At 39.5% G+C, this 144,179-nt stretch overlaps 1 long non-coding RNA gene across 2 annotated transcripts; it reads right to left on the bottom strand.

The window, feature by feature from the left end:
- Positions 1-26,995: 26,995 nt before the first annotated feature.
- LOC148148815 (uncharacterized) lies at positions 26,996-141,709 on the bottom strand. 2 transcript variants are annotated; one of them, XR_015758586.1, is made up of 3 exons: positions 141,599-141,709; positions 115,406-115,544; positions 26,996-27,129 (listed from the first exon to the last, which is right to left on the bottom strand). It is a non-coding gene; the product is annotated as an uncharacterized LOC148148815 (long non-coding RNA). The 2 variants fall into 2 exon arrangements; XR_015758587.1 differs by lacking the exon at positions 141,599-141,709 and adding an exon at positions 123,747-123,887.
- Between the last annotated feature and the right edge of the window lie 2,470 nt (positions 141,710-144,179).

Here is a 144,179-nt window from a genome sequence, read left to right as displayed (position 1 = left end):
GCCTAATAGCATTGTAATTTCCCCTCACCCAATTAAATACTTTCTCGTACTGTCTGCTCATATCTCTCTACAATATTATAGTGAAGGTCAGGGAGTTGTGATCACTATCACTGAAATGATCTCCCACCAAGAGATCTGACACCTGACTTGATTCATTGCCAAGAACCAAATCCAATATGGCCTAGCATAATGCACATTATTTGGTTGTTTCTCTCTTATAATGGATTTTCTACCATTTATTATTGCCTTGATCTTCTTGAAATGAACCTTTTGGTTTGCTCCTTTCTCATTAGTTTGTCTCATACTCGAAATAGGTTAATGCAAATGCAACAGTGCAACTCCGTGGGACGTACTGTGGACTGTCATTGTGTGATTGTTCAAGGTAAAGGACCATGCTAATATATTATACATTCAGAGGTTAGAGTTGGAAGACAGCAGAGTTAGGAGCAGACAGGCATGATACTACAAGCGTAGGGTTCGGAATGTCCTTCTGTTAATTAGAGTTCTTGCTTACTTGAGCAACGTATTGGAGGAATGTTGGTTGGCATGCAATCATATACCAGTAGGGTACTGGTTTAAAGATGGGAGGATGGAAGAATGAGTGAGCAAAGAACAGAATTAGAAACAGTTCTCAAACAATAATATTGAAGGTCATTTTTAAAGTAAAGAACAAGATAATTCATAATAAATTACTTTATGTCATTACAGGCATGGTAACAGAGATATGTGAGCATCAAGCAGTAGAAATTACACTTCTTAAGACTCAGAAATAATTAATGTTAAATACAAAGTAAAATTGCATATAGATATAACTTCATTCCTTAAACCAGAATCTATGTAATGTCATTTGGATTGTTAAAAATGGCAATGACATTCACAATGATTTGTGTTGTAAGTAACCACTGACTTGTCTCTTCCTGGATTATTACTGAGGAATTATCCTAAACATAATCTGAACTGCAAAATAATTATGATGAATTAAATAAATTGTTTTAAAAATATTAAATACTTTAGCCTAATAGGCAGTGGAGACAAAATAGGGTAACAAGAGAACCATCAACTGCAAGGCAGCAGCATTATGTAAATAAATTGCATCAGCTTACATTTTTTACGTATGCAATCTACCAGGAAAATCTACACACAAGTATCGAATACTGAACAAATGCACTGACAGGTTTGTTTTTTTTTCAGGTTTTGTTTTGATTATTTCTAATCATGGCAAAGCACAGAATCTTTCTCCTGTGACATCACTTAGGACTAAAATATTCTATTGTTTCTGTCAAGTGATGTAGTGGAATTGAGCTTTCATGCTGATCAGCACCCCTTGCAAAACGCACACAGACAGTTCTTAGAAAATGTGATTCAGGACCTCTTCAAGTCCTTTTCAGTACCTATCAAGAGGATCTGATTGTTTTTGGCAAGAATGCTGAGGCATCTCAGAGGAGACAGTGCTGAAAAAGTAAGATTTGAAGGGAACAGTGATTTATTCTCATTTGTCTAGCCCACAGTTGATAGTACAGAGCAGACATCTGGTATTAAACATTCACTGCAAATGAATACTTTATCCACACGGGGATGTGAAGTTTGAACCTGCATTGCAGCAGACTATAAAATGGTTGACTGAAAGAGTGAAGATTCTGACACTTAGGTGTTCAGAAATGATGCACACTTTTGGCTCCACAACTTGACAATTTAAATTACTCCAATGATATGGGCTAAAATGGTATGATTTAAAGTTTATCCCCAGGAAGGGTTCCATGTCTGTATTAATTTTGGTGCTCTTAAGTAGAAATGCTGCATTGTCTCACTCTATAAGTTAAATCTTATGTTTTACCACCGTTATCATGATGAGGTGAGGAAAGATGATTTGGTTTCCCTCTCTGTCAGTCACAACAATGCTTTTCTTTTTGAACACATAGCTATAAGATACATCAATTTAAAAATACAGTTAACTAGATCAAACTGTAGGAGCTGATTGCAGGTGAAGAGGATTTTTATTATCTACTAGTCACAAGATTTAAAAAAAAACATCTTGAACATTATAATCACAATTAATAAAATGTTAAAAAGGGGATGGTGTCTGGCACAGATAGAAAGAATAAAGACTATGTAGCTTAAAAAATCCTCTCAGTCTTTTTTAACTGGAGACCACAAATAGAGTCCGTGAGTCATAGTCATAGAGGAGTACAACATGGAAACAACCTTTCAGTCCAACTCGTCCATGCCGACCAGATGTCCAAAATTAATTGTCCCATTTGCCAGCACTTTTCCATATCCCTCTGAACCCTTCCTATTTAAATACCCATCCAGATACCTTTTAAATGTTGTAATTAAAACAGTCTTCACTACTTCCTCTGGCAGCTCGTACCATACATGCACCACCTTCTGCATGAAAAAGTTGCCCTTTAGATCCCTTTAAAATTATTCACCTCTCATTCTAAACACCTTAATTGTTTAACTGTAACCCTTAGCAAAGGTGAAATGTGTAGGTTTCCTTGAATTAACCCTAATATATTGTCTTCTGAATTGAGATAAACAGGGAGAGAGGGGGAGCGAAAGAGAGAGATTCAGCTCTTGTTACAAATTCATTCTTCCTTCTCTCTTCTCTGACCAGCAGCTGCTGAAATAAAGTTAATTTTATATATTCACATGTCTGCCTCAATTTCCTTTTCAATTGGAAGAGTTCCTAGTAACTTATGATATCAAATATGTGTATTTATCATACAATGGATGAGAATAGGGGATGTGAGTTTCTTGCTGCTGATTCAGTTGCCTTGTTTCAAGGTCTTCAGATAGATTGGTAATTTCAGTGCAGACATTTTTATTCCCAATTTCTGTTTTCTGGATATGCCTGAACCTGTGGTCTGGTGATGATGGCAGCCATTTGAGGACAATATACTTCCATTTTTTCAAACAATTTTAGTACATGAAAGTTTGAGGGATAGTATTCAGATGTTGAAAATTCAGATTTAATATTATCAGCATTAAAACACTACATATGCACCATTACTTACAATTTGCTACATGAACAATACATTGAGTTAAAATGTTACTGAGATGAATGTGTCCATCACAACATGTGGTTAAATGCAAATGTTGCTGTCTAACTTGTGCCATAAACTTTGCTTCACCTCATTCTTTGGTCATTAAGGCATTTCATGTTTCAATGCTCTTTTTACAATGTAGTTAGTGTTAATTACTACTAATAAATCTCTTTGGTACTGAAATTTAACTATTACAAGTGTAAAGGCTTAATCTTTCAAGCACTAAATGGTGTTGAGGTTATTTCCTTTCTGTTTATGTTTCACTCTTTTAATCCAATTCAACCTTTCTTTACTCTATTTGTTTTCTAAATCTTATTCAGCATGTATTTAAAACAGTCTAATTGATTCTTCCTTCTCAGTCCTTGCACTGTTTTATTCACTCCTTCAATCTGATTGTTTAAGGAGGTACACAGCTACCTGAGCAATTCAATCAGGTTTCAGAAAAGTTTTCTTCATTATGGCATTATTATTTTAGGTTTTCAACACTTTTTTAAAAAATGTAAATATTCTTAAATTTAGCAAACAAAGGCAAATTTAACCAACAAGAAGCATTGTATACTGTTTTGTGGCAAAATGTGGGTCATTGATGATAAAAAATATATACCATTGTGCATCTGATACACTTCGCAGGAAGCAGCATGGATAGTTTGATTAGTTGTATTAGGCTCACCACAATGCTACATCATTATCCCAACTCTCACTATAAACATGACATTAAAGAAGATATATTAAATTACAAATCACTATTGAAGATATTAGCGATGATTTTCCTCTGCCCGCCACTCTTGCTGAAGCTATAACCTATTTGAAGCAAACTGATTAATGGTGATGATTAAATAACAGAATATTGTACAAACATGCCAGGCATTCATCCTTTAATAAAGCTAGCATTAATGTCTAAGCTATTTGCATTATACCACCTACAACAAGAGAAAACTGTGTTTGTAATGATGTTTTCAATATAATGAAATAGTCTGTGCTGCCTTGCATTGTAGAAGGATGGATCAAATAATAAAGGATTTTGACAGCTGGCTGGAGGCAAAATCATAGTGGAAAGACTAGATCCAGATTTTTTATGGAAAAATAGCAAGATGAAGAAATTTAGAAGGAATGTATAGCTCCAGTCCCTTTGCAGATGGCCTTGGGATGGTAAAATTCATTTGGGTAGTATTGGAATGAGGTTGATCCAGGTTTTATCAGCAGTGAACAACAAGTCATGTGAAAGAGACGCAAATAAAGCAGTGAAGGATGTTAAAGCATCAACTGACGTACAAACATTTGCAAACCTATTCTAAGTTTTCAGAAAGTGCACTGTGGTAACTTGGCTTCAGAGCCCTGACAAATATATCAGTGGGACTCCAGCTCAGGCAGCTGTTTAGTGAGGCTATGCACTTCCACAGGAGATCTGTGGGGCATCATCGGAGCACTCTAAAGCATGGAGGAGGAATTCAAGTGGTAGGACTTTGGGATAGAGCCTCCTGAATTGCTTGCACTTGGATGCATTGAAAGACGGTTGGAGAAAGAATGACCCAGAAAAGTGGCAAGGAAGAAACATAGCTCAAACCATGAAATGGTCTGTGCCATCTGCTAATATCTTCAACAGTGATTTGTAATTTAATGTATTTACTTTAATATCATATCTGTAGTGAGAGTAGACTGTAGATTGTCTGGCATTTCAGGCGCTTGGATTGCTGTAATAGGTTTTATGATATATGGGATATGTACTTCAATATGCCCAGCAAATCTTCCAGGTCATAGCAGTTTGTTCCACAATATTGCTCTGCAACAGGGAGTAGACCCCACTGCGGCTCGGACAAGTTGGACCGAAGGGTCTGTTTCCATGCTGTATATCTCTATGACTCTATGCTGAGGATATACTGGAGCATGAGGCATCCCTGTGGGGTGGATAATGAGGCTATTGGTGAGCAGCTTTGGTACTCTGATAAAACATAGGGGTCACACAGGGAAGCTTGACAGGTGCTCATACATACACACATCATCCCTTCAGTCAAGTAGAACACCTGTTGTTGTTGTTTACCTCAACTGAAACCCTGGCTCTTGTGCTGAGTGTCATTTGGTGCATCTGGACAGTCAAAAAAGTAACAAAAAGTACTGCAGACCGTCAGAATAGCCCTTGGGGAGAGCCATGATAATCCTGACATAGTAGAGAGGCTCCAAGAAGAGATGGCAATGTTGAAAAGTTGAATAACAACTTGATGACAAACAACGGCATGCACAAGCTGTAACTCTTTGACTAATTTGCCATGCATGAAGTCCAAGCACATTTTATTCATTCTTTTATAAATTCTCATGTATGGAGCTCTCCAGTTGTTGCCAGCAGCAATGGAGGAAGGTTGTTACTCATCCTGCACCCTTGGCCTACAGTGACCTTGGCAGCTGTCCTGTGGCTGACCAATGCCTGGAAGGCCATGACTTTCTGAAGAGCTCCTGCACAGAGCGTGGAATATTTCTCTGTCTCTATGGTAACAAGGTACTTGCATCATTGGGCAAAGAGGCTGATGAGTTGCTGTCCTCACTCAAAATGTTCTGGTAGGAGCCCTGAGTGTGGAATGATCCATCTCCACTTCCCTCGCAGTGCACATTTGTAATACCTTGTTCAGTAGAGATGGGTGAGAGAGAGGATACGGTCTCATCCTTTTCTGGCCATAGCACCAGCACACCACCCTTGTGCTTAGCAACAAATGTGTGTAGTAAGCTGACTAGAAGGCAAAATCATGCATAAGTCCAGGTGCAGCAGAGTTAGTTACAGACATTTGTCCTGTAGTGTGCAGAAAAAGACTGATAAACATGCACAAACATATTGGGGTGCTGTAGCATGCCTGTCAGAGGGCCTGTGAAGAAGTCTGACTCCAACAGGTTATTGCTGAGAGCTTGAAACCCATCCTTTCCACTATTGAAATGGTGGCCGACTCCAGAAGAACGTTTGTGAACCGACCTCATGATGCAGGCTCTCATTGTCAGTGAATCCGTTCCCATAGCAGCACAAGCAGAAACTGGCTAATGTTGGAGAGTTGCAAGGGCAGCTCATAATGAGGTCATGCAACCTCGACTTTCCATCATGCAGACTCAGACTGTGCCGCCGTTGTTACAGGTGTCAGTGGTAAAAGGAGCTTGCAAGGCCTCACAATTCTGCAGCCAGTTGTGCCTCAGCTGGTTATTGGATTGTTGAGCCATTCCCTGATGCCACAGAATTCAAGCTTGCTGGCCTCCTACATGATGACAAAACTTAATTTGCCAACATTATCCATCCAACGCGCCCTTGCTAGGATTTGTCTTCTAGTGCAAACTGCTAAAGTCATTGCAGTCCACCGACTAGAGCTGCTTTGGGTTTTTCTGCAAGACTCTGCGGTCTCTCCCATTGAAAGTCAGCAGCCTTCCACTAAACATGGCGCAACTACTGAACAAGGACAGCCACTGAGGACAGATAAAGCTGCACATGAGACATCCACCTTGAAAATGCATAAGAGTAATTAGTTGACTGTTGTAAGGAGTATTGGATGTATTGTTGGACAAAGCTGGAATGTATTGGCTGTTTCATTTGGTGTTTTATTTCAGGATTGTAGCCAAGAGGAAGCTATGATGTTTCATTGCAGGGAATGATGAAAATCCTCATGGCAACGTGGCTCACTTTGTACCAGCAGTGAGATCACAGTGGGGAGTCTTCAGCTAGGTGGAGGGCCAATACCTCTTGTTTCAAAACTGCCACTCTTGGATTTGATATAGTGGCTCCAAAATTGTTAGCTTACTGGACTTTCATGGAATGAATGCATTCTGACTGCTGCCAACAAACGACAAGGTCATATACCAACTGCACATTGAATCTCTCACAATTTTGGTGCCTCTCACCATTGGTGTGTCTAATGTTAACTCACACTGTATATAGGTGAAAGTGAGAACTGCAGATGCTGGAGATTAGAGTCGAGAGTGTAGTGCTGGAAAAACATAGCCGGTTAGGCAGCATCTGAGGAGTAGGAGAATCGATGTTTCGGGCAAAAGCCCTTCATCAGGAATGTGACCCATGAAGGGCTTATGCCCGAAACGTTGATTCTCCTACTCCTCAGATGCTGCCTGACCGGCTGTGCTTTCCCAACACCACACTCTCGACTCACATTTTATATTGTCAATATCACCTTGTAGTCTGGAAGAAACAGCTATTTTGACAAAGCCAGGCATGCATTCCTACTCCTCTTACTTTCCAGTTCGAGAGTAGATAATGAGATTTTCTTACACCTTTCAGATGTAACCATAGGTGGTGAACTGAGATATGTTTGGTAAGCCACCTTGTGTGACCTGGAGAATTCACTGGTGCAAAATCCTAAGATCATCTGGCCTCTTGGAGGACAACAAAAAACAGGGGCTGCAGTGTATTTGGACAATGGGCTCAATGTACAAATCAACTTTCAGATTAACATATTCCAATGCATGCTGTACAAGCAGGAATTTAAGAGTCCATTAACATCTATCAAACCATGCTGCAACAATAGGGCCTGTGTGTACATTTTCTGATGACAAACTAGCAGAGAGACTAATTGAATTAATAATTGCCTCTACTGAAGAGAGCCTTTAGGAAAGGTCTGCTGGGCAAAAAAAGGAGCCAAACTATTGACATTTTGCTGAAAGATGGATGCCAGTGAAAAGCCGTTGTGTCAGGCTAAAATCAATTATGTGCTTTCAATGCAGATACCTTTGCTGTTACTGTCAGCAAACTGTACAAAATCAGCAAGGTCTGTCAGGCATGCAGTTTGATTTAGCTAACCAAAAGTTGCCCAGTGTTTCTTCACCGAGAGAGGCTTTACATTCACATGATGCTCCTCCAGCTCCCTGGAATTAAAAAGCAACAGATTTAGTCATGGTACAGGGAGATGATGACATCCTTGTAATAAATCACTTTTCCAAATTTCCCTTTATTCAATGGCTAATTGAGGCAATGAGTGTAACTGTAGCCCCCATTTTCAGTTTATTTGGCATATCAAATAACATCTAACTCTTCAGATGGTTGTACAATCACCAGCTCAGGATGAGTTGTCAAACCTTCAAAATATTATTTAGAATAATGAATTAGTAATCATGTTAAGTCTATTTTACCAATTTGTATAATTGCTGAATTGACAACACATGCTATGTACTACTAAGTTTATGTGTTTGAGATTTCTTTCTCTTTTGGATAAAGGCAGAATATTGTGATATGTCTCATAGATATTATACAAATTACCTTTAAGGGACTTGCTCATGATACATTATCATACCATTGCATGTATTGTGATGCTGTAAAAGTCTCCATCTTACTGAGCTCTGCTTTCTCTCTTATAGTACGACAGGCAGAGGGAAGCGTGCTGCAGATTACATCCAAATTGCTTAGCTTGAGCCCTAGACACAGAAGTGTCTGCTATTATAAAGTCTATCTGAAAATAACAGGAATAGTATTAAAAGATTATTGAATGTTTTAGTACCACCTTGCTCACGTATAATTCATATGTTACAAGAGCTAATGTAAGCATCACCTCATCACAGAGGCAGTTTATAAGGAAACGATTCCCAAATCACAGATATCACATCAGGTATCACATTGCTAACAGTCATCTGCCATCGACTGGCAACTATGTCTTGCTTTGAGGCCTGGTCTCAAGAGATGACACAGTTCTCTGATCATCTCCTTGGTGACATAAAGCTGTGGAACAACTCCTCCTGGCTAAAATTCAGATAAAAGAAGTGCTTCTTGAAATCTTAAATAGATAAGGCCTCTTGCTGTCAGCACTGTTCCTCCAATCTCAGTGAGCAACTTGTCAACACTGCGGTCCTTCTGATATCTCTGTGCAAGGAAGTCTGCAATCATAGTCTCAATGACTGGGAGCATGTACTTACAGGCTTTTCCATAACAGAAAATATCTTTCTAACATCCAACACCATTCCTGCAGACCTTACCAACTTTTCGGAATTTTCCCAATAACCGAGTATTTCCACAAATTCTACAAGATCCATCAAGGGGAGTCTGCCGATATCCTGTGAATAAATAAGACAAATAAGAATAATCGCATAAGTCTCTTTAAACAGTCCTGGTGTGGACAGTGTCCCATTTAGTTGAATGCATTTTCGACTGATACTGTTTAAGAAAAGCCTTTTGTGGGACCTGCATAGTCAAAGACAAGGTCAAAGTCAGGCACCAAGTCAGGTGGTATATGTACAACATAATCAGACTTCCAAGATTGCTGACTAATGTGGGTCACCTCAGAGATGTACCCTACCCCATTATTTATCTCAGCTCATATTGCTATTATTGGCATCACACCGTAGAGCTGCATTTTGCAGTTATTGTGGGAAATGGAATTGTTGCAGGTTAAAAGGTGACTTACAAATGCTGGAAATTTGCAACACGAATTGCTAAAATTGCAAATGAGCCAATCAACACCTGTAGCAGGAAGAACAGTTGCAGTGTTTAGAACATCAAAATTATGTACTTACATCATCTCTGTCAGGACCACCAGATATCTCAAAGCACATTATAGCTCAGTACATTATTAAAAAAAATGTAACTTTTTTTTAATCAACCTGTTCAGAGATTTTATTACACACTCCTTGAACAGGTAGGCCCCTCGAGCAAGGGATAGGGACACTACCAGTGTGCCACAACAGCCCCCTCATATGTTTTTGGGAAGTATTGTTAATTAGGAAAGGTGGCAGCTAATTTGCACACACCAATACTCACAGAAGCAATTAGGTATTTTTTGCGTGTTGATTGAAGGAGTTGTATTCATCAGGATATTTCAGCTCTTCTTCAAAATAAAGCTATGGAATCTTTTACACCCACTTAAGAGAACAGGGGAGGCCTTAGTTTAATGTCTCATTGAAACGATAGTTAGAATAAAGCTCCATCAAAAATCAGGGAGCAGATAGAAACGGTGTGGTTGTAGCATGTGTACCATGGAGGTGAGGTGAAACTGTAACAGCCAAACGGTGCAGTAAGCATATTACCCATGACTTGTTCTTGAAGAAAGCCTAGACTGTTTAATGATAACACTAGCTCTAAAGAGTTGTACAATTTTACAGTCTTCCACGGTAACATTCTTCACTTTGAAGTGCACAAAATTACTTCCCCAAATTAAAGTCTACTTGGTTCCATTCAGTTCATAATGCTGCATACTATTGTAAGGCTGTGGTAAACACTCTAATGTTTTACTTTGAAGCCTGACCTTTCTAAATATGCATTTGACTCCCTGTAATACCCTTCCAAATCTCTTGTACATAAATAAGACGTTAAGTTGTTGTTTTGCATAATTATTAGTCATGTTCACAGATGGTCAGTTGAGGTAACGAGTCCCTTCAGTAAAACCAGGTCCAGAGATGATTCGCTGGTATTGCTGTTATATTATGCATGACATCTGTTTCCTCATCCCTACAACTGACCGTGTAGTATAAAGGAATACTATTAAACTGAAAAACATCTGAATAGAACTATGCTTCTTTGGGAAGCATTCATAGTCAAAACCATTTACACAGTAACTAAAAGGAAAGCACAATGATAATTATGATACTATTTTTCAAATGAACTCTAAGTCCTTAGAGGAGACTACAAATTATGATGCTGTTGTTCATATGAACAGGGACTTAAGTGCATTCAACTACATTCACTTATTTTCATTAATGTCATTGCAAAAGCTTTGGTACTTATTGAAGTTCAGTTTCCAAATCTGCAGAGTTTAAAGCAAATATAGTCCCAAATCTTCTAGTTTCTAAAGAAACTCTACACTGCATTACCTTGAACTAATCATGCATCGATTATTATTCAAATGGAATTACAATTCTACAGATTTTATCTGTTAATTTATTTGTAGAAACTTCTCTTGTTTATATACAATGCTCCTTTCAAGTCATTAACAGGCTCTTTCTCAAGGCTGAGACAATTTAAAAGGCATTCTTATTTACTATTCACATTGATTAGGAGTTCAAGAGAAGCAAAACTAAGGTTGTTTCTGTAAATATTTTCTCCTCTATAACAATGCTTAGATTCACTCCAGTATGTAAAATTGATTTTCTGTGTTAACTAACCTTTACTTCTCACATAGCATATCTATGTAAGGTGTTTTATGCATCTCTTTATTGGGCCAACAGTTGGTATGGAGGTGCGTTAGCTAATACTCTGAGCAATTCTTCTGACTGTTTACACATTCAGTGTGCAATTAATTAACTAAAAATTCAGCAATGATCAAGGCTTATAGATAAAATCCATACAGTGTGAAAACAGGTCATTTTGCCCATCATGTCCACACCGACCCTCCGAAGAACATCCCACCCAGACTCACCCCCTACCCCTGTAACCTTTCATTCCCCCATGGCTAATTCCTTAGCCTGAACACTGTGGTCAATCTACAATGGCCAATCGACCTAACTTGCACATCTTTAGACTGTGGAAGGAAACCAGAGCACCCAGCAGTAACCCACACAGGCAAAGGGAGAACATGCAAACTCCACACCGACAGTACCCAAGACCAGAATCAAACCCAGGTCTTTGGATATGTGAGACAGCAATACTAACCACTGAGCCATCCTGCTATCCCAAGTTGTGTCAAACATTGAAGGTTCTCGATTGAATAATCATTTGACATTCAAATTAGATCATCTTTCATGTATTTAGTAGAAGCTGCATGATCTCTTGAAACACTTTTTATCATATAAACCCCACCCATTGTGAAAAGCTATCAGTTTTGCAACAGATTGGTTGATTAAAACTATTGTCAGAGATAAGGATTAAAGCTTTATTTTGTAGTCAATATCTTGGCATATAGTAACTTTCTGCCTGGTGCAGATTAAATTATGATGAAATCAGTTTTTTTTTCTTTTCTGTGTCCATATTGAGACATGGATTTGAATTCATTAACATTCTAATATACTGTACATTGAATAATGGATATTTCAGAGTCCTATACAATCCATGGGTTCAAGTAGATCTCATGAGCTGTGATAATGAATCACAATTTCCCATTGCAGCTCTTCCTAAATCTTGAGTTATTCTGCTACCTTCAATCTATGATTATTTTTGTATTAAATTTAAATTCTATGTTTAATAAAAAAAAGTCCAATTCCACTTGTCATGCAGCAACTAAAACTCCCCGACCTTGAAATTTGTCAATTCAGAGTTCGAAGTTGAGCAAAGGTAAATTCAGAAAGGTCACTGGTAAAGTGCCTGATAGATTACTGGATGAACTCTATTATCTTTCAGGGGGTGGTTAAGTAGTTATGTGGAGCTGAGGGAGAATATTCCCAACCTCCGATATCTTCAATGAGCAAATTAGCTGGAGTGCAGCTTGGATTTTGAGTTGACAATAGAGCTTGTTTAGTTCTAATACACCATCATGAAGTAGATCATCTTAGAGTCATTTCAACCAAAATTTCACCATCCTGCGAGAACCAATCTTCACTCGTCTCAAATTTGTTCAAGCTTTCAGGTTTGTAAACAATACTGTCCTAATCTCAAAATGGATCTGATTATTGAGTTCTTGAATGATTTGTGGCATAGAGCCAACTGAAAAAAAAACCTCATTAAAATTAAACAGATATCAGAAGTTTGTATACGTGTGCATGCGTAAACCGAAGATGCAGGAGTGATTGAGAAAGACAAGGTAACCTCCATCATTCTCCACATTCATTCGTTTGTCGTCAGCATTAATTGGAGTTAACAAAATAAATGCATAAATTTGATGGCACAATGGAGGGCTGTTGTACAACTCATTGTTTTATGAGATGGTGAAAGGCAAAATACTTCAGAGTGTTCTGTTTAATGCAGAGACTTTCCACCAATATAATTTTTGGATTATATTTTCCTTTGTTACAGAATTGTGGCTGATGCCGGCAAGGTGAATTCATTGTGCATTTTTAACTGACTGAGAAAATAGAGTTATTGGATTCTCTTGTAGACCTGAGTTTTAGATCCGACTGACCTTTTGAGTGGATAACAGATACAATGGTTTTACTTTATACAAGAGCAACAGAGTTATCACCGGTGCCCTCGCCAATATTTATCAGTTCGACTTGACAAAAATAGGTTATCTGATTATTGTAACTTTACTGCTTGTGAGAGTTTGCTGTATGAAAATTGGCAGCTGTGTTTCCTACATTCCAGCAGTATTTGTACTGCAGCAGCTATAAAGCACTTCGAGACAACTGGTGTTTGTGAATAACACAGGTACAGAATACTTCTGATTAGAATTACCATATATACACGTGTAAAAGTCAACATTTTTAGGCTATTTTTAAAAGGTTACATTTATAGGGTCGACTATTCCGTGGATACTACTTTTGAGGGGCTGAAATTCATGCTACTGTCCAAAATACCGCATCATTAGCAGAAGCCCAATTGATCTCTAAACAAAAAAAAACACATTGAATTACGGTAATTACCGGGATAAAGACAATAGAAACAAAAATGAATTAGTAAGCTTTTGGTTATACATACAAAAGGTAAAGTGGAAATATCATATGTTTTTAAATCACAATTACAAAATACGTCTTAAATTAAACATGTCAAATACAAAAATTCATCTTTCTCGAGTCTCTCACAACCTTCTCCGTAACACAAGATTCTCTTACTGCCACATAATTATTTGTCTTCTCTGCAACTTCAATAACTTTCAGTTTAAACGCTGCTGCATATTTTTTGTCTATTCTGGAGGGCATTCTTACACAAAATGATGAAGAAATTTCAAAACCTCAACTCGGTATGTGATTGTATTCCACAGGGGAATAGAGCTCAGCTGAACTGCACACAAAGGGAGGTTGTCACCTGACTCTGACCTAATACGTCTTAAACTAAGGCCACATTGGTGTGAATTGTACATCAAAGCACATAATAGCCCAAGAAAAATTTGTTTCCTCATCATAACATTCATGTATAAGATAATACCTTGACTCACAAATGTTGACCTGTTATCTGTGAAGAACTAGAGTGAACTTCTCCATGAAATATATAGAAAATTCCAGATTTTTTAACCAAAAAATAGGGGGTTGACCTTTACATCAGATCAACTTTTATTCGAGTATATGCAGTAGGTTTGTTGTCTCGTGCACTCAAGTTACAAAATAACAGCAGTACAGTGAAAAGTGTACAATATTTGAAAACACACAGCACCGTCTTAGGTACAAATAAAAAAAAAGGAAAATAAGGAAAAAATATTACAATATATAGGACAATTAGGAGAATAAAGTGCATTATTGAGGTGTATAAAGGTTATGAGGGGCACAGATGGGATGAATGCTTGTAGTCCTTTTCACAGGAATGGTGTATTGAAAACCAAAGGCACAGGTTTAAGGTGAGGGGGAAAGATTTAAGAAGGACCTGAGGGGCAGCTTCTTCAGGAAGAGAATGGTGTGGAAATAGAATGGGCTGCCAGAGAAAGTGATTGAGGCAAGTACAATAGCAGCATTTAAAAATAACATTTGGACAGGGAAGGGAAGGGTTTTGAGGGATATGGATCAAATGCGGGCAATTAGAACTAGCTGAGTGGGTACCATGGTCAGCATGGACTAATTTGAGCTGAAGAACCTGTTTCCAAGCTGTATTATTCTATAACACTATGATTCTGTTACAGATATACATAGTATAAGTCATGAAATTAAGAAATAAGGCTAAAAACATAGACATTACAGTCTTCCTATAAAGGTTTCCACCTGGTCTGTCTGGGTTCCTTACCAATAGCCATTTTTTCTCAGGGCCCACTGGCCACCAACCCTATGTCGCTCTGCGCTGGTTGATTGTAGAGCTGGAGCTGGTGGCATTCATCAGGAATATATTCTGAAATTAATTAACATTCTTTCAATAATGATATAACTATACATAATACTCAGAATGACAGCTCAACTGTCGGGTCCCAATTCATTCCAGTCTCTCAATAACCTAGAGCATACTGTAACAGGAGTTATTTTGCTACATTTTGTTGCTACTGGAAAGCACCCTCCCAAACAATAAACTTGGTCCAAAAGGTAGGGGCATGTATGTCTTCAGTCCCAAAAATAGGATCTTTAAACCAATGTCAAGCTGAAGAATGATCAGATATCAACTGCGAAGGCTAGCCTGGTGGAGAAGGTATGGAGAGATGCCCATATCAGTTAAACCTCATCAAAATCCAACCAGAAACCTTCAGACAGGGGAGAAAAACAGATCATAAATCCCTAAATCAGAGCGAGGAGGGTGAGCCGAAGTCTATAACATTGCAGTAACTCATTAGTTCCAATTTAAATGGAAGATTTCGCTCTTTGTGAACAACTCAATGTGAAATATTTTACAACTGATACTGACTGGTATGTTATATTAAAATCAGACCTGGAAGTTAAACATTTACTGGAATGTACAATGGCAGGAATAACAAAGGTTATGAATATCTGGGTGCCAATATTTACCTATAACACTTTGAGAAAATATTTGACATACCAGAAAATATTGTTGTGCTTGAAACAAATATCTTTCTGTGTGGATTTTCAGATGCCACACTTTACACAGCCCACAAAGCCAGCTATGTTTTTGTATGCACTGCTGTGTGGTAGATCAGAGCTAGAATGTGTAATTTCCATCAGTTTAAAAAAAAGTCACAGTTTGATGTTAAACTTCAGTGTGTTCTACGACAATATTTGTCCGTACCCTGCCAGTGATTGGAGGATAATATGTCCCATCAGTGTTCAGGTGATAAAATGCACCACAATCCAAAAATCTGAATAGTATTGGATCAGAAGTGAATGTCACACTTGTGTTTCCATTTGATAGAGGATGTAATTGGCAACAAATTCACACACTGATTCAAGTTAATTTTGAAGTGTGATTTGTCGGTTGAGGTAACAACAACTGACAGCTGCTTGAATGCGATATAAAGTGGAACAGATTGCACCATAGCAGATTGTGACATCGTCTTGAAGGACTCTAATTTATTTCATGCTAGAATATACATTATCATATTCTGTCATGTGATTCAGATGGATGTAAAAACTTTCACTTAACAGTACGATGCAGCTTCATTCAGGGCTTTGTATATATCACAATGAATACCTTCAAATGAACAACTGGAAGAGTGGATAGTCACAATATTTATAATGTAGTAATAACTGGATTAATGAAAACCAGTGAACCAATTGGCAGACCCAGTTCCTTGTGTGTACACTGCATACTTATTTGGAAAATAAAACATGACTGAAATTAATTAAAGATACCACCCAACCATTTGCTTAAGAGCTGACTTTGACACACTGGTGAGAAAAAGCTATGTTATCTCTGTTTAAAATGAGCCTCAAGATCAACACTACCTTAATGATACTTTTAACATACAATTGTATTTTTCATGTACGCAGGCCAATGTCAAATTTTACAGATGAAAACAATTACCTCCGCTTATTGAACTTACTACATCCGCAATTTTCAACCATCACGTATATGTATTTATCTGTCGACATGTTGTTGTTCTGATTGTTCCTCTATTTCTGAGATCAGCCTCAAGCTTTCTGAATTTTTTTTTCTCTCCACCATATTTTTTTCATTGCAATTGGACTTTCTGAACAGCTTTCTACCTTTAAAGCAAATTGTATTCCTTCTTTGCTGTACATCAGAGCCTCCTCACCCTGTCCTAACATATCCAATTTATATCAGACAGCCTTTCTCTCTTCTTCTTCTAGCTTTTTTTTCCCAAGTTATATGCAGTTGCCACAAAGATCACCTTTCACAGTAACTTTCTTTTCCAAAAAAACAGTCTGTGGATCTTTTATGTCTTACAATTTGTCTATAATGCCTCACAATTTGTCTATAAAGTGGAGAAGCACTGACATAAACTGGTTTGCTTGCACTGGTGACTGCATTTACCTGAGGCTGTCAAACTCTGGATTGGGACCTGAACCTAGAATCTCTTAGGTCAGGAGCAGGAGTACTACTAAAGGCACCTCTCTGGCTCCTATCCAGTGTAGTTCTGAAAATAGTACCTCCATTTTATTTTTACTGTCAATGCATTCCCAACATATTAAGAAAACAACACAAAATGTGGTCCTTCACATAAAGTTTCAGTCTCTGCTGCAGACCAAAGAGCACAAAATGACTCACATCTGCTAAAAGTGTAATTATTTTCCTGTATTTGTCAACAAATAAAATGACTCAAGTCAATGTTGAATTGTGAAATAATATCTAAAATTCTTTTTGAAATGTATACATCTAAACTAACTAAGGTCTCATAATTCTACGCCCTGACTATTTTGCCAGAAAAAATGTTGAATGTACTGTCAAAGCAGCAATGCATCTGCTAGATGGCAGTGCAAGGTAGCACAAGGTAGCAGAGGAATAACCAATCTGATAGCTAAATGAGGTTTTGCACGGTACATATTCTTTAATAAAAGCTTTCTGTGTGTAAATCAAAGCCAGCCACAAGATGAAAAGACACACATACAGTGACACATTTATATGCAAAATATTTCAGAGGAAAACCTTGCGTAAATAAGCAATGGTATTGTGCTGCCAGAAAGATCTACTGCATAATGTATGAGACAACACAGTCTCCACAGATACATTCTGCTCTCTGCAAAAGACAACTCTGCAGGCCAAGTAGTACAATCACTTAATTGTGGATGAAGAATGAAAAGTGGTGCCTTTCCTTCAACATTAGATAGCAAGCAAAACAACTTATGTTGGGAGAATCAGCAGCCTTCAGTTATTGTCCAGGGAAAAAAGCTGATGATAAATGTTCAAAGGATATGTCTTATCTCATTGGTCAAACTGTAGATATTATTCTCATGTTTCCTCTCAAGCCTTACCCCTTCCTGAGCCTCCGGATCAGACAGAGAGCCTTAAGCTAGCTGTGGCACTGGATCAGGTGGTGTTGCTGCTTCAATTGATGCCAGATTGCTGCCAGAACTGACAGTTTTCAAGTTGGTATGCAATTGGTAACTGTGCCACAGCTTCTCTAATTAGACATGGATCAACGAAGATACCGTCAAAGATGAAGAAGGCTTTAAGACCTTCAATTCTTATTTCAGTTTATGTTTCATTACTTGAATAGATCGGGTGAAGTTCAATCAACACTTCTTCAACCAAGACTCTCGCCCACCCTCTGACGACCCCTTCTCCCGCCTCCAACACACCCCATCCACCTGGACACCCCGTGCTGGCCTCCTACCTGCCCTTGACCTCTTCATAGCCAACTGCCGCCGCGATATTAACCGCCACCTGAACTCCCCCACCCCTCTCACCCACTCCAACCTCTCACCCTCGGAACGCGCAGCCCTCGACTCCCTCCATTGCAACTCCAACCTCACTATCAAACCAGTAGATAAGGGAGGCGTGGTAGTAGTTTGGCACACCGACCTTTACACCGCTGAGGCCAAACGCCAGCTCGCAGATACCTCCTCCTACTGCCCCCTTGACCATGACCCCACCCCCCACCACCAAACCATCATCTCCCAGACCGTCCATAACCTCATCACCTCGGGGGATCTCCCATCCACCGCCTCCAACCTCATAGACCCACAACCCCGCACCGCCCGCTTCTACCTCCTGCCCAAAATCCACAAACCTGACTGCCCCAGCCGACCCATTGTCTCCACCTGCTCCTGCCCCACCGAACTCATCTCCGCATACCTCGACACGGTCCTGTCCCCCTTAGTCCAAGAAGTCCCCACCTACGTTCGGGACACCACCCATGCCCTCCACCTCCTCCATGATTTTCGCTTCCCCGGTCCCCAACGCCTTATCTTCACCATGGACATCCAGTCCCTGTACTCCTCCATCCCCCATCACGAAGGACTCAAAGCCCTCCGCTTCTTCCTTTCCCGCCGTACCAACCAGTACCCTTCCACTGACACCCTCCTTCGACTGACTGAACTGGTCCTCACCCTGAACAACTTCTCTTTCCAATCCTCCCACTTCCTCCAAACGAAAGGAGTAGCCATGGGCACTCGCATGGGCCCCAGCTATGCCTGCCTCTTCGTAGGATATGTGGAACAGTCCATCTTCCGCAACTACACTGGCCCCACCCCCCACCTTTTCCTCCGCTACATCGATGACTGTATCGGCGCCGCCTCGTGCTCCCACGAGGAGGTTGAACAGTTCATCCACTTCACCAACACCTTCCACCCCGACCTCAAATTCACCTGGACAGTCTCAGATTCCTCCCTCCCCTTCCTCGACCTTTCTATTTCTATCTCAGGCGACCGAATCAACATGGACATCTACTACAAACCGACCGACTCCCACAGCTACCTGGACTACACCTCCTCCCACCCTGCCCTCTGTAAAAACGCCATCCCATTCTCCCAATTCCTTCATCTCCGCCGCATCTGCTCCCAGGAGGACCAGTTTCAAAAACATACAACCCAGATGGCCTCCTTCTTCAAGGACCACAATTTTCCCCACCGACGTGGTCGACGATGCCCTCCACCGCATCTCTTCCACTTCCCGCTCCTCTGCCCTTGAGCCCTGCCCCTCCAACCACCACCAAGACAAAACCCCACTTGTCCTCACCTACCACCCCACCAATCTCCATGTACAGCGCATCATCCGCTGTCATTTCCGCCACCTCCAAACAGACCCCACCACCAAGGATATATTTCCCTCCCCTATCAGCATTCCGTAAAGACCACTCCCTCCATGACTCCCTCGTCAGATCCACACCCCCCCACCAACCCAACCTCCACTCCCGGCACCTTCCCCTGCAACTGCAGGAGGTGAAAGACTTGCGCCCACACCTCCCCCCTCACCTCCCTCCAAGGTCCCAAAGGAAACTTCTATATCCGCCACAAATTCACCTGCACCTCCACACACATCATCTATTGCATCCTCTGCACCCGATGTGGCCTCCTCTATATTGGGGAGACAGGCCGCCTACTTGCGGAGCGTTTCAGAGAACACCTCTGGGACACCCGGACCAACCAACCCAACCACCCTGTGGCTCAACACTTCAACTCCCCCTCCCACTCCACCAAGGATATGCAGGTCTTTGGACTCCTGCATCGCCAGACCACAACAACACGACGGTTGGAGGAAGAGCGCCTCATCTTCCGCCTAGGAACCCTCCAACCACAAGGGATGAACTCGGATTTCACCAGTTTCCTCATTTCTCCTCCCCCCACCTTGTCTCAGTCAAATCCATCGAACTCAGCACCGCCTTCCTAACCTGCAATCTTCTTCCTGACCCTCTGCCCCCACCCCAGTCAGACCTATCACCCTCACCTTGACCTCTTTCCACCTATCGCATTTCCGACGCCCCTCCCCCAAGTCCCTCCTCCCTACCTTTTATCTTAGCCTGCTGGACACACTTTCCTCATTCCTGAAGAAGGGCTTATGCCCGAAACGTCGATTCTCCTGTTCCCTGGATGCTGCCTGACCTGCTGCGCTTTTCCAGCAACACATTTTCAGCTCTGATCTCCAGCATCTGCAGACCTCACTTTCTCTTCAATCAACACAGCCAGGAAACAAAAGTCTATCAATGACCTACCACACCTCACCGATAATTACCAGTATGGCACACCGAAAGATGAACTTATAATAGTGTGAGTGTTGTATAAGGTGATATTTTAATGTAGCAACTACATTAAGCTCCACCCAATCTGATGATGAAAGAATGGAGAAGAGGCAGTCCGGCAAATGTTACTGTGATGTGTTGGAATTTTAAAATGCCATATATATTTTCAGCCCTTAATTCCAAAATCTTTTTTTCACAAAGAGGACAGCTACAAAGGCAAATTAGCTGCATGTGTAAATTCAATGGCTGATTGACAAAAAAAAATCTGATTGGAACTGATGAAATGTTACAACTAAAGGTGCCTAAGAAACATCAAACAGAGAGAAAGTAACTTGAGGTACAAGGGACTTAAAAACCCTCTGTCCAATAGCAAACCACCCTTATATATAAAACTCTCCACACATTCTATGTTTTTCATTTTAAAGTCTACACAAGGACAGGGGTTAAAAAATCCAGTTTTAACTCTACTGGAATCTGCGAGTGCACTGACTCCTTATGTATACCAGCCGAGGTTCAAACATTAACATGCAGTGAAGGTCACAGTTAGTTAATTATCCCCTAATGATCACTTTGTTACAGGCATAAGGATTCCCTTACTCTGATTGCCAGAAGTCAGCGAGTTTGCCAACCAAAGGAAAACAGGGTTAACAAGATGACTCTCTCATCCTAAATGCTGTAATTCATTCACAGTTGAAAGGAATCAGAGCTGTAGAATCGCAGACAATTTGCAAAATAAGAGACCAAGAAATGAACTGTTCAATTATCAATGCCAACACTACCAATATTTGTGGTGATTGTAATGAAGTCAGCCTGGTGGACCTCATAGAATATGAGTCCCCTGATTTGGGCTTTAATCTGGTCCAATCAGGGAGCCCTGGCTGACAGATATAAACAGGAGTGTCAGAGGTTCTATTCACTCGGAGATCTGGCTCTGAGGGAGCTGGATCAATGTCAAGGACTCTCCATGTGTAAACAAAGGGTGACTTGGTGATGGGATTATATCCCCTGTGGAGTAATTTCAATAACATTCACTGCAATGGCTACAGCATTTAACTATCCACTAGTCATGACCAATTCAGAGACTGATTAGTAGATTTTTTTTTAATAGTTCTCATTTGTACCCACCTATTATTTCCAGACCAAGTATGTGTGCTATGTTATTAATCCTTCTTATGTTAAATAATTAATAAAGCATTATTATTTCTACAAAGCCAAGTTCTCTTTAAAGCATAAGTGCATTTGATTAGAGAATATGGTATCCATAAGCAAAGTAACACTTTGAAAATAAACCATGTTGTGACCAACTGAGTTGGCTTTTGAACAAAGGAAGGGAGCCATTTTATTTTTCCTGACTGAGAATTTAACAGCTGGAGTATCCTAACTGGTACCATTGGGGATCTTCACCTTAAGCCTGGTCATAACACACAAAATCCTCTGGTTGTTTGAAGTGATATGTTTGTTTCTTTTAAAATTATGAATTCATGGCATATGAGCTTTACTAGCTGGTAAGCACTTATTGCCCATGCCTCATTGACCTCAAAATGGTGAGCTACTTTCTTGAATTGCTGTTGCCCATTTGTGAGCTACTCCCAAAATGATCTGACAGAACCAGATATAGGATCTTGACCCAAATACATTGAAGAAACAGCAACCTATTTCCAAGTCGGTATGGTAGGTAGCTTGGAGGGGAACTTGCAGATCGTGATGTTCACATGATATTGCTGCCCTCATCCATGTAGATAGTAAAGTCATGGGTTTGTAAAGTGCTGTCAGAATAGCCTTGGTGAATTTCTGCAGTGCATCTTACAGGTGGTACACATTATTGCTACTGATCAAGAGTGGCGGAGTGAGTGATTGTTTGTGAAAGCAGTGCAATCAAGCGAGTTGCTTTGTTCTGGATGAGGTCAAGCTTCTTGAGTGTTGTCGGAGCTGCACTCATCCAGGCAAGTGGGAGTATTCCAACACATTCCTGACTTGTGCCTTGTTAATTGTGGACAGGGATTTAGGGGTCTGGAGATGAGTTACGTATTGTAGAATCCTTAGCTTTTGACCTGCTCTAGTAGCTCCAGTACTTACACAAGTATTCCACATCATATTTCTGATCAATGATAATCCCCATTCTTCCCAGGATGATGATAATGAGGGGTTCAGTGATGGTAACGCTACTGAATGTCAAGGGGTGATGGTTGGGCCATCTCTTTTTGAAGGTGGTCATTGCCTGGCGTTTGTTTGACATGAATGTTACTTGCCATTTGTCAGCCCAAACCTAGATATTAAGGTCTTGCTGCATGTGGGATATGGACTGCTTCAGTATCTGAAACTCTTAATAGTCTTAAGATGTTGTCTCTGACTAGTCAATGTAACTTATAACTATGCAAAAAATGACTCCTTATGTGAAACTCACCTGTTAAGACTTACCGGTGGCCTATCAACTACCATTAAATACAACTATTTACACCCTCAAACTCAGCATAGGAAAGAGAACTGGTAGTCACGTTATACCTTAGTCACCCAGAGCCCAATACAGGGTGAACATCACAAGCGAATGCGAGGAGGAATTCCTGCAGCTAGATTACCAATTCCCATTCAGTCTCATTCACACTTTGCCACTGCTGACCCTTCCTCTCCCAGAGAGCTGTAAATGGGCTAGCAAGAAAAAGCTACCAATGGAAAAAAGACACGGTTCCTGCTATAGTTAAATGCCACTGTTACCATCAAGCCTGGTTGTGCCATTGATGCTAAGAAGTACATATAGAAGAAAAGGAATCATTTTAGTTTGGTTTACCATAGCAACACAAGACTTTTATCTGTGATGTAAAAATATTTAAAGCCATGCCTCTCCAATCTACCCCAATTCAGGAGGTAGCTAATACTAATGAACAGCATGGATTCTTCTTAGGGGAAGTGACAGATCCATAAGAAAATTTCTGATATTGAGATATCATGGTTCATTGCAGGAATACAAATTTTAAATCAGACACATATGTAGGAGTGCCCATTCTTTCAGAAATTGAATTTTGACTGAACTGCAATTTCACTAACAGTCTTTTGTTCAACTTCTTGGCCTTAAGGTGCAATGGAAGATTGCACCTTAAGGTCCAATTCCCCTTAAGGTGCAATGGAAGATTTGTGGTACTTTTTAATGAGATGGGAAATCCATCATTTATTTAGTCCTTAATCAACATTATCACTTATTGAACAGAGAAGCATGTGCAGTCTTGAAAATTTTGTATTTAATGTCTAACAACTGTAGATGAAATTCAAGTTGACTCAATATTCTGTGAAGCAGTCTTCAATGAAGGATCGCCATTCCTAGTACCACAGTGAGATGCTGTGTAGGTATTTAATTTGCAATGTAATGTATGTAATTGATCAATATTTAAATATCATTTATTTTAGAATTTGGATTTGAACTAGTTGCATGTGGGCTTTAGTCTGTGTGTCTGAAGTGGTTTAATAATAAACTTGGATGGATTTATGTAGCTATAGTTAAAATATTTTTAAAAAAACAATCTGAGAGAGACAGTTTTCGGATACAAATGGTAATGTATTTTCATTTGGAGAATGTTTATTTTGTAGCTGTACAAAGTAAACAGTTGTGCATTAGCCTTTCAGCTTAGAGGCTTAGAGAATTGTTTTCCCCCAATATACAAATACCCATAGCTTCACAAAATCTTTTGGGTTTTGGATATTTGCAGAATCTTGATGAAGCTGGATGTGTAAGACAGTTACTTCTGATGAAAGGAGACAGTTTAGAACTGTCTAGAAATAGGTTCCCACTTCTGTTAAGTGCCATATCAGAAGTTGTTGGCTTCAACATTCAAGGGGTTATTTGAAGCTGAGAATATTTATACTCTGTTCTGTGAAGGCTCAAGAAAGAATTGCCTTTAGTGTCACATGCACTCAAATCAATGCAGTGAAAAGTTAGTAATGTGACCTCTTGGTGCCACCTGAGGTACAAGATACCTCGATACAGAATTATGGATGTTACAGAATTGAAATAGTAAGAAAATAAACTAATATAGGAATACAGAGTTTAAAAAGTCCAGGATGAGAATTAAAAAGTATCTTTAAAATACTCAAGTTGTAGTCCATTTACATTGAATCCATGCCAGCTGGGCTTTAGAATGTGAGGCTTCACCACCTCCACACGCTGGCCTCTGTCCTGAACTCACCTCTAGGGCTCATCCTTCTTGCTGGCTTGGGTTCACTCTGCTCCCACTCCAGTCTCTGGCCTGCGATTCACTTCTGGTGCTTGGCCCGTATAGGCTCTGTTCCTGCTCCAGGTTCCGGCCTGCAAATCACTTCTGGGATTCACGTCTGCAATCACATCGGCCCTCACTTGCTCTACTCCTGCTCTGAGCTTCAGCCTGTGACTTAGTTTTGGGACTTGGTCCTCACACAATCTGTTCCTGTTCTGGGCTCTGGCCTGTAACTCACTTCTGGGACTCACACCTCACATGCACTGCTCCCGCTTCAGGTTCTGGCCTGCGACTCATTCCTGGGACTCAACCCATACACGGTCTGCTCCTGCTCCAGGCTCCGGCCTACAACTCACTTCTGGGATTTGGCTCTCACATGCTCTGCTCTCAATCCAGGGTCCAGCCTGCAACTCACTTCTGTGAGTCGGCTCTCACATACTCTGCTCCTGCTCCACACTCTGGCCTCCAATTTGCTTCACGACCTACACACTCTGTGCTCCCACTCCGGGCTCCGGGCATGACTCATCTCATGAGCTGATATAGGACTCTGTTCATCATTGCCTCCAGGTTGGGTACTTCAAGAAGTTAAAAGTTGGATGGGGGGGGGGGGTGGCATGTATGTGGAAGAAAAACTGCAGCAAGAAGAACAGAAAGGAAAAGGAGCTGGCGAACAGAGGAACTCTGGTTGGAGCATCTTTCTCTGCCGCCATCTTAACCAGAATTTTAATAATAACATCAGCTGGGATCATAACACATTTCCCTTTGAAGGGAGGCTAAATGATATTGAAGACAAAGAAAGGTGACCAGTTGCACAACAATATGAATTTGCTTTCAGGAAATACAGGAAGAGAGTGAACATGCCACTGATGTAAATGATTTATTGGAGAAGAAGGTCTTGAATTTGCTTTTTCTTTTTCACAAAACAACGTAGATGATGTCCATGATACCCCTAATGTCATTGTTAAGGTGGATCAATATATTGTTAAAGAAGGCCTAAGTATATGTAGTTAGATGATTTAAAGAAATAGAGATTCTGAAATAAAAATCATAGAAATACACTTACAAATTGGGTGACAATTGTTTTAGGACTAATATTATATTAATAAAAATTGTGAAGTTACATTGAAGTTTCTGAATTTCATGATGGGAAATGCTGCGGGTAACCCAACTGAAATGTCATGCCAGGGATTGAAGTATGCAATAAATATGTTACAGATTTGATGATAGCCTGTGTAGAAGTACAGAGTGCCACTGCTTCTGTTTGAGGCCCAGACATTCACTAAAACTAGAAATAGAAGAGATTCAACAGAGGCCAGTCATGGCCATCTACCTACTATGTGGAATAGTGGCACGTCATGATCTAGCTAGTCAAATCAAAGATGTTCTGTATGTATTCAACTAAATTGGATAGATGTTCAGATAATCACTCAGGAAGTGTTTGTCCAACAAGAGGTTATTAAAGAAGAAGCTCAAAGATTTCTTCAGAAAATCAGTGCTCGGTTATACAACAAGAATGTCTTGAACATTTGAAGAGAATCTGGCTTACAGAAGATGGCAGTCAAACTGCATTAACAAACAGCAGAAAGGGATTCACACACTCGAAATGGTGCAATAGAAGAAAACAGACGTACTGCAGTAAAGGAGTGTGTAATTGTTACACTGCACCAGAAGAGACTAAACAACATTAGAGTATAAAGGGCCACAGAGTAAGTAACTGAAGAAATGTTGAACATCTATATTCTTCCTATTACCAGTGTAGCTGTTTGGCAAAAACGTCTGAGGCTAATTGTAAAATTTCAATCAATTCTTAGGCTCCGAATATTATGGTGAAACTTTCTATGGATCTTACTACCTGAATCTGCAAGTTTTTTCCACTGTTGATGGTAAAGTGCTACTTTCTACTGGAGTCTGCAGAAGAATAACATGAATCTGAAGAAAATGTGGCAGTAGAACTGTCACTGACAGAAAAGCTGTGTTTTACCCTAGGACTAGGAAGGAAATTATCATTGATTCATTTCCAAGCAGTCTTTGAAAAAAGATCTTTGTTCTTCTTTACATGTAGCGTTTCACTTCTGGATGAAGTGTTGAATAGTTCTTTCATCATTCCAGTAGAATGATTCAGCTGTGCAGCTCTTCACGGGAGCTGAAAGTGTTTCAGTTTTGACAAACCAATACATTCAGCCAGTATGCCAAAGCAAAGACAGAATGCCGAAGATGTGAATCAGAATTTTAATTTGTTGTCATTCTCTTTGTATTTAGGTTGTGAAGACTTTTCCTTTGCTGATGCATCTCTGAGGGATTATGAGACTTGTTCCTCAGAGGTGGAGAAGGAGATGCGCTGTGGAGTTTGCCCCTCTGCTGCCAAGACTGTACAGATGCCATTTGTATCTGCAGGAGATGAAAGAGAGAATGCCTTGTGAATAAGGGGTAGAAATTCAAGCATGTCAAGAGTACATTGTCAGTGTCAATAATGGCAAGCAGCACAGCTTTAAATATGGCAATGGTGCCAGGGATCCCGTGATGTCCTGGTGATGACAAGTACTCTCACCTTCAGTGCGAGGGAGAATAGAATGAGCAAAGAGCCATAGTTTGTGCAAGTTTGGAATACTGCATGAGAAAACTTACTAGGCCTTGAAGAGAGAAATCCTTCTTGGATCTTACCAAAATTGGTACTTGGCCAATTTCTGGTCAATTCCGTCCCACAAATTGAAAATTGCAGAGCAATTATAGAGTCCATAAATTCAAAAGTCCTAAAATCAGATGGGATTTAGGGTGGGTTGGCTAGATGGATACAAAACTGGCTTGGTCATACAAGACAGAGGGTAACAGTGGACAGGTGTTTTTCAATATGGAGACCGGGAACTAGTGATGCTCCACAGGGATCAGTCTTAGGTGTCTCTGTTGTTTGTAGTATATATAAATGATGTGGAGGAAAATATGAGCAGTTTGATTAGTAAAGATTGGTTAAGTTGCTGATAGTGCCAATGATTGTGAAAGGATACAACAGGATATAGAAAGATTAGTGACTTGGGCACAGAAATGGCAGATGGCTTTTAATCCAAACAAATGCAAGGTGATGCATTTTGGAGGATCAATTTTCAGTGTGAATTATATTATAAGTAGTAGAACCCTTAAGAACATTAATATACTGATAGATCTGGGTGTGCAGGCCCATGGTTTCCTTAAAGTGGCAACACAGGTGGCCAAGGTGATTAAAAAGGCAGATGACCTGCTTGCCTTCATCGACTGGGGCATGGAGTACAAGAGTTGGCAAACAATATTGCAACTATATAAAACCCTTGTAAGGTCACATTTGGAGTATTGTGTGGAGTTTTGGTAGCTACCAGAAGAATGTGGAAGAGAAGGTTCACCAGGATGTTGCCTGGTCTCGAGGACATTGGTTATGAGGAATGGTTAAAAAGACTAGGATTGTCTTCACTGGAAAGATGGCTGCTGAGAGGAGACCTGGTAGAGGTCAACAAAATTGTGAGAGGCATAGTTTGGGTGGATAGTCAAAGACATTTTCCTAGGGTTGATGTTTCAATTACAAAGGGACACAGGTTCAAGGTGAGAGGGTGAAAATTTAAGGGAGATGGGCAAGGGACGTTTTTCTCGCAGAGACTGGTAGGAGTCTGGACCGCACTGCCAGAAGAGGTGGGAGAAGCAGGCATGTTGGCGACATTTAAGAGGCATCTGGATGGGTACATGAATAGGGAGGGAATAGAATAAGGGCAGCAGGTTTGTTTTGTAGTTACGTTAGGGCATGATGATCGCCGCAGGCTTGGAAGGCTGAAGGGCCTGTTCCTGTACTTCTCTTTTGTTCTTTTGTTCAATTATATGATCAAAATTCTGGAAGGAACAGCATAATTTACAATGTCTGTCAAATTTGTCCCTACTCCGGCTCCACATTGCACGGATGAAGGCCTACTTAGAGTTTGAAGCACTTTGATGACCTACATGTTCCAGAAGCTGAATGTTGGAATTAATTCTAATTTGCAGTGCCTGGAATTAGAGAGACATTAATGGCCTCAAAATGTCATTGGTAACCTTACTTGCCCATTGCAGTAGCTGACACCATTTTTAAAGCACCGAATTTTGATCAACTAAAATGTCTCATAATTTTAATCCAGAAATTGGGGTCCAGATCCCGCGCTTCTATTTTAGGATGAAAATCATCAGCGTGTGCTCCCTATCACTAGGAAGCCTAGGTTGATTCTGTTGAATGCTGAACTGGCAGTGAGGGAACCTAAGCAGGATTTCAAATAGGCACCACCACTTTAAAATGATCATTTAAGTAAATGTTGTCTGCATCAATGTGATAGTTCCTTTTGAATCTATTGTTAATATCTACTGCGTATTCTTCCATCTATTTTTCAACAATGTTGTTCCACTGCTTTTCATTTTTGTCACAAAAGAACAGATAGTAGTGTAGTGCTGCAGGCTATCTGCTACTACTGCTTGTTTCCCCAAGGATATTTCACTGTGTGTCCTCATATATAGTCACGTGGGCAACATTGCTTATTTACAGCTTTAAGCAGAGGAGAATCCAAACACATATGCTAGACAGCTGTATTTTCACCTTAGATCCTCAGTGAGGACCTTTGCTTGCTGTGTGTACAAGGCCACACAGTTTATATTAGGAATATCTGACCATAGCCCTACAGCTTACAGTTGAGAAATTCTGCAATACCGCACATTTTACAGGCACGAAGTGACCTCCTGTGTGGTATGATGACACTCAAATAAATCATGATGATGTAACTGATTCTAATACCAATGCGAGAAAAAAGACCCGTCCAGGATGAGCACGTGAAGAGATAAAAGTTGCACTATGTATAGATGTAAATAAAGGATAGCACACAAAGAGTTGAAGAACCTTACTTAGAGGTAAGGACCAGGTAGTTTCAGGATCAATGTACAAAAGACCACAGACTGAGATACTCCAGAGCAGTGTCTGAATCTGCAGGTAGCTATCTTGATAAGAGTACATGATAAAAGCATTGTAGCTCAGGAAAAAAACCTCCTAAGCCAGAATCTGAAGTTAAAAGAAATACAAAACAAGTTAAAAGAAGGAGCATAGTTGAAAAGGAAAAATGCCAAAGGTGGGCCAAGAGCTTGGAAGACTTTGAGGGAAGAAGTTGGAAAAGAGATGAATCCAAAAGCAGAGAAAAGAACTTTAAAAACTTTTACCACAGGGCTATAGTGTGGAAAGACTCCAAGGGGCAGGGAAAAAACCCAAGAAGACTTTGAGGCCTAGCCATAAATTAGCAATAGTCTAGATTAGAGTGGTGCTGGAAAAACACAGCAGGTCAGGCAGCATCCGAGGAGGAGGAAAATTGAATTTTCAGACAAAAGCCCTTCATTAGGAATAGAGGCAGGGTGCCTGCAGAGTGGAGAGATAAATGAGAGTGGGTTGGGGTGGGGAGAAAGTAGCATAGAGTACGATAGGTGAATGGGGGTGGGGATGGAGGTGATAGGTCAGAGAGGGGGGTGGAGTGGATAGATGGAAAGCAAGATAGGCAGGTAGGACAGGTAATGAGGATGGTGCTGAGCTGGAAGGTTAGAGCTGAGATGAGGTGGGGGAGGGGGAAATGTGAAACCCACATTGATGCCATGGGGTTGAAGTGTTCCGAGGCAGAAGATGAAGTGTTCTTCCTCCAGGCATCGGGTGGTGAGGGAGCGGCGGTGGAGGAGGCCCAGGACCTGCATATCCTCAGCAGAGTGGGAAGGGGAGTTGAAATGTTGGGCCACAGGGCGGTGGGGTTGATTGGTGCGGGTGTCCCAGAGATGTTCCCTAAAGCACTCTACTAAGAGATGTCCAGTCTCCCCAATGTAGAGGAGGCCGCATTGGGAGCAACGGATACAATAAATGATATTGGTGGATGTGCAGGTGAAACTTTGATGGAGGTGAGGGAGGAGATGTGGGCACAGGTTTTGCAATTCCTGCGGTGGCAGGGGAAGGTGCCAGGAAGGGAGGGTGGGTTAGTGGGGGGGACATGGACCTGACCCGGTAGTCTCGGAGGAAACGGTCTTTGCGGAAAGAGGAAATGGGTGGGGAGGGAAATATATCCCTGGTGGTGGGGTCCGTTTGGAGGTGGCAGAAATGTCGCGGAAATGTGGTTTATGTGAAGGTTGGTAGGGTGGAAGGTGAGCACGGGGGGGGGGGGGGGGGGGGGGCGGGGTTCTGTCCTTGTTACGGTTGGAGGGGTAGCAATACACTGCAGAGAGAAAACATAGAATTGAAATAGTTAGACAATAGGAAGGGAAAACCCAAGTACTCCCCGAGTTCAAGCAGACATGATAGTCCATAGGGTTGGCACTTTCAATATAGATCTTGATATGACTTCAAGTATTTGATAACACAGGAGGCCCACAACAGATGGGAAGCTGGTACTCAGGAAGTGGCAGTCACAGTGCTATAAGAGTGCTTTAGATGGACGCATGGAGGAGTTGCACAATCACATCAACATGTTTTATATAAAGCAGATCCAATAGCTGAAAATGATCAAATGAGACAAATTGAGGAAGAAACTACATAGGATATATTGATTAAAACATTTGATAGATATTTTAACTCCAAAAGAACTTTAGCGATAGAACCAGCAATCTAAGCATTTGGGAGAATCAATCGAACCTTTTTAAATGGATTTATAACATCTTGCAAGTTGTTGCAGCTCTGGGACTTTGAAGGATAAATTCATTAGAGACTGTATATTACTGTATATCATAATATGGTAGAGTTCAGTCTGCAGTTTGAAAGAGAGAAGGCAAAATCGGATGTAATGGTGTTACAGTTAAATAAAGGTAATTGTGATGGCATAAGAGAGGAACTGACGAAAATAGACTGGAAGCAGAGCCTAGTGGGGAAGACAGTAGAGCAAAAGTGGCAGGAGTTTGTGGGTAAAATTGAGGACACTGTACAGAGGTTCATCCCCAAGAAGAAAAAGATTATCCGGGGAGGGATTAGACAGCCATGGCTGACAAAGGAAGTCAGGAAATCTATCAAAGAAAAAGAGAGATCCTATAAAGTGGCCAAGAGCACTGGGAAATCAGAAGATTGGGAAGGCTACAAAAACAAACAGAGGATAACAAAGAGAGAAATAAGGAAGGAGAGGATCAAATATGAAGGTAGGCTAGCCAGTAATATTAAAAATGATAGTAAAAGTTTCTTTCAATACATAAGAGACAAACGACAGGCAAGAGTAGACATTGGGCCACTTCAAACTGATGCTGGAAGCCTAGTGATGGGAGATAAGGAAATAGCAGGAGAACTTAATAAGTACTTTGCATTAGTCTTCACAGTGGAAGACATGAGTAATATCCCAACAATTAAAGGGAGTCAGGGGGCTGAGTTGAGTATGGTTGCCATTACAAAAGAGAAAGTGCTAGAAAAGCTGAAAGGTCTTAAAATTGATAAATCTCCTGGCCCTGATGGGCTACATCCTAGAGTTCTGAGGGAGGTGGCTGAGGAAACAGCGGAGGTGTTGGTTGAGATCTTTCAAAAGTCACTGGAGTCAGGGAAAGTCCCGGATGATTGGAAGATCGCTGTTGTAACCCCCTTGTTCAAGAAAGGATCAAGGCAAAAGATGGAAAATTATAGGCCAATTAGCCTAACCTCGGTTGTTGGTAAAATTCTAGAATCCATCATTAAGGATGAGGTTTCTAAATTCTTCGAAGAGCAGGGTCGGATTAGAACAAGTCAACATAGATTTAGTAAGGGGAGGTCATGCCTGACAAACCTGTTGGAGTTCTTTGAAGAGGTGACAAGTAGGTTAGACCAGGGAAACCCAGTGGATGTTATCTACCTAGACTTCCAAAAGCCCTTTGATAAGGTGCCACATGGGAGGCTGCTGAGCAAGGTGAGGGCCCATGATGTTCGAGGTGAGCTACATGTAATGGATTGAGGATTGGCTGTCTGACAGAAGGCAGAGAGTTGGGATAAAAGGTTCTTTTTCGGAATGGTAGCCGGTGACAAGCGGTGTCCCGCAGGGTTCAGTGTTGGGGCCCCAGCTGTTCACGTTATATATTAATGATCTGGATGAAGGGATTGGGGGCATTCTAGCGAAGTTTGCCGATGATACAAAGTTAGGTGGACAGGCAGGTAGTACTGAGGAAGTGGGGAGGCTGCAGAAGGATCTAGACAGTTTGGGAGAGTGGTCCAGGAAATGGCTGATGGAATTCGATGTGAGCAAATGCGAGGTCTTGCACTTTGGAAAAAAGAATACAAGCATGGACTACTTTCTAAACGGTGAGAAAATTCGTAAAGCCAAAGTACAGAGGGATCTGGGAGTGCTAGTTGAGGATTCCCTAACGGTAAACATGCAGGTTGAGTCCGTGATTAAGAAAGCGAATACAATGTTGTCAATTATCTCAAGAGGGTTGGAATATAAAAGCACTGTTGTGCTACTAAGACTTTATAAAGCTCTGGTTAGGCCCCATTTGGAGTACTGTGTCCAGTTTTAGTCCCCACACCTCAGGAAGGACATACTGGCATGTCCAGCCAGAGAATGGTGGGCCTGTGGAATTCATTGCCACAGAGAGCAGTGGAGGCTGGGACGCTAAATGTCTTCAAGGCATGTCCAGCGGAGATTCACACGGATGATCCCTGGAATGGTAGGTCTAACATACGAGGAATGGTTGAGGATCCTGGGATTGTATTCATTGGAGTTTAGAAGATTAAGGGGAGATCTAATAGAAACTTACAACATAATACATGGCTTGGAGAGAGTGGCCCTAGGAAATTGTTTCCGTTAGGCGAGGAGACTAGGACCTGTGGACACAGCCTTAGAATTAGAGGGGGTAAATTCAGAACAGAAATGCGGAGACATTTCTTCAGCCAGAGAGTGGTGGGCCTGTGGAATTCATTGCCACAGAGAGCAGTGGAGGCTGGGACGCTAAATGTCTTCAAGGCAGAAATTGATAAATTCTTGATGTCACAAGGAATTAAGGGCTACGGGGAGAATGCGGGTAAGTGGAGTTGAAATGCCCATCAGCCATGATTGAATGGTGGAGTGGACTCGATGGGCCAAATGGCCTTACTTCCGCTCCTATGTCTTATGGTCTGTCTTATGGTCTTATGGTAAATGTCAGTGTAAGGGATGAGAATAGAATCAGACTTTCTTTAACAAGAGGAGGCTTTAACTTTTGACCAGACAATCCAATTCATAACAGATAGACATCAGGGTCCAGAAGTGGTCAGTATGCAAGGGAACATAGGGGTTCCTCTGATGCAATAGGATAGGTAGGCCCCCAGGTGGCATTGTCACCTCCCAAAAGCCTGCCATTACACCAATAAAAGCAGGAAGTACGATCGTCAACTGTGCAATGATCTGGCTTCGATCAGAATCATAAAGCAACAAATATTCAGAAGGATAATCGTATCATTTTAAGTGTGACCAATTGGAACACTTCGGAAAATTCTTTAAGTTAACAACAACTTCATCAACTCAAAAGGTCCTGCAGAGGGATAATTTGTGGAGAAATAGAAATCATTCAACAAGTCAAACATTCAAGAAGTTAAAGGCACAGAACAAGACACAAAGACAACATTTTTGAGGGGGATCAAGCAGAGTTAAAACAGATTCTGGACAATCAAATGAAAGGTACAAAGATTTAAACAGAGTTTAAACTTGACACAGGAGCTGCTGTTTGAATACTGGCAGACAGCTTATCATGATTGAAGTCTGGGAGAGTCAATTCAGTTCATATAATACCAAGGCCCATGAGGAAAAGCCTTCAGGTACATAAAGCTTAGTCACAGAAGATTAAATGTCAGTAAAATATTGTATATACTGCGAAATGCATTGTCTGCATGACTGACACAAGACTCCCTAAGCAGCCGCTGTCCTCCCAGCTCCATAACAGCTGGCGAGCCCCAGATGGACAGAAAAAGCGCTTTAGTGATAGCCTCGAGGCCTCACTGGTGAAGTGCACCATTCCCAAAGATACATGGGAATCACTGGCCCAAGACCATCCAAAGTGGAGGAGGTGCATTCAGGAAGGCATCAAGCATCTCCAGACTTGCTGTTGGGGAAAAAAATGGAAGCCAGGCAAAAATAGGGAAAGGACTGTTCTGTCACATCAATGCCCCACCCCCACCCCTCTTCCCATGGCCACCACCTGCCCCAAGTGTAACAGAATCTGCGGTAGCCCTATCATGCTGTACAGCCATTGGTGAATTCACCCTGAGAATGGAAGTGAGTCATCCTCATCTATGATCGGTGATGATGAAACTGAGGAATCAGAATTCCTTATTGTTCGGCAAAATGTCTTCATTCGCCTAACTCTCTCAGAGAGTGTAGATAAAATATATCAGATTGAAGATGGTGGGAATTTCAGCACAAGTTTCCAAAGCTGTTCAACAGCTCAGGAAAACTGAATCAGGAATATAGAATGACTCTGTGAGAAGACACTAACCCCACCTACTTGTATATTCCCAGGAAAATTCCTCACCTTGTAACTGGAAAAGTAAAATCTCCATTAAACAGCATGAATGAAACTGGATTCATACTGTCACTTAAAGAACTGACAGAAGGTGGTCAGGGTTGGGAACAGGGCTTGTTCCCAAGACAATTGGAGAACTACGTTTGTGTGTGAGAATCTCATTTGCTTGAACTAAAGTGTACAAATGGAAATCCATGTTAATTTGTCTGTTCTCATTTGATAAAAATACATTTATTTCTTCATGCGGGCAATAATGCTTCAAATTGGGATTTCTTCTTCACCAGAGATTTTCCTAAGGGCAATAATTAAAATTCTGCAAAAGGAATAGGGAGCCATCTGACATGTGGATTTTATCCCAGTGCATGGTAAAGCAAACAAGGAACTCATCTTCAAGGATCAGTGACGTAATATAGGCACTGCAGAATGCATTAAATGATAAATACTAATTCTCTGGAATGATGATTACGTTTTGAGGACCTGCATTCATTTTCCTTTTAATCACATTATTCAATTGTACCTGAGAAGGAAAAGATCCATTTGTGAGTTTCTACACAAAAGTGAATCAATGATGGACAGTACTTTTTTTGACATGGTAGATCAAGGAGACAGTTAATTCCCAATTTAACCAGTCTTATTCAACCCATAAGAAGTTTTTTTTTCATGAAGACCAGCAATGATATTCAAGGCAAGAACAGATTGCAGCTTTTGTAAGAATTAAAGAGAATATTTTCAACATTTAATTACATTATGCTCCAGATTATTCATGACAGTATCCATAGGTAATCTGGGGTGGGGCAGTAGCTCAGTGGTAAACACTGTTGTCTCACGGCACCAGGGATCGAGCCTCCAGTGATTGTCTGTATGAGGTTTCCTTTGGGTGCTCTGGTTTGCTCCCACAGTCTTAAGATGTGCAGGTTGGGTGGATTGGCAATGCTAAACTACCCACAGTGTCCAGGGATGTGCAGACTAGGTGAAATAGCCATAGGAAATGCAGGATTACAGGGATGGATGGATGGATGGATGGATGGGGTGGGGTGGAGTTGTAGGTAGGATGTTTTTTGGCGAGTTGGTGTAGATTCAATGGGCTAAATAGCCTTCTTCCACTTTGTAGGGTTTCTATAGATACTTGGTCCACAGAATGTTTTAAAAATTCTTATTCAAGTACATACTAACAGACTATGAAAACTGTTCTATTTTATGTCAGGACCTTTGATGGAGACCAAATGGAGGAATCTAATTGTAAAGAGAGAAGCATTAACAGTTGGATGTGGATGTGAAATCTCCACTGATTATCTCAGGGGATTGATTTTCCAGGTTAAGATGGACTGCAAGCCTTTGATAACATTATTGAAAACACAGAAATGTAGAACATAGAAGCAGGAGAAGGTTATTAGGCCCTTCGAGAGGGCAGTGAGGTCTGCAGATGCTGGAGATCAGAGTTGAGAATGTGTTGCTGGAAAAGTATAGCAGGTTAGGCAGCATCCGAGGAGAAGGAGAATCGATGTTTCAGGCCAGAGCCCTTCATCAGCCTTTCCTGATGAATTGTTCCAGCTCGAAACATCGATTTTTCTGCTCCTCGGATGCTGCCTGACCTACTATACTTTTCCAGCAACACATTCTCAACTCTGAACTCAAACTCTCAACTATTTGGCCCTTCAAGCCTGCTCCACCATTCAGTATGATCATGGCTAATCATCTAAGTCAGTACCTTCTCCCCATATCCTTCGACCCCTTTCGCACTAAGAATTATATTCGATGACATTTTCAAAACAGTCAATGTTTTGTCGACAACTGCTTTTCTGTGGCAGACAATTCCACAGACTCAGCACTCTCTGGGTGGAGAAATTTCCCCTTATCTCAGTCCTTCAGGTCTATCCAGTACCTTTGCAATTTGACTCCTGGTTCTGGATGTCCTGGTCATCGACAACATTTTTCCTGCATCAGCCAAAATAAATGTCAAAAATGTCTCTACACAAACAAAGATTCAGGCTGCGACTGATGAAATGCGACAATGGATTCTGTATGTTCCAGGTAAAGCACAAGTAACGATTAATGCACTGTCTCACTAGCTGCAGTGGATCAACCAGTAAGAAAGTGGTTCTTTTTTTTGTAAATGATATTGAGTCTTATGATTTGAAAAGAACTAACACATTATCAGCAACTAAAGAACATTCAGATAATTTTGTGTCGCTCAAAATCCGATGCGTGTATAAAAGTCAAACAAATATGTCTGTAGAAGAGTGGATGTATATTCCAGTAGACTAAGTGCTGCAAATATACCACAAACAGACACAAACACTTGATAGTAGTGGAAGATTTCTTTGTGTATGAGCATAGAATGGTTACACCTAAGTCAGTGCAAAAGAGAAATCCTAAAGTAACTCTGTAGGGGGCATCTTGGTATTAGGAAGGACAAGATAAGAGTACAGTAGTCAGTAAAGTGGGCAAAGGCATACTGAATTAACATTTCATCATATCAAGCGTATGCCATACACAAACTAGTGCCTTAAAAAGTCAATCACTTGTTCAAAATTTACAGAAGACATTTTAGAAAATTTAGTAATAGAGTCTTCAAGTTCTAAAGGAAAAACTAATTTAGTCCCAGCCAACTAGTATTCAAGGTGGATTTAAGTGGGAAGATCTTATTCAACCACTGTAGACTCAGTCATCCCAGCAATATAAAATATCAATGCAATGCACCAGTTCCTTCAAGAATTAGTATCTGGCAATTGATGCCAATTCAAGAACAACAATTTCAAGAAGTCCATGTTAAAGCAGGCAGAAACAATGTGCTAAGTTCTGCACTTCATCCTCACTCGAATAGAGAGGAGAAAAGATTGTGAAGTCATGAATACATAAGAATCCAGATTGCACATTAGATTAGATTAGATTACTTACAGTGTGGAAACAGGCCCTTCGGCCCAACAAGTCCACACCGACCCGCCAAAGCACAACCCACCCATACCCCTACATTTACCCCTTTAACCTAACACTACGGGCAATTTAGCATGGCCAATTCACCTGACCTGCACATCTTTGGACTGTGGGAGGAAACTGGAGCACCTGGAGGAAATCCACGCAGACACGGGGAGAATGTGCAAACTCCACACAGTCAGTCGCCTGAGTCGGGAATTGAACCCAGGTCTCTGGCGCTGTGAGGCAGCAGTGCTAACCACTGTACCACCGTGCCGCCCACAAAGTTTAGTTACAGAGCAACACTGTTGAAAAATGAATACTCAGCAATTGGTGTATCAAGCATTTGGTCACCAGCCAGAAAGCCCTGAAAATTCCTAGTGGACATTGCACTACCGATACCACCCTACCAACCAACATTATACACCAGGTACATTGATGACATTTTCTTCCTCTGGACCCATGGCGAGGAGTCACTGATAAAACTACACAGTGATATCAACAAGTTTCATCCCACTATCAAACTCACCATGAACTACTCTCGACTATCTGTCTCATTCTTGGACACATGCATCGCCATCAAGGATGGACACCTCAGCATCACACTCTACCGCAAACCCACAGACAAGCTCACAATGCTACACTTCTCCAGCTTCCACCCAAAACATATTAAAACAGCCATCCCGTATGGAAAGGCCCTACACGTACACCAGATCTGTTCAGATGAGAAGGTACTTGACGGGCACCTGGAAGTACTCAGGGATACCCTCATAAGAACAGGGTACGATGCTCAACTCATCGACCGCCAGTTCTGACGTGCCACAGCAAGGAACTTCTTCATGAGACAGACACGTGTTGCAACTGACAGGATACCCTTCATTGTCCAGAACTTCCCAGGGGCTGAAAAACTACGCCATGTTCTTTGTGACCTGCAGCACATTATCAATGAGGATGAGCATCTCGCCAAGACCTTCCCCACACCTCCACTGCTTGCCTATAAACAACCGCCAAACCTCAAACCTCAAAGCTGCTCGGCTTTCAGGACAACTCCATACAACCCTGTCACGTTTGACGCTGCAAGATGTGTCAGAGTGTGGACATGGATACCACCATTATACATGGGGACACCCCCCACCATGTACATGGCAGGTACTCATGTGACTCAGCCAACATTGTCTATCTTATACGTTGCAGGCAGGGATGCCCTGAGGCATGGTACATTGGGGAAACTGAGCAAAGGCTGCAGCAATGGACGAATGGGCATCGCATAGCAATCAAAAGACAGGAGTGTTCCCTCCCAGTTGGGGAACACTTCAGTGGTTCAGAACATTCAACCTCGGACTTTCGGGTGACCATCCTCCAAGGCGGACTTCGGGACAGGCAGCAGCGAAAAGTGGCTGAGCAGAGGCTGATAGCTAAGTTCGGTACCCATAGGGAGGGCCTCAACAGGGACCTTGGGTTCATGTCACATTACAGGTGATCACCACTGCACTATACACACACACACACACCTATACACAGACATGCACACAGACACTCACACACACCCTTACAGGCACACACTCCCACATGCATCCTCTCACAGACAGACCACACTACACTCACGCACACACATTTACTCTCTCTCACAGACACTCACAACCCCCCACACAGACACTCCCACAGACACACACACTCCCACACTCACACATGCACCCCCTCACACATGCACTACACTCACATACACACACATATACACTCTCTCTCACACTCACAACCCCCTGCCCCAGACAGGCAGACAGAAAGACAGACACGCACACACATACTCCTACAGAGACACACAATCCCACACATGCACTCCCTCACAGACTTAGACACTCTACACTTACACACATAAACACTCTCACACTCACAACCCCAGACACACACACACACAAAGACCCACATGCACACATATACATATACATTTGTGGGGTGAATTTGTTCTTGCAGAGTTACATTGTACTTTGCTCAAAAACTGCATGAATTTATATAAAACGCTGTTATCTCAATTTTTAGATTAGAATCAGTCTAAACGTTATGGCACAGACAGAGAACACAGGGAGCTAACACCTTCAACTTATTGTCTGGCTAACACCAATTGTTACAGCTAACCTGAGAATGTAACTTTTTCTAAAAAAGGTTTTGTGATTTACACATGGAAGAAGTGAACCTATCATGGTATTCAAACAGATGAAAGACTCAACAAACAATCAAGGTATTTTTCAATGTATAATTTCAGTTACCTCACACTGTAAACATTTGCTATAAATTCTGTGTCTTACAATTGTGTCCTCCACAACCACCTGATGAAGGAGCGGCACTTCAAAAGCTCGTGCTTCCAATTAAACCTGTTGGACTATAACCTGGTGTTGTGTGATTTTTAACTTTATACCACCCTAATTTGTGTGCAATGTTACAAGAAGCAGGGAAGCAGGCACAAACCTTAAATGATAAATTGTTGGCAACCTGAAAATCTCTTCCTGCCCACAAGTTTGCAGTCACTTGGAGGAGTTCAGAGGTCACAGTCCAACAGGTCAGTTCACTTTTACATCAGGTGAGAAAGACCATTGGCACTTTTTAGATACCCACCAAGATCCACTTCCTGCACTCCCGCACTAGACCCACCCTCCACCACCACTCCTTATAGACTTCCCCGAACTGATTTCCAATCAATTCTCCCAGCTCTTCCCCCTGTTCACCTTTCGTGAAAGGTCTTTCACTGGTGGTGCAAGAACCCACTGGTGAAACTGTTTGTAGAAATGGCCACTGCTCCTGGTTATACTGGGACTGCAGAGCTACCTGTCAATCAGACTGGCTGGCAGCTCTCTGAGGCAGGACTGAGTAAGAGACACTTCCAGCCAATTTATGCAATGTATTTCCATTTGAGAAAAAAAACTTGCTTGCCTTTGTAAAAACATGAAAATTATTGATTCCCTTCAAAGTTTTGCACAATTTTACTCTTTTCTTTCCACTTTCCATTACTTTGATCCCCTTGTGACATTGTCTTTAATTGGCCAATACCCTTGACATTTCACCTTCACTCTATCTTCCTTTGCTATTAGTAGTGTGCTCCAAATTCTAAAATTTATCTCAAACACCTATGATTGAGGCAATTTTGGGTCTAAATTACAGCAATACTGAGAAATCGCAGACATCCATTTCACAAACCAAATATCAGCTACTCTCAAATTTGAAGAAAAATGCCTCAGTTCTGATTAATTTCAATTTAGAGAGGAGTGGAAAGTTATTTCTATACATGCATATGGGTATCATTGATTATAAATCATAGGTAAATAAGGAATGCTTTATAAGTAATAAAAAGAGATGAAATGAAGAATAGAGGCTGTCTGAAGAATAAAAAGTCAGGGACATCCACCTCCAGTCCTGAAGAATCTTCACACCTGAAATATTGACTTCTCCACCTCCTGATGCTGTATGACTTACTGTGTTCTTCTAGCCTCCTGCATGTCTACCTTAAACAATAAAAAGAACTTCACTTTGCCATAATGGATTCTTGCATCTAGGTTCTACACATCACACTCTTCCTATTTAGTCCATTTTCATATTTTCTGTATTTTACCAGGCATTGTACTCAAGGACAGTTCATTCATTCTTGCTATGCCGTTTGCTGATGACTGATCCTGATATTTTAATGGGAGTTGAACCTTCTAGAATATTCTTTGCACAAAAGATTAAGAAACAGTGCATTTGACTTGATTGGGATAAAAACATGCAAGCAAAGGTACAATATGCATTTAGATAGTTATTAAACAAAAACAGACATTGCTGGAGAAATTGTTGCATATCTGGTAGCATCAATAGCAAGAAAGCAGAGTTAATGTTTTGAATCCACTGACCCTTCTTCAGAACTGTTAGTAGCTCAGAAAAGCTGGTATTTGTGCTACTGATAAGGGATGGGGGTACAGGGAGTGAGCAGATAGCTAAAGTGGAAGCTCAGTGAGCGAGCAAGAAAGTTAGGCAGATAAAAGGAAGCAGATTAGTAAGTCAGGGGGGAAAAAGAGAAGTCAATAATGGGGACCATAAGTACGTGAAATTGGTTTCGAGTTGGCTGTGCTAAAAGCAGTTCATGTTACATGTGAAGCTGAATAAAAACAAGGGGTTCAGGCTGTAAACTTATTGAACTCAATATTGAGACCCAATGGTTGCAGGATTTATAAGCAGAAAATAAGATGCTGTTCATCCAGCTTATACTGAACGGCATTGGAGCTTTGCAGCAGACTTGAGACAGAGATGTTAGCATGGGAATACAGTGGTGTGTTGGTGTCATAGGCAACTGCAAGTTCAGGATCATTTTTGCTGACAGAATGCAGTCACCTCGTCTACATTTCATCTCCCTAAGATACAGGAGGCCACACTATCAGCAGCAAATACAGAAGACTAGATTGAGTGAAATACAGATTAATCACTGCTTCACTTAGAAGGTATGTTTGGAGCTTTGGATAGGGATATTTTTCTTATATCGTTATTGTTGAGCAGGTTGGACCTTTTGGTCAATTGAGCAGAATTATCTTAAAATGAAGGACTGATGAAAGTAAAATTGGCTGTTTAAAATTTATCGGGTTTCCAGGTTTATTCATAGTTTTAATAGTTAATAGCTTTAACTGTTACAATTGTTCTACTATAATGAGGGGGCCTATTTTGCTATGTCTAGTCAGTGCGTATGAATATATAGTGAATTGATTTTAACAGTAGTCAGTGATTGGGAGTAAATTCAAGGTAGGAAATCCCACTAGACTTGACATATTTAATTTAGATTTATTTTGGTAGAAAAAAGTGCTTAGCTTTTAGGCAAAAAGTAAAAGATAATGAAAATATTGGTCTATATGAACACCATTTTGTTCATCATGCAAAGTATCTATTGCTTTTCAACAGCTATGTAGGAAGAAAATTATTGTGTATAATAATTCATATCCATTTTATGTGATAGTTTAATGTGCATGTTTCCCCTTTCTCTGGTGACTTAATGATTGAAAATATCACTTATTCTTTGGATTCCACAGGATCAGCAAGGTTACGTTCAAAGGTTAGATTCAGAGCACTTGAATTTCAAGCTTTCATTGAGCATTCAAGTCTAATTATCAGTACTTACAATAAATTCTAAAATTTCTCTGATGATTGGCTTGCCAATTAGATTTTGTTACTTTACCAGTTTATTAAATGCTATCATGTAATTCTAAAGGGAACAAGGCAAACGCGAAGGTAACAGCAATGATGAATCATTACCACACAAATATGACAGTGAAAACGTTGAAGACAAGGCTCTGTCAAAATCATGCACATTTCAAAAGTAAATCACATCCAGGAGAAAATCTGAAGACAACATCCTACCCATCTGCACTCCCCCCCCCCCCCACCCCCCCACCACCATCCACCATCACTCCCTCTTTGCTGATTTCATTACAACTCCTAACATTTCCATCTCTACACCCCCTCAGGTCACAGCCTCATTTTTTTTGTCGAGTTTCAAAACTAGAGAAGTCACATTTGATGTTTTGGATAATTTTACCATGTATTCCAACATGTAACTTGAAAGTGTTCTGTTCATCACAGCAGAAAGAAAAAGATAATAAAAAGGAGGAGAAAAAGCAATCTGTTTAGTGACAAGCCTGTGGGAAAAAAAGAAAAATCTTCCAAATTATTGCTGTGTAGTGCTGCCTAGAGGTGATGCTGATGTCAATAAGACTTTTATAGAGGTTGAACATACTAGCATTATCACTTTCACTGGGTTTTTTTCCTTTACCATTGAGCAGATCTATTCTGACATTCAAGATATAACTGATTTGCATTTAAATGGCATCATTTGCAACCTCAGGATGTCCCAAAGCACTTTACATTCAATAAAGTACTTTTGACGTTTAGACATCGCTGTAACGTGGAGAACACAGGAGTAAAATTGCACAACAGGAAGTTCCCGCAAGGAGCAATGTGGTAATGATTAAATAACCTGTTGCGGTCAGAGCTTAGCTTGTTACTGAGATTGAAATATTGATCATGAGCCAAGGGAGAACTCTTTTGCCCTGTCACAGTACAAAACCATTGGATCTGTTACATCTACCTGAGAGGACATACAAACAGGTCTCAGTATAATATCTTCTGCGAAGGATTCCATCTCCATCAGATCACGAATCCACATATTCCCCCACCCAGACCCGATCCCTTGAGATGCCAGCCTAAAACTGTGCCCAAGGAGCAGCCCTTGAACCCATGCCCCCTGATACAGCGGTGAGAATGTAGCCCGATGAGATACAACTGACATCAAACTCTCAGCCATTTGAATGAACTCTTGATTAAAGTTGCTATCCACATTTTCAGTTGAACAGAAAAGCCACTGGCTTTGTTATAGTCACCTTGTCTGTTATCTTTACTGTGAAATCACTTTCTTGAGCATCCTGATGATAAGGTGAAGTAACTCATTTTCACTGCAGCACAACCATTAGGCGAAAAGAAATTGCATTTGGGAAGAAGTAGTGCTGTTGATCTGAAGTATTGCATGCTGCAGATTTGATCAACAGTAAATGATGTTTGGGTGCTTTGTGGTGTAGTAACGGATGTGGGATACTCCAAAAGAATACATGACCATCCACTTCCATTTCAACATTAAATGCAGCCATCCTAGAAAATTCTTACTTCGGAAAGTTAATAAGACAAAATCATTAAATAAAATGCCCTGTTTATAAGAAAATAAACTGCAGGCAGTGATCATATTAAGTAAATTCAGAAAGGACTAGAAACATTCAGCAGATAATTGTGGACAGAAAATTAAAATTTCAGCTCAATGACCACTCGTCAGATCTGAAAAAATAATCCTTTTTTTCATCTTTCCACAAGGTCTACCAGACTGCAGTGTCCACCCAACATTATGTCTGTAAGTTTTAAAGTCTGTACTATTCTGTGCTTTATTGATCGTATTAAAAATGTTTCATATTGATGCACCTTGTACCAAGAATGGGAAATCAGTAGGTTTTTTTATGGTACACTTCTGCTCCATTGTTATTCCAACAATTACCCAAATGAGCACCCTCCCCCCGCCCCCATCAAAGGAAAAATCAGTTCTGATAAAAAGTCATTGGTCTGAGCTGTTAAGTCTGTTTTCCTCTCCCTTGGTAGTGCTTGAACTACTGATTATTTCCAGCATTTTCTGTGTCTTTTTTCAGAATTCCAACATCTGTGATATTTTGCTTTTGAAAAATCAATTGTTTTTGGGATGCATTCAAACAGAAGGATAACTTCTCTACTTGTCTCCGTAAACAAAAAGGAATTAACCACACATTAGAGCTAAGTGATCACTGAAAGGCAGCAAAAAACGTCTGGGAAATATTACATTTTGATCATTTTATTTTGTAAATTTGTTGTTCTTCAGTAATTTGATCAACACCTGGTTTGGCTTCTAAAACTGGATAAGATTGTACCATAGAATTATTGAATGGTTACAAAACAAAAGAATTACTGTGTTATGCTGCCTCCCTGCAAAATCAGCTCAGGTAGTCCCACACTCTGCCTCTCTAAGTAGGATCTGCAGTGGTTTTCTTGTCAGATAATTAGGCAATTGCCTTTTGAAAATCAGAATCAAATCTTCTAACTTACTATCTCAGGCAATGTTATTCTCATCCTAACCAATAAGGGTGCAAAAAGATTTTTCTGTATGATACCATGTTACAAATGATTCTTTTGTCAATCCTCTCAAACTAGTGTCTTCTGGTTCTTGGTGCTTCTGCTGGAGAGAACATTTTTTCTGTTTACTCAACCTCAAGTCATCATGATTTTAAATGTATTTATAAAGTCTCTATTCAACCATCTCTTCTTTAATGAGTATTGTGCCAGCTGCTCCATATAATTGAAGTCCCTCAATTCTAGAACCATAATTACTGTGCCCTGTCTAAAGCATTCATATACCTTGCAATATATTGTGTCCCAAAATGGACACAATATGCCAGTTAAAGTTGAACCAAGGTTTTGCATTATAAATTGTTTATTGTAATTTCCTTGCTTTCTGTAATTAATGCATGCCTGAGTGAAGTTCAAGATCACATTCTTTAACACATTTCTAAATCTGCCTTTGTATCTTCAAGGCTACAAGCCCAGATTTTGTGTTGGCCTGATAATTGTTATTGTGGAATTTGTTGCATACGTGGATCTTGCAGAAGCCCACCATAGCAGACACAAAACAAATTGTCCAGGAAATTGAATTTTCGACTGGGCATCTTCACTTCACCAAGAACCCTCCGAAAGTTTTCCTTTAAATTGGAAACTTTGGAGGGTTCCAATGAAATTATTTAAAATAGAAACTCAAGAAAAGTTTGATGATTAAATACAGAGTTGAACATTTCAGCTGATACCATACAGATCTCACACACCCTCAACTATATTTCCCCGACACAACACCACAACACTGCACCCACGCAACCCACATACCCCCATACCCCATACCATGTCATCCATCAGCTCAACCCTGCACCCCCACACCCCCGCTCCCCCCCCCCCCCCCACCACTGGATCAGACTTGATATTCTCTGATGCCATCCCCTCTACTGCTGAATCCAAGCCAATCCAAAGCCTTATTGGTAGACACAAATACCTCCCCTATCGACCCAAACCATACCCAACCCGCACCAAATCTAATTTCTCCCACTTACTCCACCTACTTGAAAAACTCCATTATAATCTTTAGCACCTTGCACCTTACCAACTTGGCACCCTTCCTGTAGCTAGGTGGCTCCCTACCCCATCTAGCAACCTACTTAACTGACACGTCACCCACCTGGCACCTTACCTTCCACCCATCTAGCATCCTACTCCCTCTACAACTGGCACACTACTCAACTGGCACCTTGGCACCAGCATTCCCTTTATTCTTTTTTTTTGCAGAGACCTCTGAGCTCCATGTCTGGTGGCAACCTTCATAACTTGATGTCAATGCTTTCATCAACATCAGCACACCGATCACCATATGCAGAATATCAATGAAGAACACCATGCAACTTGTATGGGGCACTGTCTGCCACCATACACACATACACCCTAAACACTAGGTTCAAGTAGGTAGGGTGTCACTAGGAGTGAGTGTTTGGCGTCAGTTTGGTTAGGATCTGGCTATGGGACAGGAATGAGTCCACCTGACGAAGGAACAGTGCTGTAAAAGCTTGTGATTTTAAATAAACCTGTTGGCCTACAACCTGGTGTCATGTGACTTCCAACTTTGTCCGGTCCAGTCCAGCACCAGCATCTCCACATCATGGCTACCATCAGGTGCACTGGGGGAGAGGAGCAGGAATTAGTCCAGAGCTAGTGCCTGGGGATTTGGGTCATATTTGAGATTAGGCTGGCAGTGTGGTCGTGTGGTCAGACCCTGGAGAGGTTGGGTCAGCTCCAATGGTTGAGATCAGAGGTGGTCGAGTCTGATTGAGGGAACATAGGGTCAGGTCCCAGCAGCCATTAATGGTCTGGGAGAATTGTATTTGGGCTGATGTGAGCTAATTATAGGGTCTATTTAACAGTTACTCATGATTATGGATTTAATAAATTAAACCTTTCCTGAGTAACAACTTAATTTCATCAGAGCCATTCAAAATCTTCGATTTAAATGGTGTTCCAGGTGGTATAGGAGTAGTCTAGTGCAAAATTCACTTTCTCGGGCAATTCCTTTCAAGTGTGCTATGATGGGAATTCTGCAGGATCCCCATTTGTAACTCCTAAATATACAGGAATAACAAATACCAGGACAAAGAAATTCGTTCCCCTTTGTTTCCTTTCCTTCAACTAATTATGCATTCATGTTATCATCGTCTCTTTAGTTTTTTTATACACTTCTTCAAATGCATTTCTGATGTCCATGTGCATTATAACAACACTATTTGCACCACATCAACACAAACTTGTAAAGAGATCTCAGCTATCTGTAAGAATAATAGGGTGGTTATAGTAGGAGATTTTAACTTTCTAAACATAGACTGGGACTGCCATAGTGTTAAGGGTTTAGATGGAGAGAAATTTGTTAAGTGTGTACAAGAAAACTTGACCTACTCTTGGGAAATAATGCAGGGCAGGTGACTGAGGTGTCAGTGGGGGAGAACTGTGAGGCCAGCGATCATAATTCTATTAGATTTAAAATAGTGATGGAAAAGGATAGACCAGATCTAAAAGTTGAAGTTCTAAATTGGAGAACGGCCAATTTTGACAGTATTAGGCAAGAACTTTCAAAAGCTGATTGGAGGCAGATGTTCTCAGGTAAAGGGACGGCTGGAAAATGGGAAGCCTTCAGAAATGAGATAACGAGAATCCAGAGAAAGTATATCCTGTTAGGGTGAAAGGAAAGGCTGGTAGGAGCAAAGAATGCTGGATGACTTAAATAAATTGAGGGTTTGGTTAAGAAAAAGAAGGAAGCTTATGTAAGGTAAGACAGGATAGATCGAGTAAATCCTTTGAAGAGTACAAAGGCAGTAGGAGTATACTTAAGAGGGAAATCAGGAGGGCAAAAAGGGGACATGTAATAGCTTTGGCAAATAGCATTAAGGAGAATCCAAAGGGTTTTTTACAAATACATTAAGGGCAAAAGGATAACTAGGGAGAGAATAGGGCCCCTCAAAGATCAGCAAGACTGCCTTTGTGTGGAGCCGCAGAAAATGGGGGAGATACTAAACGAGTATTTTGCATTAGTATTTACTGTGGAAAAGGATATGGAAAATATAGAAAGTAGCAAAATAGATGGTGACATCTTGCAAAATGTCCATATTACAGAGGAGGAAGGAGGAAGTGCTGAATGTCTTGAAACGCATAAAGGTGGATAAATCCCCAGGACCTGATCAAGTGTCTCTTAGAGCTCTGTGAGAAGCTAGAGAAGTGATTGCTGGGCCTCTTGCTGAGATATTTGTATCATCGATAGTCACAGGTGAGGTGCCGGAAGACTGGAGGTTGGCTAACGTGGTGCCACTCTTTAAGAAGGGTAGTAAGGACAAGCCAGGGAACTATAGACCAATGAGCCTGATGTTGGTGGTGGGCAAGTTGTTGCAGGAAATCCTGAGGGGCAGGATGTACACATATTTGGAAAGGCAAGGACTGATCAGGGATAGTCAACATGACTTTGTGCATGGGAAATCATGTCTCACAAACTTGATTGAGTTTTTTGAAGATGTAACAAAGAGGATTAATGAGGGCAGATCGGTAGATGTGATCTATATGGACTTCAGTAAGGCATTCGACATGGTTCCTCATGGGAGACTGGTTAGCAAGGTTAGATCTCACGGAATAAAGGGAGAACTAGCCATTTGGATACAGAACTGGCTCAAAGGTAGAAGACAGAGGGTGGTGGTGGAGGGTTGTTTTTCAGACTGGAGGCCTATGACCAGTGGAGTGCCACAAGGATCAGTGCAGAACTTCAACTTTTAGATCTGGTCTATCCTTTTCCATCACTATTTTAAATCTAATAGAATTATGATCGCTGGCCTCACATTTACATAAATGACTTGGATGCGAGCATAGGAGGTACAGTTAGTAAGTTTGCAGATGACACCAAAATTGGAGGTGTAGTGGACAGCGAAGAAGGTTACCTCAGATTACAATAGGATCTTGATCAGATGGGCCAATGGGCCGAGAAGTAGCAGATGGAGTTTAATTCAAATAAATGCGAGGTGCTGCATTTTGGGAAAGCAAATCTTAGCAGGACTTATGCATTTAATGGTAAGGTCCTAGAGAGTGTTGCTGAGACCTTGGAGTGCAGGTTCATAGCTCCTTGAAAGTGGAGTCGCAGGTAGATAGGATAGTGTAGAAGGTGTTTGGTATGCTTTCTTTTATTGGTCAGAGTATTGAGTACAGTAGTTGGGAGGTCATGTTGCAGCTGTACAGGACATTGGTTAGGCCACTGTTGGAATATTGTGTGCAATTCTGGTCTCCTTCCTATCGGAAAGATGTTATGAAACTTGAAAGGGTTCAGAAAAGATTTACAAGGATGTTGCCAGAGTTGGAGGATTTGAACTATAGGGAGAGGCTGACGAGGCTGGAGCTGTTTTCCCTGGAGCGTCAGAGGCTGAGGGGTGACTTTATAGAGGTTTACAAAATTATGAGAGGCATGGATAGGATAAATAGACAAAGTCTTTCCCTGGGTTGGGCAAGTCCAGAACTAAAGGGCGTAGGATTAGGGTGAGAGGGGAAAGATATAAAAGAGACCTACGGGGCAACGTATCCACACGTGTATGGAATGAGCTGCCAGAGAATATGGTGGAGGTTGGTACAATTGCAACACTTAAAAGGCATTTGGATGGGTGTATGAATATGAAGGGTTTGGAGGGATATGGGCCGAGTGCTGGCAGGTGGGACTAGATTGAGTTGGGATATCTGGTCAGAATGGACAGTTTGGACTGAAAGGTCTGTTTCCATGTTGTACATCTCTATGACTCTATAACTCACACCTAAGTGAATGCTAATGTTGTCTCAGATAAGAATCATAGAGTCATAGAATCATACAGCATGGAAACAGACCCTTGGTCCAATTAGTCCATGTTGACCAGGTTTCCAGAACAAAACTAGTCCCATTTGCCTTTATTTGGCCTATATCCCTCAAAACTTTTCTTATTTATATACCTGTCCAAATGTCTTTTAAATGTTACAATTGTACCTGCATCTACTACTTCCTCTGTCAGCTCATTCCACATGTGAACCACCTTCTGTGTGAAAAAATTGTCCTTCAGCTCTCTTTAAATCGTTCTTCTCTCACCTTAAAATTAACACTCCCCTACCCTGGGGAAAGACCTTTTCTATTTACCTTTTCTATTTACCTTATCTATCCCCCTCATGATTTTATAAACCTCGATCAGGTCACCCCTCAACCTTCTGCCCTCCAGTGAAAGAATTCTCAGGTTCTCCAGCCTCTTCTTATAACCAGTTCCAGTAACATCCTTGTAAACTTTTTTCTGTAGCTCTTCTAGTTTAACAACATCCGTTCTGTAGCAGGGCAGCCTGAACTGTAGATTGTTCTCCAAAAGTAGCCCTAACATCCTTTTTGAAATCGTTTTTTGAAAGAGTCCCCACTATTAAGGTCAAACTGACTAGCATTCAGTTTCAAGGATCTAATATTTTTAACTACTGGCTTTTCAATGGAGTTTAATTTAGATAAGTGTGAGATCTTGTGTTTTGGAAAGTCAAATCAAGGTAAGAGTTTTATGGTGAATGGTAGAGCCTTAAGGAGTGTAGGGGAAGAGAGGGATCTTGGAGTTCAGGTTCACAGTTCTCTGAAAAAGTGGAGTCATAGGTAGACAAGGAGTGAAGAAGGCTTTTGGCACACTCGCCTTCATCAGTCAGGGCATTGAGTACAGGAGTTGGGAAATTATGTTGAAGTTATGCAGGATGTTGGTGAGGCTGCACTTGGAGTGATGTGTTCAGTTTTTGTCAGCTTGTTATAGGAAGGATGTTATTGAACTGGAAAGAGTGCAAAAGAAATTTACAAGATGTTGCCTGGTCTGAGTTATAGGGAGAGTTGGGACAAGCCAGGGCATTTTTCTTTGGAGCGTAGGAGAGGGACTTTACAGAGGGTATATAAGATTATGAGAGGCATGGATAGAGTGAATACACTCAGTCTTTCTCACAGGGTTGAGGAATCAAGGACGAGAGGGCATCAGTTTAAGGTTAGAGGGGAAAGAATTGAAGAGAACCTGGGGAGTTATTTCTTACACAGAGAGTGGTACTCATATGGAATGAGCTGCCAGCAGAAGTGTTTGAAGCGGGTACATTAACAACATTTAAAAGGCATTTGGAAAAATACATGGATAGGAAAGGTTTAGAAGGATATGGGCCAAGCCCAGGGAAATTAGGTTAGCGTGGACAGACATTTTGGCTGGCATGGACCAGTTTGGGATAAAGTGCCTGTCTCCAAGCCTCATTCCCCTGAATCAGATTCAAAAATATGTCTCTTGTTGGGATAGAAATACAATGATCTAGAAACGTCTTCTGAACACATTTTCTACTCTTTGTTCTTTGCACTATTACTATCCCAGTTTATATTAGGATAACGAGATACCCCGTTATTACTGTTCTAGTTTTGCACCTCTCTGCAATTTCCTGACAAAATTGACCTTCTCAATGTTTAATTTCTCCTAATTGGTCACCTTTAGAATGCAGTGCAATAATTCCTCTATTGTTTCTTAATTTACCAAATGCATTCCATTCCTTAAGCCCTTCTAGACTTCTGCTGTAACATTGTCACACTGCAACCAACCCTTCCTTTCTATTCCTTCCTGTATTGTAACCCGTTCAGCCCTTTTAGAGTCAGTCAAATAAGCCAACATGTTTATCTGGAGCTACAGCTCGCCAACATCATTTATCATACTTTGTGTTTTGTAAACAAAATTGAACCCACCAACTCCATTGTTTATTTGTCTAGTGCTATAAGCCTCTTCTGATCCTTTGTGCACCTTTTTTTTCTCCTTTTGATTATGACATCTCTGTAACTAGCATTGCAAAGTTAGTTTAAACTCTCCCTAACTGCATTAGAAAATTACTCAAAAATGTTGAGGTACAACTTGTTTGGCCTGTGCAAGTCACAATTCATCCAGAATCTGTCCCTTTGTTCCAGAACTCTAAATCCCTCCCTTCTGTACCATCTCATAATTCAGATATTTATTGGGTCTCTCCTCTTCTTTCTATACTGAGTAGCTTGTGGTAGTGGTGTAACCCAGAGATTATGATCGTTAAGGTCCTGCTTGTTTGTCTCCTTCTCAGCCCAGTAAAATCTAGCTGCAGTACATCATCCCTTTTTGTACCCATGTTGTTGCTACTAATCTAGACCACTAGCTCTGGATATTGTCTCCATTAGTGTGCTGCACAACCATGCAGTTATATCCTGGACTCTTACACCAGTGAGGCAACATATTATTATTTATTCATACCTGCAGCCACACAAATGTCTGCCTGTTCCCCCTAACTATTGTTTCTTCTATCACTATAACTTTTCCAATCTTCCTCCTTTTTATCTGGGCAGCTGAGTTAGCTGTGGTGCCTTGGACCTTGTTCTAAGCTGAATACTGGCTGGTGAATGAGATGCTTTTCAGGTAATTGCACATGCTCTTGCTGCCTGCACATCCTAAACTGTGAGGTGTTCTAATCCAGAAACATGCTATCCCCAAAATTCTCAGCCATACAGATGCACTGCAGTGACTCCAAGTGACATTCAAATCAAGCTAAAGATCCTCCAGCCAATGCTGATTCTTGCAAATGTTGCTGTTCAAGGCAAAAGAAGCATCCTCAACTTCCCACATGGAGCAAGATATGCAATCAACAGGGATAAGGTAGTTCTACTATTCCCTAATAATTAGACTGAACTTAAGACATATTGATGACTGATCTAACAAGTTTCTTTATGACTCACGAATCAGCATGTTCCCACTTGCTGACGTCTATTTATTCTTTTTCTCCTCATTCTCTGATTCTTACTCTGGGCTCTGGTTCTAAACTCCTTCAAGTCAGTTGTTTCATTTGTGGAACTTCAGCATTATTTTCCCCTCAAACCTTCAGCATCTATCTCTCCACCACTGCTTTTAGTCTTCAGTCCTGCATCTACTCACCTTTCTCTCTGATTCCCACTAGACATCCCGTTACCGCTCTTAGCTATTGACCTCTGGTATTGCTTGCCTTTTATGTACAGATTCTTTGGGTTTTTTTTGACTAAGATAGCCTGGATACATCACACATTTCTCAGAATGCTCTGCCTTCAGACTTGGAGAAATAGTCAGACTCTTGCTTGAGGACTTGATCCTGGTTCTGATGTCAAATATTTAGATAGTTTATCATTACCTAATACAACACCCTGTTGTTTTTTTTTCCCTGTTATTATCAGATATGTTTTAAGTGTTTATGTCAACTTCGCTTGGATGTTACTTTCTTGGCATTTCTGATTATAATTGGGTTCAATGCTTTTCAATGCAGCACAAAACAGAGTGAAATCATAAGCTTCAACCTTTGTAGGGCTTATAGAGCTTGCTATTTCCCAATGGATATTCATATTTTTTATTGTGGTAACTATTTTCCAGCTCTCATGGATATCTTGTTTTGAGAGAGCTCTATAATCCACTGGTGAATGAATATAGGCCCGAGATACTCTTGATATTTTTCAAGATTATGCCTCTCTTCCAATTTTCAAATTTAGAATGTGAAGTGAACAAAATAAAATTTGTGCCACACTCACTCACTTTACATCTCATCTTATTAATGAACTTGGCTGACACTCTTAACAAGGAAAGCAATATTGGCTCAGTTTTTTTTGCTGTATTGTGCAAAACATGTATCTTGTTAACAAGACATCAGAAAAATTGCTGAGATGGATCGAAGCTTATGTGTAATGCTACTTTAAAGCTAATGTAGAAGAGATCAATTTATTATGAAAAACCAAATCAGCTTCAAATGAACTCTGCCATGCCGAATGATGATTTTTACATCTGCACTGTCCTGCAACTCACTCTAATCCAATTTAGTTAACAGTAGTCTTAACTATCATAAGTAATGTATGGTAATGAAATAAACTGGATAAATTAAATGTGCAGTAATTTAATCCATTAAATTATCATACATGCTCTTCTGACCCTTATTTCATTTTTGCCAAATGAATTAATAGTGATGTGATGTGTGATGTTGCAATCCTACAAAGTGTTTTTTTTGCTGAGTTGCTTGTCTTTGAAGAAGGATTTACACAATACAGATTTGTAATTGGATTATCTGGTATTATGAATCAGAAATATAGCCCACTAGCTTAAAGTGTCATGAACAAAGAAATTTGTAATTCCTCTGAACATTCCCTTTATGAAGAAAATTGTGCAGCTGCACTAAAATATGCTTGAAAAGTAACAACAGAAAGCAGAGTGACATTATCGTTTTACTTTGATTTAATGAGCTTGAGACAAATGTGTGTAAGCATTCATAAAAGCAAAGCTTTATTTTACATTATTTGAGGATCAGAATGTGTCAAATACGGAACCAAAGATAGCTTACAAAAATGTAGATGTAATAAAAACAGTGATTGATTTATCAGAGTTGAGCTGCTAGAGTAAAGAATATATGCATGAAGAAATATTGTTTGGGATCTATAAAAATGGTCAACATTTCTATTTGATGTAGCAGAAGAAATTGCAGCAATGCTTAAAACTGCAAAGGTTAGCATTTATTCTCAATATTGCTTAATCTGCATTTCTGCTTCTTGCTTTATTCCACTTGTCCAAGGTTTATCATTCTAATTTTAAAAGAAATGCTTGCTTGCATATTGGTACCATTATTAATAGAGGCATGAACAGAGTAAAATGATCACTGACAACTTGAAGTTTAAATTGAAGATAGATATAAAAGAAGCAAAATGATTTACTGTAAGTATTTACTGGCTTTAGAAATCGTCACACTTTCAAATTTGTCTTGATATGTACCATATCCAAAGACTACAATACCACTGGTGATATATTGCCTAAAATCCCTTTAAATTATGTTAAAATCATCCCCATGATTTGCAGAGTGCTGAATATACATAATAAAAGTGAAAATGAAAATTAAAAGTTAAATTGTGATCAAAGGTGAAGACATCCACATCTCAGCAAAAATCATACTTTGACACATGTTGGCTATGAGAGGTTTGGAGATAATATCCCATTCAGTCAAGTCAGCTCATATATGGTTGCCATTGCTTGAAATAATCTTTGTCCTCAAACATAATCCAGTTAGCTAAATGTGAAACAGTGTGCTAATGGTATATAGACACAAAAACATCTGCATTTCCAACTTTGGAAGTAGGATTGCTCAGCTGTCAGCTAATAACATCATCATTGTTTTCCTCCAAAATCTAGTGTACATCCTAAATCCTGGACTTTACTAAATAATGCAAATTGATAAATTTGCTTATCACACCTAAGTATATAGCTTAACATTTAAGTTTTAACATAATTAGAATAAAACTGCATCGAAAAGCAGAGTGTGCTGAATTTTGTTTTACTATCCAGTATAGAATGCAACACATTTTGAGTCTAACTTGCAAGTCTACCACCAAACCATTCAACTACAGGAGCTCCCTGAATTACAAATGTCTGGCTTATGAATGCTCATACATTTCAATGCAATTATACACATTTTAAAATCCTGACATCTAAACATTTCCTAGATTTACCAATAGCTGTTTTTCATTGTCCTACATTGTGTTCTGACTTGTGTACAAATTAACTTGCAATTGGATTCCAGAATGGAATCTGTTCACAATCCAGAGACTGCCTGTAAATGAAATTTGATCTGAGAGTATTTCACGCAACTGACCTACAATGTGCAGTGAGGTGTCCTAAGGTGTCCAAAATAACTTTATAAATGATAGTTCTTACTTCTTTCTTAGAAGTCTAGAGATTAGATGTTACATGTTCATGCACTGATTTGTACAATAAATTTGTATCACAGGCCATTGTGAGTAGAAGTGGAAAACCAATTCTCAAATGAAATTTCCACTATGATGGTTTTGAAATTTAGCTGCATGGTTTTCTGTAATTGTCTTTTAAATGGGTTGTTTTTCACTAATTTTCTCTTAAGCAGTTTAAAATCATTCTGGTCTGTTACTTGGTCACTATCATATCAATGTCAGTGTTCTTGGTTTATTTTACACAACAGCAGCTGCATTTTAGGCTATCACATCCTGCAACCTAGCCGAAGGACTTTTCATTCTCAGATATACAAAGGTCAACTCATTGCCCAACCCAGTCTATATGTTTTAGCATCCTTTCTTTCAAAGCAGGTTTCCAAAAGTTTCTATCGTGAGACAATATTAGAGAAGCAGTCAGCAGTATGATCCTCTGCCTTGCTCACAATCGGCCTTGTTAAACCTTAACCTCTGCTAGTCTTGCATCATCTCTACTCTGCATATAATCTTGTACTCCCTCATCCTCATCACAGTATATTTGTTCTTAGATGTCACTGTCCACTGCTCACTTGAAGAATATGGTGATAACTTGTGTTTTTGCTCACTATTTCTTTTCAGCAAAAGCTTGAATGACAATTGATATTTCTTAGTCTGTGAAAACAGAGTTGGGTTATTATAAGTTTAGAGGTTTAACACACAGGCGGAAAAATCATATTCACTTCCATCTATGTTTTGCACTCTGTACATTCACTGCATGATGATATTTTTTACTGAAATTTGATAGTCTATTAATTTTCACATTTTCTTGATCTCTCTGCATCTTTTTCACAGTAGTTAAGCTTAAATTCCGTGATCAATTACACACAAAATTATACTGTCAGACAGCTTCATTTCGAACATGCCAATGGGGTATCCTGTATTATGAAAAAAATCCTTGTTCCTTCAGCATGCAGGTAAGAACCTCCAAGATTCAATCAGTGAAGTGGGATTTGCAATTTTGTCACAAAACTCATTTCAAGCCTGCAGTGCTCCCTAAAGCTAGCTTCACAAAGTCATTTCAATTTTACTAATCCAGTGACTTCTTCACAATAGAAATAAAGATCCATACTTTATAATAAGTAGTTGGACAGTCTTCTGGCAAGCTCACTGAAAATGAAGTTACTTTATGTCACCAACATTTTTTTTTGTTGCCTGCCTTGAAAATCTATGGGAAAATAACATTTAAAACATGCAAAACAAAAATATGATAATGTGGCCCTTATAAAACAAATTATCTTTGATCCAATTGATCTTAAGTGCAACGAAATGAAAAATCAAATATGGTGGAAAATGTAAGTTTATTTTGTGTGAACCATGATACAAATCTTAAGAGCATTGGTGGATATAAAGCCATATTGTTTAACTTACTTATTCTTCCAGTTAAGCGCACTTTATTTCAAAATTACTTGATCCTGAAATTCTATGTATTGTTTTCGTTGACCATCACTTTAAATCCAGAAAGAGATCGCAAGTACCAAATCAATGAGTTTCCTTCAAAATAAATTGCCAAATCCACCTCTTTGAGTGATTTTCCCTGAACTAGCAAACCCATGGCAGAAGGTGTTTTTTATTATCCAATTAAGATCAGCAAGTGGGCTATGCAAACTAGATGGCCGAAGGAGGGCTTTTCAGCGCTGCCAAAGCAGCAGACTGAGAGATAAGTCACTCCAAGAAGAAGTCACCCTCTCTCCAACATTGGTAACTCTAAAATAACAAAACAATGTCTTTGGGAATCAGACCACCATTGTGGAGAGGGTCCATAGTGTTGTTGTAGCTGAAGCTAGGCAGGTAGGTTTGACTTCAAAACCTGTTTGGAGAGCAGGCTTTAGCAGACTGTAACACACAGGCCTCTTCCAAGCTACTACTCTATTCTCTGAAACCTCTGGGTGGTTAGGGGGCTGCAGGACGAGCTGCAGACAAAATGGAAAATTCCACTTGACCTCTGCCAGCAGATCTTGCAATGATCTTAACTGAAGATGAGCACCTGTCACCTCTACCACCACCATCTTAGTTCTGAGAAATTGACCCAGGTGCTGGTTAGTGTTGGTAATGAGAGGCACACCAGCCAGGGATGTGAAATTCTCACCCATCTGCTTTGAGGCTTGCTCCCCTTACAGACCAAAAAGGTTAGCCCTAGGTTTTTAAAGGATTTTTTTAAAATCAAGCTTAAGATAAAGTCTACTTCCCAGTCTATAGCTGACTTGAGATCATGACATGAAATGGAGTTGATACATTTATTTTCTTGGATGATACAACAATATTTGGCATGTTGCATGATAAAATAGTTGTTGGTTTGTTTTATGGTGCAATAGTGTTTACTGCAGTACATTGTAAAGCAATATTTGTTGTGGTTTGTAGTACATTATAATTTGTTGTGCTTTATGATACAGTGTAGTTTGGTGCATGGCACAAAAGTATTTAGTCTGATGTAGTTATACAGTATTATTCAGTGTGTATGGGACTGTAAAAATTGGCATGGTGTTTGATATAATCATATAACATTCATCGTGGAGCTATGGTACTCTGCAGTCTTGGTTCTTTTGTGGAGAAAAAGAAAGTAGATAAGAACGGAAAATTTGTATGCAAGTGTAAACTGTGCCGATTTGCATGTTCTTAAGGGCAGTTAATATTCTGCAAAGCAGACATTTGAAAGTATCAAATTGTATTCTGACTGTCATGTGGTGTTCTTCAAAATGGAGCAGACTTGATGGATGGTGTGGTGTGGGCTAGAAAGTGTGGAGCTAGAAAAACACAAACAGCCAGGCAGCATCCATGGAGCAGGAGAGTTGACGCTTCAAGCATGAGCTCTTCATCAGGAATGGGGTGGTGAGGGTGGCAAGGGGGATCAGAGATAAATGGGAGGGGGGTGGGACTGGGGGGGAGGTAGCTGGGAGGGAGATAGGTAGATGATGGTGGGGGGTGATGGTGACAGGTTGGAGTGGAGGGTGGAGCGGATAGATGGGAAGGAAAATGGACAGATAGGATAGTTTAAGAGGGTGGTGTCGAGTTAAAGGGTTGGATCTGGGATAAGGTGAGGAGAAGAGAAATGAGGAAACTGGTGAAATCAACATTGATCCCCTGTGGTTGGAGGGTTCCAAAGCAGAAGATGAGGTGTTCTTCCTCCAGGCATAGGGTTGCTAGAGCTTGGAGGTGCAGGAGGCCAAGGACTTGCATGTTCTTAGCAGAGTTAGAGAGGGAGTTGAAGTATTCGGCCACAGTGTTGTGGGATTGATTGTGTGTATATCCCAGAGATGTTCTCTGAAACATTCCACAAGTTGGTGTCCTGTCTCCCAATGTAGAGGAGACCACATTGAGAGCAACTTACACAGTAGATGAAGTGTGTGGAAGTGCAGGCAAATCTCTGTCGGATGTGGAAGAATCATTTGGGGACTTGGATGGAGGTGATGGGAGAGGTATGGCCACAGGTTTTACACTTCTTGCAGTGGCAAGGAAAGGTGCCAGGAGTGGAGAGTGAGTTGGTAGGTGGTGTGGACCTAACAAGGGAGTCGTGGAGGGAATGGTCTCAGCAGAATGCAGATGGAGTAGAGAGGGAAATATATCTCTGGTGGTGGGGTCTATTTATAGGTGATGGAAATGGTGGAGGATGAAGCGTTGTGTTTGGGCATTGATGGGGTGGAAGATGAGGACTGTGGGGGGTGTTCTGTCCTTGTAACAATTGAAGGGGTGGGGTTCAAGGGTGGAAGTGCGGGAAGTGGACAAGATGCACTGGAGGGCATTGTTAACCAATTGGGCGGGGAATTTGTGGTCCCTGAAGAAGGAGGCCATCTGGGATGTTCTATGATGGAATTGGTCCTCCTGGGAGCAGATGCAATGGAGGCAGAGAAATTTGGAATAAGGTTTTAGCATTTTTATAAGAGGCAGGGTGGGAGGAGATGTAGTCCAGGTAGCTATGGGAGTCAGTGGATTTGAAGTACATGTCCATGTTGAGTGGCTAGCCATAAATGGAGATGGAGAGATCAAGGAAGGGGATAGAGGTGTCTGAGATGGGGTGAATGGTCTACTTCTGTTCCTATGTCTTATGGTCTTATGATCCATAATAGGTAGCATTTGGGATACATGTTAGCACACATGTTAGTAGATAAATGGGCACATACATACACACACTATCTTTAATCCTGATTGAATTCCTTTCTCTTCAGAGTCATGTTATTGCTGACCCTCCTTCTGAAGCATTTATGGACTGGATTTGTACTTTGAACGCAGGAACACACTAATATAAAAATTACAAGCAAAATTAGCCTATTTGCCCACATAGAAGTTTTCAAATTAACCTACATGTGAATCAAAACAGGACATTACAAAAAAAGCTTTAGGAGGAGAATAGTTTTATACGTACATTGTACAACCTACCAGCTGATCATGTAATAGTTTAATAGCAAATGTCTCTTTTGATTATTTTATGCCATTTCCATTGAATCAGTTAACTGCACCTCAGTTATAAAAATGAACAAACAGATTTGTCAGACCAGCTTAAGGTAGCATCACTGACAGGGATACACAGCAATCATATGGAAGTCATTTGTGTGTTGAAACAAAATATTGTATGGCGAAAACCATGATAATGTCCTTTATGGCCTTCATTATAAAATGTCCTAAAAGAAGCATATGAACTTGAACGAGATCAGGTCAGTACTTCCATATCTATTTGGATCGGTTCAGTCTTGGAGGGTTGAAGGGCCTGTTCCTGGGCTGTAATTTTTCTTTGCAGTTGTTCTTTGTATTGTTAAAATTTCTTAAAATTTGATCTAAATCTGAAAATAAGTTAATACCTTTTGAACTAATTGACATTAGTGTGCTGTTTTGATTTGGTAAGAATCAGAAATCTCTGAAACAATATTAACTTTTAAGCTGCAGGTTTGGTTATGAAATCAGATTTGATATCGATTGACAGCTTTTTTTCATTTAAAGGACTCTGTTTGAGAACCATGTGAATGAACTTACGTCAATAGGTTGTAAAACTTCAACTTCAGCCCGCAAATTGCAAACCTCCTGCAGTATAATTTATTTTGCAATTGACTTGTAAGTCTGGCTGGGACTGCGGCAGCATTCCAATGTCTACAACACAAATGGCTCAGACATGTGGTGCTCCATCTGTTGTATATTTTAATTAAAGACAAAACTATGTGTGAACAGTAGTCAGATCAGACAACATTTAATCAGAGCAATCAAACCCAAATCCGATCAGTTGTGACAGATGCTGGCAGAAGGAATGTGTTTGCAGTGCTTTCAGATCATGGGTAGGATATTCCTGTCTATCACACCTTTAAGAGTAAAAATATCCTATGGCAAAAGTATATACTTGATTAAATTAGTTTGATGTAATTGAAATTCATGCGACTAGAAAGGTGTGGGTAAATATCAATCAATCCCTCTTTGTGTTTGTGGACAAATAACTACTCATTGGCTCAAGTATTATTCAAATGGAGAGGAAAAGACTTAACAATCAATTAATATCAGCAGATTAGCTTAAAATTATTAAGTCAGAATTCTAACATCAGCCTAAGTGCTTCAGTGAGCAGCCAGTATCTACCAGTTAGTTAGTAATGCCCAGCTAGTGAGCACCAATAAATCCAACAATCAAAATGTTCAAGACATTTCTCAAACTGTTTTCATGCTGAGCCCAATATGAACATGTAAGTTTTTTAAAAGAAAGTATTGAATGTGCTCCTACAGCTTTGCTTTCTGCTGCCTGACATACAAGAGACTGAGGCCTTGAATTTTGCTGTGATAGAGATCATGTTCCCCATGGTGGACATGATGGATGAATACAGAAATTGTACGTCCACCTCCTAAAACACAGCACATCCCATTTGCTTGGGGCAAGGATGTGTATAATTCATGTTTTGGGTATACGCAGTTCATAGAGACGTAGAAATCATGAGCTGCTTTAACTTAAGTTGGATTTTTGGAAGCCCAGTGATGTGAAACTCAATGTGTGGGGAGTGAACATGGTAAAAGAGAATCTGAACTTGGAGCATTTGGATGGAAAGTTAGGCTTTACCTTTTGGAGAGTCAAGTTCCATTTTAGATCAGGTCCATGGGTACCTTTTAGAAGAGATCAGGTATGTTTTGGAATTGTGAGAAATGGACATGATATGCATAAAATCTACATGAACTCATTCACAGCAAAGGTCAATGGAAAGGACAACAATTTTGCCAAAATTAACAGACAGCACTGTTAGAAATAATTGTCAAGAGGATTCGTCAAAGGAAACTATCAAAGAGAGTGGCAAACTAACAAAGCATGTCAAAGGCCAGCCCTTGAAATCCTTGGAAGTAGAAGTCTGATGTGCTTAAAAGAAAAATGCTTTCTTTTTCACGTTAATTGTTGTAAACTCAAAGTGGAGATGGGTTGTCATTGGCTTGGCACTAAATTGGAAATATCCAGGTCCATGGGTGGATATAGTGACACAGATCAGATTGCAGATATGAGAAGTTAAAGGAGGCAATGGGGCATGAATTGACATGTTTGGGACATGAGGAGAGTTGGGTGCAAGGTGGTGTGTGGGGTGAAGGCTGGAGGGTTGCTTAATGCTTTTAAAAACAAGTGCCAAAGTCTCAATGGAGGTATTCTGTCCAGCCTAATCTACACACCAGCGTCTTCCTCACCACCTCTGGTGTTGCCCACCTCACACCACAGCATCCAACCTGGACTGAAAATCTGACATGTGGGAAGGCATTTTTAAAAGTTCAGTTTACAGGACAGGAAATTCTCCTAACTCCACGCAGCCAACTTTTGGATAAAAAAAGGTCTCATTTTCTCTTTCCATTATTCACAGAGCTGAGAGATTTTACGCTGCGTTTTACTGGTGTGTTAAGAACTATCTCAAGTTGTGTACTTTTGTGTATGTACACATTTTCTGTCTGTTTATTGCTGTTTTCTGGCCACAATATAATATTCCCCTGCTATATTTTTGTTGCATACTCATATCTTGTTACATATTACATTGTTATAGATTCAATTTGTATTTATTTGGAGACTCACAATAGCTTATTGATTGTACTAAGCTTCTTTAGCCTATTGACATTATTTTCCAAACCTTTGTCCTGTCTTGATAGCATTTTTGAGTCAGTGCAATACTTACTACTCATTCCTCAAGGCTTTTCATCCAGAGCCCGAATAAAAATCAACACATATTCCCCCTCAAAGCTACAATCTATATTTCCTTCAATGTTGACCCCATCAACTGTTTTACTTAACACAGCCCCGTATGTGCTCTCAACCTCATAGAATGTATTTGCCACTTCTAAGCCTAACATCCATTGCGCATCCAGAAGGCTTCTTGGTGGCTGTTTTGAGAGAATTCTGTGGTACCCATGCCTTGGAATGCTGCACCTTAGTCAATGGTTTGTGCTCTTACCACAGACTCAAACTTTCATGGCTGTTCCTTCATTGATGCTATACTCTGTTGGTTCTGGAGGGTAAATAGTATCTGCACAACATTCTTGGAGATTGCACTGCCTCGCTCCTCGGCTACTGCGTTGAGCCCATTGCATTTCTAGCTCACTATTAACTCAGAACAGGGTTTTTCTTATTCTCTGTAATACTTTTTAAGATCTTTATTTATACAATGGGATATATTATACTGACACAGTTATCTCTGTCACTATCATATTTATATCTCATTATATGACAGCAGTGGATCACCTTATTGAACTATTATAGTCCATTCTTTTTATTTGTTCATGGGATGTAGGTGTTGCTGGCCAGACCAGCATTTATTACTGATCCTTAATTGCCCAGGAGGAAGTTGTGAATCAACCATTTGTTCCTGATGAAGGGCTTTTGCCCGAAACGTCGATTTTGCTGCTCCTCGGATGCTGCCTGAACTGCTGTGCTCTTCCAGCACCACTAATCCAAAATTTGGTTTCCAGCATCTGCAGTCATTGTTTTTACCTATATTGCTGTAAGTCTGGAGCCACTTGTAGACCAAGCGAAGGACAGCAGATTTCCTTCCTTATTGGACATTAATGAACCCAATGGATTTTAATGTTGGTTACAGCATGAGGACCAGAAGTCAAATTGATATTTATGCATGTTAAGTTGGGATTTCTTCCCTTTGTGAAACAAAAGTATCTTTTTGACAATATGAGTTTAGGTGGCACTGAGGCAGAGAACTGTGAATTATGTAAAATGAAACTTCTTTAGTATTAAGTTCCATCAGTTATTAAACCCTTTCGTTAATTATATTTGGTTCATGCTTTTTTTTTTGAGTGTCCTTGATTGGATGATCTAATGTTCCTTTACATAAGGGACATCATTTGGAGCAATTAACTGAGTTCAAGAAAATTTCAAGACAATAAATGTATTCATTCCTGCCTATGAATTTAACCCAACTTTCTTGCATTAGCTGCAGTAGGTTTAGGCTACAATTCTGCAATACTCCAGCCGGTATAGATAACCCCGGAAGGAGTATATTGCCAATTTTGCAATGCTGTGAAGTGGTTTCCATCTGCAGCAACACCAAGTTGATATATAACTCTGGGGGCAGGTCGTGACCTGAGCAGGAGTGAAATGAAGTGGAACTCATTCACAGAGATCTGCTTATATGACTTGGACTTGACACTGCAAGGCACATCACACAATTTAGTGTCAAGTTGAATTTGAAGAATATGCAGTCGTGATCATTGGACCTCCTGGATATTTTGTAAAATGGAACAGCGCTCACTTAAATCTTTTGAGCCTGTAAAATCTCTCGCCTGTGCTTTCAAAGCACCTTGAGTTTATCACCGAGAAACTGAGCTCTGCACATGAAAACAAGCATCTACATGCAGAATTTATTTCCGGTCCCCTGTGCTGGATTCACAGCTAAAGTAATACAGACCTGAACCTGCAACTATTAAATAACAGCATCAAAAAAAAGCTCTTTGATGCCGTACTGACAACTTAGGAAACATGTTCAAAGACCACAATGGCAAAAGAATTGGGAATATAAAACTGACCATACAATAAACATGTTTAATTTCAAGTGCAGTAACATGCTTCATGCATTAGATCACTAAACTTATCCTTTCTTCAAAGACTTTCCAGCTGAAACTTAGGCACACCATTATCCCTTTGTAAGAGAAGCACATGATGGCAAAGTGTATATACTTGTCAAATACAGTTAACTCGCACTTCAATACTCCAAATTATTTCTTATTCATAATGTGTCACAATATGTTCAGATCAAAGCCCCACAGCAACTATATTATGCTGCATCACACATCTGAACCTTTTGCCCTTTGCCTCCAATGCCGGGAGAGTGGTGACATCAATGTTGGTTGGGTCTGGTGTAGGCGGTGGCGAGGTGGTGGAGGAGGGATGGCGTTACAGATATCGTTGATGTTGAGCTGGCTCAGGACCAATGGACTCTTGTTCTACTAAGTCTTTCTACTTTTTTTTTCTTAAAACTACTCAAAATGGTGCTGGATTGTAGCAACAATGGAAAAGGTTTTCACTATATTATACAGTTTTTCTCACTGTAAAACATGTGACAATAAAATCATTCAGTCATTCACATGAACGCACAATCAGCTGAATTGTTAATTTAGTCCTTCAATCCTAATTCTATCTCCACCATTTTTTTAATTTCACATGTTTCAATTTAAAAAAAAAAATTTCACCTCGATCAGATGTGCGCTTGATTTGGTCATATTTTTGGACAATTGGAAGTTCAGTATATTGTGGAATAATGTAATGAAATCCAAAGAGATTTATAGTTCAGACAAAAATACTGGAAATTTGTTGTAGGTCAATAATCATTGGTAGAGGATGCAAAACATATTTATCAGATAGAATTTTCTGCTCTTGTTAGTGGGTTGTTGGAACCAGGAAGGGCAAAATATAAAGTGGAATGGTGACTGAACCTCATCATCTTTCTGTTGCGACCAGAATTAAAGTCTGGGTGGGTAAGCTTATAATTAAACTTCTTGCTCAGCACCAATTGAAATGCTTAAGTGACTAATTAATCAGTACATAAGGGCGCTATGCCATTGTTACTGGGATAAACCCAGCTGTAAGTATATCTGTCACCATGCAGAATGTATGAAAGTAAAACGGTGTGCCCAGCGTATCACATCAGTGGCATGGATTGGGAGGTCCCTCAGTTAAAGCAGACAGATCCTCATGGCAAAGAATCCTAGTAAAGTCAGTGGTCTGAAGGAGGAGGTTTGGGAAAAAGTCTGGGTATAAAAGCCAACAGAGCAGAACCTTGAAAGCAGGTCCTCCATTGGGTCCAGAAATCTTCTGAATTGGTTCCCCACCTCTGTTTGTCTGACAGTCATAGAGTCATAGAGTCATAGAGATGTACAGAATGGAAACAGACCCTTCAGTCCAACCCGTCCTTGCCAACCCAATTGGATATCACAACCCAATCTAGTCCCACCTGCCAGCACTCGGCCCATATCCCTCCAAACCCTTCGTATTTATATACCCATCCAAATGCCTCTTAAATGTTGCAATTGTACCAGCCTCTACCACATCCTATGGCAGCTCATTCCATACATGTACTACCCTCTGCGTGAAAAAGTTGCTCCTTAGGTCTCTTATATCTTTGCCCTTTCACCCTAAACCTATGCCCTCTATTTCTGGACTCCCTGACCCCAGGGAAAAGACTTTGTCTATTTATCCTATTCATGCCCCGCATAATATTGTAAACCTCTAAAAGGTCACCCCTCAGCCTCCAACACTCCAGGGAAAACAGCCCCAGCCTGTACAGCCTCTCCCTGTAGCTCAGATCCTCCAACCGTGGCAACAACCTTATAGATCTTCTCTGAGCCCTTTCAAGTTTCACAACATCTTTCCGATAGGAAGGAGACCAGAATTGTACGCAATATTCCAACAGTGACCTAACCAATGTCCTGTACAGCCACAACATGACTTCCCAACTCCTGTACTCAATACTCTGACCAATAAAGAAAATCATACCAAACGCTTTCTTCACTATCCTATCTACCTGTGACTCCACTTTCAAGGAGCTAAGAACCTGTACTCCAAGGTCTCTTTGTTCAGCAACACTCCCAAGGACCTTACCATTAAGTGTATAAGTCCTGCTAAGATTTGCTTTCCCAAAATGCAGCACCTCGCATTTATCTGAATTAAACTCCATCTGCCACGTCTCAGCCCATTGACCCATCTGGTCCAGATCCTGTTGTAATCTGAGGTAGCCCTCTTCACTGTCCACTACACCTCCAATTTTGGTGTCAGCTGCAAACTTACTAACTGTATCTCTTATGTTCGCATCCAAATCATTTGTGTAAATGACAAAAAGTAGAGGAGCCCAGCACCGATCCTTGTGGCACTCCACTGGTCATAGGCCTCCAGTCTGAAAACCACTCTCTGTCTTCTACCTTTGAGCCAGTTCTATATCCAAATGGCTACTTCTCCCTGTATTCCATGAGATCTAACCTTGCTAATCAGTCTCCCATGGGGAACCTTGTCGAACGCCTTACTGGAGTCCATATAGATCACATCTACTGTTCTGCCCTCATCAATCTTCTTTGGTACTTCTTCAAAAAACTCAATCAAGTTTGTGAGACATGATTTCCCACGCACAAAGCCATGTTGACTATCCTGAATCAGTCCTTGCCTTTCCAAATACATGTACGTCCTGTCCCTCAGGATTCCCTCCAACAACTTGCCATCCACCGAGATCAAGCTCACCGGTCTATGGTGCCTTGGCTTGTCTTTACCGCCCTTCTTAAACAGTGGCATCACGTTTGCCAACCTCCAGTCTTCCGGCACCGCACCTGTGACTATCGATGAGACAAATATCTCAGCAAGAGGCCCAGCAATCACTTCTCTAGCTTCCCACAGAGTTCCCGGGTACACCTGATCAGGTCCTGGGGATTTATGGAGCTTCATGGCATCATCCAGGGATTTCATTCCCTTAGTGTTCAATTTGAGACGACAGTCACCAAATTCTGCAGGTGTAGGCCCACTATCTAAGGTGCCCTCAGGCACTCACACTCTGCTGGAGTCCCAATTTCCTCAAATATTTCCCAACCAATCATTTCCAATGTTAATGATCCAAACTCAGACTGATGCTGTTGCCCACGATTCCACTAAGGCCATCACTGAGTAGACAATTGGTCTTTTGAAGATGTGCTTCAATTTCCTTGTCTGCACAGGTGGAGCACTCCAACATTCATCTGACAAGGTCTCCCAGTGCACTGCCCCTTGCACAGCCTCGCTCTACTATGAGGTGAGAACTTAAAAGGAGGGAGATGGACCAGCCATTGGTTTCCTCAGACAAGATGAAAGGATGTCTGACAGCAATATTGAAGGATGCAGTACTGATAGTGACAAAGTAAAGGAAACCAAGGTAGTACTGAGTCAAAACAGCCAGGCCTGAGAGAAACCGATAGCGGCTAGTGGTCTTTTTATTCACATGTGGGATATCCCTATTTACCATTGAGAACGTGATGGTAGTTGTCTTTTTGAACTGTTGCAGTCCATGTGCTGTCAATAAATGCATGATGACCTTAGGCTGGCAATTCCAGGATTTTGACCCATTGACAGTGAAGGAATGGTGATATCTTTCCAAGTCAGGATGGTTTGTGGCTTGGAGAGGGGACTAGTAGGTGATGGTATTCCTTGGAATCTGCTATCCTTGCCCTTCTAAATGGAAGTGGTCGTGGATCTGGAAAGTGCTGTCTATGGATCTTTGGTGAAATGCTGCAGTGCATCTTGTAGATAGTACACACTGCTGCTGCTCAGCATCAGTGGGGGTGGGAGTGCATGCTTGTGGATGTGGTGCCAATCAAGCAGGCTGCTTTAACCTGGTTGGTGTCACACTTCTTGAGTGTTTTGGAGCTGCAATCATCCAGGCAAGTGGGGTGTATTCCATCACACTCCTGACTTGCTCTTGTTGATAGTAGACAGGCATAGACAGTAGTAGATAGTAGACAATCAGGAGGTGAGTTGATATTTGAATATGAAGGACTTTGAATTAACAATGTGGACAATCAGAATGATCCTGATCTTGAGCAAATATTTGCTTCATATCTTTAAAATTTTAAAACATTAAGATACTTTTTTTGCCATCCTTGGGACCAATAATTTCCTTTCTAATATCCTGACCACAGCATCAGCATGCAGGGTACATGTGGTTTGGCCTTATAAGTCCCAAACCTCAGTTTTTAAGAGTTATTCATCTACAACAAAGAAATAGTGGGGGTAAACTATGATGATTGACTGCTGAAATCCAAACACCGAGTTCAAATTCCTGCTTTCCCGAGATTAGATTCCTCCCAGAGGTCGGCAGAGAATGACAGCCTGTGTGCTGTTTATACAGTTCCACATGAAGCCGATGTGGGTGTGTACGATGGTCAAAGCACTCAATGATAGCTTATAAGGAAAGCATGCACAGTCAAAAGCAGTACTGTCTGTAATCTGTTCTTGCTGCTGTGCTGACCTTGAGGTGCGTGTGCAGCAGGGGCTATTGGAGGCGGCAGCTATTCACCAGTGTATTGATTGACACGTGTGAATCTTCCTGCAGAGGGAACATTGGACAGAAACTTTAATAGATTGAAAGGGATCACAGGGTTCCATGCAAAGTGCTTTATTCATGTTGACACCTTTGCACTCAAAATGACTTGGTTGTTATTCACTCTTTCCTTTCCACACATTAAAACCACTTTAGCAGCTGCAGCTGAGCTGAAGAAATCCTGCTGACTACCTTACCAGCTTATCTCTAATGAGATTGGTGGATATCTTCTGGTTATCTGGTTACCGGGACTCTCTGACCTGCTTGGGCTCTCCCGAATGGGTGGAATCATATCTTCCTTGACTTAATCCATTGGGTCCCTGGCAGAGAGGAGATGGTGGGGCTCCTTTGGAATATCATGTTCTGATAATCCTTGGATACTTGTCGATCATTCTTCCTGCATAATGGTTTGAAATGTCTTCTCACTCACCCCTTGAGGGATGATGCAGCTGCAGAAACACTAGGGTCCCTCTTGCTGAGCCAAAAAATGAATACCTCCTCAGATTGAAGGACATATATCCAGCAGATACTGATTGCGATGTTGGATATCACTTTCTAAGGCAGCTGCCATGAAGGTTGCCATGTCTTTGCATATATAGGTCTGATATCAGGCAGCCTCTTCTGCCCTTCATTCCAGGCTGCCCATTATCTCTAGCATCTCTGCAAGACATTCCGCCATTTGTCTTTCCAACTGCATCAGCTCATTAATTGCTAAGTCTAGAGGGTCATCATCTATACAGGGCTAAACAAGGGAGTGTTACCCATATATCCTCTGAAAATCTGAGACCTGAATGTTTTTTCCTCTGCTAGCTGCTGAGTGCTGTGCATGTAACATGGAACCTAATCTAGCTTGTTGACTCACCAAGGTGAACGTCTCGGCGCTGGTAGGAAATAGGGACGGAGGCCTTGATGGTGCATTCTCCGAGGGTCCTGACTATTTGTCATCAACCATCCTCTGAGGGGCTGGCAGAGATGAGCCTGTGGCTGGGGTCTTCACCTTCTTCCTGCTCCTGGCTTAAGAGTGGGATCTGGAGGTTATGTAGAAACACTGAAAGATTTGTTAATGTTGTGATCTGCCCTCTTGCCTAAGGTTTTATTATGACATCAGTGCTTGATGTGCAGTTGAGCATAGTATATCAGAGGCTTTCTTCCTAGATCGCTGTCATGATCCCTACAGTCTAGCTGTCCTCTTGTTCTCCTGCCATCTCGTGGCCTGCTCCTTATGGGGGAGGGGGAGGGGTGAGGAACCTTACAACAGCCATTCCCCTGCCCCCATCAATGCGCACTCAGTGCTAGGTTTGTGTTTTTCCTCCTGCAGAAGGGAAACAAAGCATCAAGAGACATTTGCAGGCCATATGAACACTGTGTCCGCATTGATAGATACAAATAGGGATGCAATTCCCAAATGTCAGAGCTGAGACTGTCCGTGTGTCTTACTAGTAAGAAGCATGTGTAGAGAAAAAAGTACAAGTTAGAAGGTTAAGAATGAAAGATGGTTTAGTATTTTCATAGAGCTCAACATTACATAGCATGTGTGCCTGAGATACCTGTGAGGTGTTCATACTGACACCATCATTTCAGGATCATGTCCTTTTCCTCTGTAAACCTTTGGTGAAAGTCTAACCTGATTCATAGAATCCCTACAGTGCAGATAGAGGACATTTGGCCCATCAAGTCTTTACCGACCTCTGAATAGTATCCTACCCAGGCAGTGACCACCATCCTATACCCATAACCTTGCATTTCCCAGGGCCAATCCACCGAGGCTGCACAGCCCTGGACACTATGGATAATTTAGCATGTTCAATCCACCTAACCTGCACAGCTTTGGACAATTATAACATTTAAGCATCTAGATGGGGATATGAATAAGAATGTTTTAGAGGGATATGGGCCAAACACTGGTAAATGGGACTACATTTATTTAGGATATCTGGTCGGCATGCACAAGATGAACCAAAGGGTGTGTTTCCATGCTATATATCTCTATGAGTCTATGTGCATTATTCACCCTGTTGAAAGCTGTTACAATCAGGTAAGGAAGGGAGAGCTGGCTCCCCTCTTTTTAACCTTCATAATTGGTTACTAGAAAGATTTATGTTCTTTCTCGCGTAAGGTCATATTTCTTTCCAATTAAATATGGTTAACGAATCTCTATTACAGTAATAAGGTGCTATTTATCATGTTTTCTTGAATGAATGTTTAATATTATGATATGCTAATCCCACTACAAGTTCATTAATGCAATATCAAGCACACACATGTCCAATAGGAAGTGAAGATAAAAAGAATACACAGCCTAAAGTACTTAGTTTGTTCTTGAGGCAGTAGGGAGAGGTGATACTGTAGTCCAGTGACAATTTCACTGGACTGGTAATTCAGAACACCAGGCTAATGTTTTGATGACATGGATAAAAATAATCTCAAACTAAAAAGACAAACCATAGTTCACCATTATTCCTTAGGGAAGGAAATCTGATCCGGCCTACAGGTGACTCCACATCCAGAGCAATATGATTGACTTGTGACAAATCTCTGGGCACTTAAGGGATGGGCAATAAGTGTGGCCACATCAACCAATCCCCACATCCCACAACTAAATTAAATACAAAGTTTTAACCTGAGAGCAGTTATTTCATTGACACTTTAAATCATCATTAGCCGTAGCAAATATTCGAGTTGTCCTTTGGGTTCACGGTGTGCAGGTTTTCTTCTTATCCATCTTGTCATTAGCTGGCTTTCTCCAGTTCAGTTCTGCAGTCACAAAAACATTTATCTCCTCTCTGTCAAATGCAGTTTCTCGAAGTACAAGCTTGATTTGTGTAATTCTGTTTGGAGAAGTTATAATTTTGTTTTTACTTTTACTAAGTGGAAATCAGGTCCCATCTCCAATATGTGAAAATTCTCATAAAGATGTAAATCAAAATTGAAGATGAGGATCTCTTCACATCTCATTGACTTGGCTAGTTTCAGTGCCTTTTTGATAAAAAGTTAATATCAGTTCAGACTGGTTAAAATTTACTGCACATTGGTTTCATGATAATTGGCAAATCTGTATAGTCAGGCATTTGCTGTGGCTGCTTAAAGTCAACATTTTTGCCCTTTTAAAAAGAAATCTATCTGTGGGAGTCTCAGGTATTAAAATCAGATGAGGGAAGTTGAAAATCAATAGCCCATATTTTATCACCATTGTGACAAAGTAGAAAATGTCGAATGCAACAGGAATTAGGAATGATATACACCAGAGAATATCAGAATAAGCAAAAGGAAAGCATTAATAAAACTGACAGATACTGGAATCTGAATGGCTTATATTTGACCAAACATCAGGGTAGATTTCTCTCTTTACAAAGTGACCTTTGTACATATGTCTGGCTCTTTATGGAAACTGCTTGGTTTCATTCAACTAAGCTTATTTGAATAGAGTTCAGGCAGCTTCCATTAAGGATGGTTCATCTGTTTGACCAGATGACTAGCTAGAAGATGAAGAGAAAAGTCTCCGTCATTATATTTAACTGATTTAATCTGAATTGACTCCATTCAGGCACTGCTGATTAATCCGAAATGAAGGTGGTGGAGAATTAGAACAAATTGCATGCAGATACTCCTAGAACCTTATCCTGAGGTTTTTGATGTTAATCTTATGAAGTTAAAAGATGGTGAAGGGAGGATTCTAATCTCTTTTGAGCTGTCTGATCTAGGCTCTGGTTTCAGATATGTGTGTCTATGTCTGTTGATAGCTGCCAGCTGTCTACACACATGGATTGTAAACTTACATTATGTTACATGGCCTGCAGGCCAACCTGTCATTTCTTGCAGTTATTGGAGCTTCTGATAATTTTGTTATACTGAGTAAACGTGATTTTTTTTTTAGTATAATTCCTTGTGTTTTCTCATTGGTCTTTCCGGCTGGCCCTGGATGCAAAGTGATTGTACATGCTTTGGTTCAAGGCCACCAGGAATTACATGAGTATAGAATGACATTCATTAATGCTGTAATCATTCTTTTACCATTCTTTCTGATACATGTTTAAAGTCAACCTCATACTTCCCCACTGAGAGATTTGTCAGAGCAGGAAAAGTATTGCCACTGTTTTGCCGATCTGTAGATTATTCATAATGAAGCCTGTAGTGAGCTGTTTTGTGTTTGCCATGGCATTCATCACTGTTTTACTGCACCACAGAGAAGATGGTGGAATAACTGTATGATATTTCCCAGTCTTTCGTGAGAATTTTAATTCTGATTCCACCAAATCACAAGGGCCTGGGTTTTACAGCCTCCCTTTGTGCATGCTGTGAATGGGGCTAGAAAACTGGAAGTTCGATTGGTGGCTATTCAAGGTGTTATCTTCCCACTAATCCTCGACCCATTCACCTTAATATAGAGTTGATCAAAGCACCCACTAAGCCGCCTTCCTTCGGCCTGTTGAAACCCCTAAGGGACTAATTGTAGCCTACTTAAGGTTCTCAATCTTAAAATGTTGGGCTGTAGCTGATGGGTAAGATTGAAAAAGCCATCTTTTTACACAAGTGGTTAAAAGGCAACAAAATAATTTTAAAAAGTGGTTCATTACTTGCGGGGTGCCCTGTGCACACCATGGGACTGCACCTCCAAGATGATAGCATCACCAATATGCCTCCCTATCTAGTCACCAAAACCCACATCTCCAACCCTGTTGCCTCTGCCTACGTACCTGATAGCTTCCCAAAAGACTAAGAACCTCTCAGTATTTGGAATCTCTGTGTGATCTCACAAGTGAATTTATGTTGCTGCTGGGATTGTTGCAGCTGTCAGCCAACCAGATTGGCCAGAATTTCATAAGGACAGGAATGTCTTCCACTAAAGTTCCAGAAGTTCAACCCTTACCCTATCAGACTGCCTAACGGTATTATAGCTGCAGGGTTGCCTGGTTTTAAGCTCAGTCAGTTTGGGCTGACTTCTCTTCTGGGATAGGTTACAAGTGGTACTCAACCCAAAATTCAGCTCAAGCTCAGTTTCCCACATATCACTCGATTTTATTTCTGATTCACAATGATAAGATGTTTCCATGAGATTTGTTTCTTGAAGAAGGTCACACTACCCTTGTTTTTATGGTCACTAATGGACTTATCAACCTGGTTTTCTCTCCAGTAAAGATCATGCTAATGCATGAAACCTAGTGTTTGGATCAAAGAGATTAATTATTTATGTTGTAATTCTGAGAATGTCAAGTACAATCACAGTAGCATACAACATTCAGAAATTGACTACTCAATTGATTGTGGGTAACAGGACATAGCACATTAACAAGTCAGAAGTCAGATTGCTAATTGTCTTATCATCTAAAGCACCAGATACAATAAAAACAGCACTACCTGCTACTCTGGATAAAGACAAAACCTCGATTTCTTCCTGGGGAAGCTCCTTCATGCACTGCAATGAGTTGTATCATAGCTTCCTCTCATCTTTATTTGTAGAATTGTAAGAGGCCTCATCCCTAATATCACATCTTGCACACACTGCAGGCTATTCAACCTTAATAGCTACATCACCCAAACCCATTGCATCACATTCACTGGCATGTTTCACTCTCCCTCTTGCAGGATAAGCTGTTACATAACTATCGGCAGCAGCATCTTACACCCATAGACAAGACAGTTTGCTTTTGTAGGAATGATGGTGACTGAGGCTGTAGCCAACAATGAAGCTGAATACTGAGAAAGTGATGGTATCCCCATGCGATTATCCATTAATCCATCAATCTTTTTTGATTTGCAATCTTCAAATGGTGTAAGCATTTCAATATTCGCCCCTTCCCGCATGACAATTCTACCCTGGTGCCTTTCTCTTTTCCGATGCCATAGAACTACAAATGGCCACACTGTGGTAGAAGGAAAAGTGATAGGCGAGCAGGAAGACACTGACAAAAAAGAAACATCTTCACTCACTTTCATATTCGCAGTCACCACCTCAGATCCAATACTTTAAAGGGCATGGTATTTGGAATCAGCTTACTATCTCTGCAGTAACAGCACTGAGGACTTTGATGGGATAGCATGAAGACAAAGGCTGAGAGAAATGTGCGTTTAAATTTTTGGTGGATTCACAGATCTGGCATCAGCTTGGCAAAGTGATAAGTGCAGACCTCGGAGCTTGTGATTGTGAATGCCATGTGCCATGGAAATATTGATACATGATGCAGCACTGAATGGGAGAAATCTCAGTGTCCAGTGCCTCACAAACACAGGCCATTCAGCAGGATCTTTCAGTGAAAGCTCAGGGAGAAACTGTGCCAGGTGCCACATAAATTCAGGCTACTGCTATCATGCTCCTTGAATAGCATGGCTTACAGCAATCCAACAATCTGTCCCTCAAAACTTTACTCGGATTGTTGAATTGTCATCCCTCAAAGGAGGCAATGGAGCAGTTATCTCTTGTCCTTCTCAGAATGAAGATGTCATTGTTCCACCATTGCCACTCCACTGTTGACCTCATTGTGACTTCTTAACCAACAGTTGCAGATTATTAGAGTGCACTAGAGTGGAAAGTACAAGGCTTTTTACCAGGGTGGAGGGGTCAATTACTAGGGGACATAGGCTAAAAGGGTAATGGAGTGGAGGGGGAATTTAAAAGAGATGTGCAAGGCAAGTGTTTCACACAAAGGGTAGTGAGTGCCTAGAACGTGCTGCCAGCGGAAGCAGACACAATAGCTGCATTCAAGAAGGACCTGAACAAATACATGAATAGAAAAGTAATAGAGGGTTGCAAATCCCGTAAGTGAAGGCAGTTTTAGTATGAAATGGCAAACGTTCAAGCGCAGGTTTAGAGGGATGACGGGCCTGTTTCTGTTCTGTATTGTTCTTTATTTATTGCTGCCTGTGTTGAACTGGTGAGAGACAAAAAGACTGCAGATGCTGGAATTCGAAATACACAGGCAGGAGGCAAGAAGAACACAGCAAGCCAGGCAGCATCATCAGGTGGAGAAGTCAATGTTTAGGGATTGCATTCTTGCAGTCTTCTGCCTGTATTGAGCTGATGCCATTAGAAATTGCTTTATGTAAGGTCAGAACTGCTTGAGATCATGTTGGAAGTGTAATTATGTTTTAAAAATGTTGTTGATACTCACTGACATGGATTAAGCCGCTTTCTACCAACACCCAGATCATAATCGATCTACAAGGAATGCGAAGGTCATCCTCAACCTTTATTAATAGGGAGGAAGAGAGACATTGCAGGGTCTCGACCCAGAGCCTTTCATCTGATTCTAGGGCTCCACCACATCAATTGCACAGCCTGCTTATGAGTTGGGGCTGGGCAATGAGGACCTTGTTTTAAAAACTATCCGCTGAGACTGAGGGAGAAATATTGCTCTTAGAACTTTCCTGATGAAGAGCTTATGCTGAAAACATTGATTGTCCTGCTCCTCAGATGCTGCCTGATGTGCTGTGCTTTTCCAGCACCACACTCTTCAACAAAAAGAACATATAGCCTCATGCTGAAAAGCCTTCTTTCCCTTTGCTTCATTCCCCTCGGATTAGCTTGTTCCTTTCTAAGTTGCCAATACTCATTCTTCCTGTCATGACAGATCAAGAGAAGTGGAATCTATTGCATCTATATTGGAAGCATGTGATCTGAACAGGAGCCTGAAGACATTAAGACTATGATTTGTTGTAGTCTTCAATGACATTAAAAATCAATGCATAGCCAATCTACAAGTTTCGTAACAGCCAGTAGAAATCAATCAGAAACTAATCTGCAAGTAGTAAATAGCAATGGCGTTCAATCCTTTTGGGTGTTAAATGCATGTTCAGTTCTTCAATGTAAAGAGAGGGGGGTTCAGCTTCAGAATGTCACCGCGGGCATTAAATCAGCTTGATGAATGTTTTTGTATTCCCAATATCACAGCGTTAATGCCCTACCCAAGATAGCATCAAACACAGTTCACGCCAGAAACATGGCGCTAACTCCCATCTATGTCATTTTGCAACTAAAACAATATGAATGGCATCGAGAATATTTTCATTACGTAACCAAGTTTTGCAACTTAGGATCAGTAACAAAATTTTAAATTAATTATTGGAAGAGCTTGATCATTGTTCATCCTGTCTAATAAGGGCAAAATGCCACAGTGAAGCGAAGCACATTGAAAGAGGGGTCAGATACTGGGATTTTCCATTGAGAAGGCCATAATATGGATAACTACATGTATGGAAAACTGTGAAAGCAATTCCATTGCTAATGAGAAGAAAATACAGGCTAATAATTCAAAAACTGAATGTTACAATTAACCAGTTTGATCTTTACACCTGCTAAACAATACCACTGTCTAGTTTCAAGATATAAGCAACAATACCAAAAACATGAACATGTATTTGGTGGACAGAACAACTGTGAACTGAAATGCAGGAAAAAATGTTTCAATTAGATGTCTCGATATGAAAATAATTCATTGTCAGCTCACCAGAAGGTATAAGTCAAAACTCAGCTGCATAACCTATGATTATCAAGGATATTCAAATGAATGAAATCAAACAATTTGGATTGTTTCAAGCACTGAGGCTGTAACAATTGTAATGACATCAGTCAGGTAGACCTCATAGAATATGAGTTCCCTGACTGTGTCTTTTATTTGGTCCAATCAGGGAGCCCTGGCTGACAGATAGAAACAGGGAGTGTCAGAAGTTCTGTTCACTCTGAGAGCTGGCTCTTAGGAAGTGAATTTTTCCAGAGGCAAACATTTGGTACTGGTGCTCTCACTCCAAGAATACCTGAAGGCTTTTCTTTGAAATTGATTTGGGCCATTTCTCCCATTGGCGTCTGCCTTATATGAGTATACTGAGGGGCCTAACACCTATTTCCATTCCCATAACAGAAATGCTCTGTAGTGAATGGGACAAGCATTGGGACAAGGATTATTCACCAGTTGCTGCAACTAGTGAAAGGGGAGTTGATTTGAGAGGAACAAGAATGTCTCTGTCAGGTGGACACCTCTTCTAACAGCCAATGGCTTGAGACTGTCTTCCCAAGCTGTTATGCGTCTTTACCCAGGAACTTAAAAGAAGGTTGTGTACATTTCATTCACCAGTTCTGTGAACTGTCTGGGAAGGGAGCCACCTAAAAACAAAAATGGGAATTGGAGAGATTAAGGAGGAGTTGAGTTGAAACCTTCGAGGAGAAAGTGAGGTCTGCAGATGCTGGAGATCAAAGTTGAAACTTTATTGCTGGAACAGCACAGCAGGTCAGGCAGCATCCAGGGAACAGGAGATTCGACGTTTCGGGCACAGGCCCTTCTTCAGGAATGAGTTGAAACCTGTCTGTGCAATCTTGCTAACAGATTCAGTACTTTTTTTTATGTTGACCTGATTTCGTATTTTTTAATATAACATGGACTCCTGGAAAGAAATCTCTTTGATCAGGAAATCCATTGTTCTTCTGCATTATAATGCCAGATATGTGGGGGAAGCTAACTATATTGATAAATCTAGTTTTTAGATCACTTCCAGAGAAAGTACAGGGCAAAGTAAAAGCAGTCCATAAGGAATTCTTATTGCAAATACTTTCAGCTTTTCTCTGTGAATATGCATTATTACCCAAGCAAAATGGGAATAAAAATATTATTTGGGACAAAAGATAAAATATTTTTCATGTCTATGAAATGATTCTAAATGTGAAATATTTGAAGGCTACGTGAAAATCTTAAGGATATTCAAGGGACATCACCTGAATTAGAGAGTCTACATTTGGCATGAACTGCATATTGAATTTCTCACTTCCACTGCCGAAATGCAAGGACATAATTACTATATTGTGCAGCCTTCACCATTTCTCTATCCTCCCTTATCTTTTTCTCCTTACTCCACATGCTATGATATGTAACTCAAACAGAACTGTTCTGTCCCTAGGAAGAATGAAAGGCTGGTGAAGCCCTGCAGGGCTTCCAATCTGATCCTTTGATCCTGAGCAAGACTTTCCTAGTGTTGTTATACAACTTGATCTAAGACAGTCAGTTGTGGCCAGTTTCAAAGATTAAGTTACATTATGGGTTTGGGAGAGGAAATTCATCAACAAGGAGAGACAGCATTCAAGATGAACTCTGACAGCTCTGATAGATCTCCTTTGGATAAGTCTAAAGGAACATTAGTAGGATATTTGCAGGCAAATATTCAGGCAGATGCATTAATAGATTTTCGCAGAGAAAATTAATGATGAATAATATTTGGATGAACTGATTTACGTCATATAGAATTTACGAAAGAGATACTGGCATTCACTTTTCATGTTACACTTCCTTCGCTATATTCCATTTAATTACTTGAATTGCCATAGGCAACCTTGCTAAAATGAAGCAAAAAACAGTATTAGAATTGTTCAAATCTTCAACAATGTAGTGTTGCAATTCTGAATAAATGGGCTTTGGCTAAAATTGATCACCTAAAAGACTTCTTTTGTTGTTACACATCATCAATAGAACAGTTTAATTTGCAGGAGATTGGTTGAGAATTGTACAATTCTTGCAATAAGCACATTGGGGCTTAGATTTATTAACTGCTACAGTTGATTTATGTTTCAACCCCTTTAACCCATATTGTTTGCAGATATAAATTGATCCCTCCTCCCAGGCAAACACCTTAAATTGTCTTTCTTGACAATCTATTCAGTAAAATGCAACTAATGTTAAACTATTTTAAATAATGTCAGAATTATTCCACCAAGAGACTTTTTCTGTACTCAATCAATGCAAATGCAGCACAGCGATGATGTGTGAGAGAAAATGCAGATACCTTCAAAGTTAATAAGCAGAGGAGAGAGATCACTACTGGGAACATAGATTTATTTGCTGTCAAATTTATTTATTGTGCAAGCTACTGTTTTCTTTATTTTCTCCCAACATGCATCTATGGTTAGTCACTGCATTGATTGTGAATCAAAATCAATCCATTAATTCTCTACATTGATACCATTTTCAAAATATTCATTATCATACAATTATAGACCATAGACTTTTTCTTAAATGTCACAATCTGGTTGTCCCAATCCCCTGCATTTCCCCAGTAAATTACATTATCTTTCATTAAATACAGCAATGATCACAGAGAAAAAGACTGGTAATGTAATCATAGGTGTAAATAATGGTAGGTATCTGAATGGAATTAATTTTTCCTTTAAGTCAAGTTTTGTAGCTTTTAATTTTTTTCTACAAGAGAGTGAGTCTGTGTCATTGTAATGATCTTGGATAAATTTTCTGCTCCTTATCAGGGCAGAATTGATCAATACTAGAGCAATACCCAAAACCATTTCTGCTGAAATTTCAATTTTTTTTTAGCTTACTTTAATATCAGCCAAATCAGGCACACAGCTCACAAAATATCCTACTATTGCAAAACAATCCTCAACTAAGGTCAAAATTGTGAGTTTCTGCCAATTGGATGAAAGTAAATCACTTAGTTAAATAATTAGACACCAGCAAACTGTTTGATGATGATGCTGTAAATTCATGTAATGATGGGGCGGTGTAACATGATTATTGGGGAGAACTGCACCAAACCAAGGTTTAAGAGAATGTGTGTATCAGCAAAGCTGAAAGTAAAGACATCTTAAAACCAGCACCTGGACTCAAGAAGCAGAGCTTCAGGGATTAATTACAGTTACATCTTACACATTGATAAACACTCTAAAATTGCAGTAATTTTCTTCGGTCTTATGTACTAATAGCCACATTTTTAAAGCTTTCAATATCTATAAATATTATTCTATGCCATTATCTATACCATTATTTACAGATATAATTTGTCGAAGAACTATCCACTGCAGAGCAAAGGAGGGAGCAAATGCTTTTGTATAGTTTTTGAAATCATTTTAATTGATTTTAAATTGAGTTACAGGCAGAGAGATGCACATTTAATGTTTTGTATTGTGCCAAACCTATATTCAGACTTGTTAATACAAGTGAATCAGATTGGCAGTCTTGCATGCAAATAATAACTAAAAGTGAGAAAGATAAATAAACAATTAATTTATATTATGTTGCCCAGTTGCATTGGTACATGTTAGATTTTACATTAGTGATCATATGAATTGTTTTTTCAAATGTTTGAAATGTAACTGAGCCAATTCAAACACATTTTGGACAATTTCCTGTCAGTGGCAAAAGTGAAAATGTTTTCCTGGTTAACCGAAAATATCCATTTTAATGTATAGAAAATTAGTAAACTATTGAAAGGAAAGAGGGACTTGCAGATAGTGGTTCTCCCATCTATCTCTTGTCCTTGTCTTGTTAGGTGCTCGATGTTTTACATTTCCTGTTACTGTGCACCAGTTGTGGAAATAGTGATTTTGTTTTTTAAGGTGATTGTTAGAGTGCTGAGAAGTGAACATGATTGTCTGAGGTGGTGTTAACCTTTTGACCATTGGCAAAGCTTCCCTGATCCATCAAAATCTTGTCGTGAGCACTTAATTTGTGGACAGACTAGTGAATCTTTGCCCCTGATTTGCTCTTGCAGCCATAGTATTTACATGATCAATCCATTTGTTGCTGGTTAATGGTAATCTTCAGGATAGTATTATAGTGAGGGAATCCTGTGACATTTAGATTAGATTCCCTGCAGTATGGAAACAGGCCATTTGGCCCAACAAATCCACACCGATCCTTCAAAGAGAAATCCCCCTAGACCCATTCCTCTACCCTATATTTACCCCTGACTAAGCACCTAGCACTCTGGGCAATTTTGCATGGCCAATTCACCTGACCTGCACATCTTTGGATTGTGGGAAGAAACCCATGCAGACACGGGAAGAATGTGCAAACTCCACACAGACAGTCACCCAAGGTGGGAATCCAAATAGGGTCTCTGGCGCTGTGAGGCAGCAGTACTACCCACTGAGCCATCGTGCTGCCATGTCATTGATTATCAAGGTAAATGGTTTGACTTGCTTCTATTGAAGGTGGTCATTGTTTTGCAATATTTGACAAATATTTCTTGCCAATTGTCAGCTCAAGCTTGAAAGTTATTCAGATTGTGTTGGTTATAGATTGCTTTAGTATCTGAGAAGTTGCTAATGATGCTGAACAATGTGTATTGACACTGATTAATGTGCAAGTAATAACAGACTGGGGTCATATGTGCTGTGTGTAGGTGTTTCAAATTATTAAAAGTGAATACAAGTAAATTGGCGAGAAATGTAAACCGAACATTAAGAGCTTCCATAGGTATATAAAAAGAAATAGAGCAGCTAAAGCAAAAATTGGACCTTAGAGGACAAAACCTGGGAATTAACAGCATGGAACAAGGAGATAGCCAATAAATGAAACAAATATTTTGCATCAGTCTTCAGCTGAAAAGCACTTTAAAAATTCAACATAGAAAAGTAATCTGTAAGGGTACATGGATAGATTGAATGAGGGGGCAAAAATAACTTGGAGCAGATGGAGCATAACATTAGTAAGTGAGAGACTATGTCGTTTGGTATAGACAATCAAAAGGCAGACTGTTGTTTAAATACAGAGAATCCAAACAAAGTCCAGCACAGATGGACCTGGGCATTCATGTACATGGAACAAAAGCTTTATTATGCAGTTACAACAAGTCAGTAAGAAGGCAAATGGAATTTTGGCCTTTCTTGCTATGGGGTTGGAATTTAAAAATAATGAAGACATATTACAACTGTACTAGATGTTGGTGAGGCCACAACTGGTCTCCATATTCAATGAAGGATTCATTGGGATTAGTGAAACTTCAAAATATAATGATTCAGTAGATTCCTGGGAAAATGGGACTAACTTATCAAGAATACTCAACAGGTTAGACTTTTACTCAATCAAGTTAGAAGAATGATGGGTGATGTTAATGAAACATAAAAGGCTCTGAGGGGGCTTATTGAATGTAGTTACGGAGAAGATTTTTCCACGACTGTGGGGAATCTCAGACAAGCAAAATGTTTAGAGAATAAAGGGTCACTGATTTAAAACTGAGATGGAAAGGAATTTCTTCTCCCAGATAGTAGTGAATGTTTGGAATTCTCTAATTCAGGGAGTTGTGGAGGCTAAATAATTGAAAGTAAAGGCCATAGATAAAGTTGCTAAAGTCTTACCAGGCCAAAGGGCTGCTCTCTCGGTAGCCAAGACAAGGGAGAAATTGAGAAGATAATCTTTACGGTAACCTCAATCAGGGCAACATACTATTGTCCTCACTTTGCCATCACAAACCAGCCATCCAGCCAAATAAGCTAAACTGGCCCCTGAAACTATCTAAGGAAGAGTTAGATAAATATTTGAAATATAGAGAAGTGGTCACACTATGAGGCACAGAAGAGGAGTCGAGGGCTAATATGAGGTACAATAGACTATGAGTTTTAAATGAGGTGAGAATATTTTACATTTAAAAGTTCCTGATTGTTCCTGCAGTTGACTCTGATTTTGATGTGGAGATGCTGGTGTTGGACTGGGATGGATTGTTTCAAATAAATCAGTAAAACTGAGCAGAAATTCTAGCTCACGGTTTGTGTATTTGAGCTTCTCCCTGAGCCTTCCCCAAAGGCTGTTTGAAGATTTAGATCAAAATGTCTGGGGATCAGTTGTAAATTGGAGGGCTTTCAGCAAGATTACAAGAATTTGTGGTACCTGTTACTTTGTTAAAGTGCATTATAATCAGCCTTATACAGTGTGACTCAAAATAGTTGGGCAATATCTCGAGGAGCGTCAGAGATTTTTTTCAGGGAACTTTCCCATTTGAGCACTGTAGCTTTGGCAGAAGAACACAAATGGATCACTCGATTCTTCTGATGTTACGATCTCCGGTTGAAAGGAGACCAATTAATATGATTCCTGAATGTTTTTATTCTTTTCCTCATGAACAGAAATTTCTAATGTTCAAAAAGGTTGTTAGAACAAATTGAAAGTTATATTGTAAAAAAAAGATGATTAAATGTATGAATGAAATGTTTGTTTTATGTTTTAGTGACTTAATTTATGCATTTAATACAAGCAACCTCAAATCTTAAAATGGATGGATTTAAAACTTTTAAAAACCTAAGTAGCAGAAGTAACAGTCAGTATTTTATTAGCCAAGAGCTAGGATTGAATTCCTGGCTGTACACTCCACTTTGGAAGGGTTGTTCCATATTAAATGAAGAAGACAAGGCATTTTGAAGTTATGGCACAAAGAAGAGATTCTCACTATATTTATTTGATTATATTCAGTTGAAGTCTTCCCTTCAGTTTCCATTTCAAATATAGGGCTGAGTTTCACCAAATGTTAGCTCAGTATCAGTTTTGAGTAGTTTCACACAGGATTTTCCTCCTTGAGCTTTAGCAAGTTAACACATTCTCCGCTCAATGGCGCCACTATCTTGTGTTCATCAGCAGTGGAAATGTCTGAGATGACTGGGATTTTCTGGGATGCCCGCTGCTTTCACCATATTTAAAACACAGTTGCATACCAGGTCAATCACTGCCAGGCACAAACAGCCCTTCATAGTATATATGGTGAGAGGGAAACAAGAAGGAAAAGCTTCTGAGGGTACATAGGATGCATGGGTAACATTTGATAGAAACAGAATATCACATTCACAAGTATATTAACACTTTACTCCATCACCTGTCTGATCAACACTCAACTACAAGGGTGAAGCCACAGAGGCTACCCATCCTGAGCACTTCAATAATGTTAGCATCTTATGAAAGGGAATGCTTCTATTTCCCTAACATCCAGTGTAACATCTCATTTTGCTATTGTTCAACATGAGAGCATCACATGTTGATAATATTAACTTTTGTTGAACAATAGGCAAAGCAAAATGTAAACACATAGTTGATTTTGCTTTTGGGAAGAAGCAGGGGTTGCTGCCTTTTGAAAAAACAACAAATTTATTTGCAATGAATGATCACTACACCCAGCTCACATTTACAGGAAGTAGGTGGAAGTTAACTCTTGTCTGGCTTGATGTGCCTGACGGTAAGCCATTCTATGATGTAGAATGTAATGTTCCTCTTGCAAAATGTACTCTCTTCCTCTTTGGGAGTCTACTGTTAGTCTTCCAGCTCATCAGGGTCTGTCATATCCCCTCTTTGGCTGTTCTACTCTGGATGTTAAGGCAACCAATTTTCATTTCCATTGTGTTACAACATGGGGCAAACCCTCCTGTTTAATTTAAACCAGCAAAACACAGAAAAGATATATCCCATGCAGTAATCTGTAAACATTCAAGTGGCTAAGAACTATTTAAAGTAATAATTAACAACTTTATTTCTTAAAGTATAACAGAGAATACTTAACTAACAACTATCCACAAGTCCTTACTCTAACCTATCTTTTACCTTCCCTTCTGTAATACTAGTCCAATAAAACTCTCAATTAAGATTTACAAAAGAAAACTTCTTATCTCAAAACCAGGCAGCTTTCGGTTTCTCTGTATGGATCTTCTTGTGTCTTCTTTTCTTCTTCTTAGGGATTTCTGTTTCACGGTTGACTGGTCAAAAATGGACATTTTAAAAGCACAATTTTTCAGGCAGTATGTTTACATGCTGGGGCTTGGCAGTTCTCCTCCTAACTGTTCAAATTTTCCCCAACGCATTGGATTGTGTCATTGGCTTTGAAGATTGTCAATATACTCAATTCAAATTTGATTGGAATTTGGTAATTTACAGGGTATAATTTAAACAGATTGGCCTAATTCGAATCTGTTTGTGGTCATTTCCAGATAGCCAGCTACTCCAGTAGTTTGAGCATGTTAGATTGTGACTTATTGAGAACACTTGGTGCTGTCACTGCTTGCTTTTAACTCTCTTAAAAAGTATAGTTCACCCACATCTTCATAACATCTCACCCCTTAAGAAAAAAATGAACCATCATGATGAAAAGATGGCTTAATTCTTTTCTCTACATTTTAAACACATTAACCTTGTATACAGATAACTTTAATATAGGTTCACCTTATCTTCTTATATATATATATATATATATATATATAAAATAGATATATAACATTAAATAAAGGCAAATCTTATCTAAACTTTAACAATTAAATCCACAATAACGGATCTGTGATTACATTCTTCCGATCTGCAACATGTATGATTTTTACACTAAAAGTCTATAACTTTAGACCCCAATGAAATAGTCTCATATTCTTGTCTTTAAAGTGTTCTAAGAATGTAAGTGCATTGTGATCCATGTACATAACCATCTCCGGCACATTGTTTGTGACATACACATTAAAATGTTGTAAGGCCAGGACCAAACTCAATAGTTCTTTTTCGATAGTAGAGTATTTCCTCTGGTGGATGTTGTTCTTCTTCGAAAAGTAACCAACCGGCAGTTCAATCCTATCCTCATCTTCCTATAGGAGTACAGCTCCAACTCCAATGTCACTTGCCTCGATGACAACTTTAAAAGATTTTGAAAAGCTTGGTGTAGCTAAAACTGGTTTGGTGGTTAATATTGATTTCAAATGGTCGAATGCCTCCTGGCATGGTTCTGTCCACTGAAACCTTGGGTTCTTCTTCAACAAATCAGTTAACAGTGCCATTACACTGCTGAAGTTTGGAACAAATTCCGACAGAATTTGTTGAGTCCTAAGAATCGAAACACCTCTTCCTTCGAGATTGGACATGGAAATTCCTCAATGGCCTTCACCATGGGGTCAACCTTCCATTACCAATGTTATGTCCAAAGAACATCAGCCCTGCTTTTGCAATTTCCATTTTATTTAGGTTTAGCACCAGTTTTGCTTCTCGTAGTCACTCAAAGAGTTCTGCCAGCTATACTATGTGATCTTTCCAGGACTTACTAAAGATTACTACATTTGTAGAGATCAGGTACTAATTCCATATCCATCCTCTGCTTAGGTGTGCGCTCTCCTACAGCTCCTCAGCGCTTCTTGGCGTCTCCTTTACTACCTTCACTAATGCCACTGGCTTAGTCTTTTACCACATCTTTTCCCACGGCGCCTTTCTTTAACGAGTAGCACTGTGTCTTTATGTGTCCCACAATGCACAGAAACACAAACAAGGCAATTCAGAGATGTGGCGAATATCTGACTTGGCACAAAATAAGAGAACAATATGAGGCCAAGCTAAAAGTCTTCAGATGCAGCCTTCTCTGATGCATAAGATGGATGCCAGTCTTTGCAACAAAGTGGCCTGGCAGCCACATTGCAATAAAAAATATTTCTGGCATTTTTTTCAATGTAAACGTCCTGGGATGAAGCATGCAGGCAATCTCTGCCCTTGAAGATGCCCTGCATCCCTTTGCCTGGCACATTAGGGCTGCTGGCCTTAGGAGCAAGTGATGAGCTGGACACTCCAGGTACCCGTTCTGACTCTCATTTGGATTGGTCACCAACTTGTTTCTCTCTGTTGCTTGGGTATATGAAAGCTGTATATAAATTAGGTGAGATTAGGTAAATAGGACATAAGAGATTAAACCAATAGGCTGCTACCTGGTCACTAGCAAGATTCTCATCTTGAACTTGGGTGAAAATTGGACTTTTTTTCTTGAAATCTTTTCATATTTTCCCAATTGACTCAACCCTAACTTTGCCCTCAGTTTCTGAGCAGACGTCCAGTCCCTTTTGTGGGACAACCAAACTTCTTTCAGACGTATTGAAGGTCCAGGCTGCTGACATTCATATTTTGTAGTGCTCGCCATTGGATTTCAGCTCAGACCATGTCTTACTTAAAATATCCTCTGCCATGGGTTCATTCTTATATATTTAATGCAGTGTAGGAGTAAATAACCAATCTATTCTGTAACAGTGATGTAATGAGTCAAAATTTAATTATCTTTAATGTAATTAGAAGTAACTTCTTCAATTTTAGGATTCTGGATTCTAATTGTTTGCTGTCTTTAACAAACCATTACAATAATTTAAATGCATTTTAAGTAGAGTCCAACCTCTTAAAATGCTAATTTTACTGTTTAAGCTCAAGTATTAATTTAATTGTTGAATATTAAAGCAATATCTTCACACATGATAAGTATAATGATCTGAATAGATGGAGCAGAATAACAACTAACAACTATACTTTTCAAAACAGGGTTTATGAGGAAAGCATTTTAAAAATTCTTATGATTAAAATATGCATATACAGGCTACTCACAAAGCAGTGAGGAGGTTTATAAACTTGTATTTAATACACTGTGGGCAATTGAGAGGGTTGGGCTTTTCAAATACAAAGGAAGCGTATTTTCATCTCAATGATCTCAGCAATAAAGTTGCTGTGCTAATATGAATGGAAGTTTTTAAATAAACATAACAAGGTGAGAAAGATTAATCTATGACTGTCTCACTCATTATCCTCTATTGGAAATACATATGTGAGGAGAATAGGTGAGGATGGGATCAAATGGTGTTTTTAATGGAAGAACGAACCATTTAACCAAGGCCTAGGTATAGAATTATTTTTGAATAGAACCTGTGGAATTATAAATGATCCAGGAGAGGAAAGCTTTTAAAAAATGGGGCACTCACTAGAAACACAACAACTGAATCTTAGCAAACAGTGACACAGTGGTAAATGCCACTAGATAAGTAGTCTAGAAACTCATCCTAACATTATGGGGACATGGCTTTAAATTCCATCATAGCAGATAATGAAATTAGAATTCAATCAATATCTAGAATTTAGAAATTAGACTGATGATGTTTGCATAACCACTATTGATTGACATAGAAACTAGTGCCTTGAAGTGAAGGAAACCTAACATTCCCATTTGGTTTAGCATGCATGTGATTGCAATTACACACTCATGTGGTTGTCTCTTAAACACCCTCTGAGACTAGCAAGCCACTCAGTTATATCAAACCAAAACAAAGTCTAACGAAAGAGGTAAAAAGAACAACTGTTATCAATCTAGTCACCAAAGAGAACAAAAGCAAACACAACCCATTTGATACCACCCCTCCAACATTTGGGGTTCTCTGGTGAGTTGGGAGAGCTGACAGTCAGGCTGGTCAAGCAACATCCTAACAGCCAGACTCATGTAATCTTACCTTAGCTACAATGTGCAAGACACCAGCATAGATCCACCAGAGGTGGTGACATAGTAGTATAAAGGCGGGAAGGAGTTGGACTCAAAATCCTCAACTTTGACTCCTGATCTCATGAAATCTCTTTTATTAGGTTGAACATGGAAAAGGAAACCTCCTGCTGATTACCACCTATTGACATTCCCTTGACTAATGAATCAGTGTTTGTCCATGGTGAACACAACTTGAAGGAAGAATTGTGGATGACAAGGGAACAGAATGTTCTCTGGGTGGGAAATGTCAATGTCTACAATGAAGAGTAACTCAGTAACATCACCACTGACTGAGTTGGCCAAGTCCTAAAGAATATAGATGATAGCCTTCATCAATGGCAAGTGATGAGGGAATCAGTAATAGAGAAAAAAACTGCTTGACTTGGTCCTCATCAATCTACCTGTCACAGATGTGACAATTCATGACAGTATTGTAAGAAATGTCCACTGCAGAATCTTTGTGGAGACAAAGTTATATCTTCACATTGAAGATAGTTTTGCATGGCATAACAACTGTGCTAAATGGGACAGACTTTTAGAACAGAACTAGCAACTAGTAGTTGGGTATCCTGAAAGTGATATGGGCCTTCAGAGCGCAGAATTGTAAACAACCACACCTGGAAGTTTGTGACTCTACTTTTACCATCAAGCTGAGAGCTCAACGCTAGTGCAATGAAGAGTGCAGGACCAGGCATACCTAAAAGTCAGGTGTTGAACTAACAAAGTTATAACACACGATTATGTGTGTGCTAAACAAGGGAAGTAGCACTTAATAGACAGGACTAAACAATTTCCACAACCAACAAGCTCTGCAATTCTGTCATACCCAAATGTGAATGATGTTGGATGATTAAGAATACATGAGCAAAACAGCTGAACTCCAGAAGTGAAATGAGAGTGACTAACTTTGACACCAAGGCAGTATTTATAACCAAGTATGACATCAAGGGGTGCTGGCTAACTGTCAAAAAATGCGTATTGGCGAGGAGATTCTTTGGGTTGGTTGGACTCAGGCATTGCACAAGGGAAAGTGGTTGTGGTTCTTGAAGATCCATCATCTCATCTCACAACTTCACTGCAGAAATTAATTAGGATAGTGCCTGAGGCTTAACAATCTTCAGCTTCATTACTAATAACCTTCCCTCCATCATAAATCAGAAGTGGAGACATTTGCTAATGATTGCCCAATGATTGACACAATTTGTGAGACATCAGATACTAACTCAATTTGTGTTAGTAAGACCTAGGCTACGTCCGGCTGATAAGTGGTGAGTAACATTTGTGCCATACAACTGGTGGGAAAGTGAACCTCTCCTAAAAGAATCTATCAATAGCCCACACACCTCCAGCCACTGCAAGATCCCACCTGTGGTCTTTACACTCTCCTCTTTATTGTTCCAGATTGCTTTTGCTGGACTTGTTATTGCAAAGATACCGTAAGCTGACTCTCATCAAACCTATAATTTTCTTCGATAAAATGTGGCACATGTTGAATAAAACTTGCTCTTTTCTTTTAAATATACCCAGAAATAACATATCCTTGCAATTTGAAAACTGTCAATGTTTTTGCAATATGCAATGCAATTTACACATCCATCAAGTCCTGATTTTCCTAAGTTCAAGATATTTTTGTAATAACTCTGAGCTACTATACAATTTGGCTTCTGTTAGATTGCTTGAAGCGTGTTTTCCTCCTTTAGGTTTAAATATGTATCTCTAGCTACCCGACATTATGAGGAGAATTATTTATTTTATATACCTTGAATGCTGTTTAATTGGCTTGAATGATTTTTTTTTTATTTGTCACTATGACTATACATTTAGGAGTTTCAAAGATAGGAAATGTAAATTTTAAGAGAACCAATTTTCTGATTAAACCAAAGATAATAATTTAATCTGAATAACGATATTTAATTAACTTTTACTTAATTGACCATATATGATCTGATATAAGTAGATATAGACCTGCGAAACCAATCTGAAGCCCATCTAACCTACACTATTCCATTCTTGTCCATATGCCTAACCAATGACCATTTAAATGCCCTTAAATTTGGCGAGTCCACTAACGTTGTGGGCAATTGCATTCCACTTCCCTACTACTCTCTGAGTAAAGAAACTGCCTCTGACAACTGTCCTATATCTATCACCCCTCAATTTAAAGCTATGTTCCCTCGTGCTAGCCATCACCATCTGAGGAAAAGGCTCTCACTCTAACCTATCTAACCCTTTGATTATCTTATATGTTTCAAAGAAGTCACCTCTCAACCTTCTTCTCTCTAACAAAAAAAGGCTCAAGTCCCTCAAGCCTTTCCTCGTAAGACCTTCCCTCTATGCCAGGCAACATCCTAGTAAATCTACTCTGAATCATTTCCAATGCTTACACATCCCTCCCAGAACTGTATGCAATATTTCAAATGCAGCTGCAGCATGATCTTGTGGTTCCGAAACTCAATCCCTCTACCATTATAAAAAAACTTAAAGTAAGGAACACTTAGGAAGCAGCGATCATAATATGGTAGAGTTCAGTCTGCAGTTTGAAAGAGAGAAGGCAAAATCGGATGTAATGGTGTTACAGTTAAATAAAGGTAATTGTGATGGCATGAGAGAGCAACTGATGAAAATAGACTGGAAGCAGAGCCTAGCAGGGAAGACAGTAGAGCAAAAGTGGCAGGGGTTTGTGGATATAACTGAGGAGACTGTACAGAGGTTCATCCGCAACAAAAGAAAGATTGTCCGGGGAGGGATTAGACAGCCATGGCTGACAAAGGAAGTCAGGAAATGTATCAAAGAAAAAGAGAGATCCTATAAAGTGGCCAAGAGCACTGGGAAATCGGAAGATTGGGAAGGCTACAAAAACAAACAGAGGATAACAAAGAGAGAAATAAGGAAGGAGAGGATCAAATATGAAGGTAGGCTAGCCAGTAATATTAGAAATGATAGTAAAAGTTTCTTTCAATACATAAGAAACAAACGACAGGCAAAAGTAGACATTGGGCCACTTCAAAGTGATGCTGGAAGCCTCGTGATGGGAGATAAGGAAATAGCAGGAGAACTTAATAAGTACTTTGCATCAGTCTTCACAGTGGAAGACATGAGTAATATCCCAACAATTAAAGGGAGTCGGGGGCTGAGTTGAGTATGGGGCTGAGTTTTGCCATTACAAAAGAGAAAGTGCTAGAAAAGCTAAAAGGTCTTAAAATTGATAAATCTCCTGGCCCCGATGGGCTACATCCTAGAGTTCTGAGGGAGGTGGCTGAGGAAACAGCGGAGGCGTTGGTTGAGATCTTTCAAAAGTCACTGGAGTCAGGGAAAGTCCCGGATGATTGGAAGATCGCTGTTGTAACCCCCTTGTTCAAGAAAGGATCAAGGCAAAAGATGGAAAATTATAGGCCAATTAGCCTAACCTCGGTTGTTGGTAAAATTCCAGAATCCATCATTATGGATGAGGTTTCTAAGTTCTTAGAAGAGCAGGGTCGGATTAGAACAAGTCAACATAGATTTAGTAAGGGGAGGTCATGCCTGACAAACCTGTTAGAATTCTTTGAAGAGGTGACAAGTAGGTTAGACCAGGGAAACCCAGTGGATGTGGTCTATCTAGACTTCCAAAAGGCCTTTGATAAGGTGCCACACGGGAGGCTGCTGAGCAAGGTGAGGGCCCATGGTGTTCGAGGTGAGCTACTGGTATGGATTGAGGATTGGCTGTCTGACAGAAGGCAGAGAGTTGGGATAAAAGGTTCTTTTTCGGAATGGCAGCCGGTGACAAGCGGCGTCCAACAGGGTTCAGTGTTGGGGCCCCAGCTGATCTGGATGAAGGGATTGGGGGCATTCTAGCGAAGTTTGCCGATGATACAAAGTTAGGTGGACAGGCAGGTAGTACTGAGGAAGTGGGGAGGCTGCAGAAGGATCTAGACAGTTTGGGAGAGTGGTCCAGGAAATGGCTGATGGAAATCAATGTGAGCAAATGCGAGGTCTTGCACTTTGGAAAAAAGAATACAAGCATGGACTACTTTCTAAATGGTGAGAAAATTCATAAAGCTAAAGTACAAAGGGATCTGGGAGTGCTAGTCGAGGATTCTCTAAAGGTAAACATGCAGGTTGAGTCCGTGATTAAGAAAGCGAATGCAATGTTGTCATTTATCTCAAGAGGGTTGGAATATAAAAGCACCGTTGTGCTACTGAGACTTTATAAAGCTCTGGTTAGGCCCCCTTTGGAGTACTGTATCCAGTTTTGGTCCCCATACCTCAGGAAGGACATACTGGCACTGGAGTGTGTCCAGCGGAGATTTACACGGATGATCCCTGGAATGGTAGGTCTAACATATAAGGAACGGCTGAGGATCCTGGGATTGTATTCATTGGAGTTTAGAAGATTAAGGGGAGATCTAATAGAAACTTACAAGATAATACATGGCTTGGAAAGGGTGGACGCTAGGAAATTGTTTCCGTTAGGCGAGGAGACTAGGACCCGTGGACACAGCCTTAGAATTAGAGGGGGTAAATTCAGAACAGTAATGCGGAGACATTTCTTCAGCCAGAGAGTGGTGGGCCTGTGGAATTCATTGCCACAGAGTGCAGTGGAGGCTGGGATGCTAAATGTCTTCAAGGCAGAGATTGATAAATCTTTGATGTCACAAAGAATTAAGGGCTACGGGGAGAATGCGTGTAAGTGGGGTTGAAATGCCCATCAGCCATGATTGAATGGCGGAGTGGACTCAGTGGGCCGAATGGCCTTACTTCCATTCCTATGTCTTATGGTCTTATGGTCTTATAAAAGATAACACACCGTATGCCTTCTTAACAATCCCATCAACCTAGGTGGCAACTTCCAGCAATCTATGTACACGGACACCGAGATCTCTCTGCTCATATACACTACTAAGTCCTTGAATTGCGAATAAAAATTCAGGGAGGTTTACACAGAAAACTGTTTGACGTTCACTGTTTCTCCCGTTGTCTGTTCAATGGGACAATTATACATTTCATTTGCCAGCTCCCACTAATACATCATTATTTTATACACAGGAATAGCATACCTATAACATTTAAGACATAAATACTGAATAAATGACACTAACTTTCAAAGTATGTATGTAAAATAAAAAATAACCCAAGACTGGCAAATTTCACTTTAACATGTTTGAAGGCAGTAAAAAAAATCTTGGTAAAATGTGATTTCATCACCTTCCTTTTTAAGATTGGATTAATTGCACACACTTAATCAGAAGATTATAGTTTCAAATTTTAATCCAACAATTTTAAACACAAGATTTTGGCTGACATTTCAGGCTTGTGTTGATGGAGTTCTGTACTCTTGGAGTTTCAATCTTATGGAAAAGATAATAAAACAAGATCTTAGCCACCTTTCAGATGATTTAAAAGATTCCATGATTCTATTTCATCATTTATCTTTCAATGAAAATCTAAACCAAAGATGTGGTTAAACATCTGATTACCGTTTGGGGAAGATTACTATGCATAAATTATGATGGTTTGAGGCTGTGAAACACTATAACTGCTTTGGTTTTGTTTTGCATCAGGTTACTCTATAGTTTATTAGCTTCTTGCATCTAATACATCTCTCTAATTTTTCATAACAACATTGGAGGAATGAATTGCAGCAGAATGGGGACCTAATCACAAAATAAACTGTGTCATCCTGTGTTTCCATTTCAATGTGTGTATTTCTGCAGTTCCTACATTTGATCTGATTGTCCTATAAAAATTCATTGGTTTATCTATAATTGTTTCCCTCTGGCAAAATCACCTTTTAATAAGGAAGTTCACAATGGTAGGAGAAAGTGAAATAGATTGAATTAATGAGTTTGACACCTGATTTGAACAACACATAAAATATTTCACAGAGGTGAAAACCAGGGAAGCATGAAGGCAAGCAGGAGAAGAGCTCTTGGACAATTCAACTGGAGAAGAACAACTTCTGATTTCTGCAATTAAAGACAGCAGAAGTAATCTGTCCTTCAAATTTTACTTTACCTCTCTCAGACTACATCAAATCAATTCCACCAATCAATCTTTGCGCTATCTCCCCCATACTTTGCAATGCATGCAGAAAAGATCAATGGAAAAATGTACAACTCTCTGTGCATTTCTCAGCCAAGATCACGGGTCACCAATCTTCCAGTTATTCTCCCAGTCAATTCATTATACACAAGAAAGTTGGACAAAAATCAATAATGTCCCACTGTGCTTCAAATGAACATTTGTGTCTGTTATTGTAAAATAATATAAAAGTAAAGCATTTGGGCACAGGAGGAATGTGCTATTCAAAGGCTTTAATTGAAATTTTAAAAAGATTTTTTTTGACCAGAGTGATATAGAACTGAATTTTTACTTGGATAGTTTGGGGTGGTGGTGATGTATTGCAGATGTGATTGGACTTAGATCAGAAAATTGAACAAATAGTTACCCCTCAGGCCTTGCTAAATTTAATGGTAGGGTCTGAATTCATATATTTTTCTCTCCATTTCCCAGCTGCAACCTGACAGATTAAATAACAATAACAAAGAGGATAAAGAGGTGTCCAGAGGAAGTATAAATTAGAAGGCTGGTAGATGAGGGGTCCTTGAGTTTTCATTGTTAAAGTGGTGTTGGCTGAAAGATCATGGTACAAGTGGAACTGTGTCCTAAAAAGACAGGCAACCAGGAGTCTGTTGCTATGCTTTTGGATTAACCCTATGTGTTCTACAACATTGTCATGTGATTTACAATTTCCTTCTGCAACTTGGGGGAAGCCACATCATAGCCAGTATACACATTATAAAGAATCAAAAGCGATGTAACTTGTTGCTTCACCTTAAAGGAGATTTCTGTCCTTTGTCATCAATCTGATTTTGGTGATTGCACTTTTCCCATTGACATTTCCTCTGGCCATATGACTTGATTTTTTTTTACACCCCCAGTCCCCTCCCCCAACTCCCCCCCCCCCCTCCACCCATTGCTATCTCTTTGCCTTTTAAATCTTTTCCACATCAAATCCGGGTTCTTGTCTTCTAGGAGCTGGGCTGAAACCCAACTGATGCTAAGGTCTGGTCACCTCCATGAAAATGTTGAAAAATACTCTGGAGGTGGTCCCCATTGAGCGTACCATGCAGTTAGCTTCCTCCCTTTTAGTGTAGGACCTGCTCCCTCCCTGCCCTAGTGAAAATGGAGAAAATGGTGGGAATAAAGGTCGGAACTTATGCCACTCCAGTTAGCAGTCAATTTTATGCAGTCTTGCCTCTGTTTGTGACCATAAAAATCTGGCCATCAACACCATCTGTCCCTCTGGTAACTATCTGAGGCTGAACAGGACAGTATACAAACTGTTTGTTTTCACCAAGACTGTCTATTTGCTTCTCTAATAATGTCTGACACTCTACCTCAGTTCATCTGCTGCAAAAACCCTCATCCTCAAAGCTTGACTATTCTGGCAGCACTTCCAAATTCTATCATCGCTACACCTTAGTTAACCTGCTGCTCATGTGCTAACAGGAACCACACTCTGTTCACCATCACCCTGTGATCGATGACCTATATTTGTTCCTAGTTGAGCAACATCTCAGTTTTAAATTCTCCATCCTTGTTTTCAACTTCCTCACATGCCTCATTTCCTCATAACTCTGCAAACTCCTCTAGCCCTACTGCCCTGTGAGACATCCACACTCTTGCTTTCTTTCCTCCTTTAATATGAACGTCTCAACTAAAATCTTTGATTGAGTCATTTCTTTTTTATAATATCTGCTCATATCAATGCCAAATCATGTAATATATTGCTCCTGTGAAGCTTTTTTGTGATGTTTTACTTTGCCACTGGCATCACACCATTACAAGCTATTGTTTTTGGGATGCAACACTGGGTACCTCGAGTAATTGCTGTTCAGAGACAGAAGGTAAAATTTATTTCAAAATATGAGATAAAATTGTCAGCTCCTGATCTGAACGACACAATTTGATTAATTATACCATGGGAAATGCAAAATCTGTTCCCTACTTTTTTCTTGCAATTGATTCATTTAAAAGAAAAGATCAAATTTTCCCCTGTTAAATTTACCAGTTGATTTACTTAATTTGTTCATCCTAAATTGATTTAAAGTACTACAAAAATTGTGAAACATAGAATTATAAGCATTATAGATTCATTTTGAGGCCATTCAGTCCATGATGTCTGTACTGGTTCTTTCCTTACACATATCAAAAACTAACTGCATCACCCCTCTCGCTTCCCTTAATTATCCATTTCACTTCTCTTAAAATAATACAATAGGCTGCCTGAACCATTCTGTGACAATGCTTCATAAACTCTCCAACTAAAAAAGTCTCTCCTTTCCTCTCCCCTCAGTTTCTTATATAATTATAAATGTCCCAATTACTTCCTAACCTGGACAAATAACTTTTCCCTATCCACTGTATTAAACATCACCCTTAGTTGACATAACACACTGTCAATGCCTTTTGAGCCTCCTCTGCTGAGGTGGGAATAGTCTCAGCATCTTAAATCCATGCAAAACTTTTTGTTTCCTATTGCTTGAATTCTCCTGGTAAATCTATGTTTCACACCACTGATAGTCTTGATTCATTTGCCGTGATGCGAGACCCAAGACAGCACATTGAATTTTAACCTAGTTCTCTTGGACAAAATATTATTATTGTTCTCTTCTGTACTACTACACAAATAAAACTCACATTTTGTAAGAAGTCATTTCAGAAACAATGTTATCTTATTGTATCTGAGGAAACTGCAGTTAAAAAAACTGACAATAGGGAGAAATCTGAAAATGTAATAATCCCAGTATTTCAAAGATTGTGAACAAATAATTAACATATTACTTATTTTGAAAACTTTTTTTCCAAAGATTTCATTAGTCAAAATACATTGCTGCCCTGGCAACAGTTTGTGCTCTCACTGGGCAATAGAAGTTGGCACTACCACCAATGGAGGGGGCTATTGCAGGAGTGTAACCAATAGTTTTTTTTTAAGACAACATATACTACTTTTCAAAAGCACTAATAGACAGATTATGGCTTTCGGTAAACTATGTCTTATTACTGAATGTGTCATAATATGTGGTTATACAAAGTGTGAATTGACTTCATTAGAGCAAATTCTTGTTTTCGGTAACTTGCTGACCTGATATGAAGAGAAAGTTAAACCTTCATAAAATGATAAACCTTGGAACTGGAGGTAACAAGATTTTAATTTTAATTTTGTAAAACTCTAGGTAAATTCTTCTTAACTTGTTAATTCTTTTTCTAATTGTAATAGAAAGGGTAATGGGATATCAAATAATACAGAAAATACTATTATGAAAACAGTGAAATTGCAAATGGTTAGTTTTGATTTATCAGTTGACGTTTGGAGAAGCTAAACTTTTCAAAGGAAAATTAGTGCACAAAGTTGATTTGGTATTGACTGAATTTAATCTTATAAGATGGTTTGACAGCATAAGGGGAGTATTAATGTGAGTTTCATATGTTATGGAAACAGCCTCCATTTTTTTTAATTGCAGGACTGGTTCTGACGTTGTCCAGGCAATGAGTTCCAAATCTTAGACCACTAGAGAACAGTGCTGAGCTGCAACCTAGTCTAATGAATGCACCTACTTGTTGTCAATTATAGAATTATCTGTGAAGCAATGGCTTTAGTTGGCAGTCTGTTCACTTCATTAGAAAATTCTAAATGTTGAACAGTGGATTTAAAAACAGGGAAAAATAATTTGAATTGGAGGTGAAAAATAGTTGTACAGCCTTGAGGGAAATGTATTAATCATTTACATGTAGTGGTACCGAAAAGAAGATAAAGAATTTGATCCAAATGAAGTCAGAATAAACCATGTTGCAGAATTTCATTGGAATAATCCTAGCTTGTGATATATATTACAATACATCAGAATTGTTTAGCACATGCATTTTATTTATTAACTTAGAAAGGAATTTATCTTGCATGTAATATTGTCAGAAATTTATGCTGTATTTTCATACATTTTCTCCACTTTTGGCAATAATACTGTGTCAGCATTGTTTGTACTGTTATGCAGCATAAACAGAAAAAAATGTTACAGGAATATTCAGGTCCAGTTCTGCTTTTAGCTATTTGATGGTTTGGAGCAAAATAACTGCCTGAGGAGTTTTGAAATGTACTCTGCTGTCTGTCTGTCCTCAAATCAGTAAGACAGATTTAAAAAATACTACTATTTAAACCATCCAAGCTTTACTAATTAGGTGAAAACTTAAATATGAACATAACAAATACTTGAGAAAATTATAATGAGTCTGTTTTTGGTTCTGTTGCTTTCCCTATATTAGTAAAAGCACATTATTTCTGTACGTTAGCTTGATTGTCAAATCCTGGTTTATCATGTTATTGAAGTTACGATGTATTGCAGCATTATGTGCCCTGGCCACGCACTGTCATATGCTGGTACTCTGTTCCAATCACCATGTTTGCAGGGCTGTGGGATCGATGTGGAGTAGTATGACCAGTTGGACCACTTTCTCAAAGAGTTGGCACAAGCACAATGGACCAAATGACCTCATTTGATGTTCTAAGATTTTTTTATTCTCTTTAAAAGTAAGGTTTTTAACAAACATCAGGATACTTAATTAATTTAATATGGCAATTTGCCTGAGCAAAATGCAGTTTTTCACAGTGGGGACTCACTGCACCCTTGACACAATATGTAGTTATGTGTAAGGTTGTAGGGTGTTTGTTATTCTAACCACAAACAACACCACAAGAACAACTGAGATAATTTATTTCGGCTGTGTGAAAGATCAATTACATTAGAGGATTAGTAAATGTTTACCTCTTTTGTAAAGGTATATAAACCTATATAAATGTACAGAACAATAGACGAGCTGTCCAAGGCCAGCTTAAGAAAATAAGAGGAAATATGCACAGAAGGTAAACTTCTAAAAGCAATGAAAATGTATTAATAATGCAATTACTGTCTACTCTTTGAAATTGCTGGTATTTTTAATGATATGTTAGATTGTAATGAGTAGAATGTTGCAATAACATAAAAGTCAGAATTGTCACTAAAAGAACAGAAGAATATAATGTTCACTGATGATTTAAATTGATTGAATTGGGATCTTAACCATTTATGTATGGATGTTGCTCAAATTTGGAGACAGCAATACACTTCAAATGGATAATGCAATACACCAGACTAGCAGAACAAACATTTGAAAGACTGTGCAAAGGGCTCAATGAAAATAGGTTCGAGAGTATGTAAATTAAACTGAGAAGCAGGAATCTGACAATTTCAGCAATTACATCAAATGATTTATTTCTGAATAGTTAGATGTCGCACAAAGAAAACCAATTTCACCTTTCCTGGTAAGTGTTTAAAAATTGCAAAACAATTTGAACAATTGCTAAAAGTGCAGCCTCCAGTGGGCAGAGTCAAAAGCACAAAACTTCCTTCAATTTCAACACTATATGGCATTAATTCTGTAATCTGACTTTCAAGAGTCCAGAGAGATATAAGAGAAATTGACATACTAGCTGAGGATATGTTCTCTGAGGGAAAGGGCAGAGAAAGGAGGGAATGGTCAATTGATTATCTGAAAAGCTTTATGTTATGTCTGCCCATGCTGTGTAGGAAAATGTTTCAAATATATACACTCAATATGATGGAGCCCTCAATGTGCATGTAAAGAATAGGCTTTCAATTTTGCTAGACCTAATACTTAGGGAAATTGAGAAACAAATTTGTAAGGAGATCTCCACTATCTGCAAGAATAATAAGTAGGGGAGTTTAACTTTCCAAACATAGACTGGGACTGCCATAGTGTTAAGGGTTTAGATGAAGAGGAATTTAAGTGTGTATAAGAAAATTTTCTGATTCATTATGTGGATGTATCTACTAGAGAAGGTGCAAAACTTGACCTACTCTTGGGAAATAAGGCAGGTCAGGTGACTGAGGTGTCAGTGGGGGAGCACTTTGGGGCCAGCGACCATAATTCCATTTGATTTAAAATCGTGATGGAGAAGGATAGACCAGATCTAAAAGTTAAAGTTCTAAATTGTGGAGAAAGGCCAATTTTGATGGTATTAGGCAAGAACTTTCGAAAGCTGATTGGAGACAAATGTTCACAGGTAAAGGGACGTCTGAAAAATGGGAAGACTTCAGAAATGAGATATCAAGAATCCAGAGAAAGTATATTCCTGTCAGGGTGAAAGGAAAGGCTGGTAGGTACAGGGAATGCTGGATGACTAAAGAAATTGAGGGTTTGGTTAAGAAAAAGAAGGAAGTATATGTCAGCTATAGACAGAATAGATCGAGTGAATCCTTAGAAGAGTATAAAGGTAGTAGGGGTATCTTGCATCAGTATTTACTGTAGAAAAGGACATGGAAGATATAGAATGTAGGAAAATAGATGATGACATCCTGAAAAATGTCTATATTACAGAGGAGGAAGTGCTGGATGTCTTGAAAAACATCAAGGTGGATAAATCCCCAGGACCTGATCAGGTGTACCCTAGAACTCTTTGAGAAGCTAGGGAAGTGATTGCTGAGATATTTGTATCATTGATAGTCACAGGTGAGGTGCCAGAAGACTGGAGGTCGGCAAACATGGCGCCATTGTTCAAGAAGATTGGTAAGGACAAGTCAAGGAACTATAGACCAGTGAGCCTGACGTTGGGCAAGTTGTTGGAGGGAATCCTAAGGGACAGGATGTACATGAATTTGGAAAGGTAAAGATTGATTAGGGATAGCCATCATGGCTTTGTGCATGGGAAATCATGTCTCACAAACTTGATTGAATTTTTTGAAGAAGTAAGAAAGGGGATTGATGAGGGCAGGGCAGTAGATGTGATCTATATGGACTTCAGTAAGGCGTTCGACAAGGTTCCCCATGGGAGACTGATTAGCAAGGTTAGATCTCATGGAATACAGGAAGAAATAGCCAGTTGAATACAGAACTGGTTCAAAGGTAGAAGACAGAGGGTGGTGGTGGATGATTGTTTTTTTAGACAGGAGGCCTGTGACCGGTGGAGTGCCACAAAGATTGGTGCTGGGTCCACTACTTTTCATCATTAATATAAATGATTTGGATATGAGTATAAGAGGTATAGTTAGTAAGTTTGCAGATGACACCAAAATTGGAGGTGCAGTGGACAGTCAAGAAGGTTACCTCCGATTACAACAGGATCTTGATCAGATGGGCCAATGGCATGAGAAGTGGCAGATGGAGTTTAAATCAGTTAAATGCAAGGTGCTGCATTTTGGGAAATCAAATCTTAGCAGGACTTATGCATTTAATGGTAAGGTCCTGGGGAGTATTGCTGAACAAAGAGACCTTGGAGTGCAGGTTCATAGCTCCTTGAAAGTGGAGTTGAAGGTAGATAGGATAGTGAAGAAGGCGCTTGGCGTGCTTTCCTTTATCGGACAGCGTATTAAGTACGAGGGCTGTATTAAGGCTAAGGCTGTTTTCCCTAGAGCGTCAGAGGCTGAGGGGTGACCTTATAGAGGTTTACAAAATTATGAGGGACATGGACAGGAGAAATAGACAAAGTCTTTTCCCTGGGGTGGGGGAGTCCAGAAGTAGAGGAGGGGAAAGATATAAAAGAAACCTAAGGGGCAACTTTTTCACGCAGGTGGTGATACATGTATGGAATGAGTTGCCAGAAGAAGTGGTGGAGGCTGGTAAAATTGCAACATTTAAAAGGCATTTAGATGGGTATGAATAAAAAAGGATATAGGCCAAGTGCTGGCAGGTGGTATTAGATTGGATTGGAATATCTGGTCGGCATGGGCGGGTTGGTCCAAAGGGTCTATTTCCGTGCTATACGTCTCTATGACTCTGTAATGCACAAAGGTCAGTTTGATGGTATATTCAACAGTTGCAAAGTTGAAGGTTTCAACCAACCTAATTCAGTTGATCCCCATTTACACATAAGCAGAAACTTGATGTTTAGAAGTTAGAAGGTGAAGGCAAGAACAATTCTATAACCAAAAGAGAAAATGCTGGTAAATCTCAGCAGGTCTGGCAGCATCTGTAAGGAGAGAAAAGAGCTGACGTTTTGAGTCTAACTGACCCTTTGTCAAAGCTAAAGTGGGAACAATTCTATGCCTACTATTAGATTAGATTAGATTCCCTCCAGTGTGAAAACAGGCCCTTCGGCCCAACAAGTCCACACCAACCCTCCGAAGAGTAACCAACCCAGACCCTTTCCCTCTGACTAATGCACCTAACACTCCGGGCAGTTTAGCATGGCCAATTCACCTGACCTGCACATCTTTGTGACTGTGGGAGGAAACCGGAGCACCCAGAGGAAATCCACGCAGACACGGAGAATGTGCAAACTCCACACAAACAGTTGCCCGAGGCTGGAATAGAACCTGGGCCCTGGTGCTGTGAGGCAGCAATGCTAACCCCTGAGCCACTGTGCTGTCCCTGTTGCTGACTATACTAATTATAAAACAAACTGCACTACTCCTGTACTTTTAGTTACCTCAACAAGGAATGATTTATCTGCTGTGATGTTTCACACACAAGTTTTAATGTTGGTTTTTGTACAAGTGGATTGAGACAGATGATTTTCTTCTCTTCCCCCATTTCCTCTCCCTGTAATCCAGCCCTCTTTTGTGAGTAGATCCACTGTTTTATTTCCCCTCATCACAACAGTTACTGCACTTATTAATTCAGTGCTATGTAAAGTTTTGAGGTGATATTGAGGAAACATTAAAAAAACTTTAATTGTTTTCTTCTTTATATTCTTGTCTGGCTTTCTGTACCATCACTTATTTCCACCTGTGTAACATTGCCAATTTTCTCTGCCTCAGTTCATCTGCTAAAATCCTATTCAATATATTTGTTTCTTTTGGTTTCACTTCTCCAGCAAAGTGGTCATCCAGTTTTGGCCTCTTGTGTATCCCTGATTTAAATCCCTCCTTTATTTGTGGCAGTAAATTCAGTTGCCAAAGATCTAAGCTTTGGAATTCCTTGCCTATACTTCTCTGCCCCTCTCTCTCACTTTTTGTTATTTTAAGATGCTCATTTAGATTGATCTGTACTGAATATCTCCATGCGTAGCTCAGCTCAGTGATAATTCCCCCATGTAGCACCTTAGGGCATTTTTACTATAATTGTGGTTCTGTAACAATTCCACTTGCTGTTATTGACGTTAACTAGAAGAATCCCCAGTTCCATAACAATCGCATCTATTTACCTGTTAAATAATTCCAAGCTTTGTCCAGTTACACAAAATTATGTTTCAAGATGTTTTGCATTCTAATTGTGAACATAAACTTCCCAACACCTCTGTCCCCTTGTCCTATATAGTAGCAGACTATGAAATGATATGCATTTTTCTATAGTGTGAATTTTTGTAATGCATAGGACCCATCTGAATTGTCTTTTCCCAAAGCTGAAGAACTGCAGTGTCTCCAATCTCTGCTAATTTACATTCCTTCAATGTATTATTCCTTCTGAGTAAAGACACATAGTCAGAAGATAATGAGAGCTGAGCATAAAATGCATAAGGAAGAGAACTAAATATGTCAGAGTTATCTTGTGCGTTGCTTTGGAATATCAAAGAAAAGTAAGGTATAATATGTCTTGCTCTGTATTTTGTACTGGTGTTAAAGTGGTTTGGCTGCATTGTGATATTTGTTGAGATGAACTATAATCTTATTTACTTCCTTGCCAAACTTTTGCTTAGGTCCCATATCCCACCGTCAAACTTGTCCTGAGCCATCCCCTCTCCTGGGTTTCTCCCATATCTCACTATGTCCAAGATTCATTCCTGCTCCTTTGACTCCATTCCAGGAACCGGAATAGGAGTAGACATTTCTATATGATCATGCTTGGTTGAACACTTCGATCCTTTTTACTCACCCCATCCCAATAACCTTGTGGATTACTGTTACTCTAATTAATGACAAACTAAATTCATTTCTTGGTCACAAGCTAGCTGACATTGTAAGTGTGTCACACTCATCCAGCACTATCACACAGACAGTATCACTTGACTCGGTCCCTTCCAAACACCATGCCTGATCTGTCTGCACATAATTTCCATTTCCTTTTCAAACAATTGTGCTGTGCAATTCTGTTTAAATACAACTGATCAGGTTTCAACCCTTCTTACAGCATCAAAATAATTTTAATTGCATTCTCTCTCACTATAGCCTATTGTGCTTAATATTGCCTTTTGCAGTATTTAATACAAAACACTATACTGGCTTTCTCTGTCCTCTGTTGTTCAACTTGATGGAAGAGCCCTGATTTCATTCTGCTGTTAACTCTTCAATTATAGCCCGCCTCAGGCGACTGTCTGTGTGGAGTTTGCACATTCTCCCCATGTCTGCGTGGGTTTCCTCCCACAGTCCAAAAATGTGCAGGTTAGGTGAATTGGCCATGCTAAATTGCCTGTAGTGTTAGGTGAAGGGGTAAATGTAGGGGAATAGGTCTGGGTGGGTTGCACTTCGGCGGGTCGGTGTGGACTTGTCGGGCTGAAGGGCCTGTTTCCACACTGTAAGCAATCTAATCTAATCTATAGCTTGAATATTTTTCACAATGCCTTACTATCCTATTTCCTTCACCATTTTCATAGGAAACAGAACAGGTCCTTAGTAATGTGAACAGCCAGTATTTGTATCATTCACAAATGATCGTTTAACATAGTCCTCCATATAGGGACTCTGACGAGGAGGACTTTCAAGTGCCTGTCCATAGACCTTTGACCTGCCAGCTTCATTCAAATGAATACATGTTGTACAAATGTGGTAGGAGATTGTAAATACTGTATGATCACCAATACCTTGTCCTCCCATAGCCCTCAAAACTCCTTTAGCTCCCCATCGACCTCATCGCTAATGAGCTTCCACATATTGAGTTATGACTTTGCCTCTCCATATCACCACATATGCTCCAGCCCTATAGCATATACATGATAATGACTATGTTGCATTGTTCCCCAAACCCCAACGCGTTTCCTTGATGACCCGAACCACCACAGTAATTCACATCCTCCAACGCTCGATCATCTACCCTATCACCCACTTGTTTGTGAGTTCAGCTGCTTTTACGATTCCTGATACCTCTGCTACTTGCCATGCTGCCTCCAATCCTCAGAACTAACTTCTTTGATTTCCCTACCGTGACAGAGGGCTTTGATAACACTGTTTGACTTTCATTGAACTGATCCCAGGGCTGGCCCCATTGGCCTGTAGCCCACAGCCCTGCCTACCTTTGATGGACAGCTGAGACTAATTTCCATGGAGCTCCTTGACTTAGGGAAAATTCACACACTGGTTCCAGTTGACCTACATGACTGACCAGGTCCTAGTTCCTGGAAAGTTTTGCTATGGACTCCCTGCCCCTGACACTCCAAGCTGAATGACACCCCGAGCTCCTAAGCTGACATTGGACACTGCTCTTAACTTACTGTGTTGGGTCCCCCTGACTGAAAGCTGTCTTCTTTAACCTAACCAAAGACTACTTCCCTTAAACTGGCTGTTTGATTAAAGGGTGTGCAGTTTGTTTGCTGTGTAAGCTGTTAGCACATGGTGACATTGACATAGCACAGTGCCATCCAGCAAAAAGCTCATGCTCTTGACTGGTCTCTGCTGGCAGAATTGACAAGCTGTTTGGCTTTGCATCCATGCTCAAAGGCAAGGTACAACAGAAGGACTGAGAATCTTTAAGGAACAAGGTACCAAAAGGCAAGGCAGATATGTTGAGAGAAATCAAGTTGATGGAATGTGGAAGCAAGGAGCCATGAAATGACCATCTGTCCCTGTGCACAAAGTGCCCTCGCAGCAGCATTGTAATGAAAAATACTGGTGTGCTCCAAAATGTGGCATCAAACTGTATTGTAAGTGAGTCAGAGATGCACCATGAGGGTGGTACGTATCTGATGCCAACCATTGCGTGCAGAGTTGAGGGGAGTGCTGGATGGTACAGACGTCTCACTGCCTTTGCAGTGTACCCTGAAATGACAAGGACTGCAATCTAAAATAGGAGGAACAGGCAATTAGCTGGAGTTGCCAGATACTCAATCTAATAGGACAGTAAGTGATGCTAATAGCTGGACCAGGAGGTCTTATTGGTGAGCATATACTACAGACCTCAGTTGTGATCGTAACTACTGGACCCAAAGTAAAGAGGAACTGCCTTCCAAAATATGCATGTGTTTAAAGTTTAGCCGAGGGAAAACCACAGTATAAAAAAGATTGAGAAAATGAATTGGATTGAGTTTAAGATGTTGTGCTGTTGAGAATCATTATTTTCCTTGCCCATGGAGATGTTATTGCTCAAGTTTGTTTTCTTCCTGTAGAGTCAAGATTCTTCTGGTGTTTTAATTTAATCCTGAACCTTGGCCCCTTCGTCTTTAACCCTCTCTCTCCTCAACTGGTAATTTAACTGCTCGTAAGAGTCCTGCTTGAAACTATAGCAAATTAAGGAACTTCACCTGGGTTCTGGAGTCATAATGCATTCTCTGATTGGAATCATCCACTGTATTTAAATGTCATCATTTACTAGACAGAGGATAAAACTTTCAAGATATTTAATATACAGCTGGATGGCATGAAGTGATAGCCTCAGTATTGTTGCAATTGAGCTTCAATGGCTTTTTCACTCATCATTGACCTTTTTTTATGTTCTTAAGTATATGCTACTATTATCAACATCAGCCAATCAAATTGTTGCGATAAATAAAAGAAAACAGAGACATGTGGAAATGTCAAGTCAATCAAGCACTGTCTTTTTAAATATAGCTTACTGAAATGTCAATGAAGGGTTGTCATGAGAAAGACATTTATATTGCATGACATGTCACACAGGAATACAATGTGCATCCCTCCAGGTAAAATTCCACAGATAACCTCTCTCTGGAAATAAATACAATGATTTAAATGTTAATTTGCAGTTGTTTTGAGTACTAACTAGAAATATAAAGTTTAGTTTCAATTATTATAAAACAATAGGAACCTGTTTCATGTTAATTTTGCAAATAAAATGGTTTAAAATGTCGTGCAGTTGCCACTTGTGGATCAGACAATATTTCATTCTTGGACAAAATTTGTAATGATGCATATAATTTCTGATCACGGGTGTAACACATGATGTAACAAATGATGAAAACCAAATCAATTTTTAAAATCTAGGATGCCAAACCACAATCTGCCTGAATATGGAGGGGAGATTCTGAACTGAGTCTGTGGTAAATGCGTTATCTTATCTGCAGTGTATTTGTAAGCATTCAGATTATGTTTCACATACCTTCTAAATTGTTATGCTTTGTTTGTTGGGTTACTTCTGTTGTTCCAATTGGATTCCTTGTCTTTAGTTTACCAGCTAATTGAAGCAGAATATAGCCAGTCAAAAAAGAAATTAGACGTTTGCAAAAGTAAACCATTGATTTTGGTTTATCATGATGTATAACCATTAAAGGTGGCCAGTGGAAGTAGTATTACTGTGAGCTTTATTTGTCAGCATGAACCCTTACTGGCGTGATTTAATCATTTAAAATTATTGGCATCTGACAATGGACGAAATGGGTCTGTTTCTCTGCTGTATATCTCTGACTCTGACTCTGAAAAACTAGGCTACTGCTTGTGTTAAGCTTGGAACCAAAAGCGGAAAGGTATTCAACATTTAAATATTAACACCCACAGCTTTTAACCATAATCTGGAAGTACTGGTTTTGAACTGGGGTGGACAAGGTCAGAAGTCACATGACACCAGTTTATAGTCCAACAGGTTTATTTGAAATCACAAGCTTTCAGAGTGCTGCTCTGTTGTCAGGTGAAGTAAAGTCACTTCTGACTTTTGAACTTGCCCACCCCAGTCCAACTCCTACACCTCCACCACATGGCTACCATCAGCACTACAAACTGCCAGCTCAAAATGGAGAGGACACAGACATCGGGTTTCTGCAGAGATTCAAGAAGGCAGAGAACATCCCAAAAAGACTACAGAGTACAAATGCACTCAAGTCAGCCTACAACACAGACTACACTGAGAAACTCTGCCATTGCACCTTTCGCACACTCCTCAATCATCTCATACACCAGTTCTACAGCAGATGCTGCAATCTCTTCATCTGAGGAAGGGGCAGTACTCTGAAAGCTTGTGATTTCAAATAAATCTTTTGGACTATAACCTGGTGTTGTATGACTTCTGACCACAGCTTTTAACAACTGAAAGATACAAATGAGTGTGGGGAAGCATTTCATCTGGATAAATCTATAAATTCTGCAATAAATCTGAATCAAAAGGCACTAGATGAGCCTTGAACCCTTTCACCTTACTTTTGTCAACCATTTCATCTCAAGTCTTCAACAAAAGTCCAATTCCTTGTTTATTAATTCCCTGCATGTTAGCAGCAATGTAATGTTTAGTATTTGTTACCCATCCTAATTGACCTCGAAAGATTAAGGCAGAGACACCTTCTTGATCTGGTACACCCACAGGGATGCAGGGAAGGGAATTCCCAGATTTTGACACAGCGGCAGTTAAGCAATGATTGAATAATTACAAGACCTGACATACTAGAGCTTAACAGGGAACCTTCAGGTGGTAGTGTTCCTCTCTGTTACTCATGTCTCGCTAGATTCTGGACATCATGAGTTTGAAAAATGTCATGGATAGAGGCTTTGCAAGTTGCTTTGGTTCATTTTGTATATGGTGCACACTGTTGCTGATGTACTTTGCTGCCACAATACTAGAAAAAATGATTGGAGATGGTCGTAAATTGATCAAGCAGCCTGCTTAATTCTGAATGATTAGCTATGTTCTTCAAGACTCTTGCCTGTCTAATTCTAAATGGTGCCAAATTTCATGAGTAGGTTTGAAGCTGTACCCATTCAGGCAGGTGCAAATGACTCAGTCACATCCTTGCCAAGGCTTTGTAGATAATGGATGTGATTTGGAATGTCAGAAAGTGAATTACCAACTGCTGTATTCCCAATTATTGTTGTGGTTGGTCCAGCTAAATATATGGTAAATGGTAGCTCAGTATTTTGATTGGGATTCAGCAATGGTAATGCCATTGAATGATCAGAAATGATTAGATTCTGTCTTGTTGGAGATTTTACTTGTCAGCTCAAGCCTGGTTGTCTAGGTCTTGTTGCATTTAGACACAAACCTCTTTAGTATCTGAAGAGTCTGAAATGATGTTGAACGTTGTGCCATCATTTAATGAACATTCCTGCTTATAGCTTTATGACGAAGGGAAATTTGTTAATGAAGCAGTTGATGATAGTTGGGCCTTGGATGCTACCCTGAGGAAGGGCTCTTGTGGGGCAGTGGTAAGATTCCTACCTCTGGTGCAGGAGGCCTGAGTTCACATTCCCACCAGCTTCATAGGTGTGTAATAATATCACTGAACAGGTTGATAAGAAAATATCTATCCTGAGGGATCCATGCACTGATATCCTGGGGCTGAGATGATTGGCTCCAATAATGACAACCTTTATGCTGGGTAAAGCTACAATTAGGTGTTCCTAAGTGATTACTATTGATTTCTGTTTGCTAAGGTAGCTTGCTGTCACCCTCACTCAAATGCTATCTTGAACAGGTTGGTGAAGAAGACATTTGGCATGCTTGCCTTCATTGGCCAGAATATTGAGTATATGAGTTGAGACATCATGTCCAGGCCATTGGTGAAGCCCCTTTTAGAATATTTCATACAATTCTGTTTGCCCTCCGATAGGAAAGATGTTATTGAACTTGAGAGAGTGCAGAAAAGATTCAGTAAGGCATTGCTGAGGCTGGAGGGTTTCAGTTATAGGGAGATGCTGAAAAGATTGGGGCTTTTTTTCTCCATCATTGAAGATGGGGATCCTCATGGAACCGTCACTTCAGGTTGATTGTTAATTGTCCATCACTATTCACAAACTGGATGTAACAGGATTACAGATCTTTACTTTATTCCATTGGTTTTGAGATTGCTTAATTCAGTCTATTACTTGTTGCTTTTTTTTATGTAGTATGCAAGCAATCATGAGTTCAAGCTTTACCAATTTTAGACTTTGGTGACATTGAGGAATTCATGATGTCGGTAGAGCACATGATGATGTCTGTTTCCTGCAACTTATTTTTCCTGGAGATAATCGCCATTTTTTTGCCAGAAGCTGTTACTGAAGTAGCCCCAATTCTACATCAAGCATAGCTGACCAGGGGACAATGCTACTATTGCCACCTGTCACAGCAGGCATATTAGAAGAGTTTACAGGTTGATAACCAACCTTTTGGGCCATAAAAACACATATTCCGTGGCCACTGAGTCATGAAATGGTTCTTCAACCCAGAGTTACTGTTCAGGCACATTACCCATGGCAAAACAAGATCTCCTAATTTCACCAGGATGTCACCATTTATTTTGGTTTGCCTGGTTCTGCTCCTGCATGCTTTCATGAAATCTTCATTCAACCAGGGTTGATCTCCTCACTTGCACGAGGGAGATGACACATCGTGATGTTAAGGATTGTAGTTAAATAGAGTTTCACAGCACCTCAGGGATATCCAGCTTCTAGCTGTTAGATTTGTTCTGAATCCATCTAATTTAGCACAGCATTAGTGCCACATAGCATTATGCAATCTGTCTTCGTTGTGAAGATCGTACCTTCTCTACACAAGCACTTGCAGTGGTCATCCCTGGCGTTACTATTATGGACAGACAGCAAGGTGAGAAGTGAGGTCAAGTAGGTGTTTCCCTCTGGTTGATTCTCTTCCCAGCTGCTACAATGTCAGTTTGTCAGATATGTGCTTTAGTGCTAGCCAACATTATCAGTAATAGAGTCATAGAGATGTACAGCATGGAAACAGACCCTTCGGTCCAACCTGTCCATGCCGACCAGATATCCCAACCCAATCTAGTCCTACCTACCAGCACCCAGCCCATATCCCTCCAAACCCTTCCTATTCATATAACCATCCAACTGCCTTTTAAATGTTGCAATTGTACCAGCCTCCATCACTTCCTCTGGTAGCTCATTCCATACATGTACCACCCTCTGTGTGAAAAAGTTGCCCCTTAGGTCCCTTTTTATATCTTTCCCCTCTGACCCTAAACCTATGCCCTCTGGTTCTAGACTCCCCCAACCCAGGGAAATAACTTTGTCTATTTATCCTATCCATGCCCCTCATAATTTTGTAAACCTCTATAAGGTCACCCCTCAGCCTCCGACACTCCAGGGAAAACAGCCCCAGCCTGTTCAGCCTCTCCTCATAGCTCAAATCTTCCAACGCTGGCAACATCCTTGTAAATCTTTTCTGAACCCTTTCAAGTTTCACAACATCTTTCCAATAGGAAAGAGACCAGAATTGCATGCAATATTCCAACAGTGGCCTAACCAATGTCCTGTACAGCCGCAACATGACCTCCCAACTCCTGTACTCAATACTCTGACCAATAAAAGAAAGCACACCAAACGCCGCCTTCATTATCTTATCTACTTGTGACTCCACCTTCAAGAAGCTATGAACCTGCACTCCAAGGTTTCTTTGTTCGGCAACACTCCCTAGGACCTTACCATTAAGTGTATAAGTCCTGCTAAGATTTGCTTTCCCAAAATGCAACACCTCAGTGATGAAGTGTTATGGATCAGATCAAACTCTCTCAAAATATAAGATTGTCTCGACCTTAAATGTTTCTTATTTTAAAGGTATGCAATTCAATTGCTCACACTACTGGACGTTAAGCAAAATACATTTTATTTCTACATTGCATTTAAAATGCATACCAATTAAAAATAAAAGAAAATAACTAGTTTAACTATAACCCTATTGAAATAGAATCACAGAATTCCTATCCTTAACAATGCTTAATAAATTCCTATGCTTAAAAAGGCTTAACAAAGGAATTGATATATTAACTACTGCTAATTAACTGTTCCAATAGAGTAACATCCCACAAACTCACCCTTGGCAAAGGCAAATTCCGTAAAATAGATTGTCTCACATGCAATTCTAGCAGCAGGAAGAGAACCCCAGCTTTTAGCTGTAACAGAGCGAGGAATAAAAGCTTCCACTTTCAGCTTAAAGACCCCAGCAATTGCTGCTGAAAGCGAAAACTAAGAATTCTGGTTCTGTGGGAATTTGACAATAACCAATCAGGCTGCCTCTATTGTTCCAACGTAAGAAACAAAAACAAGGCATCATAAGCTGTTTACTTTATTCGGTTTGAGCAGACCTTTCATCACCTCTGTCTCAACATTTCTTCATTTTAAAAAAAAGGATGAAATACCCTTTTAACATATATTGTCACAGAAATCATAGATTCTTGATAATAAAAGGGCAAAATGTTATATTAAGGAAAGGCACCTTACCTTTAAGAAAGTTCACAGTTTAATGATTCCACATGCTGTGTGTTTAAAATGTTCTGACTCTGCCTGAAAGTTAGTATGCTATGTACTTGCAATCTAACTAAATAGAAATTGGGTAGTTGCTATATTGCATGCTTTATGACTTGTAATATGTCCTACAGTTTTAAGTGGACATAGGCAAAGAGTTAATTAACCCTTGATGAGTAACTGACTATTGGACCATGACCGTTAATATGACAAATGTTGACAGGAATAGGTAAATGCGTGGCATCAGATCACCTATGATCTTATTGAATGGGCCAATAAGTTTGAGGGGTCAAGTGGCTTATTTTTGTTCCTGATTCATATGTTCATCCTGTTTATAGGTATTCCTATCACCCATTGAAGGCATATGATAGGGCCTTGCTACCTTCAGTATTTCTTCCAAGTGGTGTTCAACATGGCGGAGTACTGGTTTATCAGTTGAGGGAGGGAACTAGGGTTCAATAAGTAGGGTATTTTGCAGCCCATATTTAATCTCAGTTCAAGAAATTTCATGGGGCCCAGAGTCTATATTGAGGGCTCGTAATTCAACTTCCTCTTGATAATGCATCGGTATACAGTTACCTTTGTTACATTTGTTTTACCAGTAGGTTGTGATAATGAAGTGGGAGACATTGGGTGTAGGATATGATTTAGAGTGAATGACTGTATCAGCCTATTGCTGATATTATATTGTAAATGACAAAGCTTGATTGATTAACAAATGAATAAATTGTTGATTTATATAATTTAGAAGTCAGACAGCAATGTCACAAATTATCAATTTGTTTAATAACACAGCTGTAAAACATGGCTAACAGTATATTCGTAGTAAATATAAAATTACCTATTATTAAATAAATTAGCAATGCTACAGGCAAAATGGTATTTAAATTGTACCAATTTTTTTAACATTAGTATGCTTAATTAACACTGAAATAAAATGTCCAAGACTGATGTGAAGTCAATTTGATTATTTAGAATTAAACTCCATGCACATCTAAAAATGTTTAACATCTTCTTCTCTAAGTTCATAACTTTTAACAACATGATGCCTTAATCTTGTACAAGCTTACCCTCTCAAGCTCGCCATAGTAGAATTGGTTATTTCACTTCTCCAATCACTCTGTTCACTTCAGAGATGTTCAAAACATAGGAATAGGAGTGGACCGCTCAGTTTTTGATTTTCTTCAGTTCAGTTAAGACAAATAGCCTCTAAAGATAAAGAAGATTATTTAATTTTGCGGCAATTTTAATAATTTCATCAGCAATGTTTGGACTGTATATTTCTCTCACCACCCTCATCTTTCAAAGTTGTAGTTATTAATACTAACACTCCTCTAAGGTAATGTTAATTCAACCTAGAATTTTAATGTAATGATGATTAGAAACTGATTTATTTTTAAACTGTTGATTCATGATTGTCCTAGAAAAGAACCCTCAATTCCAGTCAAATGGAATATAGATAAGTAGGCATGATGTGGAGGTGCCGGTGTTGGACTGGGGTGGACAAAATCAAAATCACATGGCACCAGGTTATAGTTTGTTTGAAAATGTAAGCTTTCAGAGCCCCAACTCCTTCCTCGGGCAGTTTAGGTGTGAAGCTATTCTGGTCAGCAGTCAATTAATGTGGAATTTTATAAATTCCTACTTTGGAAATAAAACCAGTCTGGCTCCAGGCTGAGATACAAACAGACTTGAAACATGACCTCACACCTAAAATACATTGTCTGACATGAGGTGTCACTTTATTCTGATTAAACCTGAAGTTATCTTGGGGCACTGACTTAAAAGAAATTCTGGGATTTACATATTAATCATTTGAAACCTGCATCTCCATTCTAACTGATGAAAGACTTAATAGCCATCTAGGTTTGTTCAATACATTCGCAGAAGTTGTATGACTCTTTGATCTTTTACTTATAAATTCTGTGCCCATTGTATTCTTTCTCACTAGCTGCCTGAGGAAAGAGTGAGGCTCTGAAAGGTTGTGGTTTCAAATAAACCTGTTGGACTACAACCCTGTGTTGTATGATTTTTGACCGTAGATAAGTAGGCTATTGTACTAACAATGACAGTTCTCAATTGGCAATTCTGAAGTCTTGTCCATTATATGCTCCAGGCTAATTGAACAGCCCAATGTAAACTGAAAATAATGATTTTTGCTTTGCTACATCTATACATTAGATGTAGATAATGCTTGATTCCACTTGCCTTCTCTACTGCTTTCACTAACACATGATGACTTTGCTTGAGGGAAATGATTGAAGAATTACTGTTATATTCAGAAAATGCCTTCGAGAAATTCATAACATTCAGGCCAATTTACATCCAACAAGGTCTCACAAACAATACTGTGACAATGACCTAATTTAAGTTACAGAAATATTTTTGTCAGGAAACTGGAAAGTATATGATCTTGCATTTCCTCAAACATTGACCCTGGAATCCTCTACTTTTATCTGAGAAGATCCAATTGCAGTGTATTTCGGTAATGGTAATCTCATGGGAAACCCTCAAAACTGTATTGTAAGGGGTTAATTCTGGTGATATGCTAATGAGACACAGCATAAATCATCATTAAGTAATAGAATATCACATGAATGTGTGCTGTTTTGCAGTATCATGAGACAAAATTACAAAGATGTTTTTCTCAATAAAGTTAATGTTTTCCTTACCTCAGCAGACTTATTAAATATTTTTGGCTGCACACTTATTTTTCTTAAAGCCAGGTGTACATATGTATTAAGCACCAATCAGAAACATTGAATATGTCTGTTCATAATTGCTCAATAGGACAAAATCTCTATTTATGTTTTACAGTTCAGCACTACTTATATTATCTGAACTTGCTTTTCTCTGCACCTAGGCTGGTGCACTTGTAGTGTGGAAAGCAAAGATTGTGTATGATGTGAATTTATTGTTCACTTTGAATGGATGGTCTTTCTATTCATTGAGCATATTCTACAGTCCCACATGCAGTCTGGTAATTGTAGGCCGGTTTCTGCTTCATTGAGTCATTTTAGCATCATGGAAATATTCTGTAACTGCTGTCAGATTCTCGGGATGGTGATTTCTTTCCAAGCTTTGTTTTCTGGTGTGCAGTTTGGGATGGATGCACACCTGAATCAGATATTGTTGCTCTCCCCAGCCAGTGTCATTCTTTGACACCTTAGTGTCAGTAAAACTGGATTGTGTGAATGATTTTTGAACCATAAATCTAATCACATATCTATACTGTTTGGTAAACTTCACAAATAGCAAGTGTCATGGTACCTCTCAAGGGACACTGCAGCATTTCATTGTGTTTACCTTGAGCAAACAGAAGTCCTAATGAGCAGAATCTAATGTCACAGATAATCTATAGTTTATCTCTGTGTAAGTCAAATGCTAACCACAGGTGTAGTCACCCAATTGAATTAAATTTTATCAAGTCTTTACTCGATAGTTGATGGGATGTGGTAATGTGCATAACAACATCAACTTGTACTTATATAGCTTCCTTTATAGAGTAAAGCACTGAAAGGATTTTTATCAAACAGAATTTGATTCATTTACTGAAGCATTCAAAGCAAAATCAATTTAAAAAGATAACCCTTTAAGCACTGTCTGAGGAGAGAAGTAAACAAAGTAGGGAGATTTCAGATCCTAAGGCTTAGGTAAATGAAGGCAGAATGAGTGGTGAAAATAAAGGAAATGTGTAAGACCAAAAGTGGAGGAATGCAGAGATCTTGGAGGATATTACAGGTAGGAGGGCAAGTTTTAAAAACAAGGATAAGAATTTAAAAATCAAGCTTCTGAATTGGAATATTTGGCATGCATTGGGTAGGTGAAGGGATGTGTTTTGAGAGACAGTAGGCCTGGAACAATGAACTGATGGTGCAACAGCTCTATTCACAGTATAAAATTCAACAGCATAGGAGGGGAATAAATCAACATGATCAAGCTCTGATAAGTCATTTTTATACTGTTTCTAAATATAAACACATTCCATTAGTTTTGATATGAAACTTGGATATGATCATAAATTCAGAAAGTTGTGCAAGTTTAGTTTAAAGATGCCTAATTACTAGCTGTGTCCAGCATCTAGTTTTTATGAATATTTGGCAAAGTTAATTTTCTATGAGACAAAGGGATTGTGTTGAACCTGAAGAACTGTAATTGCTCATAGTTAACAAATCTATGTGGATGACCATTTTATATCAAAGTTGTCCATGATTTTATTTTTGATAGCAATGGTGTATTTGTGATCCTTTTTCACTGAATGATTTAAATAGTCAAGTGGTAAACCTCAGAAAATCATATTGCAATTTTTTGCTATCACTCCTAATGATCAACCCATTATCCACTTGGTCAATTGCCTGTAATCTCTAAACTCAAAGTTGTCAGCTCAGGACATGCTTCAAGAGCTTTTCAAAGTTTAGAGATTTGTGACATACTGATTGACATTCATTCAATCTGAACTACCATCCTAAGTCTGAGAGAAAGCTCATTCTTCTAAAAACTGCTTTGCAAACATGTGAAATAGCAACTGAGGTATGCCTCAAGCTCTTCGGTCTACTCAGTCATTCAATAAGATCCTGGCTGGTCTGATCACTCCATATCCTGAGTTACTCCTGATAATCTTATAACTCCTTGCTGATCAAGAACCTATCCATCTCCTACTAAAAAGTACTCACTGCCCTTTGGAAAAGAGTCTTCCAAAGATGCACAACACTCTGTGTCAGAAACGTTCTCATGCTTTTGGGATGATTTCTGAAATTATTTTTAAGCAGTGGTTCTATCGTTTCAATAGCTACCCTGTCAAGAACCCTCTGAAACGTATGTTTCAATAATGTCAGCTTACTTTTCTAAATTACTGTTGATATAACCTTAGCCAGGCCAAGTTATCCTCACAAGACCAAGTGTTAGTCTTGTAAATCTTCTCTGAATTATTTTCTATGCACTTACATCCTTCCTTAAATAATGAGATCCAGTCTCTACACAATATTCCAGTTGTGGTCTGACCAATGCCTTGTACACCTGAAGCATAATGTCATGATCCTGGATCATAACATTGGATCACCTTTGGGTTTATTGAAGCTTTAACTTCAGTGTGTGTTTGGTGAAAGAAGCCTGTTGCAGCTAAAGAGATGACTGCAAATGTAAATTAAATTGTTGTCTGGACAAAATGATTCAGAATTATCACAACTGACAAAGCATCAAGGAAGCTTCCAAAAGGATGGATTGAAAAATGAAAAAAAAATGCATTGCAAACTGAACTTTACTCCTGGAATTCATCTCCAACTGTGAGCATGGTGAAAGAAAAGACAGCAGTCCAGGCAAGAAACATGTCTTGTATATTCCTATAAAATGCTGGTCTGTGTGCGCTTGTGGAACATTGCTTGTGAGTGAGTTGTGGTACTCTTATGTAGTGATCTGGCTTCACATGCAAATATGCTATGATGGTCACAGTCAAACAGCCACACTTCCATCAACCCTGCCTTGCAGGTAAAGATTCTCTTGATCTGAGTGCCAGAGCCAGCTTTCCAGCAAGCCAGTCACAAGGAAACTTTTTACGTCCTGTGTGCTGCCAGTCAACCACCATAAACTGAACAAAGGGCTTTCAAATGACCAGAAAAGCCAAGAGTTTAAAAATTGACTGTTCAACTGTTAATGTTTCACAACCTGTAGAATCTAATTGATATGTCTTCTATTTTAGACTTTTTTTTGAGTCTACCTTCTCATTTCTGATCTGTGAGCCTTTGTGTTTTATTATTATTATTTCTTCTCATGTTTAGTAACCAGTAAACTCATCTGTTAGCTCAAGCCTAATTACATTGACTCCTTTTAATACCTACTTTCATTTGGTTTGGGAGAAAGCTATCCACATGGAAGGGGAACACGGATTCATCCCTCCTCACCCGTGAACTTGCAAACTTCTTATATCCGATCTGAAATCATAACTAAGTTTGGGGGTATTCTCCTGGATCTGATGGTAACAATAAATCCTTACTTTTGTGTTCGGTTCCTATCACAACAATTAATAGTATTGTCTTAGATTTCCTAATTATTTACTATAGTGATATAGTCACATTTTGTGGTTTACGCACTAGGATATCCAGATTTCTCTCCACATCTGAGCGCTATAATTTATCACCATTTAGATAATCTGTTTTGTTTTTATTTTGCCTATTAAAGTTCACAATGTAGTCAGGTAATGTGGTTTGCTTAGACTTTCAGGAGGCTTTCGACGAAGTCTCAAGTAGAGATTAAAGTACGTGGGACTGGGCTTGGTGTATTGAGATGGATAAAGAATTGGTGCACAGGCAGAAAACAGAGGGCTATAAATGAGTCAATTTTCTGAATGGCATGCAGTCACTCTTAGGGTATGGCAGGGATCAATACTAGGACCCTAGCTATTAATAATATATGTTAATTATTTCAATGAAAAAAATATATGTAACATCTTAAAATTTGCAGATGACGCAAAGCTGGGTGGATGAGGGAGCTGTAAAATGGATGCAGAGATGTTGGCAGAGTGAGTTTGGTCAGACCAAATACCTAAAAGATGCAATAGCATGTGAGATAATACACTTTGATAACACAATTGGCAGATTATTGGTTGGTTGCAAACAGAGAAGGCAATGTTCAACAATACCTGGGTTTCCTTGTGCACCAGTCATTGAAAGTAAGCGCACAGGTGCAGCAGAAGTAAAGAAGGCAAACTATATGCTCACCTTCATAGTCAGAAGATTTGAGTAGACAAGGATGACTTGCTGCGATCATACAGAGTATTGGTGAGGCCACACCAAGAATGTTGTGCAATTTTGGCCTTCTTATCTGAGGAAGGATGTTCTTGCTATAGAGGGGTGCAGCAAAGGTTTACCACATTGATTTTTGGAATGGCAGGACTGATGTATAATGAGAGATTTAGTTGGTTAGGAGTTTAGAAGAATGAGGGGGATCTATAGAAACATTGTTAACGGGACTAGACAGGTTAGATGCAAGAGAGATTTTGCAATGGTGGGGAGGCTGGGGACATAGTGTAAAGATAAAAGGCAAACATTTTAGGGCTGAGATGGACAATAATTTCTTCACCCAGTGAATGGTGATCTGTGAATTCACTCCCACAGAAAGTGGATGAGACCAAAACTTTGTGTTTTCAAGAAGGAGATAGACGTAGCTCTTGTGACTAAAAGAATCAAGGGATACGCGGAGAGTCGGTGTAGGGAATTGAGCTCAATGATCGGCTGATCATATTGAATGGCTGAGCAACTAGAGGGGTGGAATGACCTATTTCCTGCTCCTTTCCTCTATGTTTCTATGTAATAAATTGGTTAAATATGATTTCCTTTTCACAAAACTGTGTTGACTCTTCTTGATTACCTTGAACATTTTGAAATCACTTGCTTTAATGCCTTTATTAATAGCTTCTGACACCTTCCTTATGACAGCTGTTCAGCTAACTGCCTGTAATTTGCTGTTCAGTCTCATTCCCTTTTTGAATAAAGGAGAAACATTCACTATACTCCATTCAAAAGAAACACAGTTTAAATCTAGGGAACTTTGGAACTTTGAATATAGTAGGTCAGCTATCTTGCTAACCTCTTCTTTCAAGGCATTAGGATGAAGTCCATCAGGATTTTAGGACTTGTCAGTCTGCAATTCCAACAATTTGCTTAGAACCACTTCTCTGGTGATTTTTTTTAAGTTCCTTCCTCCATTTTCCGGTCTGAAGCTATTTCTGGGATGTTCTTTTTAATGCTTTGCTGTGAAGCATAAGCAAAATATCTATTCAGTTTATCTTCAATATCATTACTTTTCCTGTCTAATTCACCAGATTCACTTTCTTAACAATGAATATTCACTTTGTTAACCGTGTCCTTCTTATTAATGGCTATAGAAACTCTTACTATCTACTTTATATTTCAAGCTAGATTTCTCTCAAACCTTGATTCCACATCACCCTCCCAAACCCAACCCCTCCCCCATTAATCTTTTCAGTCAACGTTTGTTTTTCCCTTGAGGAGCCTCCTTCATAACAAGTTTATCAATTAATCCTATCTGGTTTAGTATAAGTTAAAAATTGCACAACACCAAATTATAGTCCAACAGGTTTATTTGGAAGCACTAGCTTTCACAGCATCGCCTGAAAACTAGTGCTTCCAAATAAACCTGTTGGACTATAACCTGGTTTGGTGTGATTTTCAACTTTTGTCCACCCCAATCTAACACCGGCTCCTTCAAGTCATGTTTTAGTATAGTTTGCTTTCTGACAAGCTCCATCTCATACTGTTCAACTAAGGAATTGTTAAAATATTCTTTGAATTCTTCTTTTTGTTTAGCATTATCCATCTGATTTTCATGGCCTATATCTATATTTTTATTCACAGAACTTCTGAGTAAAGCTAAAAACCATGTATACTGGACTGTTTGAGTTCAGCATTTATGTTTTACAAGTTAAACAACATGGAAATAATGTAAAGGATGTAAGATTCTAATCATAAGAGATGCATTTTTCATATGACATCAAGCTGTTTCCATGCCAAAATACCAAATGATTGCTTCTCTGCCTGTTACATAATTGTTCTGTTGTACAATATGTGCATAATATATCTGAACTAATAACACAGCAATTTAATTGATTTAATACTGTACAAACAGGGAGTCGTGATTGTTTGATATTTTCTACTTGCCAGACTTACAGAACTACTGAGAATCCTATGCAAGTTCTTTTGCTGCAGAGGTGTGATACTACTATGAACTAGACAATTGTTAACCCTAACAGAGCTTACAGGATAACTGAACGACTGGGGATTGATTCACTTGTGCAAAGACCTTTTCAACAACAAATGAGTGTTGGAAAAAATATAATTTTCTGACAAAATATAAGCATCTTAATTTTCATTCTGACAAAGACTTTAATACACGGTTGTGGCGAGAAAGGGTCCTAATAGTGATCCAGGGACTGAGCTCTTAGTCAAGACTCATACTTTGATGAACCATTCTGTCTAGTTGTGTGCAGCTTAAAATGAAGGTCGGTCTCCTTCGTAATGTGGGACAGTCAAACATTAAAGATCTCATCACACTATAATAGGAGCAGAGAGCTTTCCCTTTTCCTCTTCCCCTTCAAATGATAACAGGTTACTCATTTAATCGATTGTTCACCCCAATGTGGATCACTTGCAAGTGCAAAATATCTGCCATGCTTCCTGAGCATGTTCAGTTTATGTCGTTCAACAGTGATTTGTTATATGGAATACAATGAGACATTCAAATGTTGGGCATATTTACGTCACAGCATTTAATGTGAGCTTGCATGAACAGCTGTAAATAGGTCTTTATATTAATGTAAATGTATTGAGTTACTTTGGGTTCCACAGGCATCAGCTTACATCAATAAATTTAAAGCAGATAGTTTAATACTTTACTTACTTGATCCCAAAATTCAGTGGCTGAAGTATTCTGAAAGCACACGAGACAGCCTTCCACTGAAAGTGTGCTCAAAGCAGTGAGCCATTCATTTGACTGCATTAAATTAGAGAGCCTGGTTTTCCCATGGAAGCACTGCTTTACAGCAAAACGAAAAAAATTAACTGCTAACTGCAGAGGCCAAGGGATTGTGTGCAGCAGGCTGTGTAAACAGTTCCAGAACAATTACCAGTTTAACTTAGTGGGAAAAATTGTTTTGACAGACTGGCTTTTGGAGCACTTTTGTGTCAGACTAGAGCATTTTCTACATTATACCAGTGACTCCACTTCTAAAGAGCTCATGGCCAGAAAAGTACTTATGGATCTTGTAATCATGCACATAATCAAGTTATTTCCTCTTTTAACTGACAAGAAATATTCCTGTATTTATCGATTATTTTTCCTTCACTTTAGAACTGATCGTTTAGTTTGCCTGCAGTTTAATCATCAATAAGGCTTAATGCAAATGAAAATGAATAACTCCCTGGGAACTCATATAAATAGACATTGTTTAATCTTTTCAAAACTCAGGATCATACCAAAAAAAATGATAGTCCTTTTACTTTCAGTATATTTGGCAATCCTGGAATAAAGTGTGGTCGAAATTAAATTGCAAAAGTGAAGTCATGACAGAAATTTCTGCTCAAACTCTTATCAAAAACTTCAAATCTTCTGTGAATCATTTCAATTATGCTGTGTTTAGAATTTTTTTTTGCCCTGCTGCATTCAAAAAAATCTACTCTGATGTAAGAGAAGTAGTCTAATACGGTTTTTATTATTCTAGCTGAAAGTGGATGGAGCATTATTTTTTTTAAAAATTAAAGTGGAAGAAAAATACAAAAAGAAATTATGAACTACTGGTTAGTATTAGTTGGAATACATAGACCAATCCTGGATATCATACTTTAAGAAGGATGTGAAGGCCTTGGAAATAGTGAAGAAGAGATTAGTGTTACGACACAGTGGTAAACCCTTCAGTAAGTTAAACCAAACATCCAGAAATGCTCACTTTGTCTCATAATCTGTTAAATTATGAGTGACAGAGAACTCCCAAATTCCAATATTTACAGAAAATAACATCAATTTATTTTTTAACTCAAAAGCGAATATGAAACAACAACTATTCGCAACTCTCAGCCCCCTTTCTCTTAACTGCTCACCATCTGCCTCTACCTCTATAACAATATGCTGTTCAAATAAAATTACATCATCTTAATTTTCAAACCACAATTCTGGCTGGAGACCTTCCTGGGTCGTTGTCTTTCTTTTTACTACAAATATGTTACATATGAAAAGGTGCCTTTGATCGAGAGTGTTTCTTGGATCTCTGTCGATGGCAGTTGTTCCGTCTTCAATTTTGAAAATGCCTGCATTTTTATATCTTCAATATCAGGTCATCTCATTGGTCTGATGTTAGCAAAACAATAAATTCAAACTTGATTGGGTTTTAGTATCTTGGGCATAATTGAAACTGGTTAGATTCAAATTGTTGTCAAAACAGCAACTAACTCAAGTATCCATTTCATAGCCAAATGGTACATATTTTCAATTTTCCAGTACAATGTGGGATTGCCATTTAGTCATATATACGGGTGCCTATAATCTCTCAGTTCAGAACAACGTTCACCCTCTCTGAAAGGTACAAGTACATGCCTTCAACTTCATAACATTAGATTAAGCCAGTGATGAAAACACTCAATTAAAAGGAACAACTAGTGAAACTGGGGTTATTCTTAAAGTAGGAAATGTAATGGGGAGGTCTGAAAAGCATTTAATAGAATCACTAAAATATAGAAGCTTGCCTTTTAGCCCATCGAGACCGCACTGATGCTTTGACCTGTAACCCCACATTTCCCAAGGCTAATCCACCTAGCCTGTGCATCCCTGGACATTATGGGCAATTTAGCATGACCAATCCACCCTAACTTGCACATCATTGGAATGTGAGGGAAAACCCATGCAGACACAGGGAGAATGTGCAACTTCCACACAGACAGTTACCTGAGGCTGAATTGGAACCTGGATCCCTGATACTGAGAGGCAGCAGTGCGAACCATTGAGCCACCATGCTGTCCCCAAAAATGTTCAAGTACTTTAAGAACATTAGAAAAATAGTAAATAGATAGAGATGCAGGCCATTTGGCCACTCAAGACTGATTCAACATTCATTAGAATAAAGGTTGATCTGACATTCCTCATATCTGCTTTCCTGCCTTTTCCTCTTAAACATTGATTCCCCTACTGATCAAGCATTTATTTATGTCCCTATCTCAGCCTTAAATAGTCCTGAGGACTCTGTCCCATAGCTTTTTTTGGCCAAGGAGTTCCAAAATTCCACTTCACTCTCAAGAAATTTCTCCTCATCGCACCTTAAATTGGCACCCCTTTTTCTAAGATTATGCTTCTAGTCCTAGATTATTCCATGAGGAAAAACATCCTCTCAAAACTGACCCTTTTAAACCCCTTAAGAGTCCTATATGTTTCAATGAGGTCACCTCTAATTCTTCTAAACTCTAGTGAGTAGAGTCACTTAGCCTTTGCTCATAAGACAATCCCTCCATACCAGGGATCATCCTCCTGAACGTTCCTTGAATTGCCTGCTTTGAAAATTTAATTTCCCTTAAATACAGACTAATCCTGCTCACAGTACTCCACATGTGCTCTCACTAGAATCTTCAACTGTTTGCAGTAAGACTTCTCCACTTTTATTCTCCAATACCCTTGAAATGAGGGTTAACATTCCATGACCATTTCTAATTACCTGCTGTACCTGTATGCTAGTTTTTTGTGTTTTGTGCACACGTACCCTGAAGTCTCATTGTGTTGCAGCTTTCTGCAGTTTTTCTAATCTTAAGTAATATTCTGTTCTTTGCCTCTTCCTTCCAAAATATCAACTTCACATTTTCCCACATTATACTCCATTTGCCAACTTTTCTCCCCAACTCACTTAACCTATCAATATTTCTCTCTAAACTGTTTGTATACTTCTTGTAAGCTACCTTTCTACCTATTTTTATGTCATCTACAATTTTGGCTCCAACACAATCACTTCCTTACTCAAGTCATTACTGTATATTGTAAACATTTGTGGGGCCAGCACTGATCCCTGTGGAGCCCCAAAGGTCACAACAAGAGCGATGTGTTGTATTCAGAGTTCCAAAAGGTTTTCCGCCCAGAACCTCAAAAAAGTTTAAGTTATAAGATAATATCCCACAATGTTGGAATCTGAAAAAGAACCCCCTATCCCCATTTGCTATTTCTTGCTCATGAGCCAATTCTCTATCCATGCTAATATACTACCTCCAACACCATATCTCTATAGCTAACTCTTTTAGGATTCTAAGATGCAAGCCATCAGGACCAGGGACTTAGCTGCCTTCAGCCTTATTAGTTGCCTAATACTATTTCTTTAGTGATGGTATTGATGCGATATTTGAAGAACTTTCCACTGTAAAGACTGTTGCGAAATATTTGTTTAACTTCTGTGCCATTTTCATATTTCTCATAGCCATCTCCTGTAAAATGGCCCATTTTTATTTTTACCTCTGTTCCTTTCTATTTATTTTAACAAGTACTTATTGGCAGTTATTATGTTCCTTGCTAGTTTGCCATTGTAGTTTACTTTCTCTATCTTTATCTTTTTATTCCTCCTGTGCTGAATTCTGAGTGATAGTCTTCAGGGCTATCACTGCCTTTTGCATCCTTTTTATTTTTTCTTTCAACTTAATATTTTCTTTAATTCCTTGATTGGCTAGAGTTAGTTCACCCCTCTCAGAATCTTTCCTACCACTGGGATGCATCTTCATGGATTATCTTGAATTATCTCCTTAAATATCTGCTTGTTTACTGTTATTCCTGCTAATCTATCTGCCCTGTCCACTTTAGCTAAGCCTATCTTCATTTCATTATAATTCCCTTTATTTAAGTTAAACCCAGTTGTTCTGGCCCAACTTTCTCATTCACAAAATGAATGTTCAATTCTATCATATTTTGATGACGACTTCCTCTGAGATCTTTTATTCTGAAGTCATTACCCATTACTAAATCCAAGACAGCCTTCTTCTGACTGGTTGGCTGCATGACAACAAGGACGTTATCCCAAATGCACTCTATGAACTTGTTGTTGTACCTATCTTTTCCAATTTGATTAACTCAATCAATATGAAGATTAAAATCGCCCATGATTATTGTTCTCTTTTTTTTTACTCCTTTTATTTGTTGATTTATTAGCTTTCCCATAGAGTGGCTACTGTTTTGAGTCTGTCTGGATTTTTTTCAAGTTTGAAGTTTGGATTACTTCTACCAATGTCATCTTCCTCTTGCTGTTTTATTACCTCTGCCCAAATGAACTCTACATCATCTGAACCTAGATCACCTCTCATAGTCCTCCTCATTTCATCTCTTACTAATAGTGTTAACCCACCACCTTTTCTATCCCAACTATCTCTCCAAAAGTTCAAGTGTCCCTAAATGTTAAGTTCCCAATTTTGATCTCCTTACAACCTTGTTTCTGAAATGTCTATGAGTCATATTCATTTAACTTTATCTGTACCATCAGATCATTGACTTTATTCTGATACAAAGTCTTTAAGTTGGTTCTATTCTTGTGCTTCCTTGGTACAATATGACATTCACACATTTTGTCCATTCGTTTTATTTTCTGAGACCACATCCACCCCATCATCAACCAGCAGTCTTTCCTTCTCCTTTACTTTGTACAATATTTCATGAATGTCATCATCACACCCCCCCCCCCCCGCACCCCTCACCACCTAACACCACTCCCACTTAACTCTTCCCCCTCCCCACCCCTTTCTGTTAAAGTCATATCCATGGTTCTCGTTGTGCCAATCACCAGAACTCTGGTTCCAGAATGATTTAGGTGGAACTCACCCCACTGGAACAATTCCCTCCTTCCCCAGTATGGGTACCAATGTGGCATGAATCCAAACCTGTTTCTCCCACACCAATCTTTGAGCCACATGACTATCTCTTTGTGTTGACCCTGTGGCTCAGGTAGGAATCTGGAGGCTCTTACCTTTTTAGTTCCGGTTTTCAAAATAGCCTGTGGCTGCTTATTTTCCCTCAGCAGAACCTCCTTTCTCTTTTTTACCTGTATCATTAGTGTCTATGTGGACCATGACAGCTGAATATTTCCCTTCCCACTCTTGGTTTCAATGGAACCCTGATGAGAGAGAGTCACACAACGTGGAAACAAACTCTTTTGTCCAACTCATCCACGTCAACTAGACATTCCCATTTGAACTAGTCCCATTTGCCAGTATAAGGTTCATATCACTTCAAACCTTTCCTATTCATGTACCCCCATCCATAGTCTTTTTCAATGTTGTAATTGTACCCCAACCACTACTTCCCCGGCAGCTCATTCCATACATGCACTATTCTCTGCATGGAAAATTTACTCCTCAGATTCTTTTGAAATCTTTCCCCTTTCACTTGAAACCCTATGCCCTCTAGTTTTGGACTCCCCCACCCTAGAAATAAGACATTGTCTTTTCACCCTATCCCTGCCCCTTATGATTTTATAAACCTCTAAAAGGTCATCCCTCAGAATCCAAAGCTTCAGGAAAAATGCCCCAGCCTATTCAGCCTCTCTCCCTATAACTCAAACCCTTCAATCCTGCCAACATCCTTCCAAAACTTTTCTTCACCCTCTCAAGTATAACAACATCCTTCCTATACAAGAGCGACCAGCACTGTATGCAGTATTCCAAAAGTGCCATCAGCACTGTCCTGTACAACCACAATGTGACATTCTAATATTATGACAAATGAAGACAAGCTTGACAAACACCGCCTTCACTATCCTGTTTACCAGCAACTCCACTTTCAGGGAACTATGTGCCTATACCCTTCAGTCTCTTTGTTCAACAACACTCTTCTAGGTTCTACCATTAACTATAAGTCCTGCCCTGGTTTGCCTTGCCAAAATGCAACACCTCACATTTATCTAAATTTAACTTGCTCATTGACCCATCTGATCAAGGTCCCATTGTACTCTGAGATTATCATAGAATCTCAAACCCATTAGACAAGCTCAAAGCCTGAGGGTCCTTCAGCCCTACGTCCTAGTTCCCTCTATCTGGCTTGCTCACAGCCACATCTCCCTGTCCCTAATCACTGACTGAATTTAAGGTGGTTAATCCAACGGGTGTGACTGCCTCCTGAAACTCAATATCTAGGTAACTCTCCCCCTCCCTGATGTGTCACAGTGTTCAAACTCACCAAGTCTGAGTGGAGTCTGTCAAGAAACCAACACTTGCTCAAATAGTGGCCACTATGAACCACAATAAGGTGTACCAGCTCCCACATCATGCGAATACAGTACATCATTTGGCCCTGCCTTTCTGTTTTATTTACTTAGTCCTTAATTTGTTTTTTTTCTAATTATCTACTTGTATTTTAATTTCTAATCTGTAGAATATTTGTCCTGTTTGCCTTGAATCTGAAAGCAGTTGATACTAATCAAATTAGCAGCTATTACCAACCAATGAAAGTATGATTTTCATGTAGTCTCACATTTTGCTTTATGCTGGGACCCTGATCATGGTCTTCAGTTTATCTTGGGCTGTGCCTCACTCAGCAGTATGATCTCCTTCCGGATTGTGCGAAGTTTACCACTTATGTTGATATGCCAGTTCTCAATGGCAGTGGGGTTTGGTATATATGACAAAATCTGGTCCTCTCTCAGCCTAGTCCCTGTTGTGTTATGTTCACCAGAAACTGCTGAGGTACTTGGGGTAGATTCAATGGAACCGACATTTCACAAACAAAAAACTGAAATTACTGGAAGAACTCAGTGGGTCTGACAGCATCTGTGGAGAGACAGCGGAGTTAACCAGTCTATAATTTACATTTTTTTTAGAAAGGCAATACATTTGAAATGCTTGATTTAATACAGGGACTCTTGTCTGCCAAAGGAAGCTCTCTATGGTATCTGTAGCATTCAACTTTTCCTTGATTTTAAGTAACACTGTAACACTGATTATACTAATCTGACCTCGCTGACTAAAAAGCTGTTTGTATTGTGTGGGCAAATCATGAGACCAAAATGAAAGCATTATTTCTTGATCTTTAATTCTTTTTACCTCCCAAAATTTTTCAAACTCTATTTTTTGTTATTCCTTGTCCACATTGTACAAAACATTGGTGAGGCCTCTTTTAGAGTACTATGTCCAGTTCTGATCACCCTGTTATAGGAGAAAAATTATCAAGTTCAGAAAAGATGTTGCCGGAAATGGAAGGTTTGAGTTATCGGAAGAGGCTAGATAGGTTGGGATATTTTACACTGGAGCATATGAGGTTGAGGAATGAACTTAGAGGTTTTGTAAATCATGAGGGGTATAGATAAGGTGGGGGATTTCAAGACTAGGAGGCATAATTTTAAGGTGAGAGCAAATATACAGTACAAAGGACATGAGGGACAACTTTTTTACGTAGAAAATATTTGGTGTGTGGAATGAACTTCAAAAGGAATTAGATTAGATTACTTCACAGTGTGGAAACAGGCCCTTCGGCCCAACAAGTCCACACCGACCCGCCGAAGCGCAACCCACCCATACCCCTAACCTAACACTACGGACAATTTAGCATGACCAATTCACCTGACCTGCACATCTTTGGACTGTGGGAGGAAACCGGAGCACCCGGAGGAAACTCACGCAGACACGGGGAGAATGTGCAAACTCCACACAGTCAGTCGCCTGAGGTGGGAATTGAACCCGGGTCTCTGGCGCTGTGAGGCAGCAGTGCTAACCACTGTGCCACCGTGCCGCCCACGGTGGATCCACTGAATTGGTGGATCCGGGTACAGTTCTAACGTTTAAAAGACAATTAGATAAGTGCATGAATAGGAAATGCGTGGAGGGATATGGGACAAGCACAGGCAGGGACTAGTTTACTTTGGGATTATAGTCAGCGTGAATTGGTTGGACAAAAGAGTCTGTGTGCTGTAAGACTCCAGGACCTATTGAAAAAAATGACATTCATAAAGCAGGCAGGAAAAAAAAGTAGATGTCTGAAATGATATTAAGACATTGTAAATCCATGTTTTAAAAAAAAGGTAAGGGTGGGGTGGGGGGTGGGGGGAAGGCTGTCAGAGGTAGATTTTCTTCTTCACTGCATGGACTGTAATCTTTTACATCAAATTTGATTTCCATCCAATTAATGTAAAATGTCTGATGTTTGTGTGCCAGATTTAAATAATGAAGACTGACTTGTCATTGAGTGAAAACAACAAATACTGGAGATCACAGTGGGTCAGACAACATCCATATAAAGAGAGAGAGAGAGAGAGAGAGCAAGCTAATGTTTTGGGTCTAGATGACTGTCCATCAATTGGAGGATCATCTAAACTTGAACCATTAGCTTGCTGTCTCTTCATGGAGGTGATCTGAACCACTGTGATCTCCAGCGTTTGTTGTTTTCAGTACAGATTCCAACATCTGCAGTAATATGCTGCTTCTTCCTTATTGGGTATATTGCATGAATGACATATTGTTGGTGACAGAACAGACACATCATGTTCAGAACTGGTAAACATTCCTAAGAAAATTGAGGTCTAGAATTGTCGGCACAGAATGGCATGTTTTGAGTTAACAGTCAAATTGGACAAGTTCCTCAGTTAAACAGAGGAAGGGAAATCCGTCCTATTTCATCTGCCAACTGTAGTTTCACTAAAATTGGCAAGAGGCATGTTTTTCCATAAAACTTGATGCCAATAATGGATTTTAGCAGATATTCTTAGAGCAAGAGTCAAGATGACTGGAGTCATGACACCAACCAAATGATATTGCTTCAATTACTTAGCCTTTGGAGTGTTGTAAAGGATAATATCTAGAATTTTGCAATGGGAATAATTTGCCAAGTGCATGGCACCCTAGTGTATGGTTCAATCAAGGAGAAATGCATGGAAAAGACATTACAGATTGCAGGCTTTACACTAAATGAGAAATGAAAATTCTCTAGAAAGATGATTTGGATTTCTAGGATACAATCCAAAAACAAGGCATCATGCCTGCACCCAAGTGCACAAATGATGTTTGGTAATTTTTCGGCATCATAAATCAAGTGGAAAACTTTTATCCTCAACTTCGCCCATCTTTTACAGCCCATTAAAGAGCTGTGAAAAAAAGACAACAATTTTTGAAAAAGTCAAAGCGAAATTACCTTCTACTGATGTTGTAATATGTTATAATCCAATATTATTCACTATAGTAGCTGAGGAAGGATCATCCAACCGAATTGCAGCTATCATTGTTCAAGTGTAAACTGATGACATGGAAACTGGTATATTTTACATTGAGAGCTATAACAAAGATTGAAGAGATGTTCACAATTATAGAAACAGAAATATCAGCAATTATTTGAGGGTGTGAAGAGTTCACAGGTTACCTCATAAGACTGAAACTCCAGGTCAAGATTGACCATAAACTGTTGGTAAAATTATTGGGATGGAAAGAAATCTCAAAAATGCACCTACGCATTGAAAGGTTTAGACGTAGGCTGATGAGGTACAATTATGGAATAGTCCATGTTCCTAGAAAGGTAAACATAATGCCAGATACACTCTCAAGATAAACATTAGTTTGAACAGGAAAAAAATTGTACTGTTGTAAAAAATATTATAGCCTTTTTCTACAGCTTTAACTGAACAGCAAACATGGGTGTACTCAGACCAATTCAACAGTTCAAAACTCAAACAATTAGAGGACAAAGATCAGCTAACACTCTGCAAAGGTTGGAAAAATATAATCCAGAGATCCAAGTGCTGAAGAGGTACGATGTGCAGCAATAACACTTGGCAATAGTTCAAAATTTATTGGTGTGTGCCGCAGAATGGTTACAGCAAAGTTACTGTGCAGTGAAGTCATACCAAAACTCCGATGGGTATACTTACAAAGTGGCAAAATGTAGAATAAGAGCACAATAATCAGTGTGGTGATCGGACATTTTGAAAGACATAAAGATTTACATTTCATCATCATCGAATATCACTCAAAATGGATTGTAATAGCAAGACTTTATTCACTCTGATCAGAGCATTGAAAAAAGATCTTTCAGTTTCCAGAAGATTTGACATCAGACAATGGATCTCAATTTGTGAAGAAATATTTCAGGCAGTTCACTTTAGAGGCAGTGATCTACCAGGTGACAGATCCTTCTAACCCACCCTCGCTCGAATGCAGAGGCAAAAAAAGCAGTCAAGACTGTGAAGTCGCCGATGATTAAGAATCAGCTCTGCTCCAATGGACCACAAGAATGCAACGCAACATGAGAATAGTCACAGCATAAAGTAGCAGAGATGTTAAACTCTACAAACAGGGTGAAAAATCTGTAAATCTGAAAGTCAGAGCAAAAAGTCAAATTTAAAGGTTAGGAGGCCAGAGCTTTCAGACCAACTGATTAAACAAAATACTTTATTTTCAGAATAGCTGAAGGTACATTTGGAGAGAAAGAAAGGAATTAATGTAATCTAAACCAATGGCTTGGCAGTTATATCTCAGCTCCAAGATATCTCTGCAGGAGTTCCTGATGGTAGTGTTCTAGCCCAACTACCTTCAGTTGCTTCATCCTCCATCATAAGGTCAGAAAGGAGGATGTTTTCCTCCTTTTTGCACAATGATTCCTCAGATACTGAAGCAGTCCATGTCCAATTCGAAACTTGTGCAGAAATGATGTGTAATGAACATCATGGAAATTATAAAAGTGTAACTGATCACATGATGCTGACATTAGGAAGAAAACATTGCTCTGGATTGGGCATGTGATGGGACAGTTTTTAGACATGTTATGGATCAGACCAAGCTCCTTCACAATATATTAATGTAGTCTAGACCCCAATTGCTGTCCCCTCCACACTTCACATCATCTCTGATGAAGAGTCACCTGGACTTATTCTCTTTCCATGGATGCTGTCTGACCCATTGTGATCTCCAGCATTTGTTGTTTTCTGTACAGATTCCAGCATCTGCAATAATTTGTTCCTTTATTTTTAAAAAAATTGAACTTGATGTTGAGCCCTGAAGGCTGTAGAGTCTCCAAGCAGAAAATGAGATGCTGTTCTTTCAGCTTATGCTGAACCTCACTGGAACATTGCAGCAAGCCCGAGACAGAAATATTTCACTGCAAAGGAAGTTGGATAAAGTTGACTGAGAAAATAGATTCATGAATCATCAAAGGATAAGTAGCACAGCACAAGAAAGGTAAAGTGCACATCATGCTTTTGGTGCTTGGACGAGTCAGGTGATAGTTTATAGTAATCTTCTGTCCAAGTGGTTCAGATTCTGATGGTCTGCTGCACTTAGCAAACCAATGCTCTGAAGGAACGAATGAAACTTCAACCAGCAGTCAAGATTGTGGTGAAAATGGTTGCAATTAAGGACCCAACCCAGATGTTTCACCGCTGTGTGTCACAGTCATAATGAAGCATTCATGGCTGTAAATGTGCAGTGTGATTGGAGAGTATTTAATAACTGATTCATTGGCAAATTGAGGAAAATACACAAGAATAGGCAAAAATTGAAATTCAAACAATACACTGTTACAGCAGTAGCAGCTTAAATAAAATTTGAGTTCATTGTTCAAAATTTTAAAGAAATATTGAGAGCAACAATTATAATACAAGTAACCAATGAAAGGCAAGCATCTAGAATATGATAAAACAATGAACTGTGCATGCTGAAAATCATTGCTTTGCACTGCTTTTCACACCTATTCATGCATTGGTTCTCTAAGTTCCCTTAAAACCATAGCAGTTATTGAGGCTACCTCTCTGTAGTACATGAATGAATTGATGGGTATCTGCTTTGCTAATAGTACACTGTTCAAATATTTTCCTGGACAATTTCAGAAGCTATTCATTTACCCTCTAACAATGCATCACTTTTTCTTTTTGCTCTTCGGGCAATGTCCGCAACTTGTGGCACAAAATTTATTGATGTTAGACAGACAAGGGCATGTCTAGTTTTGCAGCCATTAGATTAATTTCTACGGTGATTTATCACCTAGTAGTTTTGGTCTTCTCAATATTTAATTGGAGATAATTTCTGCTCGACCAGTACTGGATGTCAGACAAGGAATGTGACAAATCAGATGCATAAATGAATAGTATTGCATTAATAAGTGTAAAATGCCCGTTAGTCACGATTTGGGCATCAAATGTAAGTATTCTGCACATGGCTGACTGCGCTGCTCGCTATTCATAAATAATTAACAACTGAATTATTACAGCTTAATTGTTCCTAAAAAGATCAAAGGAACGTGACTATCAGTTGAATGCTGCATTGGGTTTAATTTAATTCTAGTGACACTTATAGACATTTGATAAATTCATGAGAAAACATGAATAATTGCTGAAAAACAAATCTTGCCATGTTAATAAGTCTTATTAATTTGCAAAATGTATCCAGTTTATTGGCCTGATGTTTTAGTGCTTCAAATGATTCTAGATGCCATCCAACCTAATTTAATAAAATAAAAGCAGCTGGTTGTGCTGAAACAAAATGCATACACATATCTGCCCAGCTGTGCAAAATGTCATATTAAATTCATAGCCAGACAACTGAATTGTGAGAGAGAATTTTTGACAGATGCATGTTAATATCCCCTGACACTACATTCTGCAACCTTAGCTACAGGTGCCAGTCTTACCTATGTCTTACAAGCCATCTTTGCACATTGATTCCCTTTTAAATCAATTCCAATTCATGTATTTTTGACTGTTCACAAATTTTAATGACATTTCAATACTTGTCAGTTCATTTTTGAGGAGATTAAATGTGTTACTTTTGCAATTTGTTCAATCTTGGTTTCTTTCTTAATTAAGAGCTTGGTTGAAAATTACATTTTAATGTTGATCTCATTTGTTATGTTAAGGATTCAATAAAATTTACTTTGACTTCTGCAATGTAAGGATGGATGCAAGAACTCAGGAAGGCACTGGTTAGGGCAATGGATTCATTGACCAACCATGATTATCATAAAATCCAGATCTCTGTGTCGTAACCTTCTGTCAAAATTAACGTCAAGAATCAGATTACCATGCAGTACACAGATCATTAAAATAGCTTGAGAAAGAAAGGTCTGATCTGCACTGTTGGAAGTCACTTTGAAGGAAGATGCCTCAGAATTGATTAAAACGTGGCAATAATTTGATTAAAACTATGGAAAAGAGGCAAGCTCAGGAAAGAGAAGGCAACTGTAATTGAGGAATAATATCCTCAACTGCTTGAATCTGCACATCAGAGGGAAGGCAGGCAAAAGAAGTTTCATCAATCAAACTGCAGTCATAAGCAGAGTCTCATTGTCTTCTTATTGTGTAACAGAAGTTCCCTCAATTCCTATTTCTCTTCAATTACCATAGTGTAACAAAGACTTATTTTTCCTTGCGGTCAGCTGAATAAAATATGACAGTGTTGAATTTAATCCAGGTGATGGTGTCTTGCTGCCTCACTGGAGAGCTGATGAGAGCCCTTCTATTGCTATATTTGGGGACAATATTCTGTATCAAGTATTTATTGTTTAAATTTGGAACTATTGGTGTTGGACTGGGGTGTACAAAGGTGTAAATCATGCAACACTAGGTTATAGTCCAACGGATTTAGTTGGAAGCACTAGCTTCCGGAGTACTGCTCCTTCATCAGGTGGTTGTGGAGCAGTGTTCCAAAAGCTAGAGCTTCTAAATAAACCTGTTGGTCTATAACCTGATGTTGTGTGATTTTTAACTTTATTGTTTTATACTGTAATAGATAGAGCTCAACATTGTTGTTACTTTGGTTCTACCCATTATATCTTGTTATATGCATTCTTTGGTTGGAGATAAAGATTTACATCTCAGCATTCGGAGGGAGCAGATGTATCTGTAGCAGCTCCCCAATGTCCCAGTAATTGTGTCTGACTGAGGTTAGTTGCACTCTGTTGCTAACTTCTCGTCCAAGGTCAGTACTATTCTGGTGGTTATCCTCTACCACTAATTGTGAGATAGATAAACGAAAGGCATAGGAGGATTGGTAGCAGTAAACAACTTCCAAGCATTCTTGAACCAATACCACATACTGACAGAGGTAGTCCATACCAAAAGCTGCCAGGAGTGGTCATCTGAAAAAATAACACACAGATAAACCCTTCAGTGGTTACTGTTAGGCCTTGCCTGAGATTACGAGTAGTGAAATCTGGACTGGCCAAAAAAGCACTAGAGACTTGGTAAGTTGCAAATTGAGACTGATAGATTTACTAAGCTAAGGGATAAAAATGGAGTTAAAATGCAAATGATCTTATGATTCGATTAAATAGTGAAAAAGATCTCAAGGCCTTTAATGGCCTAATCTTGTTCCTCCATTGTTGTCTCAGGCCTTTAATCTGGCTGCAATCTTTAGAATCCTGTATGATATCTAATGTTTCTCTGAAAGGGCAGGTTGCCATTGAGGATCCATAGCGAATAATAATTAATTAGTAATGTAGTATTTTTGGGTCAAACATCACTTCAAGTATGATATGGTCTGAGTGCTTTCTTATATGTTAGCCTATGTAACATTATAACATAAAGATAATGTCCTTGTTGAGACAGACATCTTTAATTTTATTAACAACGGAGTGCTGAGTCAGCTTTTTGAGCTATAGACTAATAGGTTCCCGGATGTTGATTTATAGATTCATACAGCACAGAAAAGGCCCTTTGGCCCATCGAGTTGGCATAATTACCACTAAAAGTGCACTGATCCCAATTTTCTGTACTTGTCCCACATCCTCAAATGTTATGATATTTGAAGTTCCCATCCATTTTTTTTTAAAGGTCATAAGATTTCCAGCCTCCACCACCTTCCCCGTGCATTCCTGATTTCCACCACTCAATGAGTGAAAAAACTTTTCTTAAATCCCCCTTGAATCTCCTGCCCCTTACCCTAAAGCTGTGCCCTCTTATGATTGACCTCTCAACCAAAGGGATTAACTGCTCTCAATTCAACCTGTCCATATCCCTCATAATTGTATACACCTCAGTCATGCCCACATCCCCCTCCCCCCACCCCCCCACCCCCACTTCTCTGCTTTAAAGAAAACAATATACCGACCCAATATACCGACCGCTGCAACTGACAGCTGGAACTGACAACCGGAAGCGGCAGATTCAAACCACTACAAATGCCGGAGGAAAGATCACAGAAGCGCTTCACAGGAGGCTCCCTAGCACTGAGGATGTCACCTAGACAGGGACCGAAACGTCTGCAACACAAATTCCCAGCTCGGAAAACAGAACCACAACAACGAGCACCCGAGCTACAAATCTTCTCACAAACTTTGAACTGAAAGCACTGTTCAGTAAAAGATAAGTCCCTTAAGCTTATGTGTTACATGTCTTGATCCTGTAAATGAATTGCAACTCCCATAGTGTATTAAAATCAATGTAACCAGAATACAGATAATCAGAGGAAGCTTTTATAATGTTCAGGTAACATGAGATGAAAACTTATTTTCTTTTCAAGTAATAAATGCTCCCATGTTGAATAAACTGCAGTAATATTCAATGTATTCAAGAAGGTATCTTTCTTTCCAGACAGTATTCCAGTTATTCTTTTCTTTAACATATTTCTTCACCTTTCTCTATTTCTCAAGTAAGTCAATGTGGTGTTGTAATAAATTACAGTTCCAGAGCAGTTTCCATGGAGTTATAGATGGAGGTTCATGAGAATATGATATTTAACCATACTTGCTGAAGTCATGAACATGGATATTTAAAATTGTGGAAGTTATTTAGCCATCCTGGAAGTGATGTGGGCTGACACATTCCTGTTTTCACTTGCTCTCACGAATAAGTGGCAAGAGGACCTGCTCAAAGTCCATGAGGTTCCTTCTAACAAATGCAGGAGAGATCCTAGAGGTATCATCAGAACATACTGCCATTTTCACAGTGCACCTTGATCTTTCCACTCATTCCAGTGATGAAGAGTAGCAGGGCCAAGAAGAGCCCAAGTGATATCAAGAAACATATCGAGTTAGATCCCATCTACTACCCCCTGAGAAAAGGAACAGAAAGTGATTTCACCACAGGAAATAACATCACCACAGGAAATGATATCACCAACCCAAAGAAACCCAAACTTATAAATAGAAAGCACGAATTTTCAGCATTGCTTCACCTGAGGCCCACTGAAGATGTTACTTAGTAGGGTAACAAAACTTCTGGAAATGAACCTTTCAGCTCAGCGAGCAAACCTACATCCAAAATCTGAACTTGAGCTACAAATCTTTTCAAAACTCGCTAAGTCTTGTGTTTTCTTATCTGAGGGAGATTACTTGTCAGAGAATAATTAAATTGTATACACAGTTCAGTGTACTCTAATAAACCCTGTTAGTCTTAAATTGCTACTTAGAGTCCTGGAGTCAGAGAGATGTACAGCACAAAACAAATCTTTTCGTCCAACTCGTCCATGCCAACCAGAAATCCCAACTAGTACCACTTGCCAGCACCCAGCCCATATCCTTCCAAACCCTTCCTAAATTACACTCATCCAGATGCCTTTTAAATGTTGCAATTGTACTAGCCTCCACACCACTTCCTCTGGCGGCTCATTCCATACACATCCCACCCTCTGTGTGAAAACATTGCCCCTTAGGTCTCTTTTATATCTTTTGCCTCTCACCCTAAACCTATGCCCTCTAGTTCTGGACTTTCCCACCCCAGGGAAAAGACCTTGTCTATTTACCCTATCCATGCCCTTCATGATTTTATAAACCTCTATAAGCTCATCCCTCAGCCTCTGATGCTCCAGGGAAAATAGCTGGCTGGTGTTCAGCCTCTCTGTCACTCAAACCCTCTGCCCCGGCAACGTCCTTGTAAATCTTTTCTGAATCATTTCAAGTTTCACAACATCCTTTTGATAGGAAGGAGACCATAATTGTATGTAATACTCCAAAAGTGGCCTAACCAATGTCCCGTACAGCCACAACATGACCTCCCAACTCCTGTACTCAATACTCTGACCAATAAAGGAAATCATACCAAAAGCCTTCTTCACTATCTACCTGCAACTCTACCCCATGTATTTGTTTTTAGTCTGACACAGTTACTTATACTGTGCTCACAACTGGCCATTTACATTTTTGCAAAGTCGTGTGCATTTATTGTCTCTCAAACTTTGAAGTGTAAACAAATATAGTCAACCTATTCTGCTACTTTTTAAATTCTCTGTATAATTTCAGTTCTCTTGTGTGATTAGGAAGTTTAGTGGCAGTTGGAAGCAAATGAGCAATGTTTTATGTACTATTTGAATACAAGTACTTGAAACTAAACAGAACAGACAGCAGGACTATGAGTGTATTAGCCCTGCTTTTAAATAAACACTTGATATTGCACTACTTGCAAAACCAAGCATGACTTACAGACACAATAACTGATCCATTATTAAATGAGCAACTTGGTTAGAAAAAGAGTATGACTTGCTTTATTTTCTAAGGACGGCCTCTTGCCATGTATAGGTAACATAACTGAAGAGTCACTTTCATATCTTCTTTGTTGTAATGGCAGGATCCTGAGGTGCTTGTCGGCCAATTTGCACACCTTTTACTTGTTGGAAATTTGCTGTTGGAGATAGGTAGGCAAACTAGCACAGTGCTGCAAAGATCATAGCCTACAGTATGGAAGCAGGCCATTCGGCCCATCAAATGCATGTGAACCCTCCGAAGAACATCCCACCCAGAACACCTCCTACCTCTGTAACCCTGCATTCCCAATGGCTAACCCACCTAGTCTGCACATCCCTGGAACATTGTGGTCAATTTAGCATGGCTAATCCACCTACCTACATGTCTTTGGACTGTGAGGGGAAACTTGAGCACCCGACGGAAACCTACACAGACACGGGGAGAATGTGCAAACTCCACACAGACAGTCCCCCGAGGCTGGAATCGATCCTGGGTTCCTGGAACTGTGAAGCAGCAGTGTTAACCACTGAGCCACCATATCACCTGACCATTCAAGGGCAAAATTATGAGTGAAGAGTAAAATTGTCTGTCACTTATTTACTAGCTAGAACAACACAAGGTGACCTAGCCATTCAAATTTCATGTTTGACAATTTTCTTTAGGAATCACGTGGAAGTCAAATAAGCTAGGTAGAGAAGTGTAATTTTTCATTAATAATAAACACAATTGTGAACAAACGTTGGTCTTTTTATTGGTAAGGCATTTAATTGGATACAGTAAATGAAGTAGGGTTGCAGTAAACCAGGTTGAGGTAAAGTAAACCAGGACAAAGGACAGTGAAATAGGTGGACACAGAACAAAGCAGAAGGTGATACAGTGAAATAATGTGAATCTGACATCACATCTAATCAAACTGCATTTATATTGTATACTTTGTTTTGCTATGTACTTAAACCTTTGTCAAGTTATGACCAAGGGTGGAAGAATTCACTGTCACTCTCGTCCCAGTATTCCATGGGTCACAGTATAAAAAGACAACTTTCCAGTTACTAAGATGTTTAATTAAATACCTTTATCTATATTAGATTTTTAACCACAAAATCTTTCTATCAAAGATTTCTTAACAAACCCATAATCGTGTTTATTAGTAAACAAAACTTGTTCAATAAAAATTCAACACACACTTTTATCTTACTGACTGTGTAAATTACATTTGTCAGAATGTTCCCAAATAGATAAGCACCATCTTCAGAAAAATAGGGAAAAACAAAACAACCAGTTTTATCTGCAGAGATGAACTTTCTGAAAAAAAGACATTTTGGCTAGTGGGTTATATTTGAAAGCACAAGGATAAAGCTTAAGATGTTCTGGAGTGAGTTGCTCTGGTGTTCTGGCATCTGTGGTGAAGTCAGTAATCATGGTCTGTTGTCTCTGAAATCCTGCAGGCAGAGCTTGCTTAAGAAATATAATTCAGTGATATTCTTTCAAAAGAATACGTATGTTTCACTATGAACTTACTAAAAGGGGTTTCTTTTCAGAAATTAAAGCAATCATCTGATTAATCTTAGCAGACATTCCTCCAACTCAGGCAGAGAAATCCGAACGTCTCCAAGCTAGTCACTCTTCAAAACCCTGTAGGAATCTACAATAAAGCAAACAGTTGTGGAGCTTTCTTGAAAGAAAATCATTAATGTACGCAGTGAACTTTCAATTGCCTCTTTTAAAAAATTCGCTCCAGGTATGTCTACAAAACTTGAGGGAAAAAAGACATCTGTTTTGGTTTGTTTTTTGCCAACAGTGACAATGCAAAATGCATTGCATAACTGCATGGCAATTCTGGAGTACTTGATATTGGTGCTGTTCATTGACATAAATCTTTTTTTAAACTTCATGAATAAAAATAAGAAAAGGAAAATTTAGCTAACCTTGAGATTTCACTATAATGGCTTCTGTGTTAATTATTAGACATTCATCATACAAGGGATATTTTCTCTGATTGCATTTGTCATCTATTAACTGTACGTAAGGTACCAGCAAATTATATCCTCAACCATACCTACATCATAATCCTGGTGGTTTGTGTGTTTTCTCTTTCATTTTCAGTGATCACACCTCATTGAAGTGCAATTGAGCAACTCCCCGCATTTCAACCAATGGATATGATTCTGTTTGTCATAAACTGCTTCCACAGCAATTAGATTATATTAGATCCATTAGCTGTCATGATGCTGAATATCTCCTGATTTCAAACCATAAGACATAGGAGCAGAAATTAGGTCATTCAGCCCATCAAGTCTGCTCCACCATTCAATCATGACTGATAAGGTTTTCAACTAGGCAGAAGTGGGTATTGCAGATGTTGGAGTTTAGAGTCAAGAATAGAGTGGTGCTGGAAAGGCACAGCAGGTCAGACAGCATCCGAGGAGCAGGAAAATTGAAAGTGTTTCCTGAAGGGCTTTTGCCTGAAACGTCGATTTTCCTGCTCCTCAGAAGCTTCCTGATCTGCTGTGCCTTTCTAGCACCACTCTATTCTTGACTGATAAGGTTTTCAACCCCACTCTACTCCTTTCTCCCCGTACCTCATGATCCCCTTGACAATCAAGAACCTATCTATTTCCATTTTAAATATACTCAATGACCTGGCCTCCACAGTTTATTTAACACCTAAAAAAAAATTACTAGCTATCCAATATGCTTCACAGAACCTGTACCACCAAGGGATCATTCAACATGTGCTAGTATTTCACTGGTTTATGACTAAAGAAATACTGTAAGAAGTCTAACTCCATTTCCTACTACCTTGAACTACTGCTGGAAAATGCAGGATGCAATACAATATCTGATATGGAATCAACAATGCATACCTCTGAGAATTGACCGTTCAATATGCTCAATATGTTCCTTCATCTAACTATTATCTAGAAGAATTTGAGGTATAAATGGAAACATTTCTTATTT

This window comes from Chiloscyllium plagiosum, unplaced genomic scaffold (assembly GCF_037043375.1).
Source record: "Chiloscyllium plagiosum isolate Xiang-an unplaced genomic scaffold, Cpla_swu_hap1 HiC_scaffold_11, whole genome shotgun sequence".
In the NCBI taxonomy this organism is placed as follows: Eukaryota; Metazoa; Chordata; class Chondrichthyes; order Orectolobiformes; family Hemiscylliidae; genus Chiloscyllium; species Chiloscyllium plagiosum.
This window is presented reverse-complemented; position numbering and strand designations above follow the sequence as displayed.